This window comes from Streptopelia decaocto (assembly GCF_964273445.1).
Source record: "Streptopelia decaocto genome assembly, chromosome: 8".
NCBI classification, from domain to species: domain Eukaryota; kingdom Metazoa; phylum Chordata; class Aves; order Columbiformes; family Columbidae; genus Streptopelia; species Streptopelia decaocto.
Genome location: NC_138662.1, coordinates 15,371,436 through 15,515,614, shown reverse-complemented (window position 1 = coordinate 15,515,614; position 144,179 = coordinate 15,371,436). Strand labels below are relative to the sequence as shown.

Genomic DNA, 144,179 nt, shown 5'->3' with positions numbered 1-144,179 from the left:
CAAAAAAATAGTGAAAAGATAGGTTTGTAGATGCTGCAATATTGTATTTTAACAAAGTGCAACCTTGATTTTCATTTTGAAACAACTTTCTTGCTTAATGTTCACGTAATTTTTCACCTCAGCCTTCTCAATGCAAAGATATTTTCAAAAGGATTTCTTTTTAGTGAAAATGAATTAACTCACTTTGCCTGAGCTGACTTCTGTTTTCAGTTTGACAAGCCAAAAATGTTTTCATTTGGATGAAAACTTGGAAAACCTCATGTGATGGAGAAAAATTACCTGGCTCTTCAAAACAGGAATCACTTTGTCCATCGATCTCCTTCCCCGTAAGTCTGGGGTGAGTCATCTTGAGGTTCATCTCCCACAGTGACTGGTGGCAAAGGACCAGGTGGAGATTAGAAGAATTAAAATGGATATGAATCGATCAAGCAAAAGGAAGGAAAATCCCAAATGCTTCTACATTTGCAGCAGGTACTGGCTGCTTCTGTGTTGTGCCAACCTCCCTGAGACGCATTCCAAGATGTAATAAGGATTTTTTGTTAGTAAGGAGTCATTACAAAGTGTCTGCTGAGCAAATGGAAGAAGATAGCTCTGCCCTTCCCATTGCAGCTGGTTCAGGTAGATGCTCCCGGGAGACCCAGGAACGCGCTGGCACACAGAGAAGCTGCACGGTGCCATGTAGGGCCCTTCACATCGGTATTTTCTCCTCCACACACAAGCAGCAATGAATCACAAGTCATATTATTTCTTATCTAAGTTTCACCTCCAGGGAATTCAAATGAAATACGGGCGCGGAGGAAAGCTGGCTCACTGTGGGAGGACGTCAATACCTTAACTTCAATTTGGAAAGATGATCTCCCCCGGTTTTAAATCTTTTCTAAGATCAGCCCATGCCCTGAGGCAAGGTATACAGAAAATACACAGAACTAAGATTTCTTTCTTTGCAGTAGAGACATAAAAAAATCTCTTTGGGGTTAATAGATGACCTGTTGCTGCAAACTGGAGTGTGAAATCAACCAACACCAAGCTCAGGGGAGCTCTTCCTCTCACTTCTTTCCTGTCCAAATACCCCTCCGTGAGGCTCAGGTCTACTGCTGTTTAAAATGTGCCAATATGATGTCTATTCATATGAATCATAAACTACATATAGATTCCCATTCAGCTTGACATTCAATCCTCTCTCTAGGTCAAAACTTATGGTAGCATTTCAAATGCTTTACCATCATCCAAAAACTGACCAGCAAAAGAGTTTTGGCTGCTCAGGGAATTACTCAGTTCTAACTGCAGTGACGGCACAGTGGTAAAATACAGCAGTTGCTTTCCTCTGGGTGTTTTCTAACTTCTTCGCAAAAGAGCACGGAGGTCGGCAAGACCTGGCGTTCAGCTTAGAGGTGGTCAAGGAACGTTTATGTGAAATGGATCTGAGTACATCACATAAACAAGGAACTTGGTTTAGTCTAGGACTTAGCAAGGGACCTTAGAATGAACAAGTAACCAAAGGACAACAGGAAGTTTTTTTACCTGTTTAGGACTTAGCCACATTCTCAGATATTTTGGAGCCACTGAGATCTTGGAGATGCTCTCCTGGGGTTTCAGCTCACTCTCACCTGCTTCATTATGTCAATTTACCCAGCAGACCCTCTGATGGATTGAAATGCAGAGAGTGGTCTTGGTGCCAGTAAAGACTGAGTGGATGTTTTATCCTTACTCTATCTGCTCATACACGAGTTTTTCTTGGTTAAATGTTGAACAGCCATCACCTCCTTGTCCCTTAATGACCTCATTTTTCCAACAGAATGTGTTAGTAGACTTTAAAAACAAATCAGGTGGAAAACAGGCCTAAGAATCAACTAATTTTTGCTGCATAGTCTCCATTTTTAGCAGAATTGTCTCAAAATACTGCAGCAAGCACCTGCCTCTCAAAACCGCTGTGAAGATTACCTAAAGTTGGAGCAATGCCTTGAAGACAAATCGTATGTAGGAAGGCTAACTATTATTACTGTGTTACTAATAAGGTTATTTTAAACTCAAAGTAGGTCACTGAAGGAGTTTCATTAAAAAAACCTGCAAAACACAGTATTTAAAACAACATTAGCTGAGAACAAAGGACTAAAAGTCTCACATTAATGAAGTGGGCCTGGATTTGCTCCCCTGTGCAAGGCAGTTTGGGCAACTGTTCACATGCTTCCCATGGTCCCTGGACAGAGGAGCAAAGGCATCCCCATCCTGGGCAACCCCACAGTTTCACAAGCACCAGCTCCTGTCCTCGGAGCCACCCAGACCAAGAGCTTTGGAGCCAGGAGGAATGGAGTCCTGACAAATGGAGATAAAGGTCAAACCAGCTTGCTTTTGTCTAAAATGCAGTGTATTAAATGCAGTAGTAACACAGCAAAGTCACACAGGATATTGTCTTTTTCTCCATGTGTCTTTCTTGAGTGGGGTAGGACTTGGTCTCTCAATGTGAGCCCAGCATCATGGCCATCAGGCATGACAAAAACAGCCCATAACCTAAAACACTTTTAGTGACAAAATAAGCTAAAAATGTGCACACGGCAGGGGAAAAAACAACCAAACCAAAACCACCCTCCTACACTTTACTAGCTAAGTTCACACTGTAGTTGCAGCTATGCTTATCCACAAGTTCATACTGGATTTTTTATTTTACATATCAACAAGCCATGATTAGCTTTGCTGATGAAATGTCTCTCCCCACCCCACAGACTGTGGACCCCCTGGGTGTCACAGGGTCCCAAAGGGTTTCTACACCCACAAATCCCATTTTGTCCCAAGCAAGCAGCTCCTCCTGGGATGATTGCTGGAGCTATTAGCAAAGAGTGTGGATGAGGTACATTACTGAAGTAATGATAATGAATGGAGGCTTTCACTAATCCACATGGTACAATGAGCCATTGCTCTTCCATAAAATGAGCCAGATGCTGATGGTATATTTTTAAACTTGGAAAAGTATGTTATTCCAGTTCATCGTGAGTTTTCAAAAGGACACACTTGCAAGGGATAGAGCCTTTTTCCCTAATTCTCTGTGCCTGAAGCTACATAACACCTCAGAGGCAAGCTGGGCTTAGTTTTTAACTAAACGGACTAGACCAGGGCAGCTGCAGGGGAAAGCTGGTGCTGGATGAGCTGCTGGCATAGCACAATAATGTATGTACCTGCCTGTAAATAAATTAGGCTGAAATATTTTACTGCACCTGAGTCAACTGATTTCTTTCCCAGCAGATACTCCTTTTCTGCAGCCCAGCACTTCCCGGTCAGTGCAATGATCACCATATTTATAAGTTCAGTTGAGGCAGCTTTCTGAAACTGTTTGGTACCCACTCTTAATTTTACTCACCTCAGTTCATTGTCCCCAAATTTGCATCTTAAATGAGAACACCCAAAAATGCTCAGCAATTCTTTTGCTGAGTTCTTATTTACAGCTACTCAGCCAAATAAATTATTACTTAAACCATTTTTATTCTCATCCATGTACTGTCTGAAAACCAAGGTGTCTTGGCAGTTTGGGAGATCTTTCCTTTATGTTCAGCATTAAGGAATAAAGGTTGGACTAGATGATCTTTCAGGGTACCCTCCAACCTGGGTTGCTCCATGCAAAGAATGTCCAAAAATCTCATAAAACAAGATATGAGTAGGATAGAGTTCTAGTTTATCCATTCCTATTAGCCTGAAAGGCATGCACAACATAGATTTGTTTTTATAGAATATAAATCTAAACCTAATTGCCATTTTAAGATGCAGTTACTAAGAATGAAATCACTACTGATTGGTGTGGCAGCAGCCTGGGTTAGGTGCCATGAAGATGAAGTGAAAACTAAGGAATGCCAAAGCAGATTGGCCCTAAATTACATGAAGCTGCTAAAAATATAAAGCTTTAATTATTAGCTCATAACACCAAGTGAGAAAAGAAAATGCTGCCATATTGACAAGGTGCAACACCCGCACAGCTGCACTTCGTAACCACATTTGTTAATTATGATGGCACACGCTGATGAGGAGTAATCAGCTGGAGACTGCTGGTCCAGTGTGCAGAAGGGCACTTACAGGCAGGGAGCTGCAGGAACACAGATGGGGGGACCTGGCAGGGAGAGGGGGACCTCGTTTCCAGGGCTGGTGTGCAGGGAGAAGGGGGGTGCACAGCCCCCCATCGCAGTCACTGTTCAGGGGCTACTTCTCTCGCACCCGCCTGGCTTTGGGGTGACACGGGTGCGTACACAATGTACAGGTGGGACATTATAGGGAGGCTTTCTGCAAGTACTTGGTATGTTTATTGGGCAGGATGCTGCCTAATATACACCTGGAGTCTTCCACAGTTGAATTTCACACTCCTCCATAGGCTCAAATGGACATTTTCCCAATTAGTGTAACTTCTGTTGAAGCTGGCAGAACCAAGACAGGAGGAAATATTATCTTGAATGTCAGAGACTTAAAAAATAACCTTTGCAGAGCACAGTCAGACTCTGACCACAGCTGAGGCCTCTAAACGATACTTTAAAGGAGATAAATAATATAATAATAGATAATAACAAATGTCAAGTTTGTCATAACTTGCAAATGCAATTTACCTTCTCAGCCACAGGGAATATAAGCTTGGATGTTGTTCTTTGCCATTAATGTTCTGCCAGTTAGTGTACTAAGTTTCTACAATTATCAACCCTTCTCTCATTATGTTGGTGGTTGATTGAATGTTTGGAGACACATGCTTGCACCTCGGTCCACATCTTGGCCCTTGATTTATCAAATCTCAGCAGCCAAGGCTCTGCCTATTTAATAAAGATGGAACGACTCAAGGGAGCTCTGGAGATTGTTGCTGTTTGCAATAGAAAAAAATAAATTGCTACAGCTTTGATCTGAGTGGTTACCCTGTCCACACCACACTCATTAATTACATCTAATGATGAGATGCTGCAGACAGACTTCAAGAAACTTCTCAATAAAGTTCAGGTGACAAGTGCTTGTAGTGTTATTTATGCACAGGGCTGAACAAGTCTGGGAAATATTTGGCCCTGTCTGCAGCACTACTGAAATATCCACAAGGTCCTGGCTCAGAGGTGTTTTAAAACTAAAGATCACTTTTAAAAACTCTGATTTTTGAAGCATGTTATCTTCTTCAGCCATGTTAACATGTTCCACAATGGTGGCTTTTTCTTCCTCCTTAACCCTGGTGTCCCTGAAGACTTTTCATATTTCCAAGCCCAAGAAAATGGTGTGAAACTTGTTTAGATGTGGTGCGTTTGATTCTGCTTTGGGTAGCTCAGCAAATCCACCTGTGTGTACCAGCTCCTGCTGAGCCCAGGCCAGTGCTGGCAGCTGCAGTGGGGACAGCGGTGACAGGGATGGCAGGAAGATGGGCTTTATCCACAGAGCATCACCTGCACTTGTGTTCTTATCTTCAGCATTGCCAAGAAATACTTTTAGAACAGGGACCTCAATTATCATAAGAGCTCAAAAGATAATCAACTGTACAGATAAAACCAGTGAACAAATCCATCCAAAGGAAAAAGACAGAGAGGGGAGATGGCAACTGTCAATTAGGAAAATATCCTGTTATCTGCAGGCTTGCAGCAGTGCAGCCGCTGCTGTTTTCGAAGCAAAGACGGGAAACCACCAGAGCAACATTAAGGTGGTTCAGATGTTAATGGCAGGATTAATAGCTGTGAGAGTAGTAGAACTGAAAATACGAGATCAGATATTTTAACTATGCAGTCCTGTAATCCATAAACTAAAATGTGAAGACACTTCAGAAAGCTAAGAGACTTGATGATTAAGAAAAAGAAGTACCTAACAAAAAAGACCCAGCAAGGGGATCGCATCTTTGGAAGGCAGAGTTCTGCTTCACAATTTTTACAAACAATTTGAAGAATTCTACACTCAAGGAGCTTCTCTAGCAAAATAAGTACATCTACGGATAAAATGGTTTTCAAACTGTACATCTAAGCAGAATTAAGGCCAAACATTTCACAAAGCTAGGTGTGAGAATGAAGAGGTTTTCATTTGAATCCAGCGTGCTGCCAAAGCATCTCTTGTTCACAAGTGCTGTCTAGAAGATCAAAGAGAATGAAGTTTGCGTGTTAGAAAGCACAGCTAACCTTACATTTCTCCTGAAACTGAGATGATGTAAGGTTCTCCATCTGCTCAGATTTGCCCTGCTGCGAGACTCCGTATTGCCTTGAATAGACAGAAAGACACGTGGGCCATCAGACCAGTATCTCCTCTGGGAGCCAGGCTGCCTGCTGGGCTCAGGGCAGTGTCCCGCTGCCTGGCCCTTGTGCTGCGCTGCCCACCCTCACACACTCTCCTCCCTCACTTTTCTCTTTCAGATAAATAAATTAAGTATGAATCAAATCAGAGGGAGGCTGAATCACATGCAAAATGTGGTTCTGGAATACCGCCCCCCCCCGCACAACATTTTCCAGTAATTATCATACTTAAAGCCCCATCCAACCCCATCCTATGATTATTGCCTGTACAGCATCCTGCAGCCTGGATGCTTGCTGCTGGAAAGTGTCTGCTGCATCTCCCTGGTTGTATTGTGTCTCTGATACAATACCCAGTGCTGCCAGTTGGTCTGAGCAAGAGACTTCGATGGGAAGCCAGGCACAATGGTTGGGAGCCATCTGGGTGCATGGATATTAATAATGCCTCTGATGTCGCAGGGTGATCAAGTCAGAGACGATAAGCAGCCAGAATCACTGCTTTTGAGCATGTGTTGGCTGCTGGCAGGCAGATGCAGGCTGTGCAAACCTGAGAGCATCACCAGAGCAGCATCCTCCTGCCTGTACCCTTCAGGGACCCTAATTCTCTCTCCCAGGAAGGTACAAACTTAGAGCTGGGCAGCAAAAATCAGCCTCTGGTTGATTTTCTCCTGGTTGATTGTCTTCTCCTGGAGATTATGTGGCATCTGTTGTATTCTGGTTTTCTGAAATGCTGCTAATATTTCAGCTTGCCGATGAAGGTGAGCCACCTATTAGCATGATCCTTAGCCAGGGCTGAGGTTGCTCCCATATGAAATCGACTCATTTCCACCTGTATAATCTTTCTATAGGCACCGCAGACCATCTTGGCTCTTTCACAGGTTGTGGGAAAATGGAGCACAGAGTAAGTGTAAGGAGAGGCCCATGCATTTGAAACACCTGATATAACTGCAGAATTCTTAAAATGCCATGAATCGAATCATGATTTTTTAAAACTAATTCAACAGCACTGTCCATTCATAAAATAGCAGCTATCCCTCCATCATAAATTTTGGAAATATGAAGTGTGAAAAAATGCACTTTGAGGAAAAAAAGCAGAGATACGCAAGGAAAACAAAATGAAACACCAACATCTGTTATGGTGCCTTCTATAATACACTGCAGCTCAGTTCATCACAAAAATCCAATGATGGCTGCTTGCTAAGCTGATGAGCAGTCACTAACATGATTATGGTCTGTTTGCCCTGTGTGGCCTCTGGGATGATGCAGAAGGTGACAGTGTGGTACATTTTTGTGCACAGTGCTTCTTGAGAACACCCTCACGAGCACAGTTCCCCAGCCAACTGCACCATCATCACATCCCACTTTGGTTCCCAGATTCTAGAAAAAGCTCATGCAAGGAAACAGCTCCCCTGCCCAATTCTTCCTCCTGTTGGGTGGGGGCCAGAGGAAGCCTCAGCTCCCCAGGCAGGTCAGGGGAACTCCGCGTCTGGGCTGTGTCTGAGCCCACACCTGCAGTGGATTTTGTGTAAAGCATCCCCATGGAGCCTGCACATCTCCACTGACTTTAGACCCCAGGGAGGCCACAGGCACGGCTGAGACAAACTTCCTCCACCTGGGAAGGTAAGAAGGATTCAGCTTTATACAGGAAAATGTTACCTGCAATCAAACAAGAGACTCGTGACCTCAGCTGGTGGTCTGCTGCTGCCTGGTGGCTCAGGGATGCTGAGGCTCCACTCCCCACCACTGCGGCTATTTCACTCCAGCTCAACACCCAGCACTCGCCATGCAAAGGCAATTAAAGCTCACAGTCACCTGCATCCCTTTACAAGAAGCCTTTACTTGCCCAGAGCATCTCTTGCCCACTCTTGCTGTGCTCTCATTTCTGCCGGTGCTTTTGGCTTTCCAGATTTCAGCAGCATCTGACACCTCCCAGCAGCAGCAGCAGCAACACGAGTTGTGGCTGCCTCCTGCAGCTCCTGCCACCCAGACCTGTCTGCCGGCCATGGGAAGCACGTCACTGGCACCAATTCTGTGTCTAGCCAGCTGCCTGCAAACATGGGAGAGAGAGGTGTAATTCATTGTATCTTTTCATTATTTTTTCCCCTTGTCTCTGCTTCTTCCGTGAGAAACATCACCAGTTCACACACTGATTCCCTATTAACTTTGCAGAGCTGGGCTGTCTCCTCCCAAATATCCTGCAGAAGCGAGGAGGAGGATTGGGAGCTAATTGCAGAGCTGTGCTGGCAGCGTGTCTGTGTGTCTGTGTGTGCGCAGGGACAGGGGAGGGCACAGCCCGGATCCTGCCTAGTGCCAGACGGCTCCCGGCTTCATTCACATCCCTCCGCAACTGCTCTCTGGTTAAACTCACAATTTTTGTGAGCTAAATCTCTCCCCTGCATCTCTTAACACATCCTGGGCTCCAAGAGACTCCCTGCATTGCTAAATCATTGTTAGAAAAAGAGCTCTTCACCTATTGTCGTATTTAATCTGTCCTTCTCCGAAAGGCATTTCCTTGAGATGAACTGAAAATGTGTAAGAACAGGAACCTTCTAAGATGTTTGTTAAGTGCAAAATACTGAGATGACTTAATGACACAATCATCTCTTCTCCCTTTCTGCTCAGGTACTATCCAAGCCGCACCCATTGTATCAGCCTTTCAAAGATTCAGCCAAGCCGGTGCAATTTCACATGTGAAGTTGTCACATCCGTGTCACATCTAATACAATCATCCAGTTAAGGGGGAATGTTTCTTCTAGACTCTGATGACAAGCACCAAAGTCCCCTTAGGTCTGAAAATCGGTGCTGTGTGTTCCTGTGTTACATAAACTCCTGCCCCGATCTGCACCCTTGGTTGTCAGCTTGTGAGAGCGCTGGTTGCCTGAGCATCACACAGTCATATGGCTGCGGCTCATTGTAACGCCATGCACGTCTATCCATTTGTCTTCCTAATTCCCTGCAGGTTTTAGGGGTGGTATTTCAGTATTTCTGAGTTGTCTTCTCTTTGTACTGTAACATTTCATAAGAAAACTTGCTGGTGTTGAGATCTGTTGAGAGAGAGAGACAGTGATGAGTTAAACAGCTTCATGTACTCGTGAGAGTGACAACAGCATATGAAGAACCATGTATTCAGAGAGCCTTGGGATATGAAAAGCCAAAGCAGCATAGAAATCGCAGGTCAAAAGTGGAGTTCCTTCTTCCCTTGCCGCGTGGGCTTCTGTAACATTATATATTGTTCTGCAGAGCTTGAATAGGGGATATTGGCTAACAGTTATTTCCCTGTGAAACTGCCCACTGGTGCTTGTTGAACACCTCTATACATCAATACATACCTGAAAAATAAAATAAATTAAAGTTCTACAAATAAGTTGTGCTCTGAGAGCAGTAAATGCACTTCTTGGGTAAACAAAGTCCAAAGAATTTTGTTCTGGCTGAAAGTTTGTAAGCACTGTCTGAGCAGAGGACCCCTTCCAGATGAAGATATCTTCCTGATAAGGCCTTGGCAGCACTTCTTTTCCCTCTCTTCCCCAGCTGCTCTCTTGCACTTCTTCAAATAAATTATGCAAGGATTTCTCTGATGGTCGCTCACTAATACATCATGGCTTGGGTTAGTCTCCTTGCCAATATTGATGGCAGTAGCAGTTGCTCTCAAGCTGAACAAGGTTGTCAAGTGATACCTCTTGCGTAATGTTGATCTAATGAAGGATCATCACTTATTAGATGGAGGGAAGAGGGCTGAAGAAAGCCAGAAAAGTCTTCTAAGCAAAAAGGGTTTTAATTAGCTCTTCAAGCCTCTAAGCCAAAGGAGAGCCTTCAAATCAGATCTGCATGCTGTTACTCTGACTTATGCCATACCCTGTTTCAGCCCCGCAGCAGCAGAGGGCATGATAGAACCAAATCTGAATTCCCTCATCCTTCCTATTGCATTTTCTTTCTGATAAGCAACAACAAAAAATAGTTTGCAGATCTAAGACAGAGGGACCCTCTCTCCTCCCAGCTTCAGACACTTTCCAATTCCTACTAACAAATCAGTGTGTTTAAAAACAATGCAGTTTCCTTTTGGTTAAAGGATTTCCCCTTTGTTTCAATTTTTGCTCTCCTTCAGAGAGAGAAATCATGTCAACCCTTCCAAAGTCCCCTGTTCCTCTTTTCTCTGTAAATGCTACAGAACGGCCTTTTAAAAGGGATTTTAGGTTGTGTTTTGTGCAAAGCAGGCACAAGAAGCTGTTTGGCAGGAACGCTTTCCATGAAGACAGCAATCTACCAGAAGCTCAGAAGAAGTGGAGAACTGGCTTTCCCAGATTCCTGGCCAGGGTGAACCGCTGCAGTGCTTTGATGCGGAGCCATTTCTGCATCCCTGTCTTGGGCAGCATCCCCGGCTAGAGGCACAGGAGGATGCAATCACTCAACCGGGGCAGATTAAACACACCATCTCAAAACCAAGTTGCCTTCTCTGAACTGAGGCATGAACCTGCCCCGGATAAGAGAGTTTTCTAGGGAATTTTGGCAGGTTTCCATGAAAAAAGGGCTTTTTTTCTTTTTCTTCTCTCTGAGCACAGGTAGGATCTCACTGCACTATACTTTCAAACATGGATGGCAAAAAGGGACCTACTTCAAATAGCTGACAAGTGTCAAGAGGTGGTTTCTGACAGATGAGGGAGCAGAAGGAAACACAAATCAAAAAGGAGTGGGGAAGTAGGTCACGCTGTTGCTATTTTTGTAGACATACTATTGATTAACAGACTTCAGCAGTGCTTAGACCAGGTAGGTGCTCATGTTCCCTTGACTTTTCAGTGATGCTTCATTAAAATAGTCAGGGGAAAAAAAAAAAAAAAAAATATATATATATATATATATATATATATATATATTCCTGTGTGAAAGTCTCAAAGCCTTGAAAGCATTGCCAAGCTGAAGCAAGTTTTCTGGGCCCCAGCTCCTAGGTTGAGGGCAGGAAAGTTTATGCAAGCTGTCAGTGCGTTAACTTCTCGCTTTGTTAAACTCAGCACAACATTATTACAAATAGTTGGACAATGTGCAGAAACTTGAATGATGTTTGTACAGAAAGTTCTAAAAACATTCCACTGTTATTTTATGCTCAACTGCTGTTGAAATCAAGGGTGTAGTACTGTGGGTAACAGGGTACTTAACAAATATCTAACAGTTATATTATGGTAAATGTGCCTCAAAATACATGCTTCAATATTCAAATACTCAGCATGGGCACATCAAAAGAAGAGCCCCATGTCAAGGTGACAATAAACCCATGAGCGGCATCAGCTACTCAGGGCTGCTCTGCCATGGTTGGATTTACAGCTTGCCCACAGCTTCACAAAGGTAAGCGCAGGCTTTAGTGGCACTGGCCACAATTACTATCATCTTCTTGAGCATGGTGTTGAGTCTTTCAAAGCCAAGTTGCACGCCATGCCAGGCACTGAGGAATGTGCTCTCTTGTGCTGTAATTTTCTGGCCTTACAGGGCACCAACAAAATGATGCATCCTTCTCATTGGCAAGAAAGGTCTTCTCCAGCTGTGTGTTGGCTTGCTGTGAGGAGGAGAACAGAGACTACCTAAGAGGTGTACCCTACCAAGGCACCTGGAGAAACAGCCAAGCTTGATGCTCTTCTCTTCTGCTTTCCAATCTCACTCTTGAGTGCTTCTGCCTGAAATTTCTTGAGCTTTTTGAGCCATAGGATCTGATGGGCATTTTAGGAACATTTTGAAGGAGAAAAAGTGTTTGCAGGCAACTAAGGGAACCCACCAGCACTGGCAGAGATGGTGACAGGGGTACAGGAAGGCTCATAGAACTTCTGTCAAATCCATATAATTTTTGGATGCTTCCACATATTTTTAATTAAGATAGGGATGATAATACAACCTTTTTAATTAAACACTCTAGAAATCCTACAAATTCCTTTTAATGGAAGGTGCTATGAAGATGGCGGAGATTTACTCTCATTAAAGTCTCACCTCTGAGTCTGGGTGTGCTGTCCTCGAAGCAGTATAAGCCAGACAGAGACCTGGAACCCATTCTATAACCAGGCACCCAGTGGCCCTTTCCAGGCATAACATGGTCAAGAAGAGTTACCTTTCAAAATATTTTAATTACCAGGTCAGCCTCAGAAATGGTACCAAGCAAATCACAGTGTGTATAAAATATCTTGGAAAAACCTTTGTTTCTGAACCAATTTTGAAAGAGTAAATTGAGGAAAAAAAAAAAGAAAAAATATGAAGTCTTTCTTTCAAAGGGGAGCCCTCTGTTAGCTCTCTCAAGCCCAGAGAAAATCAAAATGACTGTGGATGAAACAAATATGGATGGCTGGGTGCTGTGTTGCACTGATAAGAGCCTCTCCAGTTGTTTTGGCAGCGCCATCCCTCCTGGCTCTCGGGCTCCCTGAATCCCTTTTGATCCCCAAGGCAATGAGAGCTGACTGCACAGTGAGGAGGAGTGTGAGGAGGAAGGAGCAGAGCCAGCAGCACCATCACAGGGGTTTTGGCTTTCAGAACCCCCAGGCACTGTTCTTGTAGCTGGATGCAAGCACACAGCGGTGCTCACCTCTCTGCGGAGGCTTTCCCCTCTCAGCCCCATGGTTTGAAGGGAAGGGAGGCACAGAGGGGTCAGCAGAACAATGCAATGGTCTCATCTGCAAACACAATGGGCATCTGCAGGCCCTACAGTGTCCCTGTCACCTGAGGACAGAGCTGAGCACTTGCTCTGCCCCTTCAGCTGCAGCAATCTCACTGTCCCAGAAACTTAATCAACCAAATATTATGCTTTTGTACTTAATCTACAACTGCTCATTGTTGACAGTCATCCTAATTTCCTGCTCTCCCCCACCCTCCAGTGTTTGACAACTGCCAGGAGCCTCCCTGTTGGACATGCAGCCCTTGGGTCAGCAAAGCCTTCGGGTCTCTGCATCACTCAGGGGCAACGCAAGGCGACATGCCATGCTGTGCCATGCTGTGCCATGCTGTGCCACACTGCCTGTCACCACTTACATCACCTGCTGAGGCAAGAAGCCGCGCTCTGAGCTGAGTAGGTCCCACTGGCACTATACCACTTGTGGCTGGGGCTGCTGGGTGAGGTGCTTCCCCCAAGCACCATACACAGCCTTGGTTTTGCTTAGTTAGAGCAGCCAAGCTCTCATTGAACTCTCTCAGTTACCCCCCAGCTCCAATACTATCACTCAGGACCTCTTTGTTTGAGATGAGGGCACACCAGTGCCCGGTGAGATCCACGTTAGCCTTAGAAGCAGCTCTCTGCTCCTACATCCTTGGATCCCGTTTCCCTGATCCATACTTCACATCTCTCAGTCTGTTAGCAATACATACATGAAGAGCAATCATTTCCAAACAATAAGCCCTTGACTTACAGCAGAAGTGCTCGTTAAGTGCATTACCTGGTGCTTTGGGTCTACTAAATTACATCCCGTATTTATTCCCCAGTGGTCACATGTTCTCTGTGGTCAAAAAGCCTCCAGCTTTCTTTCTCCATTAGCACGCATTGTTTTACAAAGGTTGTTAATACATTAAATAGGCTCGAGCCTGGGCGACTCCTTGAAGAACAATCCCTTTACCTTCTGTTTAGCCTGATGTTATGCTAAAAATATGCTGATTTCTCACCTTTATCCAACTTTTTGAAGTCATTGCCATTTTCACATGAATCCTTTCTTATCTAGCATAACCAATAATCTCCAGTAGGGACACCATCAGCAAGCACTTTGTGGGTGTTCAAGCCTGTGAAACCTGCCACACATCTCTTGGTTTACAAATCAGCTATCGTACTTGACTGACAGAGATGCCTCTTTTCCCCAGATCCTTAGAGGCTTCAGTGCAATTCACTGTGGAGTATTTCAAGGTAATAAACTTCGGTGGAAGCAATTAGAAGCACTTGGCTGCAAGTAGCTGTGATCATGCAAGGGAGAAAAAAACTCATGTTTAGCTCATCCCTAGCAAGTTGTGGTCCCTTGGCCCAGCCTTGTTCCTCCCACGTGCTGGTAACGAGATATATTCTCCATGTTCACCACAAGAAGATGGCTCTGGTGTTATAAAAAAACTCTATATTTCAGCTCAGAGTTGATACAATTTAGCAACATTCCTTTGCCTGCCAGCATACGGCATGTTTGCACAATATAAGGGAGTTTCTTTACAGACAGAAAAGTATTAAGATAGCAATGTTGGCCCAGTTGGGTGGTGTGCTCCAAAAGCTGTGCCAAGTAATGGGTGGGAAGTTTGAAGCCCTCACCCTCGTCAGGACCATGAATGCTGCACTGCATGGTAAATCAGGAGCTTGGAAATGCTAAAATAGCATGCAAAATCCATCCCTCTCCCAAAGCCTATATACCTCACCTGTGCACAGACACTAGTCTGATTTCTTTTTTCCTTTAAGTCCTCATATGGTTCAATAATATATCATACGATGTTCATATACTTGCCAGTTCAGCCAAGGAGATTCTAGGTTAGAGCACATGTGGCTTTTTACTGAGTATGCCTGAGCCTCAGACTTGGCTACAATCTCGGACAGAGGGGCTTCCAAGTGCTGTTGTATCTTTTCTGCAGCCTGTTCATCCCCTTCAGCAGAAAATAAAGAATCAAACAAACTCAAACTGTTTCTGAATTGAGAACATGTCCCTCCAACCCTCCTGATACTTGTGAGTTAGTGCTGGAATGGCAGGAAAACAGCCAAAGGGCTCAATTCAAGGTAGGACAGCTGTGGCTCTGCTGGGAATAACAAGGGCAGAAGTGGAGCCCCATTCACTAAGTATGTGGCTTTCCTGGGCCACACAGGTAGAGCTGTACAAGCCCTGGGGTTGGATGCTCTCCTTCTCATCCACCCGTGACACTCACAGCCTTCTTTACACTTCGTTATAGCAAGCATAAGACCATAAAAATGGATGGGTTGTGTTCAGCTTAGCCGATATCCTGTGACTCCACGGCTGTTTGATGCAGCGAGAGCACAGCAGCTCCTTCCAGCAGCAGCCCCAAGGCCCATATTTACAAGCTATGATTTCTGATGCCATGACCCTCACCATGTGCCCCAGTCCCCTGCCATCTTAGCAGCTCTCCGGGAGTCCCCCTCCTCTTTTTGCATATCTCTTCTCAACTGGAGGACTCAAAACTGGATGATTTATACCAGGTTCATTGAGGGGAGGGGGAAAATAACTAGTCTGTTGGCCAGGCTTTCATAGAAGCTTTTAGACACACAGTTAGCCCCTGGCTTCTCTAGGGAAATAATTTTGATGCATGTGCATTTTGTGAGGACATTTGTCCTGTCCAAAAGAGCCAGGTGCTCCTTACCAGCCCATTGTCATCAGCTGCAGAATTGGTACCACTGTCTTTTTCCCTTGAGGTTCAGAGAGCAATTCTATGTGCAACCATGAATTAGTGCAGGAAGAGGCAAAGCAAGCACAGTGAGATTTAGAAAAGAAGGACAGACTCGGAATGTGGTGATGGATTCAAAAGAGCAGGGGGTGTGAAACGTGGGGAAGCGACTCCCGCAAAAGGAGACGTTCGGCCCCATCAAGTGGCAGCTCAGCAAATTGCAGGAAAACGCAACCAAATTAGTTGTGCTTGAGGATTAAATCTTTACATATTTTATTTTCTTATTGCCCGGCCACAGTCAGAGTTACCACTGTTACGCTCTTTTCAAATAACAAGGGTGCTGACCATTTTTAGCAGCACTGATGTAAATGGTCAGCGTTGGTAAAGAGGAAGCTTAGGAACAGTCACTTTATTTACAACAATAAGTTCAGTTAGTTTAAGAAGTACTATCTTTTTCTTTTTTTTTCTGAGTGCCACTTCACTGAACGTGTTGTCAGGTTTGTAAGGTTCTCATATAATATGTGTGTTATTATTTAGTAGTAATGCTTAGAAACGTAGTTATGATTACTGTGTGTGTTTGTGCCTCACACGTAAGAGGGTACAAATACCCTCTGTGCGGCATAAAGGGGTGACAAATGGTAGAGTTTTGGTGAACAGCAACATGCTTGGTTTTAGCTCCAGACAAGTCTGCAAATCATCCCATTCCCTGATCCTTACTCCAGGCAGGGGCACAAGTGCAACCTTGCAAATAGTTTCCCACTACTGGAAGCTTAGTACAGAATGAGTTTGGGCTCATTAGATGTATTTCCCATCGCATGAACTACAGGCTTAGAAACCAGAAGTGCCTATTTCACCACTTGAACATTGTCACAGCAGGAAGTGGATATGAAATGATGCTGTTACTGGCATTGAAGTGTTGCCCAGGGTTATGAATCTGAGGGCTTGTAATGAATCAACAAATGGTGGAGATGCTTGATGTCCTGATTTCTGATGCTGCCTATAAAAGCAGGGAGGAGTAGAGAACAGGCTCTGCTGTTAGCAAGTCCCTGCATCCCAGCTCAGCTCCATTTCAAGTACACTCAAGAAATCTTCATAGGACAGACAGTCATGAGAAAGTCTACCAGACTCTTGCACAGAAGAAGTTTCCAGCAGCCCTTGCTGTGGCTCACGAGCCACGTTCCTTCCTCCACATGCTGATCTGCCAGTAATGAAATGGCTCCTTGGCATCGTAAGAAAGGGCCTGCCCAGCTGGGGAAGCTGCTCCATCTCCAGCTAGACATCCCCTGTTTAAACTCAACCAACCTGACACCATTTGTGATTACCATCAGCACACTCAAAATCTTCCATTAATTAGGTACTTTCCTTCTCAAGTACCTGTGAAGAGCTTTGAAAGCAATTCTGTATTGAATCTGTTAGTTATTTTCTCTCCTCCTCACCTTCTGTTATGTTCATTTAAGGAAATATCAATCTAAAACCTACTTCTTCTGTGCAAATAAATGCAGACACCTAAAGAAAAGATCAACTGATTTGTGTCAACCTCAGCGTGAAGTATCTCACAAGAAAAAAACCTGCACCTCTGCTACCAAAAATCAAAAATCTCACTTCTGTTGAATATCGATCATGACAATCTTGCTGCTTCTGGGTTTAGAGCACAACTTTTCTGATGGATCACACATATGGAAACCCACCATACAAAGTCACCCAGCTACAAGGACTCTTCTATTGCCTTCGGCAGCATGTGCTGGCAAACTCAGAGACTTAACGGAGGGCAGACAGAGCAGGTCTGAAAGTGATGCAGGCTCCAGCAACCTCCATGGAAATTCAATATAATTCCAATAATCTGCTGAAAGGTCACTGAATAGTGAGTAATTCAGCATGCAGCCGATAGCAAGATGATAGTATTACTGGCACACAGCCTATGCGCTCTCACAGATAACTTGCTAAGTGAGGCCATTTTCCCTGAAAGACAAAGCTTGGGCTAGAAACACAGCCCGCTCACTGGGAGCTGGGATTTTCAGTTTAATTTCGTGTTAGAGGATTTCTAACGCCCCCAAGGCACCCAGCTGGATCCTGGAAAGAGAAAATGAGTGGATGCATACGCCTAACCACCGCGCCAGTGAGTTACCCTGCTTCTGAAATAGCAGCCAAAAAACAATAGCATCGCTGGGGAAGTCACTTGTCTGGAGGGAGAAAGCAGGGCCCCCCTTTCTGGGGGCATTTGGGCAAAGATGGAAGGTGCTCAGCAGGTGCCATGACTGGGTGCCTCCCTTCTGCACTGCCGCAACACCTGCCTGCAGCTGGCAGCTCTGCAAAGTGCCCTGGGCTGCTCCTGCACCAGGTTGTCCAGCCTGGAGAAGGCTCCAGGGAGACCTTACTGCAGCTTTTCTGTACTTAAAAGGAGGATATAAGAAAGTTGGGGACAGACTTTTTAGAAGGGTGTGTTATGAGAGGATAAGGGGTGATGATTTTAAACTAAAAGAGGCGAGATTCAGGCTAGAGAGGTGGAGGATGCCCCATTGCTGGGAACAGTCAAGACCAGGCTGGACAGGGCCCTGAGCAACCTGATCTGGGTGAAGATGTCCCTGCTCATGGCAGGGGTTGGACAGTATGAGCTTTGAAGGTCCTTTCCAACCTGAACTATTCTATGATTCCACGATCGTGGCTCTAGCAGGTGCCCAACACTCATGGCATCCCCAGCCAGCCAGGGTGTCCCCAGGAGACCCAAGCTGTGCCTCCGTGTCTTTGTTGCTGGAGAGCCTGGTGCTGGCACTGGCACCACCTAAGCACCAGATATGGTCTCTTGCAGCACCTGGGGTGATGCGCCCTCCAGCGTGGGGGAAAACAGTTGCTCCCCATCTCCCCAGCAGCTGACTGGTGTGTGTGGAAGGCATTTGGGGTCAAATTCTCAGCCAGCATTGAGGACTTTCATTCCTGAGCTCCGTTTTTGAACAAGGAGGCGGTTCAGTCTGAGAAAACAGCTGAGTTTTGTGTTGAGGCAGGAGAAAATATGCAACTGCTGCATTACTCTAACAAACTCACTGTTCTTTACATTCCCAAGGATCTCAGACAAAACCTCTGATCTACTGTAATAAATAGAGCATGAAAATCAGGTTTGGGCTTCAATTTTATCCGTGACGTTAGCTCTGCCTTCCCTTTTTTCTCCTGCAGGGTGAAGTCCTAATGAAAAAGACAAAAGTCAATGCTAATAATCTGGGTATTATTTTTTCCCTTTCTTTCTTTCAAACCTGAGTAAGGTGGATTTCAGCTAGAATGGATTTACAGTTCAGAGCCCTCCTGCAAGCCCTTACCATGTTGCTGGCTAAGTCACCACAACACCGGCATGTCCTAATAGCAGGATCTTCCCAGTCTCCAGCACCAACAAGGGTCTGCCTAACTCCCAACTTCTCACCTCCTCCTGCAGAGAAATAGCTGATAAAAAAGTAAATCAATAAAAATTCTATAGAACCACTTCTTTTCCACCAAGAAACCCAATCTTCTCAAAAAGCATGGGAATTTTCTACTTCTGCTAGTTTTTACAAGGTTTCTGGGGCCTGGGAGAGCACTGATATAAGAAACCAAAGGTTTGCATCACCCACCCAGGACAAAGGATGCATCTCCTGCCCCTTTCCCATCCTGGGTCTGCCAGGATTTTCATAGTCTTTTATACCCAGGCTGGTACCCACCCTGGGCGCCAAGTGCAGGAGGCAGTTTGCCAAAGAACTCCTGGCTTTGGGATGTGCTGGGAGCATCCCTGAACATACTCAGCCACTCAGAAGCAAAGTTGGGATAAAGTCATAGTCAGGCTTGTCCAAAGCTGTGAAAAGCCTGATGGACTCATCTCGCTGCACGTTTTGCTGTACTTGCTCATCAAAAGCAAAGCACGGCACAGAGGCATCTTGCTCTTGAAAGGGACTGGCAGCGAGCGTGGGTGGAAACACAGTCGTGGCTCTGATTGGGTTATCAATCATCTCTTCCCGACGTGGCCGTTGGTGCCACTCAAGTCGCCGCTTGACTGAGCGTCCCGCAGTTGCCAGAAAACCACATGGCCCGAGCAGCTGCTGAGCAGTCAGCCCAGCAAATGCTGGGGACGGCAAGGGGAGAAGCAAAGCCTTCAGTCACTTTTCCTGGTTAAGAGAAGAACTAAATTTAAGTTTGATTATGGGCTTGGTTATTACTCCCAGTTTAATTGACGGGGGAGGTTTTCCTGGGTTGGGTGGCTGCTGAATTCAACCTCAGAGAGAATTTGCCCTGAGGTCTGCTGAGGCAAAGAGAGATGCTTTCCTGAAGGGCAGAATACTGTGGGACTGTCTGTGCAAACCCAGGCAAGGTCTCAGCTTTGCAAAGTGATATGTTGTAGAGATCAGAGTCATCTTCTAATTCAGGAGGTGATAATTAGTGGTGTTACTTAATATTGCATGGCAGTGAATAAATGGTGCCTGGATAGTAAAACACTCCCTGGCTTGGCAGAAGTCCCCCTTTGATGCTCATCTAGAGAAAGAAAGATTACTTTCCAGAAATGTAGAGGCAGCGGTTCCTTTGCATCACAAAAGTCTCCTATTGCTCCCATAACATTTTCCAGAGGATTATTGTGGAACAACTTACAGGATCAAGGCCTCTGTGTGACTGTACGGTCCGTTTGCCAGCTACAGTCCTATTAGCGTTGCTTTCGGCTCTGCTTTCTGTGGGAAACCTTGCCTGGTGCTAATGCTGCTGACCTCCTGAAAGGCTTTGAGGTCCAGTGATGGCAAACGGTGTATAAAAGCAAGACGTTATTGCAATTAGCCGGAGTCATTAAGTGCATCCTGGCAGGTAATGAGTGCATGACATATGTCTGTATAATAATTCAGCAGCTTAGGAGTGCTGAAAAGGAGACTGCATTTTCTAAACGCCTTAGGTTTTAAAGAAGGGAATGAGGCCACAGCTGCTTCTCACAGAGGAGCCACGTGAGGATGAGGTTGAAAGATGCCAAGGCTGTGGGAAAGGACAGACCTAGCCTGGCATCCCTCTTCATCCACCCTCATTAACACCCTTTAGATCCAGACCACCCAAGTGAAGGCTGTGCTACAATGAGTTTTGCCCTGGAGATAACCTTTAGGTGATGAGACCAGCCACCCTGCCACCCTGGGGAAGCTGGGAAGTCATCACAGGAAGGTGGCAGGTGACCCATGTCCTGAGCATGCCCATGCGACCATGCCCTGCCACCACAACAAGCCAGGTCTCAATGTGGGCTCCTCAAAGTTCCAGGACTGAACTGTGACATGAAGTGCCCTCAGGTCCTGCTGCCAGCACAAACGTCCCTGCCAGCATCTCCTGCGCAGCACGGCGCTTCTCATGTCAGCGACAGGAAACCCTCTTCTCTTCAGCTGTTCCATCCGGGTTGATCCAAACAGTAAACGTACAGCTTGAGCGTGAATCAACATCATGATTCATCCTTCCTGCAATGTATCCTTTCACTGTGATTAAACAGCTATTCTGTAAGACATGAACTTCACTTAAGACTACATGGTTTATTTGGGTTTGGGAATACAGATGCAGTCCTGTTCAAACTGCCATGCCCGGGAGCCAATGACAGAATATAAAAATAGCTTATGCTGTCAGCATGGCTTTTTCTTATTTGTATTCTGAGTATCATCACTTTGGCAGGCACAGGAAGCTCTTCTTGTTTGCATTTTATTTTGCCTGCAGAAAATTTACAGTTCAAATGACTTCTCTATGCTTCATCAGACTAATCAGATGACAAATTGCTTGAGCTACAGAGAAGAGACCTCAGACAACAGAAAATTGTAGTGGAAGAAAAAATTAAATGCCAGCTTTTGGTAGGAGCAAAGATTTTGCTTCGTACCAATCTCAGTTTTCATTTTCCCCTTCTATATTAGTGAAAAGCTTTGTGAAATCAGATTATTTAATCTGATTACGAGGATCTAGAGGCTTGACATCATCATTTTCTTCAATAACAAGGCTCAGAAATGCCTCGCATTATTAACCAAAAGAAACAGCTACATCCTCTACTTGTGTTGCACTTCCTGCTTCCACTGAAGCCTCAAAGCATCCAGAGAGAGGCTCATTTTGTCCTCATCTTATTTATTGTTTTTGATGTCTCAGTGCTACCCAGAAAGAGCAGTTTAACAAATACCTAAAGATTTGTCCCTTTTTCAGCAGGGAACATGGAGATGGGATGAGTTTTCTCTTGTAGTGCTGGCTGACCTTGCCTGGAGTGACAGAGCAAAAGCAATAAAGATACATTGCCCTAGTTTTCAATAAGAGCCTTAACACAGACTAAATGTCAGGTTTTGAGCTCTGAACTGCCCTTGAAAATAAGTTTGCTCTTAAATTTCTATGAAGTATTATTTTTCTGTGCACGGACTCTCTTCTGGGCTGGCATTCATTTTACAGGCAGAACTGTGGCACCATCTTCTGGATGACTCTTTAGACAGTAAAAAATAACCCACCTAAAAAGAAGAGCTTTCTTTATCATCCCTAACAACGAAAACAGCTTGAATATTCATTGACTGCGCACTCCTGATTACAGCAGGCCTTAAATCATTTAATTATGCCATCCATTTTGGAAACACTAAGAGCTTAGTCAAACTCTTGATTGCCAAATATTGTTGCGAGGGAATATAGATTTTGCTTCTGAAAGGATATTTCTACCCACAGAGTGGTAACAAGAAGGGCCCCATATACTAAACACAGGGGCATAACTCTCCCTGTTGTGAGGTTACAACCTCAGGTTTTTCTGTAACATAACAGGGGTGAGTTATTCTGCCTCATACTGATACTTAAAACAAGTTTGCATTTTGCAAGAGGAAAATGGAAGAAAGAGGAGTAAAAGAAGCCTTGAAAAGCAGCCTGGAAATGCCTGTAAGTGTAGTGCACAGCCCAAGATACCTGCTCCAGCCTAACACAGGACTACAGAATTAGAAATTTTACAGACTTCTTACAAGCACAGCTTTCCTGAACACCACTTTTACATGAGTAACTGCAGTTAAAGCCCTAAAGCATCCAGCTACCTAAGGACAACAAACAGCTTTTTGGCACTAGGAGGTTTTAGGAAGAAGATGCTGATGCACGGCAGCTCTGCTGCCCCTCAGCTGCCAGTTCTGTGCATCCTCCCAGTGCAAGTGATTTTCAAAAAGCATCTTTTATTCATGTGTGTTATTTTCAGGTGGGTTTTTTGGTAGTGTCCATTGAAAATTCTGTAACAGGTGAGATTACCGGTTGGATTCCAATTATTGACTGTGGGTCATCCATCAAGTTATGTTTTCCTTCATTTCTTACAACACTTGAAGTCTTTTTTGATTCTTTTTGATTAAAATAAAAAGCTTTTTGGATTGTGTTTTCACTGAAGATAAGGGACTGAGGGCTTCAGAGGCTTCTCACCTCTGCTGACTTTTCCTCTGTGATTTACACATGGAGAAAGATGCAGGTGGGCTGCAGCTTTCCCCACTCCTGCCTCTCCCAGGTACCACACCCCAGAGCCCCCACTGCACCCCCTTGGGAACTCATTGCACCAGGTATCATACAAATCTTGTGTGAAAGGCAAACCCAAATACCCAAACCATACTTGGGGCTGACACTTGATGAATTCTCTGTAGCCTCAGACAGCACGAGGTGGCAGGCAGAGCTCTCTGCCCCTTCTGCCTCAGGTGAGCATCGATGCTGCTTTTCCTTGCAATGCAAATGTTTCAGGGCGTACTCACTTGCATTATTAGTCCACATTCTTAAATCCAGAGGACAAAGGCATCAGCACATCTCAAGGATGCTTTTTTCCCTGTGCTTAAAACCATGATCTGCACACTGGGAAGCACAAGCAACATAGGTAGCTCCCATCCAAATGAAGCCAGAGAGCCTTAACTGTGTGTGCTGGATTGTGCCCTGCCTTTTGATAGCTCTTGCATGTGATCACTATGATCACATCGTTTATCTTGGATGAGTGATAACTGGGTTGTTTTTCATAGTTCTATATTATAACATACAAAATCATTCCAAAGGAGCACCATGACTGGTGTAGCCTGACATTTATGCTGTGTGACTGAGCTGCTCACTCATGTATGGAGACCTGCTATGGTTCTGAGAACCAGCAGCATGTTATCACATCAGGTGAGATTTCCTGGGGGTCATACTGCTATATTTATAAGCACAAGAGACAACTTAGGTTTCCTCCTTCAGTGGCAGCTTGAAGATACAACATCTTGTTTGAAATTATATAGGGGATCAGATGCCAAATCCTGCCCCCAGGAAATTCATGGGACTCCTATTGCCACCAGCAACAATCTATGGGCTTCCCCTCATGCAATACTCCATCCCTGCCAAAATCAGTGGCTATAACTGCCCAGCTCGCCCTGGTACAACAAGCTCAGTGGCTATAACTGCCCAGCTCGCCCTGCTCCTGCTGCAGAAATCAGCTCCTGGAGCCACTCTGAGGTCCCTACGGGTCACTGTGGGCCACTCACCCTGCACCACCAGTAATCCCATCGGCAGCATGTTCTTCACTCAGATGTCCAATAATTGAAAACGCTGGGAATTTTGACTTGCATGCTGGGTTACAGAAAAATATTACGGCTAGGCATCAAACTCCTGCTGTGAAATACAACATATCCCAAAGGAGATCAGAGGCTCCTGCTCCTTTCCCTTTGAGGTTATACACGGCCAAAGTGCAGCAGGAATTAGGGGAACGTGGGTGAAGGCTGCCTTTTAGCTGGTACAACAGCTATGAACTTTCAGGGAAAAAAACATGGCTTAAACCTCTGTTCTCCCTCCCTGAAATTAAACTCTATCTACCTAGTGGAGCACAGACCTCTGCTCTATTTCTCTCTCCTCAAAATTAAATTCAAGCTATGTAATGGAGCACAGATGTCTGCTCCATTTCTCTCTCCCCAAAATTAAAGTCTACACGCACAAAATAGTTTCAAAGAGAGATTTTCATGCCATGGCTACAAAATGTTTTAGGGAAAACATATGCATAGTGTGATTAGGGCCTTTATACAATGAAGAATAATGTATATTTTAGCCACTTACTATACCTGGTGTTATTTTGGTGTCTTTCTGTGTCTGAAACTGAAGCAAAAGGGAAGTCCATTTGACATACAAGTGCTTTGCTCGTCAGAGCCTCCAAAGAATACACGTCCAGATGCTACGCTGTTGATTAGAATGGGACCAAGAGTGTGCAAATGACATGCAAATATATTTGCAATCTCTACATCTTGATGATATCTAGTCACATTCGGATCACCTTCTTTCTTTTACTTTGCTCACAAAAATGTGCGTGACAGGGTCTGACTGCACAGATGTTTCAGAGGAAGCTTTTATCTGTGCAAATTCAAGGGCTCCTCCATGAGCGAGTATATTCTAATTTGTGCCAGAAGTTCTTACAGAAACGTATTTTCTCCCTCAGCAACTCCACAATTACCTATGGCAAATGCAACTGAAGAAAATCAAATATCAAACCTGCTAAATGCCCAGTATGTACTTGGTTTTCTTGGCAAGGCTTTCAAAGAAAGCTTTTTTATTCTCCATTCCTACAGCTCCTAGCACATGACCAAGATTGTGAATTCCTCTCCAATACAAGTAATAAATCCCACCTCTGTTTCACTCAGAGTTAAACACAGACAACTTTGAAGTTCATAAGCTTGTGAAGAATCAGGCAATGTTTTCCTTTATTTAGGAAGAAAAGATGAATTGTCTGAGTAGTGGCTTTGAGCAGTACGAGGCTCGTTTGCTCACATCCTCTGGGAGAGGCAGAGCCATGCTCCTGGAAGGAGCCTGCAACCTCAGGGTGGTTTGCTGCTGTTGGAGGGTCTGTTCAATAGGAGAAAATAGTTTTACATGTGGCTAGACTGTGGCCAGCACCAGAGCTAGGGGTGGCAGACGAAATGCAACGACCATGTTTTGCTCAGGGACCAAAAGGGGCTCTTTTGCACACTCTGCTGTCAACAGATCTCATGATATAATCACAAACTTCATGATGCTTTGGGATCTTCCTAGAGTTTTGGTGGCTTGAGGAATAATTTCAGGTTTTTGTTTGATGAAACAAAAGATTTCACTCCTCAAGACTGTAAAAAAAATGTTGATCCTTGCGTATCCTAAGTTTGTCTGTGAAGAATCCTAACCTTATTTTAGTAAAACATGTTTTAAAGTGCCAGGCCTGTGGTTATGAATGATGAAACTGAGCTTCTGAAAAACAAGGTAGAAAACCAAGACATGATAGCAAGACCTCCTGGATCCTCACGCTGAAGCTAAGGTGAATACTAGAGCACAATAAAAGCTGAGAAATGTGCAGACAGCAATACCCACACCGTGCAGGAGCCGGCAGTGGCTGCAGAAAGCGACATCTGGTCTGGGATAATCTCCCTTCCTGTACAGGGGCTTTAAGTGATGGCAACACCACTGATCTCAGAGGACTTGTTCCAGATTTAGCTCTGTGTGGCATCAGAACGAGACCGGCTGCAGCTGCTCCAGGCTGCAGCCCCAAAGCACTGAGCATCCCTGGGTGGGTGCTGCAGCATCCTCTGGGCCAGGGTCCCCTGGGAGAGCCGGAGGCTCCGGGCACAGGGGAGCAGCGTGGTGGGGTGGCTCTGGTGCCGTACGCTGCATTGCAATGGATGCAGCCAGGATAGGATTTGCTGTTGGTTAAATGAACCATCTCCCTCCCAGGGCAGAAATTTGGCTTGCTCCAACTTCTTGACGCACATCCCATCCCCACAGCAGCAAATCACGCTGGAACCAGCCCGTGGGAAGGGTGGTGAGTTCAGCGCCTGGAGCCGCTGCTGGATTCAAAACCAGCGGCTTGAAAATCCTTCTCTCCAGAGCTCACATCACTGATTCAAAGCTTTTGAGTGACAGCTTTCTCTCCTCCTGATCCTTTCATCAGTATCTGGACACTGGTCTTTTTATTTGCTTTTTGCCATCCTAAAGCCACTATGAATTTCAAAACCAGAGGTGGGAAAAATCACCCCCTCATGCCCTGCTGAGTATGTCCACACACCAGAGAAATAGAGATGATAACTAGGATGTGTTGCCAGGCATGTTCAAGGCAGTATGATGGCAATGAAGAGGAAGTTTGACTAAAAATATCCACCATGACAAATTGCACAATAAAACAAAGAAACAAATTAATATTTATAAAATATTTAGGCTTCCCTGGCTTTCACTTTGAACATCAGGTTTTCTTGCAAGCTCAGATTAACATGTAAATATGCATAAAATCGGCCCATTATTTGCAAAAATGATTCCTGTCACCACAGAACACCAGCAGGTTTTTCTTTTTGATGCATTTTAGGTAAGGGGTCTGAGCGTTACTCATGCTGAATTCTTTAAACTGTGCCAGCAAGTTACTTTCATTTTTAGGGCCTTTTTGCTTTAACAAAAAGGTGTAAAAGGCTTCTGTACAAATGAGGACTGGGAATGAACTGTTGATCTGTGAAATGGAATTATACTTCATCTGAATTATGATAGATAGATAAAATATCTCAAATATTGGAGAAGTGACACATCGAAACACAAAACTCATTATTGTTCACATGTTTTGCTAAAATGTTTACAGCTTATCAATAGTCCTCAGTTCATGCTTTTTCCCCATGATCTAAATGTTTTACTTTTATAGAAGAAATGTGATCATGGATTTCCCCACAAGGAACTGAGTTGTTCTGAAAGAATTAGATGAAAGACAACGAAACGATTCAAAATCCTGCTGCGTTCATACTTGCACTAAACAGCACCAAGCAGACTTTGCACTAGATGACCCGCTTGAGAGCCATGAAAATCTTCCTAAGAATCTATTTCCTCCTCTTGTTATATGCACATTATTTTCATTACTGGTGAGGGCTGTACCAAAAAAAAAATATATCCTTTGAAAACACAAAGAATGTTGTTCTATTTTTTGTTCATTCAATTGCTTAACTGTTTCCTTCATTTAGTGGCATGGTTGTTTGTGGTAATACAAATTTTGTTGTAAAACAGAGCAAGCTGTCATCTGTTTTCACATAAAAATAAACATGTTATGAAATATTTTTTAAAGCATTTTAATCACCTGATCTGAATATTTTTAAATTAATCCAATCATTTAAAGTGATATGGTTTGATATAGCACTGTAAAGTTATGGCCTTGCTTTTAAATCAATAAGTCCTAATAAGAAGGCATTTAACATCAACCTTTTCACATCAATTACCATGACTTTTTACTTCTGAAATGTAGCAGCTCCTGTGGGTCCTGGGCCTGCATGTTCAGACAGTGAATAATGAATGTGGGGGAGATCAGGTCTTCAGCTGGCGGAATCGTTTCTTTTGCTCCTTGGATCTGTTACCCGCCCATGATGAATTTTCTTTCATCTTTTCCTCCAGCACAACAGCATCAGATCAGAGACTTGTACACACACATAGACTTGCCCTTTTTGCTTAAAACCTCTATAATATTTTAGGATTAAAATTTCATTGCTTTAACAAAGTGTTCTTCAAGTTTTATGCTTATTTCTCCTTTTTCCTCATTTCACTCGTGATGGAGACAAAAAGAGCCCAGGCATGTTGGTCACTGCTGTCCCTAATCTGAGCCCCTCTTCTCCCTCCAGGCAGACACAGGACCAGAGCACTGGATGCAACATTCCTCTTTTCTCATCCATGTATTTGGACTTCAGATTTGCAGGTTGTCTGCACTGAACTCTGGAGGAGAGGAAGGAGATTGTCTCAGGGAGACTTGTAAGCTTTTTGCGCTATTTGCAGAGCATGCAAACCTAGACTATTAAATACTGCTGAAACACAAGCCTGGCCAAAACTGGTTTTGGGATATGGTCCTCTCCATCACACCAGGGAAAGCTGTTGTCAAAACACAACTGAGCTTTCAGGTTAAATACTACTGGCACTGTCAGATCCATCCTCAGAGAGGAACTACAGAACAACCCAAGTTTCAGTAAATGATCTTAACACCCTCCCAGGGCACCTCTGTCAGGAACCGCTTCAGTCAGACCGTTTCAGGTTTGAACCAAAACCCTGGCACCAAACTCTCACCCCACAACCACTGTTTCACGAGGCTTGCTCCCACATCGGTGATGGTTGCCAGAGCACCAGGAGAAAAAGAGCAGAGAAGAACCACGTGTGGAATTCTCCAGCTGGGAAGTACCAAAATTTGCCCCTTGAAGGTTTGATTTGCCCATTTTTTTTTTTTTTTCCTAGATTGACAGCTCCCACACCATGGTACCTACCCAGGGAGCTGCAGAGATGTACATACACAGCCAAGGGCTGCTTTGGAGCCTCCTGGCCAAGGGGCCAGCAGTAGGTGTGTGGGAACAGCTGTTCCTGACCAGAGAAACTGAGCATGAGATTTGAGCTGTGACTGTATTTTCATGGCCATATCTGTCCTCTAACACATGAACAGCCAGACCTTGTCCTTCCAGTCACTCTTGCTGAGCTCCCTGCTTAAAGCCAGAGCAGCTGAATTTGTTCCGTTGGTCACCCATGGGTCCCTATAGCTTGCACTCCTATGGGGAGACACTGCCAATGAAGTCACTGCTCCTTTTCAGTGTTAGGATGCTAAGGGATGTATATGAACATATGTGTATATACACACATATAGATCTTCTCTGAATATCTGTCTCTGGGTTCACTTGGAAGTTCTGATATATAAAGGCCTTTGAAATAAACTGTATGGACTTCACAAAGATCGGGCTGCTCTAGAATTTACTTCTGCCAAGGCAGATTTAGAGAAAAGCGGTGCAATGTCACTGCTCCACCTTTTGTTAACAAAAGCTTGTGAGGAACAGAACCTCCTTATTTTCCTCTCCAGACTCCCATTATTCTTCGGGCCCACCAAATGCTCTCAGACAACCTGAGCTTATCACTTTTCCCAGAGAAGTTATTTCAGAGACTCAAGTCCTTGTTTCCCATCTCCCAGACGATTCGGTGATAGCTGCCATAGCCCCCAGCTCCTTCTGTACCTGAAGAAATGTCCTCACAGAACTTCAAATGTCTCTGAAAACTGTAGCAGGAAACATACTGAAAAGCAAAAGTTTGATGAAGAGAGACAAGAGGTGGTAAAGTACAAGAAGGAGAACAGAAATAAAGAAGATACTGCAGAATTCCCTTCTGCTACTTCTTCCCCCCACACATACGCCTTTTTTTAAGGTCTCAAAACTCAAGACCTTCCTAATTACTAAGAAAAATACCTTTAAGCAAGAAAACAAAATGTATTTCTCTTAGAAAGCACAAAGCTATATAAAAAAAGACTAAACCAGTAGATACTCAACAGATTTAGCCAGCCATTGGAACAGCTCAGCATGCAACCTACTGTTGTCTCATACAAAGCCTTACCTACCCCTCTCATCTCAGGCACTATACATAGCCTTCCTCATCCCTCACTAATTGACTTAATGATGCCTCTGGGAGGAGCTAACTCAATATAATCCCTCCCTCTGCAAAGCTCTTTCTATCACCTGCTCAGCTGTAGTTATTTGAGACTTTTGTGCTGGGCTGTGTCTGCTTTACTTTTAATTGCACTTTTGGCTATTTTTGTGGGCTTTATTTAGAAATTCCTTTTTGTTATTTTTTCATCCTACTTATGTTTTCATGCTGTGTCTTGTGTAACACCCTTTCTTTGTGGTTTTTGCACTAGTGGGCTGTGCTTGCTCTCTGTCCTGCAGGGTCCACTGATGTTTCTTTTTCCAGCAAAGAGTCTAAGTTCTTTAAAACAAAAAATCTTATTTCCTTTATGATTTCAGGGACTGCTGGTGTTTGGACAACTGTAAAAGGGTATTTCTAACCACATGAGAAAGCTAATTTTCCCTGATAAAAACTAGATTTTTTTTTTTAAAGTAAGAATTATATACTGGCTGTTTCTCTGTGCTCTACAGTGTTTAATAACTTCAGGAGTATTAACTGCTGCACAGCCAGGCTCACCTGCAAGTACCTGAGTCCTCAGTTGAGTTGAAGATGCTGCAGGGCCTGGAAGTCCTTGGTGAGGAGAGGAGAATTCAGTGCTGCCCACCTGGGGCTGGGGAGAGCTGGTGCTGCCCTAGGGGAGCTGCGCCTCTCTCTGCCACTGTCTTGCAAGGAAAAACAAGCTCAACAGGCTGTATGGAACAGGTAGTAAAAGTTGCCTTTTTTTTCTTTCATTTTTATCTTTCCATCGAACCCCCCTAAAAAAAGGGATTTGTTTACTAGTTTCAATTTGATGAAATACAAATTTAAAAAAAAACAAACAAAAATTAAACCCACAAATTTAATAACACAATCCTGGGATGAGGGGGTGGATTTCAGTGTTCTTAACAGTGCTCTAAATAGTATGTCAGCAACCAGCATGACTGTTGCAACAGCTTTAGCCAAATTGCAGATCTGAAGAAAATTCAGATTGTTTAGTATGAGAAAGGGACACTATGTCAGTTGTTACAAAAAGGAATGTCTCCAGTTGTTTTTTGGTTGTTATCTATTGTTGGAAATACCTTTCTTTATGATAGGTAATCAATTGGCTGTTTTGAGGTGCTACTGATAATCTGACTTCAGCATATGCTGGCAAACTATTCATACTGTTAGCAAAATTACTAGTTAAATCCAGCAAAGTTCCTTATTAAAACCTGAAGGTTTAGAGTACTGTTTCTTGCTCAACCCCAAAGCCTGAGAAAGTAGTTGGGAAAACAGTAGTCAATGTGAGGAAGGCAAAGACAATGTGTGAATTGCCTGCAAGGAGAGCATGAGTGGGGCTGCTGTTCAGGGATGTTATAGGCAGTCTCTTTTGAAATCCGTAGTTTCTTGCTTTCCCAAACTTTACACTTGTCTAGTCCATTTTCTGTTTTTGATCCCCAACAGTGGGATGCACAGAGCTGCTCATTTCCTAAAAGTTTCTGGGAATCCTGTTGCAGATCACAGGAACTGGTGCCAGACTTAACTCTTCTATCCACCCATCAAGTACTGATTAGATGCCTTTTACAAGAACATCCAAGTGGGTCACTGTCTTTAATGTCTAGCATGGCCAGGCTCTCACCAGTGAAACCTGCTGAGTATTTTGTTCCTATTTGGAGCATCCCCCTTGCTGCTGTGACCTTGCCCAGGCTGCACAGCAGATGATGCTTTTCCTCTCAGCCTGGGCTCATCTGCAGCCCTGTGCTTGGGGCATCCTCTGGAAAGGATGATGTGAGCTTGAACTTCCCCTGGCTGGAGAAGAGACTGAATTTTCCTCCCATTTTTGCATGAGAGCTCAGACCAGCAGGGTAAGAAGCAAGCAGCAGTTTTATGGAGAAGATCTTGCTGCTCTTCGAAGTGCTGGGGCACCAGCTTCTGGCTTCAGGCTGTTGATGCACATGGTATTAATGAGTATGCCCTGGAGAGCCATGGTGTTTGGCATCTTTCATTTCCTTTGGATTTTTATTAGCTATCTTAGACATCCAGCTGTGAAAAATGCCTTCCAACTTGCAGGGTTGTGCTGGTGTAAATTTGGGGCAAATTTGTTTTTTCCACTTTGTGTTTTGGGATATAGGCACTTACTGCGCTGCCAAATTGCAGAGTTTTCATCCAGATGAAAGGAGGCAAATAGATGCTCCCCTAGCAAGGGGAGGAGAGGGGAAATACCTTTTGGGATGTAGAGATGTGCATGCAGTATGCCTACTTCATTCCTTTCTAAGGATATAATTGTCTGTGTCCTTCATATTGGTACTCAGAGGCAAAGTTTGGGTTTGTGGTGTTTCTCATTCAATTCTGGAGCTGACAAGGTGAATCCTCTCCACCACTGATTAGACCTGACCCTCTAATCCCTTACCTTGAAAACAGCTTTTCCCATGCAAAACAGCAGCAAGGTGGTTTAGGGTTTTGCTGTTGCTCTGGTGCCTTAAACAGGCATCAGGCTGAGGCACAGCACAAAAGTGCTGGTGTCCCTCATGGGGCTGGGACAGCTCTGGGAACCATCTGTATGCAGGACGTGGTGCAAGCACCTTCCTCTGTGGTTACCCCAAAGCAGCTTTGGTTTCTACAGCTGCACCTTGGAGTTGATGCACTGACATTTTCCCTCTTCCTTTAAGCAAAAAAAAAAATCTAGCATTTAAACATTTGCTTTGGTAAAGGATGAAATGGAAAAGTAGGTCAGATTTGAAGGATCCCAGCCCTGACAGCGTCCCTTCTAGAGCTCCAGACCCAGGTTTTTGGAGAGAGACAGAATATGACTGCTGCGGTACTTCTCACTCATCTGTGCTCTTTGTGCCCCAAAATGCCCAGGATAAATTTTTATCTCCATGCTTTTAAGGGAAGGATTTGGTTGCCAGCAATATATTTATGAAATGAAACTACCTCTGTTCAGCTCCTTTGAAACTTAGCTGTTTTTTGCCAGGAAACAAGGTTATTTTTTTGCTTTTAAATAGTCTAAGCTAAATTAGCTGGAACCTAATTACAGAATGCTTTTGATTTAAAGCCAGACAATGCGCTCTGGAAGCTAGGATCAAAAATGACAAGACTTGATGTCAGTGAAGGATTAAGAAGGAAAAGAAAAATGACTGATTAATTTTTAAAATCAAATCAGGATTGCTCTTTGTACATGGAACAAAGGTTGCAGTGAAGTCAGGCAATTCTTTTGGACTCAGGCAAACTTGACTTTCAATAATGACTTTTAATTTCATTTCATGTGCACATAACTGAATCCAAAAAGAAACACCAAAGATGATTTGTGCAGCTGTTCTTAGAGATCAGGAGATAAATAATCATTAAGTCTTGTACAAGATCTAGAAATGTCATTAAGATAGTTTGACTTGTAGACATAATGCTTTTTGGTCAACACCAGCTGGCTGCTTGCCTTAATTACTGAACCTCTGGAAAGTGCTCCATAATTATTTTCATATCACACTCAGAAAATCGCACTGTTTAAAGAAATTGTGCATGTTGCTAGAAAAACAAATGCTGATTCAACAAAGCTCCTTTCAAAAACACTTTCATACCTTAAGCTTAATAATGAGCAACGGCCTCATTGCTTTAATTATTTGAATCCAGAAAACTTTTTAATATCTATCTGGCAACATTTTGAGGCATGTCTTTCTTTTCCTAAGCTGGTTTCCTCTAAAACAAGCACACACAGCTTTTTGAATGCAGCTTTATTTCAGCTTCTGAGGGTGGAATATTCTACAAGACTCTTGCGTTTTAGTTTACTGACCTTAACATGTGTCAGAGGGGGTTGACATTCTCATTTGGCCCTGTTCTATGGGAAAAGGAAATTAAGGAACTGAGATTTCAGTGGAAATGAGTTTTCTTAAGGATTACTTATAGCTACGGGTGCAAACCTAGAATTTGAGAACAGAACAAGGCGGGAGGCACGTGGATGCTGGAAAATGTGGTAGAGCAGCTGGCTGGAACCTAAGAGGCAGAGACTGGTCTCCTCCACGGATCCCCATATGTGGTTTCTGCTCATGTGGAAGGCAATTCTTGGTTATCCCAAGGCCTCATGTTTTGTTGCTTATCTGTTATTAAATTTTGGAGTGAAGACACAGAACAAATGAAGCCAAGCCATGAAAGGACTGGCAATTGGCATTACAATGGGAGGCTGAATTCCTCAACACCGGGAAAAAGCTAAAAGCTCCCTGGTGTGGAACACAGCCCCCGGGGAAAATATTGTAACCTAATCAAAATGACTGGTAGCTTTTAAAACAACAGAAAGATCCAAGAGACAGGACCTGGCTCTCCCTTTCTGGGGATAACGTATCATGAACAAATTTGATGGAGATCCCGAGAGGATGAAATGACCCTCGACAGTGTGGATCTGGAGAAGAGTGACGGGTAGAGTGTGAGACTGAGGCCTGGCTGGAGCTGGGAAATCTGGTGTGCTAAGTGCCATATGGTCCTCCTAGCACGTGTGCGAGACCTCATTTCCACACCCAACTGCTCACAAAAAAATAGCACTGATGCTATCACCAGTTGCCTTAAACTCACTTCAAACTGGGTGACCCCACCGTCTGGTCCCTGCTGCTCCAGCCTGGATGACCCATGGGCTATAGGCTTTGTGTTCTCCCACATGCAAGGATAAATGCATTTTCAACTGTTTACTTTTTATAGGTGTGTGTGCACATGTATATTTGTATATAAGTATATCTGGCTTACACTTAATGTCTGGTCCAGCAGTACAAGAGATCATTCCCTACCATTTCTCCATTAGCATATTTAAGTAAGATTTAAACCAAAGATGTTCCAAGCAAAGACAAATCCTCACTGTTATTTTTCAGCCCCTCAAGGCTGGCATGGCTTTGCCCATTGCAGCCTTGGGCAGGGGTAACATCACTACCATCCCCAAAGTTGCAATGACCATTGCCACAGGGACTATTTGATCCTCAGGAGTGGTGCTTGCACAGCCGTGCTTGTATTGGTCTGCTGCTTGAATTCATCTGATGCTTTCCAGTGTGGTTTGGTCTGCAGTCCATGGGTGTGGAGCAAAAGGCTGAATTTAGTTGACTTGGTGCTTGGAGGACACAGAAGGAAATTATTTGCCAGAATATAGGTTCAGGCAGGTCAGAAGAAGTCTAACATGGATCTTTCAGTAAAGTCCTGGGAAGAAAAACTTTCCAAGGTAAGAAAGAGTGATGCTTTGCATACTTATATTTAGCATCTAACAGATGTAGTTCTTACACTTGCCATTAATCAAGGAAACTTTCTACTCTCTGTACCCGAACGAAGAACTGGGGTATGTGCTTCCTAGAAACTGGAAAGAAATCACTGTTTGTAGCTGCACAAGATGCTAATCCTGAAATTAGGATTTTAGCTTTTAAACTTGCCACATCAGGATTTGGGCCAATCGAATTTGTTTTTCCAAAGTGAAGAGGGAAGAGCACTACAGCAAGAGTGTTCTGGGGGGAAATCTGGCCCCCAGCAGTGATGCAGGACTGTTTTTGATGCTTTCTCCTATGGCCCTGGTGAATCCTTTCCAAGGAAAGGAATGGTTGGTCGGTTCCTGATGACAGGAAACACACTCATGGTGTGAGGTCCTGTCCCTGTGAAACGCTTCTGGTCTTCACAGGCTATTTTTCATTCATTGTGGAGATTTTTAACTGCACCTCTAATGGCATTTGTTGATTAATGCATGTAAAGCACAGTCTCACAGGTGTGAGAACAGTGAGCATAATTTAGTATCTTGGTTTATAGGTGGTTGCTGTATCTCCAGTAATTGCAGACATATCTCTGCTAGTTCGAACACACAGTTCAGAGTGGTTTATTATGTAGTATCAAAAAAGCGTGGATCTTTAATGTCATTTGCAGAGCAAGGTTTTTATTAGGAAGCTCAAGAACTCAGAGATGCTTTTACTTCTGAGGTAACTGGGAGTGTGTAAAGAGAGCAGCTGTGAAAGCCAGAGAGAGATGCTCTGCCATACTGAAGTACAAATGCTAACAGACATCTGGAAGACTTAATAACAGCTAGAAGAGACACCAAGCACTGACTATAAAATCAGGTTGCTGCCACAATTTTGCAAGGATTTCTGACCAAGGGGGGAGCTGAGGTTATGATGGCCAAATGCTGAAGCCCCAAGCCAAAACACAGCTGTGATGGTAGAAAGGGAATTAAAAATGCGGCACAAGGGAGCTCGTGTAGCTGCTGCAAGCCCAAGCGTGTTGAGCTAGAGAGCAGTAGAGGAAACCATCCCAGTCTTCAAGAGGCCCTGACCTGCCAGTCACAAAGGTCTTAAGAATATTTACTTTTGTTTTTATGCCTTCGATAACTTTAGAAAACTGAAGTTCAAGTGTTACTAAAAATCTCAGGATTACAGTAGGAGGTGATTAATAAAGAGTGAGTGAATCAGGTTTCCAGTTCTCCATGGCAGTCAACAGAGACTGGGCATATGTTTCTTCCAGAATATCCTACCAATAAAATTAAGGCACAAAAGATTCTTCACATCTCCCTAGTATACTGCTCAGCTGTGCCTTTACTAAATGTTTTGGTATTTTTTTTTCAATCTCTCAGGAGGTTTTTGAACTGCTTCAATACATCCACAGCTGTAAGTCTCTCCATGAAGGTTACCTATTACATTAAACAGTGCGTGGGAGTCATGGTAAACCACAAAAAATGAAATTTCCCACAGCCATGAGCTCGAGAGGTTACTTGTGCTGGACTAACTCTGGCTGATATCTGAGATACCAGCATTGGAAATCTCGGCAGGATGGAGCATGGTGACCCTGCTCTTCTTGGGGACTGAACTAATTTCTTCCTCGGGTGTGAGAGCTGAAGGCAGGTGTCTCACAGGGACCTGACCCTGTGTCTCTGCACTACTGGGGGAAGCTGCGGCTGCAAGTCTGAGGGCAAAATTTGCTTTACTGTCTGCTTGTGCCTTTTGGAGCCTTGGGGATGCTCTTTCCCCATGCCTCTGGGAAGAAATTCCGCTTCCCATGGAACTAGGCCACCAGCAGGCAGTTACTAGAATTGCTGACAAGTGTTTGTATTTCCTAGGGATTGTTATTTAAATAAAAAAAAACTTACATGGTAACATTTTGTAAGGAAAAGTTTTCCATTTTTCTTTCCTGTTTTTGTTTGTTTGTTTTTCTCCTAGGGCAGAAAGAAAGGAACGCACAAAATACAACAAGGGTTTGTTTTATTTTTTCTTGAAAAAATGAAATGTGATCATAATTCTGAGCTCAAAGCTGGTTTTGATAGGGTAAAATATATATATATATATATATATATATATATATATAATTAAACCAAAACAAAACAAAGGAACCAGCCCCATTACTACCACAGATTTCAGCTGGGTTTGTTGTGGATCTGTGACTTTGACAAAAAATCCTTTGACTCAAGTTCCAACAAAACCTTCAGAAATTCATTCCTTGCCCCCGCATCTTGTTTACTCCAAGAATACTTCTTTTTTTTTTCTAAATAACACTTTAGTTTGAACAAAACGAATTGACTTATTAAACTTTTGCAGATGGCTGATTCCTTATAGGGCATAAAAACTTCAGGTATTTTTAGGCAGATATTGCAGCCTCTGACCTGCTTAGGGTCCAAACCCAATTTGAGCGCTGGTGTCATTTGAGTAGCACAACTGGTTGTCAGGGTGGCTAAGCTGAAGATGCAAATGTTTGCAGAATTTGGGCCTAATGTAATTGCTGGATATGTGGCATTAATTAGAGTGGTGGGTTTGTACCCTCTGCTTTCCTGAGCCTTTTTAGGGCAGGTCCTGGCTCCACCACAAACCCCTCAAGGTGATGTTTCAATGCCACAGGAACTGGAAACACTGTCAGTAGTCAAAGGCAACACAAGTGTGGATGGACACAGGGACCTGCTGCTCCTGCCAGGCTAAGGCTATGTTGGGAAATGAGGCCAGAACGAGGGCAGTGCAAGATAGAGAACGCTGTTCTGCTGTCAAGGAAATGCTAGAAAAGCAGGACTTGATCGCTTGGAGAGCAGGAGAGCCGAGCTGCAGCCCTAGGCCCGCGGGGGACTGGGGTCGGCGGGCAAGTTCACCCGGGGAAGGCGAGAGGGGACAGAAGGACACGGTGCAACGCGGTACTATCCCTTGTCCCTGCTGCTTCCATCGAAATATTAACAATTTCTTTGCAGGCGGTGGGGAAGCAGTTTGTTCTCATTTTATTTTTCCTTCCTCCGGTATCTTCCTTTACCTTCCTGCCAGGAATTATTTATTTTTTTAAATTAATAATTTGAAGAAGTGGCGGACGGACAGCGGGAGGCAGCGCGCAGGCAGCGGGCGGCAGCCGGAGCGGTGCCCGGGCGCGGGGCGGCTCCGCGGGGCGGTGCGGGGGGCGCGGGGCCCCGCCCGGCTGCTCCGCCCGGCGTGCGCGGGGGCAGCGCCGCGCATCCCCGGCTGGCGGGCGGCTCCGCTCCGCTCGCCTCCGCTCGGCTCCGCGGGGCTGCGACGCCATGGAGGCGGTGGACCAGGTACGCGGAGCCCCGCGGGCGGGATGCGGGGAGGTCGGGAGCGGGAGAGCGCGGAGCGGGCGCGGTGCTGACCCCCTCCCTGTCTCTGCCCGCAGCTCGCCTCCGCGGGCACTTTCCGCGTGGTGAAGGAGCCGCTGGCCTTCCTCAGGGTGCTCGAGTGGGTGAGTCCCGGGTGGGGAGGACGGGGTGTCGGGCAGCGCTCCGGCCGCGGGTGGGCTGGTCAGGGTGGCGGGGGCTGTCACCAAAGTGCGCGCCCGGCGCTGCGCCCCGCGGAACAGGTGGGAGCTGGGCTGGGACGGCGGCAGGGGCTGCGGACAGGGGACACGGGGCTGGGGGCGAGGGGGTGAGCCTGGGGACGCTAATCCCACAGCGATGTGGCAGGAGGAGTGGGCTGCGGGCTGTGTTTGTGGATGCCCCCCGTCATCCTTGTGCTGGATGTAAAAGATTTAAAAAAAAAAAGGGGGGGGGGGGGACGCGTGGAGAAAATCCTCATTATGCATTTAGCAAACTTGTCTCTGGGCCGAACGGGGAAGGAAGCAGATAATTGGTTTGCGGAGCAATGTCACTGTTTGTTGCTCTGATGCTCATTCGTAGTGAAGTCTGCAGGTCAAATGACATTCATCGCCAGTAGGTCTGCGGGAGGAGAGAGCCTCTCTGAACGAAAGTTCAGAACATGTCATGGAGGATTAATCACATTCCCCTAACGCTGACTGGCTGGGGAATTATGTAAGATGCATATTTTGGGGGGCGCATCCGCGTGCGGGTGCTTTTATCCACATGTTCGCACCCGCCACGCGCAGCCTGGCCGCGGGGTGTTTGCAGGGGGGTGTTTTGGGGTGCTGGGGGCAGCTACTTGCCCGAGACCCAGCCCCTGCTCACCTCATCAGCAGCTCCTCTTCCCCCATGGGTGCCTCAAAGCATCAGGTCCCATGCAGCTGGATGATGGGGATGCGATGGTGCCGTGGGCTTGAGACGAGGTGGCCCTACAACAAGGTGACCTGCATGTGGAGGATGGACAAGGTCCCTTGCCTTCCTCACCCAGAGCTCACAAACCCACCCAGCGCTGCTGCTCCTGCCTGGAGGTGAAGTCAGGGCATCCAGGGGTTAACTCCCAGACGCTGGGCTGAGGGTGTTTTAACCACTCTGCAGAGCTCCCTGTGAAGCAGAATGGGGGGAAAAAGCTGTTTCTATGGCAAACAGCTGCTGGGAGCATGGTCTTTTGACTGACTACCCGGTGAAGTGATGTGTGGGGTGGTTGGGAAGGGCTCAGGGCCAGGGGGTGCAGGCTCTGCCTGTCAAGGAAACTGTTCCCCCGGTGCATTGGTGTCCTCAGGACAGTGAGTGGGAACTCTTCTCTTGGCAGTTTCCTTGGTCTGTAACTTCTTCCAACAGCTGAATATAAAAGCTGCCTTTGTCGTGGTTGAAAACCTGTTTGTATGTATATAAATGCACATGCGGATGTATGTAAACAGAGCTCTTCTGACAGAGCTCAGGTGTATCAATCCCTGGCAAAAAGGCAATGCTGGAAAAGGGTGCAGAGTGTGTTAACATTTGAGACGGTGTGAGAATTTACTTTTTCCCCTTTTGACATTTATGTGTGAGCAAAATTATGCACAAGTTAGTGCACAGTATCTCAGAATGTGAAGGACCTTTTTATTATTATTATTATTTTAATATACTTGAAAGGCTTTCTGTATTACCCAAATTCCAGCTCTATTCACTTTATCTTGTTGCTCCCATCTTCCTTCTCCTCTCACCATGCCTGCCAACTGCTACCCACCTCTCTCTACCATCTCCGGTCTCAACTAAGTGTTCATCTTTCCCTCAAAATCAATTTTTCAGCCTAATTATAACTTTAAACTTGAAAAAAAAAAAAAGACCAAATGCTCCAGCCAATTCTGGGGCCTCTTCCACATTCCCCGGCTGCTTTGCAGTCCTCGGTGCACTTGATCAGAACAGTCAAATTACACTGCTAATTGCTGGATTTACAGCTGTTTCATTTTGGGTGTTAAATGATGTGAGTGGAGTTTTTTATGCAAAAAGTGCTGGTGACAGTGGAATTTACTAAACCCGCTCTTGTTAACTCTGATGAATTATTTTTGAGCTTTACAGTAATCACCTGTCAGAGGGTGTGACTGGCATCGTGCGAGTGATGTGGCAGCTGAATAACAACACCCAGTTTTACAGAGTTTTAGGATTTCAGAAAGCAAGGTGAGAAAAGCAAGCAGGTAGGGCACAGAGGTGGGGAAAGCCCTTTCTGCAATCTAAGAAGGAAAAAGCTGGCGTTAATCCTCTGCTGTTTGTGTACTGTAGCCCCATATGCTACTCATGGCACCTCTTAACACCTCCCACTTAAGTCCTAGATTGCATCTGCAAAGAAATAAAGTTCATAGCCCAGCTGGTGACACAGTGGTTCTGGGCGTTGGGTGCCTCTTGTGCTTGCAGGGCAGCTTTGTGGTGTTGCAACACAGATGGCAGAGGTGGGGGCGTTCCTCAGAAGGGTGGAGATGGTGTACACCAAAAATGCCCTCGGTTGGTCCAGGTAGTCCAGCCTTGAGTTTGCATTCCTGTCTTTTGGGCAATTTGGGTCGGCCCATGGTGGTTCAGAGGTCAGTGTGTCTTGGTTAATAAACCTCTCGTACAATGGTGCTGCTGAAATTGGTGTACACACAAGTGGAAATATTTTCAAGTCTGGAGACAACTAAGGTGGGCGTGGGTTTCTAAGGTGTGAAACTGTAATTGTTGCAGAAACAACCTATAGGTGTGCAAATTCTGGTTTACCAGTAGTCTGGCTCAGACATAGACCTCTGTCTCGAGGAGCAGGGACTTCATCTGACCTTCAATCTTCTACTTTGACTATCACCTTACACCCAGAGAGAAGATGCTGACATAAGACTGATTCTTCTGAATATTCACAGTGCCGCGTTATGTTTTCATTTGTATTTCCCATGTACTTTGGAATCTTATTTTCAGACAAGAAATTGCATTTAGAAGCTATTAAGAGGCGACATTGGCTCAGAACCAGAAAAGGTTAAGAGAAAGAAGAAAAAAAAAGTGACTTGTAGCAATTGAGCAAAAGTTGCATTTTTTGAACTCTACCTTGTTAATATGTTGTGTACTTGGAGTATGTATGTTGGTCACAAATCTGTGCTTGGAAATCTGTGCCCATCTGTACAAGATAGGCCCTGGGTGTTTCCAGCTTTGAGTCAACTCTGATTCATGGCATGTGCTAGGGGCAGGAAAAAGTTACACAGAAGCTGTGTTTGTTCTTGCTCCTCTTTATTCCCTTGGCGTTACTCCACAGATCTTTGCATGAGAAGTGGGTATGTTTCTGAAGCTTATTTCTCATGATAATCTACCATGACACTACAACTAGTTGCAATGTCACAAACGCTATTACAACTTCACTTGAGAAACTACTCTCCTGCATACACACCTGACAATAATGAATAAAGAAAGACAAAAGAGAAGAAATATGTTCATTTGTCTCCCTGGATTAATTTCAGTCCTGTGGATCTCTGGATGTGTTTAGACTGCTTTTATTGGGGTCTGCAAGAAGTGAGTAAAATAAGGAGGTTTGTCATTTGTGGTGTATGGGCTTCACGGTTGTTGCCTCTCTGGAGTCCTACAAAAAGCAAATGAAGTGAAAAGCAGAGTTCTGCACATCACAATGTGAAGTGTGTATGAACTACCTCATGTATAATGGGGTGGTTACCTGCAAAATATTTTGTATAAAAATAGAAATTTTGTATCACTAGGCTGAGGCTTTTAATTACTTCTTCTTGCTTGCTGTGATTTTTGCCACAATTTTTCCTCTGCAAACACAAACCAACCTGACATTTGTCCAGTTTCCGTGTAAATTAACAGAAGCTGCAGTGCTGCACGCAACACCTTTTTGTGTAACCCTCAATAAATAGCGGAGATGCAGAAGCTGTAAGCTGGGAGATACTGTGATTGCCTTGTTATCTGCAGGTTGTTGTTTTAAAATACCATGCAACAAGGTCCCTGCTCTGCCAGCTTACAGCCCTGTCTAGGCTGGTATGGGCAAAGCTGGAGGGGTGTTTTGGGTACAAAAACCATTTAAGTGGCTCTGTCTGAGCTGGTGCTGCTTGTATCAGGGCAGTTGTTGAGTCCTTTATGTTGTAGGATGAATCTTGCGGACACTGGGGCTTTTCTTGGTAGGACAACTTGGAACTGGACATTAGGGTCTTTAATGAACCCAAATGTGTCTGAGGAGTTGTATTAATTCTTATGTTTGTGCAGAAAAAAATACATTCCAGGCCTTGCAGGACAGCAGATCATCACTGCTCATGAGCATCTTCATGGGATGTGCCAAAGATTTCCAAAGCAGTGCAGGGCATTTGGACAACAAATCCCCATTCATCTCTAGTGCAAGTTGGACACAGGCAGTTTCAAAAATCTGTGTGCGCATGGACCAAACTGACCTCGCTTTGCATCCTTGCCTTCATGATATGATCATTTGGCGAGCCAGGAAAAAGGCCAGGCTGTTGCCAGCCTGGCAAGAGTCAAGCTTGCTCTGATTGTGTCGCTTCTGCAAGGGTTAGCAACCCTTGCCTTGCAAACAGATGTGTATGTGGAAGGCAAAGGGAATCTGAATCTTGAAAGACTGATAATAAGTCTTGTCTTTTGTCCTAACTCTGATTGCTCATCTGGCCATGAAGCGCTTTTGTTGGATTATATTTGCATGCATATGAATGGACATAAGTAGCTGCATGCTTTCAAGTGTGTCCTAGAAAAGCCTAGATTTCTTGAGATACTGAAAATAAATGAAAAAAAAAAAAAAGGTAATGCTTGCATGAGGCATGTGTGATTAGCAGTTTACTCTGTATAGTGTATTATGAGCCTGAGATATTTTAGAGTTGCTTGAGGCTCTTCATCACGTTTGCTTGTACTTGTTTCATTTTTGCTTAACCAGAAGGCAGCTGTGTACTCTGGCATGGGCAGAGGCTTTAGGTGATGGAGCAGGGTAACCTTGCTGAAGCTTAATGCTCCTCATAGATGCAGGGCTGGAATAGCTGAGTGTTTTATCTTCTCTAATCCTCATATTGAAAGAAAAGCCTTAATAAAAATAATATTTCTTTCTGCCTGCTGGTGTTGCTTATGCAATGCCAGGATCAGATGCTGCGTTTAGTGTTGGGTCCATCCATCTTGATGTGTAAGATACACAAACACATGTGAAAAATGTATTGTCAGGTTTTTTTGGTGTCTGCCTTGGGATGTAGGTACCTAGCTGTTCTTGAAAACCTGATCTCAGTTCCTGCCTCAAAGGTCTTGTATATGTAGTGTCAGGTCAATAAAACATTCCGCCTAGTCAAAAAGTGTAAATCAATTTCAATGGTATTTTAATATTAGAAAGGTAATTACCATGTAACTAACCCTCCTCTGTAAGCTGTCATTAATTGGATGATTCTGTATAGGCAGCTTAGTAGAATGCATGCAAAATACACTGCAGTTCCATACAGACAAAAATTGCCACAGTGAAACAACGGGATGTCAATGTCAAAGAGACCTGAGCCCTGCGAACAGGCTGTTTCGGTCCTTGTCATTGGACATACGACTTGTGAACTTATTGGTGACCTGCAGGCAGAGAACTCTGTTGGACAAGTTATTTTTGTTGGGAAGAAACGGGATGTGGATTTTGCTGTTAGATATCAGGCTCTGTTGTGTGTGATGGGGAAGATCTGAAAAGTTTTTGTAGTCTCGCTGAAGAGAGATGTGAAAGCCATATGTCATTGTCACTGGGACTGGGACAAGGGCAGCAGAAGCAGTAACGCTGCCTATGTGGTATTTTACCTTCTGGTCTTAAAGTCTCAGCTTCTGGGAGTCTTGTGATTCTGAAACCTTTGGCTTTGATAGACCATATGCTTTTAGATCAGGTTAGCAGAAGAAAGAAAGAATTCCTGAGGACTGAAAACCCAGAACACAAGGGAAAGAGCAGAAAATCCGTCTTGTGATCGCATGGTTTTACACAGACTGCAAAGAGCTGGCTGTTCTGCACTCTGTTCACATGCGTGTTTATCTGTGCGCATATCTTATTGAAAACTAAGAACTGTGCTAATCTTGTTCCATCAAAAAGTTGCTGTTAAAATGGTATAAATGCTGGTACAGACAAGGAGGGAAGGAGAAAAGGTCAGCAATGCCTGACCACGTTGCAAATAAATGACATCTTTCATCTGAAAAGTGCTTACCATTTTCCATTTAGGTTCACGTTGTGATCGTGAGAGAGTTGATTTTAAAAGGTCACCTAACAAGTTATTTAAATTCTGATGATTCTCAAGTGGCCCAGAGTGGGACTGGTGTGAGTTATGTAGAATCAGCACTTGAGATACAGTGCTCCAGGAGGCAGGAGTTTTTGGAGTTATGTAGTGCTCCTATGGAAATCCCTGGCTGAAACTATTAAAATCTCCTTGTGGTAAGCCACCTTTTTGATGACAGAATCTGCTGGCGTTATCTGAATGTGGCTGTTCGAAGCATTAGGAATAGAAGATGAGGAGAGAAGCTCATTAATGCTAAATTTGATTATATATGCAAACCAGGTTTCTATGAAAGGAAGAACAAAAATGATCTGACTTTCAAACTAGCAAGAAGATGCATGGAGATAGAGGGTTGTGCCATTAGACATACACGGTTAAACTCTTCTTGCCAATTTTTGAGGGAGATATTTCAATCATTACTCCTGTAAATCAGCATTTGCATAATTGCAGCCCCGGGTAAAGGCCCAGCATGTTGACATCTCTGGATTCAAATGTTGCAGTTTGGGGAAGACAGGCTTGGAGGTACTTATGGTAAAACCCTTTTATCATTTGGATCCTGTGGTCCCTGAGTTAACCTGGATTCAGGGCACTACGGGTGATCCCAAGGGGCAGGAGACCTTCTGGTCCATGGCTGAAGTCTCTGCTCTGCTCTGGGAGAGAAGACTTTCTCCTCCTGACGTGGGAGAAGGGGAGAGGCAAAAGCAGATAATGCTGGGCTCTGCACAGGGCTGGTGATGGAAGACAAAGAGCTCCAGCCACTCCTCTGCAGGTGCAGCTTTCTCTTCTGGCACCAAATAAAAGCATTAAGTAGTATTATAGTCCTGGAGTGGTCCTGGGGTGCAGTATGGAAACCAGCACTTGGACATCTGTCTGGCTGTCCAGCCCAGCAACTGGCCAGAGGGGTCTTAATGGCTTTTACTCTCAGAGGGGATCTGCAAAGTGCTGTAAAGAACACTATGGAAAGGAACATACAGTGTGGAGGTGCTGCTTTTAAGGTGTTTGTTCGAAGTGGTGTATGTACTGCAAAGTGTGACATAGTTGCTAAGGTGACAGCTTGCTTGCTTTTTTGGCAAAAGCAAAAGAATACTGAATATAGGCAAACTGTAAGCTTTTGCTTTGTTTAATTTGCACAGTTTTATCTTTTGGCCATTGTAGAGACTACTTGGGTTTTTCTTTGGAAGCAGTGTTTTCCCATTCAGAATGCTTCACTCAGTGAGAAGAGCTAATATTGCTCCCCTTCCTTAAGGAAATGCTTAAATCACATAAAATGATGGGAGTTTCAATTTTTATAATTGTAGATACAAATTATGGCATTAAAGGGGTTTGGCAATAGCATTCAGTCAAGTAAATATTCTCTGAGAACCTTTTATATAAACAAAAAATATTAGGTGTTGCCTCAGCAGCCTGTGCATGCAGGCACATCCACGGGTGCACAACCCAGAAGATTTTTGCATGTGCTAGTCGTAGTCATTTGCAAACCACTCGAACCTCGTCTGAAATGCATGGTGAGATGGGAATTCCTGTGGGTCACACTCAGAGGTTGGATGTAGTGAGAGGGAGCAGAGTCCAGACAGGGAGTCTCGCACCGGGCAGCTCCGTCACTGCCACAGCTGAGTATTTTCATAATGCTGCTGGGGGAGAAGGATCAGCAGAGGATTAGACTGACGTGGCCTCTGAAGAGAGGGGGTTTTCCAGATGAGCAGCCATCTGTGGCATGAGGCAGTGTTATGGTCCTCAGTGTGGAGAGGAAAGCAGAAAGGTCTCATGAGCCTAGTGCCAACTTGGGTCCTTAAAGCAGTGGGGTATGTGCACAACCCAGGAAAATTGGCCAAGAAAAGCTGAAGTAATGTGCTCATCGCCCTTTATTGTTTTACCTTTCATTTCTTTGGGATGTTCTAATGGATAGATGTGTTTCTCTGAACAAGCTGTTCTGTCTGTGCCTTTTCCAAAATGCCTTAGCATCTGGGGAGAAGGCTGTGTTAGAGGCAGGGCCTGCTGGAGCTGCTGAACTGAATCTGTGGGGAGTAAAAAGTGCTGGAGCTTGGGATGAAGCTGAGGGATGCTCTGTGGGCTCCCGTTCCCACAGAAGCGCTGGTGCAAATGCCCCAGCCCTGATTTGTTTGTACCATCACAAGGCAGAAATTAGCGTGTGTATTTTCAGAGTGGTCAGAGATTACGACACCCTGCACAGAGCGCTTTTGTTGGGGGACTGGGGGTGTCTCTTTGCTAAGAAGACCCCAACAAGCATCCCAGGTACTGAGGTGTCCCAGACAGCAGCAGGGAGAGTCTCCTGCTTCTCCTTGTTAAGGAAGCGGGTGAAAAACTGTCAAACAGGAAGATTCCAATGAAGTGTTATACATTTTCAGATGGGACGTGTACAGCCCCAGACCCACTGCCAGAAATAAATCTGATTTGACTGTCTTGTGAAACTCCTGACCTGTCAACTTGATCTTTATTCCATGAGAAATACCAGAGCCTCCTGCAAACAACCTGACTTGAATATTCACTAGAAGTGCTGAAGGACCTGAAGTATTGGGGATGAAATTCTGCCCAGAAGATCTCTGAAAGAAATGCTACCTAACATTAGCAAATTCATGGGTACATCAGGAGTTAATTTATAGTAACAGTACTTCAGTAGCTATTTGGCTTTCAAAAGGAAGTTTGTTATGTCTGTCCTCAGTCTTTACTTCTCCTGATGTTAATGCTTTGCCCTCCTGTGTTATTTCTCAGGTGATGCAAATCCAATGTATCTTTGGCTGTGGTACCCCAAATAATGCTATATAAGTAGCAATATCTGCCTTGCCAGGTTCTTGAAAAACAAGGATACAACTGGCTTCTTGGTTCATCCTCCCTGATACAGGCTGTATTATGGCCTATGGCTGCCTTCAGTGTCCAAGTCAAAATACCCCCAGATGCCAGGAAATATCTTACAGTTATTTAACAAGCAAACTTGAGCTTTGGTTGAAGTGTTTTCAGAATATTCTTCTCCCCGGCTGTGTGCTGGAGGTATGCTTGAAGCAAAACTAAACAAGTCCCCCATCTGTGTGCAAGTTTAAAAACACATAGTTCTTCCCCCTGCTACTCCTCCGGCAGAGGCTGTGTTGCACACAGAAAAGCACTGCTCCTTATCAGTTTTTTACCCAATTTAGAACAACCTTCGGATGGCAAGAGTGGTGCCTGTGAGCGGTTGAATGCAGCAAGGTCACAGCTCCCCGTTGGGGCTGTAAGGAGGAATGATGCCCATGGGTGTATAACATGCCCAGCCCAAAGGGGTTAGGCTTGATACTAGAAATTGGCTTATTACTGCAGAATATGTATATTGCAATAATTATCCTGTGGAGTTGAGCAGTTTCTCCAAGTGCTTTTTTAGAGACTGTGCTTCAAAACCAAAGCAAGTGTGGGATTCCCCCCAGTGCCAAATCCAGCAGCTGATAGATCCGGCAGAGCTCTCCTGATTGCCATCTCCAAGGGCAGTCAGCGTGCTGGAGTGGAATTAGGTCCCAGTTTGAAAGAACATGCTTGCCAAAAAATTAAACAATGGATGCCTTCCTGTTTAATTTTAACATTTTAATTAAATTCTTTGCTGCTGCATGCCTTTGATCTCAGTGAGCTGATATACATGGTGTTTGCTGTTGTGTTTTAGCAGCGTTTTGTTCTAATCTTGCACATAGATGCGAGGATGTGTTCGAGTATGGATAAAAATGCAGAAGCTGCATGCTGCCAAGTACTGAGTGCATTGCAAACTGACTTTTCCAACTGGTGACCTAAGGCATGCGGACAGAGGGATTATTCATGAGTATGGCTCAATAGAGATTCTTTCTGAACTTATTCTCTCCCCATTTTTAATCTACTTCTGTGAATGGTGCTGCAAGAAGAGTTTTCTTGATGGAATTACTCATTGAGGGGGTTAAGGCCAGGAGTTAGGATTTTACTGCAAAACAGAATCAGTTTCAAGTGGGATGATTAATAAAGTTTGATTCCTCAGTCGGAGAGCAGAAGCAACGGTGTCTGGCTTTGACTGGGCACATCTATTGATTAGTGCCATCCCAGTGCCGGTTTGAGAGCATTTGTTAGGCTTCAGCTTTCTACACAGCTGTGCAAAATATGGGTACTGAGCAGCATGTAGCCAAGCAATACCGTTGCAGCTGATTTCTGAATGTGTAGAAAAGTCTTCAAATAAAGACATGGTTACTCATTTTCCATGTGCTGTTGGTGGCTGGGCTTTGATTGTGGTGGGAGGAGGTGAGCAGGGAGCGTGTGATGCTTTTATGGCATGGAAAGGTATTAAGAGTAAGCTCCCTCATGTTTTATAGCCTGGGGCAGGTGACTGAGGAGCGTGTGGAGTATTTGTCCTTTGCAATTTGGGCTGTACCTAAATGCCAGGGTAGCAGCCATCATCACTACATCAAAGAGTCATTGGTAAAGCTGGTTTGAAATAAAGAATTTCATTTCCTTGGGGGGAAAAAAATCATGTTTTATCTAAATTTCCATTGGAAACTTTGGTATTCTGGTGAGATTGTGAATGAAGAAATATTTTTCCCAGAAACTACAATAGTTCAGCTCAAAATATTTCTGTAGAGAAACAGTGGTCATGTCATATTCTCCTTCTCTCCACACCCCACTGCAATGCCACAGGCTCTCTCCTCATGAAGATGCATCGGTGATGGATCACATTAACGGTGTAGTTGGGCTGTGAAGCCTGATTTACAGAGCAGGGGTAGCATGACGGACCAACCCAAACTCCTTGGAGGCAATGCAATGGTGTTCCCAGTGTGGATATCACAAGTCCTTAGCACTGGGACTTGCAAAGAAGAGTCAACATGTTTTTGAGAAATGATGACTTTTTTGGAAAAAGATGAGTGAGTCTAAAATGCAGGAAGTGGTTTTGATGGAAGATTTTCACCTGACTTTTAAGACAGTGTGTGCATATTGGTGTTTTGGTTTATGGTTATATTGTGTTCCTAGCCCTTTTCTTGGTCAAACGTGGAGTTTTTCAGAGCTGCGCAGAGGTAGTACAGTCTGTTTAGAAGAGAATCAGCAAGCCGGGTTCATCAGCCTCCTGGGTTTGCTGCCCCCTTTGTTTGCCGCGTTGGCTCCGTGGGCTGTGCCCTTGCAGCCTGTCACCCGTGGCAGGCGGCTCTGCGGGGACAGTGCCCGTTCCAGCACAAAATCTGTGCCTGCCCAGATTGCGAGGCCCTGGCAGGCAGCAGGAGCTGGCGTCGCGGTGGGCTGACATATGCAGGGGACGCTGGGTTCGCCGCGCAGCAGAACGGCTCCTGCCACTGCCCAGGTTACGGCATTCACGGGAAGGGACAATGCTGTGAAAAGGAGCTCCTTGTCTGCGGTCCTCTGTGCCCCGGTGGCACTCCCTGCTGTGGGGACTAAGTGCTGTCACTCTTTTCTATTTTTGTTTGTTTTGTTTTGTGTGTGGTTTTTAAAAAAAAATAATTTTTTTTTTCCTTTTTTTTGTCCTTTCCATTGTTGTTTTCACAGTAGAATCACAGCAACAGGAGTCTGAGACAGGGCCCATGTCTCATGGCAGAATTGATCCAGCACAGCTTGCATTGCTGAGGAGTTAAATAGAAAAGCTCTTTCTGCCGTATAACTCACCATGGTGTAGTTCACTCATTTTTTAAAAATAGTTTTCCATCTTTTGGCTTAGGTGCTCATTAGCGCTGGCCACCCATGGGTGCAGCGTTTGTAGTTAATGCAGCTGAAGAGGCTCTGACAGAGCTAATAAATATTTTTTGCACATCTTAGTCCCCCAAAAGTAGTGACTCAGCAATGATCAACCATCTCTCGTGGGAGAAACAGTTCCCATCTATTCCCAACTTGCAATAAAACCCGTGTGTCACTGGCCTGCTGGGAGGCAGGGCTCGAGTACCCCACATCTGTATTACTTCTGCACAGAGAGATTGCTAAGCATGTCCTGGTGGAAGGACAAGAGTACTCTTGCTTGGTTTTAAAGAGATTTTTTTTTCCTAGGGATTTTTACACTTCACCCCGTGATGCGCTTTGGGATGCATTCAGCTTTTGCTTCTGAATAGGGCTCCAGATGATGGAAATAAATTATCATAAATTAGAATAGATTGCACTCTTCAGCATCTCTACATCTGTCATTATGTTTCTTTAACAGTTCAGTTTAACATTTATACACACTCTGACAGCAGCTACTGGTGTGTATGCTATAAATATTGGCTTGAAGAAGACATTAATGGAGTTTAGGTAAACGTTTGATGCTGCTGAGATTCTGTTCCATATGGTGATACGCAGTGAAATCGGATTCAATGTGCCACGTATAGCGCTCATGTATTCCCTATAGACTGGCCTCCTGGCATTTCATCAGCTTATTGCGTTACCAAGAAAGTGCAGGTGCCTTCGAAGAGTAAAGTGAGCTTCTTGCAGTCTGTTCTGGTTTTTACCACCTGTATCGTATGCAATGTATAGAGCCAATGTGTAGCATGTGCAGATGGGAAGGGCTTAGGGAGAAGAGACACCTTGCAGAAGCAGTGGTCAGGAATTGGCCAACAAGGTGTGGGAGTGCTCTGCTTTGAACATGTCGGAAGAAAACCCATGGGATTTTCTGGCCAAGATGCCATTTTGTTAGACTGTAACTGAGTAACAGGGTGAAAACTTTGCATGTTTGTTGGTCACAGTTGCTTAAACCTGAAATTTGTGACACTCAGCCCCAGGTGAAACTGTCACCAAAACCAAACATGGGAAGCATGGCTTCAGGGTTTGAGGGGTCTGGCTTATGTCCCAATGACTTGCAGGAGGACTGGAGCAAGTTCAGAGAAGGGCAAGGAAGCTGGTAAGGGGTCTGGAAAACAAGTCTGATGAGAAGCTGTTGAGGGAACTGGGGGGGATTCAGCCTGGAGAACAGGAGACTGAGGGGAGACCTTATCGCTGTCTACAACTACCTGAAAGGAGGTTGTAGCATGGAGGGTGTTGGTCTCTTCTCCCAAGTAACAAGAGATAAGACGGGAGGAAATGGCCTCAAGTTGCACCAGGGGAGGTTTAGATTGGATATCAGGAAAAATTTCTTCCTGGAAAGCATTGTCAGGCATTGGAACAGGCTGCCCAGGGCAGTGGTGGAGTCACCATCCCTGGAGGGGTTTAAAAGACATGTAGCTGAGGTTCTTAGGAACATGATGTAGTGCCAGTGCTAGGTTAAATGTTGGACTTGATGATCTTAAAGGTCTTTTCCAATCAAAATGATTCTAAATAGCTGCAATCATCACAGCAAGAGGCAGGAAGAAATACATTCTGGTCCCTCTGGTGTTTCTTCCATCATTCAACAGAATTTGGATGTTTCCCACAAGTTTTGTTTTGTTGGGTTTTGTTGTTTGCTTTGCAAATTGCAACACCTTGATTAGTGTAACCTCATGATGTGGGTACCTCCTCTGCAGTATTTCCCTGATTTACCCCGTTTTCAAGCTAGCATGAGGGTAGGTGCATTCTGTGGCTCGACACAGCGGAGGTACAGTTGGGGTAGAGCAGCCGGGCAGCCCAGCAGCCCAGCCTCTGCACCTGATGTGGGGCCCTGGGAAACATCTGGCTTCTACCGGCCCTGGGGCACATCTGCCACAGACAGGAGCGCGGCTGCTTCGTTTGCCCCTGTGTAATGCAATGTAAGTAATGAAGTAACCGTAATGTACAAACAGGCTCAAAGCAGGGCAATCTGAAGAGAAAGTGCTCTTCACACTGTAAATTGCTGAAGGTCTTCATGATGCCAGTGAATTAAAAATCTGGGAAGAAAAAGCCCTCTAGTGCTGTAAGGTCAAGATGCATCTTTTAAAAGCTGCTGGTGGGGAGGGGAAGAGATAACTTATCTGAATGGAAATGTATTTAAACTCTTATCTTGTACAGTTCCTGGTTACTGCAAGAAAAACTGTATTCCCTGTCACTTGGAGAACTGGAGAAATTTTTTGCATAGACTGAATGGATTTCTGTGATAATGTTACCTGTCTGATCTGAATCATTACCCAAATTTTCAGACCTTTGCAGGTTCTTTTAAAAGAATTTGCTGCAGATATTTTTTTGCAATGTACTTGTATTTGCACTAGCAGTACAGAGGAGCCTGGTGTGCTCCTGCATCCAGTGAGGGACAGCACTTCCACAGCCTCCAAAACCCCTTTCTTAACTGTTCTCAAGTTTCCAGGTTTTATTCGTGTTCTGGCTGCTTGTGTGGTTCTTCTACCTCAACTTTTCTCTTCTTTCTAACTCCTGCAGAATAAAAAGTTTTGCAAAACCATGAGCAAAATCCTTCTGCCCAGAGTAAAATCTTGCCCATGATTTTCCTATGAACAGCTGGTTGTGTTTGAGCTTGAGGTTGGCATTTATGTCTCTTGAATGATGCTATAAAGGAACTAAACTGTGTTTAAGGAAGGCAGCATTTACGCTTACCTGATGTCAAAGACATTTTAGCTCAGCCAACAAGATGTTATGGTGAGCCTTGCTCCAGCAAGGAAGCCTTCAGCTTTCTCCAAGCTGAAAGAGAAGCTGGACTTGGGAGCAATTTCAAAGCATTGAAACTCTTTTATCATTATTTGTTGTATTTCTTTTCCACATCTTCTGGCTCTTAGAGGCCTCTACACTCCAGGTGCAGCCCCCACCACGTAGCTGTGACAGACACGTGTTTCTCCCTGATGCCTTCATATGAGCATGCTGAATTTGAGAAGGGATGTGCAGTGGAATGGAATTCATGTAAACAATCTGCATAGAATCACTTGTCATGAGAGTATCTCCTTGAATTGTTTGCTTAATTTATTGCATTTTTTTTATTTAGCTCTGATTTAGACTGTAAAGATATTCTTGAATGGAGGGGAGAGAAAGAAGCCCTTACTCTCGGTGGGTTTTTCTGTTTGTTTTCAAATATACTTGAAGTTCTCATGGGAAATGGGTTTATGTACTTCTTTTTCATTAAACCTGCCAGATTTTAGTTTCACATATGACTGATGTTCTTAAATCCCAAAGCTATTTCCTTTAGACTTTCTGTCCCCATAGAAAACCTGGAGATGACCTGTTCCCAGTTCCTACTGTCACCCGTACCTGGCTGACAGGCCCTTTGGGGTAGAACAGGAGAAAAGTCACACTTTTTTGCACTCCAATCAGTGCTAGATCTCAGAGTTTAAAAATAACACAAGTGAAAAACATGGATGTGAGTCATAGAGAAAACACTCTTCATTTCTAAGGGAATATAAATATCAGAAAAACACATTCTTCAGATGTTTCCTCCTCCTAAGAGGTAGCCACATCTAAGGTTTCTGTTTGAAGTGTTCAATTGTAAACATCGTTCCCCTGCTGTCAGAATGACCACTAGATACAGGAGACGTGTGTTAAATGTTAATAGCTAATACTGTGCCAGAGCTACATCAGTCACGGAGGGTCTGAGTGAGCTTTGCACAAAGGGAAAAGCTGGAGAAGGCTGTGACTTCACTGCTTGGGTCAAGATACTCTAGCGATCATAGTCTGCAGTAAATGCCTCACTTCTGGAAAATTGGGTGCTCACTTTGGATCTAAATGCTCATCCACATGTAATACATCTGGTGTCATATTCCAGGACAGCATATCTGCATGCTTTTGGGGGAGTGAGCTCTTTCTTTTCAGTCACCTCCTTTGCCCCTCAGCAGCCGGGATGCTATGATTTTGTATCAGCTGGGCTTAGTGGTACTTTTGAAGGAAGTATGTGTTAAAATGCATATGCATTTCCCTGTGTTTTTATAAGATTAATATTTTAAAGGCTATTTAATACAAAATTGCTGAAAATTATTTAAATCTGAGACATGCTGGAGAGATCAGAGAATTCTTATCAACTGTTGAATTAGTAATGTTGAATTAGACATGAGAAAATCCTTTTAAATTTAAGTGGCTTTTCTCAGAACCTTTAACATCTTTAATGTCTTCATTCATCCTTCTAATAATTGTTCCAGTTTTGGCTCTCCCTGAGTTTCCATGTAGATATGCACAGCATATACAGTTCAGGCTCTGATCCATTCAGTGAAACTGTACATCCCCGAGGACCATCAGGGAGCTCGCAAACTGTTTGTCTCAGGGGTGCCTTTTCCTCCTGTGGGTGCAGTGCAAAGACTGAGCCCTTCATGGATAGTTTCATACTTGTATTTGAAAAACCTGGTTGTGCTGCCATCTGAGAGAATGGAGATCATGAGTGCTCTTCAGTGTACACACTTCAGCATTATCTTTCAAGAATCTTAAACTTTAAAATTTGAACTAGAAAAAAATTTGCATAATATTTTGGAAGAATGTTACCATGAGACTCTGCAAGGGGAATTACAAATACTGCTTTTTTTCTTCATAACTCTTGGAGGGGGTCAGCCTCTCTCCAGCCCCCCTTGATAACAAGCTGCTGTGAGAGCTTAGCAGAGCAATGTGTGTCTTGGTCACACCAGATGGATGTCATTTGTGTTGCTGTTCATAGTCATGATAGGCAGCAAATGGAGTGAAGCCTGAGGCAGCACTTTGCTGCCTGAAGTTGGTGCCTGATGAATTATGGAGATAAATAAGGCGAGATTCTGCCTTTGCTTTTCCCTTTGAGTGTGCACGTAAGTGTTAGGTGGCCCATGTTTGAAGAGATGATGTGAAACGAGCTTTCAAATATTTCCTTGAAGTTGTCTTAATTATTTCACTATAATGGCAAGGAACAAAGCAGCAGAATCAATATGCCTAATTATTACATCTAAATGCAAGAGAAATTAGCCAGTGAACTCTCCCTTCTCTGGGGAGGATTAATCTTCCTATGCTCTATTTCAGATGTCTTCCAGAAAAATGAAAGGCTTATCACCTAGGAAACACGCGGTCCTAATCGCCCGGGTCTGCCACTTGGATTTACAGACTGTGAGGGGACTCTTACTTGGTCTTCTGAAGCACAAAATTAGATTGTTTTGCTTGTGTTTAACCATTGTAGTTGGAGTTTTGTAGCTGGGTGATTTGAATGACAAACACTAGCAGGGCATACACCATGTGTCATCCAAATATGCCTTGACCGGCTCTGTATGGACCTACTCAACACCAGGCAGTGCCATGTGGAGGGGACGAGTTGGATCCTAAGGCGATGCTATCATGTCAATGGGGCAGAGCTAATTAGCTCAGCTTCTCAACAATGAAGTGCTGTATTGATGAATTTATAACACAGAGCTCTCTCATTTGCCTTTGCACTGTACAATACATGCTTTTTTTGATAGTTATTTGAGACTTCGAGAAGATAGCATTTTGCTGTGACCTAGTGGCAAATAGCCACAAAATGATTACAGGTGATGCTGGTGGCATTTGATTCTTCACCTTCGAATTAGTCATGGATTGGAATGACAAAAATATTTCTTGCATACTAGGCTTAGTATGGCAACAAATTCTGGTTCTAGCTCCTTGCTGTTGACTTGCTCCAAACCAGTATCTCGTGATACTTTCTACTAGGTTGATGATAATAATTTCAAGCTGTGCCACAGATGTAAGATGATTTTAGATGAAGTGTTAAATGAATAAATTCATCTTTATATAAAATGTGGCTAATCCCCATCCCCCATAAGGTCTGACTTTCTTTAGATTTTGTCATTTGTTGTCATGTGTCATCCTGGTGGAGATCCAAGTCTGGAAGTACTAAGATGTGCTTCCCCAGAATATTATCACAGACAGATCATGCCCAGGAAGTGAAGGGTTGGCTTTAGTCCTTGCCAGCAAACCCACCTCAGTGTAAAGAAGACTCAGCAGCTAAATATGAAGTCTAAATTAAAAAAACAAAAAAGACCATTTCTTTGCATAACAGTGGGGAAATCAGCCTTTCAGTTCACAAACTGAGATGACAGCTTGCTGTAGGGAAAACTTCAGTCCATCATTATTTTGCATTTTTGGGTTGCGTTACTCATGGCAGTTTATTAATTAGTTTTTATTTTGCTGTCTTTCTTAAAAAGATTTCCACTCATTAAGTATCACCCCTCTACCTTTCTTACTACCCAAATTATTCGTTGCATCGTGGTCATTTCCCAGTTTTCCTGGCTGTTGAGTTGATTAACTGGGTGATGCTGGCTGGAGGGCATGGGATGGGCCACTGATGCACCACCTGATTGTGTGGTCATGGAAACCCCTGGAGGTAAGACCTCTGTTATCAAGATAAATTGGGATTTTCTGCCAAGTAATGGTTGCCGAAGCTTGCACTAATGCTAGATTCTGCTGGATGATGCACTATGGAAGCCAATTAGCCTTTGCTGATAAGCTAGGCTTTGATTAAGCTTTTCCAGGCTTTCTCATCACAAGAAACATGTATTACTCATTGAACATGCAAATGCATTTGCAGTGTGTAATTACAACATTTTCTGAAGGAGCAACCTATTTTAAACAGGGTTTTTGTTTCACTCTTGTTCCTTCATTGCACTTACCAACTCAGTCACAGATCCTAATTCAGCAAACATAATTGACTGGTTTTAGGAGTTAAAATGTCCTGTTGTTGAATGTTTTATGCTTCAGATACTGAATATAATGAAGACCGCTGCAGTGAGTACACAAACTATCTGCCGCCAGTCTGAAAGCCTTGCCCTTTGCAGTGAGCCTTGGGAAGCAACGGGCTGGCAATGCCGTGATCCGCAGCTTGAGCCAATTCAAAAGTGATCTTGTCCTGATAATGCTGAGAACAAACTCTTTTTTCTGTAGCCATAGGCAGGGATAACTTATCCTGCTGAATGTGCAGCTCGTTGCACTTGATGGGAATTTATTTATTGAACCAATTAGCTCCTGACCTGTTTACAGGATGATTGTGGATGAAGCAATGTAATTAAAATTGATTATGGCTGTGTATAATGTCTTTAATCTTTGACACTCAGGATTTGGATATTATAGTGTGCCTTCTCTAGCTGATAATGGATTGTGAAGAGCATCAAGGAGTTAACGTATTTTCACGCTCCTTATGAATACATTTCTGTGTTACACGCTCACCTATGGTGGTGTTAACTGAGCTACAGTATCACGTTTCTTACCCAGTCATATGTATTATCGTAGCTTTAGTAATTTCATCTTAGAGATTGCATGAGCTTGTATATCTGCATCTATATCCATATGATGGTGCTCTAGAAAAAAGCCTAGGAAATGGAAATTTTGTTCCCAGGTCTAATTCATAGTTGCAGTCCTCGAGTGTAACAAAGTCATTCCTATAGCTAGATGCGTATCTTTCCTATTTGTGGTGCCTTTGGTTTATTGCATGCCTAATAACATGGAAATCAGTTTTCCTATGCAGAGTTCCTATGCTGTGGTACACTGATGTGATCAAAGTTTGGCATAATTAACATTTTTCTGGTGAAAATGTCTTGCAAAAGTCTCAAATCAGAGCAGAAGGAAGAAACATGGAGGTGGGCAGTGTAGTGCCCTATCTGTACTTTCCTCATGGTACATCCCATTTCCTGTGGCACAGCTACAGAGTCACAGGTGAGTAATGGCCGGACCAGAGCTGCTCTGTCTGCTGGTCCCACGTGCACCAGCTCTTGCTCTTTCTCCCCGAAGCTCCCAGAGCAGCACCAACACGTGGGGTGGAGGCAATGTTCTGGCAGCCATGGTCTCTGCCACAGGGGGACCAAATCTACCAGTGATGTTAGAGAGCCTCAAGAGATGCTCTCTGAAGTCCATCAGCATTAGTGCCTTGGCAATTTAGCAGATACTTTTTTTTTTTTTTTTTTTTTTAATATTGTTGGAGGGAGAGAACCAAGGGTTCAACCCCTGCAGAAAACCGTGGCAGTCATTATAAATCCCAATCCTGGAGAGTGATCTTGTGTGTGATACAGGGTTTGTCCCTTTTGCAGGTTATTAACCATGACTTCAGCTTCTCTTATCTTAGCAGGGGGGCTGACAGGTCCCAGAAATGCTTGATATGGAGATGTACGTAGAGAGTGGGCATCCTTCACTTGCAGGGCTTTGTTTTTCCAGGCCACACTCTCTTCTTAAGGCGTTTCCGTCTGTTATTCATGTGAACACTCCAAGGGTTTCAGCTAATGATCACAGAGCAGACTTTTCGTCTTGCTTTAAAGTCATGTGTCTATCTTCTTCCCAATTAGCAGTTTTCAAGTGTCTCACTGGACATTTGGCTGAAAATAATCTGAATATTTCTACCGTTTTGTTGTCATCACCAGATTTCATGCATGCACACAGGCTCCGGTGAGGCCACAGTCTAAATGCCTGCATTGTTGTAGCCTTTATTTAAATGAAATTCCATGTATGGCAGTAATTTTGCAAGGGAAGGTCCCAGGACTGATGTTTGAGCGTGAATATCTGAATTAGAATTTAAATTCTGCAGCATTTGAGCTTAAACATATTTTTTAATAAAATTTTAAGAATTGCAATTCTTTACAATTCTATCAATAGTAACTGCAAACTTGAGCATATGCTGCAGAACACATGGAGGCAAAGCATTCAGTTAGAGAGAGAGCACAAGTGCCTTTTTCTTCTGAGGAAAATTACAAAAAAGGAGACAACTTCCAGCAAACTGTGGCTTCCGATCCACAAGCTGATAAAATCTGCATATTAGTCACAAGTTATTTTTCCAGATTTCTAGTTCATTCTGTTTTCTTAATTAAAGATGCTGAAATTCTCTTTCAGTTCTTTCACTGTCTGTTTCATAACTAGTATACTTGGGGGAAAAAAATGCCCCAAATCATGACCACTACCATTATTATAGCTCACATCTGGCAGGTTGTAATTTGTTATTGTCTCAACCAACAAAGATGCCAAGCTGTTTTTTATTTAGGAATAAATATAAAGAATGCATTCATTTATTTGGACCATGTTGTGTAAAGATGAGGGTTTTTCCCAATGAGGTGTTATTTTGTGAGGAAAAGGCACAAGGCTGGATGTGCCTTTGGTGCATAGGTTTTGTGCTTAGCATCTCAGCACATCTCGTATTTGTACGTTTTCTGCCCATATGGAAGCACGTAGCCATTCTGAGTCTTTGCAGTTTTGGATATGTGTCTGTCCAGGTCTCACTCCACACTGAATTAGTTGCTGTGAGGATTAATGGTACTTCACTGATTTCACTTGCCTGTCAAGGGGTTTAAGCGCCATAAGCTTTCCCTAATTATAGGAGCCTTCCCTGTCTTGGAGAAGGGGTAACATCACTTGCCTCGTCTTGTAACAGTGCAGTCAAAGGCTCAGGGAAATGGTTCCTTATCAGAAAAGATGGTCCCTTTTGGTTTAACAGTATCAGAATCAGCTTTTCTGCCAGAAATAGCAACCACGGGCTATAGCATGGGCATTGTTGCTTGGGATAATACGCAAGAGTATTTTGGCTGGAAAGCTTAGCTTTTTACATCTTTGTAGCGTTACAGTGACTGAGGAAATCTCTTGCTTTTTGGTCACAAAAGGTGTTTTGTGCACTTTTTTATTTGGCATGTGGTAGTTTATGTAAAAGTTGTTCATGTGGTGCTGCTGAGCCTGAGTTTCTGCCACATCATCACTTCTGGAAAAGCATCATTGTTCTCAGTGTCCAGCGGGTAGAGCAGCTGGCACAATCAGAGCAAGTACCATATAATCTGTTGGCTCTCATGGTTTCCTGATACTCCTCTGGCTTGGTGCTGCTTGTTGTTAGTGTCAGTAAATTTTTTATTAGCTTTTACAGTGTTTTCTGTCCTAAATTTAAATTTTATTCACTTCCATAAAATGGAGGGATGCACAGGGGGAAGGGCATTATCAGAGAATATATACAGAATTTGTAGGCTAGGAATACTGACGTACAAGCAGAAGACAGACTTCAGTAGAGGCCACTTTGGTATATGCAGCACATAATTCCAGTTCAGTTTGTGGGTAGCAAACTGTTCCATTGTATTACGCATTTCCCCCCAAAAGGATCATCCATAATTCTACTTTTCACTGTCCATTTTTCTTCCTCATGCTCCTCTTTTTTGCCCCACTCTCACTGCCAGCAGCCTGATCATTGCCTGGAGATGTATGTGCATTGGTCCATCATGCGTAGGGAGGATTTTTGTGGTGAAACAAAACTTCCCAAAAGGGCTAACATAGGGTTCATGTTCTTCAATCTGTAACTGAGAAACTGGAAGATTTTTCCAATCTATGCCAACTGATAGAGCAGCAAAAACTTTTTTATGCCCTATGAAATTCCAAAATGCCATTAAAACAGAATGTTTGTAGTGTTTTTTATGTGTGTGTATGCATAGAGAAATGAACCTTATTGATTTGATGGCACTTGTTATCCTAGAGCTATTTTTTCACAGGGTCCTTCTGCCACATTTCTAGACTCTTTTTGTTTTCTCTTAAAATTTGCTCTCATGTGCTTTGTAGGAATTTTCCCTCCACAAGATGAAGCAGTATCCTGTCACCTATTTTTTTTTTTTTTCTTTTAATTGTGGCAAGCTCTTAGAAGTTAAATGTTGAATTCTTGGTGGGTTATGAGGAATACATGATTATGTTAACCTTTTTGCCAATGTTCTGTACTGAAAATGTCCTCTGTTTAATTTCTGTTAAGGCAAACTGATAGACTTGCCCCATGCAAGCTCATACCTTCCCAATGCCATATCATTAATAAAAATATTTTCTAAGAAGTATAGCATTGTGTGTGGTTTTTTTATTATTTTCAGCGTGACCTTCTTGATGGTCTTGATGGTTGTTCAGTTGAGCAGGTAACAATATTCTGTGGTGTTATAACACCATATATAACAATGGTATTTGGGTATAAATTGTGATTGTTGTTGTTTCACAGTGTGTGAAGGTAATGGGCAATTTCCTTATTCCAACGTACCACTCTTCTGAAAAGGCTGATGTAAGTAGTGCCATCTCTTGGCTGAAGGAGAATTTCAGGAAAAAACAATTGTAAAGAAACGTTTCACAAAAAGCAGCCTATGCTGGAGGAGTTCACCTATACAAGAAGGCTCAACTTTTATAACAGTTCGGTGTCTGCACCTGCAAAATCCAGGTGGAAATCACGCTGGGTTGGGTACCAGTTCTCTCCAAGTCATTTCTACTATGTGGCATCACCATACACTGCATGACCATCTTCTTGACTTTGCAGCAATTCTGTCATTTGCAATGGATAAAAGCTTATTTTTTTCATGTTATTGTAGTAAGACATTTACAGTTACTCTTCTGGGTGGTTGGAAGAGAGAGAATTGCTCGTGTGAGCCCAGTGTGGAGCTGGGTTGGTGTCAGTTATTTGAGCAGGATAGGTGCTGCTGTCCGGAGCAGTCACAGCTGAAATATTGCTGTGCTGATGCTACAATATTAAGATCTCTGGAAAAGATGGTTGGTTGCCATAGAAGTTGGACTTCTGAAAAAAATAAATCCAAAGTTCTTTGGACAATGGGAGAAGTTTAAGACATGGTTCACAGGGGAAGTAGATCATCTGGATCTAAGCAAAGCAGGTGAGACAGCCTCATTTGGTGGTGATTTTGGACAACAAGCCTTTGACGTGGGGCATGTGCCCTTGTCCCGCATCTCCTGGAGGCAGGGAGGCTTCTGCTTGGGTGCTGGGATACTGAAAAGCCTACAGGAACCCCTCCCTGCAAGCTAGAGAAATTACTGTGGTCATTTAAAAAATTAATTCCTGTATTAATGATTTAAATTTGTCTCACTTCATACATACTTGAAACTTCACTACCTGAAATGTGCAATGGAGTGCCGTTCTGCAGGGCTTCGTAGGTAAAAAACAAACCAACCAACATATTTCCATGGACACACTGATTTTTACTTTCTAAAGACAGAGACTGTGGTTGCAGTGTGTCCCCCAGGAACTTGTTTAAGGCAAATATACCCTCTAAAGATTTAACTATCAGAAGTGTTTTCGTCTTGTTTCACTATTACTTCCCCCCTGCCCCACCGCAAAGTGAAAGCTTGTAAAACATGGGCAAAATGTAAAGCTGAAAGGAAGAGAAGCCAGGAATACTAAAGAGAGAGAGAGAGAGAGCACTTGCTTGAAAGTGTTGGCCAAGCAGCTGTTCATGCCTCCTATTTAGCATGAATGGAAGACATAGCCCTGATTAAAAATGGTAGGTAGCAGCTGCACAGCCTGGGCTAAGGATTACCAGATGGTTAACTGTGATTGACTTGTCTCCATGGAGCTCATTGGGGAGGGAGGAACGGAATATCTGAAATGTGATGAACATGCTAGGTACACAATTTTTTTTTTTTTTATAATGAATGTGCCAGATTTGTTTACATGCTTCTTGAATAAAATATGGCTGCTAGTTTGACTTAAGACAGACATCTTTAGTACATGCTATGTTGCAAAACCTTGCTCTTTTGATTGTAGGTGTGATGATTCCCCCTCATCTCCCCTCTCCTCCCCCCGGTGCTGTGATACAGCATAAAATAATTGGTTGACAGAATGTTGATTCTGCAGCACAGGAAAGATTTGCACAGATGGGAGTCAAAATATGTCTTCTTGCCTTATGCTAATGCCACTACAAAGGTTAGGGAGAAGTTCAGAACTGAATGTGGAATCCATGTGCTGCTTTAGCAGTTGCGAAGTGTTTTAAGTTGATACCTGAAGGGAGAAGATCTGGATCCAAATGCTCTGGTTCTCTGCTCCCTCTGTTTACAGCAAAAGGGTATCAGCACTTGCTACATATTCATAGTACAATGGTGCTTATGTGGTTGCTTTTCTTTGACATGTGCCCATTATGGCCAAAGAGGGATTTTTTTTCTAGCCTGGAAAGGGCTAGAAATCACAGATAGTTCTAAACATACTGTGTCAAGAGGATGACACATCACCATGATTCCAAACAGCATCTTCTAACGGGGCTTGGCCAAGCTTCTTGCGAGTGCCAAACAATTGGCACTTGTTTAGGCAATGTGTTCTGTAGGGGCCATAGCCACGTGCAAGGTGGTGTATTCATTGTACAACCTGCTCGTTGGCATGGTGGCATCCATCATGCCGATGGCCAGAACGCCTTACCCACCTCTTCTCCTGGGTGATTCCTGCAAAGCGACTGCTTTGTGACTCAGTTTCTCTTCCCCTCCCTCTGATCTTGACCCTTTTGCGATGGGCAGCAGCTCTCGTGATGGGTTTTTGGAGGATTCCTGCAGCTGCGGTGTCCTGGAGGCCATAGGGTTCATGGGCAAACAGTCCCACATGCTTCCCACATTCCACATGTCTGCCCTGACTTCTGTGGCAGATGGAAATTACAGATAACTAAGAATAGAAGCCAGTAATTTGGGAAGTAATACCTTGACGTGTATTTAGGAAAAAAAAAATAGTAATAACAGTGAATAATTCAGAAATGCCAAGATAAATACTGTGTTTGAGCGAACGTGTTGCCTCCAGCTGAGGGGAGTGGAAGACATTGATCCTATGTTTCTTTATCCTCTGTGTTGAACATTTTTACTTTGTGTTTGCATTAGTTTTTTAAAGCAAATTGCAAATATGTCGAAAAGATGGAGTTGTCAGTTACGCCAGCTCATTACCTTAGATTTCAGTATGAATGAAACTGTGATGCAGATTTGTCTTCATAAACGCTTTGGTACACAGAAGACATTACTTCTGAGCCTGTGACTCTGAGTACTTAATAATTAGTCTCACCTGGATGTCTTCACTGTATATAAACACAAATAAAATGCTACTTCAGGCTTCTGGTATTGATAAGAAAGTCGTTTATTTTGACTTTGTTGGATTTATTTTTTTTTTTTTTAGTGTTTTGGTGATGTCAGAGGCTCCCTCCTTCTCCTTTCCAAACCAAGACCCCATCTGATTTGTTGAAAGTGGCAGAGTCTTAAAACTGGTGATTTAAAGGCTCTTTACCCTCAAACAATATATGTCTGGGTTGGAAGTGACCTCCAAAGCTCATCCAGTCCAACTCCTGCCATGAGCAGGGGCATCTTCACCCAGATCAGGTTGCTCAGAGCCCCGTCCAGCCTGGCCTGGGATGTCTCCAGGGATGGGACATCCACCACCTCTCTGGGCAACCTGGGCCAGTGTTTCACCAAACTTATTGTAGAAAATTTCTTCCTCAATGATGCTAGGCAAAGCCATGTGTGAAACAGCCTTCACATTTCACTGAAAAAAGGCAAGACTGCCAAAATTTTGTCTGGTTTGAGTCAGGAAGAAATGTTGAAGTCTTGAAAGTTTGCTTGCCTTAAAAAAGATACCAACACCCCAAAACTCAGATCTGATCAAGTGAAGTATTTTGATTTTGATCCATTATACTTTCTTTTTTTATGCATGTTAAAAATTTCTAACATAGTAATTTTCAACCAAAACTGTTCATTGTGAAAACTTCAGAACAAGAATTTTGACAATGTAAAAATTTCTGTACAGAACATGTCATCCTTCCTGTCTGTAATGATTTGTGACAAATCAAAGTTTTAAGGGGGAAACACACATGCACAATAATAGTTCTTTGGGAAGTTCCTTTCCAGCTGCATCACTTAATACATTATCCCAATTTTAATGAAAAAGGAAATGGCTAGTATGGACCTGTAGCATATTTTGAAAGTCAATGGCAGTTCCTCTTGAGCCTCAGTCAGCCAGTCCCTTGATGGGAAGAGAAGATGGATCTTCTGTCTCAACGGTGCTTGGGGGAGCTCTCGGGAAATCATCTCCCACTACTGCCCCCATTAGCTGAAGCTTTCAGAAGGACCTGGCTGGTGGCACTGCTGTCACAGTCCCAGTGAGACACATGGCTTTATCTGCTGAAGAGCAAAGAAATGTTGAGGCATTTGAAAATGGAAAGACAAAACCAAGGAGCCAGCAGCTCTGGAACCTTGGCTCTGCACATGTGGCCGGTTGCAAATGGAAAGGTAAGGAGCAGTGAAGACCAGGCTGTCACCTTTTGGGAAGAAACAGGATTCACAAGGTGATCTTGGGAGAAATGCTGGGGTTTGGGGAGTACGGGCTCACATGATGCCTTCTCATGGGTCCATCTCTTCCCCTCCAAGAGCAGCAGGTTCCTCTGTATCAGCTATGGGGACAGAGCTGTCAGGAGGGAATATACCCTACCAAAGGTGCCTTCCCAAATCAAGAGGAGCCTCCTGTCTCTCAGGGAAAACTACCCATGTGCAGCACTGTGTTCAGTACTAGTTTTGTAGCTAACATTAATGAGAAAACAAACCTAGCCATCAGAAAGTGGTGAAAATGAGGGGAGGCAGAGCTGCACTGGTGAGCTGTCTGCCAGCATAGCTGCAGTTCAGGCTTTCCAAATGGTCAGCAAAGACATGTTAATGACACGTCACTGAAGCTACCCTTGAAGGTAAGTGCCTGTGGCCCTGTTTTTTATGTGTCGTTTACTGCTGCGTGTTGTAAATACCAATATAAGCGAAGTGTTTATACGATATTTCTTTGGCACAGTATTGTGTTCTGCTGGTACAAGGATGCTCGCTGATGTCTTTGCCACAAAATATTTTCATCTTGGTGAGCTACACATCAATAAGTGCTTGATAGCAAACAAAAAATATCTGACTGCTGTTTATAACTCCATCCTAAACAAAACAGATGCAAATGGTTTTGCTTTTTAGTGCTGTGTGCTTGAGCTTCAGGCTTTGGAAAAAACAGTGCCGTCCAAACCTATTTACATTCTGTTTTGCCATTTTACTCTTAGCACAAAACCCATCGTCTCCATGTCATTCCATCACATATAGCTCATTGCTTGACATTTTCCCAGCATATTTCTAAGCAGACTTTTTGTCCCCAGTAGCATAAACATTGCGGATCAGGATTTATGCTTTGTAACTCAAGGCCTGGTACTCTGTACTGAGAATAACATCTTGCCATGAATAAAGGCTCAGCGTCCACATGTCAGGTGACTACAGCATCCTGCCTTCTGCTCTGCAGGATTTGTCTCAGAAAGGCCGTGATGAATTAGCTCTTTGGCACTTCTACATGTGTAGTCTGCTTTATGGGTGCTTGGGTGAGTCACTAGTACTCATACAATGTAAATCAAATCTCTTTCTAGCTCTGTGAATGCTGCCTTGAATAAAGACAATAACTTCAGAAATTGTCTTGTTAGAGAGTGCATTATTTATCAGCTTAAATTAACTGTTAAAATTATTGTTTGCAGTGATATAGAAAAATGTGGGCAATTGATCTAGTTTAAGACAAATATACATTGATTTTGTCTAAATTTATTATACAGAGTTGGCTTAAAAGAGATTGCGTCTATAATGTGTGATTTTGCCTTAGCCAGATTAACTAAAGAAGTCAAATCTTGCCATTACACTGCTACAATATAGAATACATCTATATATAGATTATTGAGAGTATGTGTATGTATGATGAATATATATATTCACACACATGCACAAATATATAGAAATTAAGTAGAGAACACATGTGTGGGTGGCTGTAGGAATTTGGATTTGAAGCATCACCTTTGAGTTTGAAATCTGTACCAAACCTTAACGGGACAAGTTGTCACCCTGCTGCATTTTGTATTTTTGATGTGTCAGGAGTAGACTACGTTAAATGAGGCTGGATTAGATCTCGTCAGTGCTGTACAGGTCATTAGTAATATGGGCTGGCCCTTGGCCCGCCTCCTTGGCCTTGGCTCTAATTCACAGGTTTTTTCAGTTGCATGCTTTCACGTAGTCATCCTTAAGTTGAATCTATGGATGGAAAATAAAAACCCTTTCTGAGCTGGCTCACAAAGACGGCTATAGTGCAAGCCCAGCATTTTGGATCATTCATGGTGAACACATGCAGACATCTCAGCATTGCTTTCATAATGGGGGTGATCCCTAAAGCCCTGTATTTAAAGCTTGGATAGCATGGGTTAGATAGCAGCAAGTTTTACGTGCATCTGTGCCTTGCACGCCTGCATTTTTGTGTACAAAAGCAGCATTCCCTCTGTTTCTTGTGTCTGCAATGTAAGGTGGTGCTGGGCTCTAATACTGGTCCTGGGGGTGTGTGAAGCCACAGGGGGCTTAGCACCCTTTGCACACATGGAGAGGTGCCACAGGACCTTGCCATCCAGATCCATCGTCTCTTCCTGTGGTACCCTCTGTGTTCGCACAGCACAAAAATCTCATCACAGGGGATTAGAGGGTTTAGTTCTGCATTGTGTGGTTGAACCAGTTAAGCTGCACTTGGTTTATCCACGTGCCCAGATATCTTGATGAATTCATCCTGCCCTACAGCACGTGCATGTTCTGCTAAGAATTAGGTTTATGTTTTTAAATTTCTGGGGAAAAAAAGTCTAAATAAACAAAAAGAGTTGAGCAATTGATCAGGATTTAATGGGGACCAACTCTATTAGCCTAATACAACACTAATCTGATTCCAAACTGTTAACATATTAAAGCTGCTTAATTATATGTTCGTTTGACACAATGTAGTAATCCTGTATGATTTAGGGTATATTGTCACAGCTCTTGACTTGCAATGCCTCACCATTGATAAAAACACAATTAAAACCCTTCAGTATGGGTTAGGCATTCACTTCACCCTTCGCTGTATGGAAACGTGATTTGTTGTAAGTGCTGCCAAACATCCTCCCTGCTTTTATAGGCTGCAGAAACAGCCACCACCTCTGTTTCATGCATGAAAAGCAAGAGGCAGGAAAGGCTGAGGTCTGCTTGTGCAGTGAATGGGTGTCTGAGCTGGGAATTTAATGCAAGTTTCCTGAATCTCCATCACTGATTTAATGATGCAACAACCTTCCTCCCCTGTTGATGCCACTAGCAAAGCTGGGTTTCATCATACAGCAAGAAAAACAAAAATTCAGTAGAGGAGGAGGTCTGAAATTGCTTCTAGGTTAACCAGTAGGTTAAGGGATAAGAAGATATACACTTTTATGTATTTGGGCAATTGTCTGGTGTTGTGCAGTATTTTCTGCCCGCTCTGGATACAGTAATGCTCCGAAAGTGAAAAGCCTCCTCACATCTGCTCATTGTGAAGAGTGGGATAACAAGATGCAAAATCAAAGCAGAACGCAAGCCCTCTTTGCTTGTTTGAGCCAGGCGCTGTCAGAGGAGAAGGTGCCTTCACTGTGAAAATTACTCAGCCATTTCTAAGCATTCTGTTGATACAGAGAACTTGATCCTGGGCTTGTGAGGAAGATGCCGCCCTGATCCACTGTGGGAGCAGTGCCAAACCTGGGACATTTCTGCCTCCTTCACTGAGCATCTCCATAGTGTATTATATTTTTCACAGCAGAATGTGCAGTGTGAAACATGCCATGGGCTCAAAGGCATGATGTGCATTTCTTTGTGCAATTCAGCTAATAAGCCTGTTCTAAAACCACAGGTAGCACCTCTGCTTTTCAGACTGTCAAAATCTCTTCTGTCCCAGATTACAAGGGGTTTTTTGGACACCTTTTACAATACCCTTGAGATTTTTAAAAACAATTGCAAATCTTGAAATGTTCCTTGCAGCTTTGGTATGAAGATCTTAGCTTAAGTTTGGTGTAGAGTCATACATGTAACATGAAGATATGGGACTCTTTGGAAAGATGATTTTTCCCATATGAGCTTTTATCTGTCCATTGCTCCCACTTTTGTTATTTTGATTTGACATAGGAAGTCTCTGTCTTGGCACCATTTGCTCCAGATGCCTTTTTTTTTACTTTTTTCCAAGGTACTGTTTAATGCTTATGTCTTACACCTTGCTTTACACATCTGGGGACTAACTCCTCTTCAGCTGGAGTTGTGGGATTGATCCAAACCAGTTCCCTTCTGGAAATCTGGACCAAAACTGCTCTGTGGGCTGGTTTTTGATAGTGAAGCAAAGGCTGTAATACTGGGTTTCCCCATGGGCTAGGACAGGCTTCAGTCCCACATCCCTCATGTCCCACATGGGAACAAGAGTTAAACGTAATGGTTGGGTTAGGTTCTCTTTTTCTGTAAGGTGGCAGGCTGTAGGAATGACTGCAAACGTGATTATCCAGAGGCAACTGTACTGAAAGCTTTTTTACAAGATAAAGAGCATCTGATTTTGGAGGGGGAAGTGGCCGTTTTCTCCGGGTATGTTGGTGGTACGTGTGAATATCATCGCCTTGAGTAATAAATGGCCTGATAAAAGGAGCATTTTCTGCTCTGATCTGCCTTGATCAAGAAGTTGGTGACACCTGGTGGCGGCTCCGCTGACTGCGAAACCGCCGGAAAACATGCGCCTTGCTGCCTGACCCAGATTCAACAACTGCCCTTTAAATGTGCTTCTGCAGAATTTGCTGCTGTTTTCTGACAAGGGCAAAATGCTCCAAATTAGAGTTATTGTTTCCCAGGGTTTTTCAACGGTAAAACCTGGTAGGTAATTGTGTGCAGTGACGGGAGCATCCCGACTCTGATTTGGCTCCTGCCTGCGCAGGCAGGATAATGTCCCGAGAGCATCCCCGCGTTTTTCTAGCTGCTCGAATTCAGCTGATCCCTTCCTCTCAAATCACCTGGAGTATGTTTCCTGTAAAAGATGAGGAATTTGGGGAAGAATAGACTGTAGCAAAGGTTAAGCTCAGCTGACTTCTTATTTAGTATATTTTTGGAGTAATAAATGCTGCTCCTGCTTATCAGGATGTCTAAGTTTTGCATTGCTTTTATCTGACTCACCTTCTAGAGACATAGGAAATCAGTTTAAAAGAAGATAATATTAATAGCGTGTTTGTGTTTACTCATACCTGCTACACTTGCCAGCATCTAACTTTCAAGAAAACTCACCTGTTTAGGGGAAGTTTGGAGTCACTGATTTCTGGTTTTGGTGAGAGCAGCTGCAGCCTGCTGGGCCAGTGCCTGTATGGACCGGTGGTTTTGGATGAGCAACAGCCGCTGTTCAGGGTGGTCGTTGCTGCTGCAGAGCCACAGGTTGAGCCTCAGCAAAGTTGCATTTGGATCCCCACTGTGCCTCAGAGAGAAATGGTTCCAGTCCCAAAACCTTGTGAAGTGAAAACCAATTAAAATATTTATGAAGACTTCTCTAAAGTGACTTTTCATCCTTTGCAATCATATCTTCTGGTCGATAGAAGTGTAGCATCGTTATATCAGAGGATTGACATGAAAGGATCATTCAGAAGGTATTGCTGCTTGTGTCCTCCAGTGATGGCTTTATTTCGAGAGTTTAACTATCAAACATATTTCTGGGATGGCCTAAAAGCCCCAGTGTTTTAAGATCAGAGAAACTGAGACTTCACCAATTTCCGGACAATTCAGCTGTACTAAGTGTCTTTTCAGACATTATTTAATGTTTTGGAAGTCTTTTATGCTCTCAGTTTAATTAGTTTCCTCCACTTGAATTTGGATTTTGCATGTTGACTAAGTGATTCTTGCCCAAACTGCCTGAGGTGTCAAGTTGATCTCGACAGAAATGCTGAAGTAAACATTATTATTTGGTAGCTGCGACTGTTCAGAGATGCATCACTGGTGCCCAGTTGTTACTGACTGTGACAGCTCATTATCTCCCTGCTTTCCCAGGCACGATAACATCAAAATCATGCTATGTTCTTAGTAAATCTTTTCATTTATCCTGGTGGGCTGAAAAGAGATTTGTGTCCATTTTTGCGTGTATTGCTGTTGTCTGTACAGTAGTGTAATCACGTTTATTAGGTTTCCAACAGCTTACTTGTGTAGTTTTATTGGTGCAGAGGCCAATGGGGAGGCATGTAGTGGTTCAAGCTTGTTTTATGAAGTCCAGTATATTTTTATAAACATATGTGCACATACTATAATATACACTATTTTTACAGGCAGCTCAGCCTGTGCATGGATGAAGATGACAGGTGTTTCCAGTCAAGGTCAAGTCTGTATAACTCCCAGAAACAGTCAATAAAGAGCTTACCTGGTCTGAAACACTGAAAAGTGTCTTTTTGAGCTCATCTGGCTTCTGCAAGGGACAAAGACCATAACATTGTCCATTCTGGCTGATGTTTTTAATAATACGCCAGTCAAGTGTATCTGTTCTGATCCATTGGGTGTCTGTTGGAATGGCTGTAAACTTTTGTGACTGTTCTGAATCTGTATTATGTTTTGTTTGTTTGTTTTTAGTGCTCCATCTCAATAAATGTGCAAATAGTAAGCACTGAAACTCACTTCAATACTGTATTATTATTCAGATTGAATATGAAGGTATAAAAGCCCATGTGTAATTGTTAGTTTATCCCTCTTTTAATTTGCAAGATGACCTTTTATGCGCATTTGTCAGGAAAGTGGAGCAGAGGGAAAACTGCTGTTTCCTTCTCTGCCTGGGGATTTGTGTTTCATTGTGCTTTATTGCAGCTGGGTCATCTCAGCAATCAGGCTTCTTTTGAGTGGGAGTTGCCTGGTTTTGCACAGGTGGCTAAATTTATGTCAAGTCCCATAAAATGTTGCTAGAAGCAAACCAATAAGAGTTGTTTCTTTTATGTATTAGGGGGAGCAGTGTCATAATTGCAGAGACTTTCAGGTCAGAAGTGCTATGATTGGGGTTATGCCACGTGCATGGAGGACTCCAAATAGGGAATGTATTTTTGATAAAACATCTCTCATCTGGAAGAACTGGTGCATCATCACCAGGTTGATGAAAGTTACTAATTCTAATTACTTTTAAAAAACTTTTTAAGGAAAGCTGTTGCTTTTTTTATCCATGACTTAGCACAACCTTGTGACACTGACCTTTTGACCAAGCAAGTGGCCATTTTCACTTGTACATGGAGTCTGTAATCTGCATTACACATATCAGTAGATCATGACATATTTAAAAACCAAACCAAACAAACCCCACAGATATCTGGCCTTATCTCTGCCACAAACTGTTTTACACTCTCATCACAAATAGGGAAGGAGACAACTTGAAGCCCACAGTTCTGCCTACAGGTGTGGTTTAGAAAACCATATTTGAGAGCCAGCGTCAGTGGCTGATGCCAGGAAAAGCCACTGCAGGGGAGCAGGGGAAAGATGTTCTGCTCTCACAGCATCCAAAAGTCTCTGCCCTGAGCAGATCCCAGGTGCAACACATTGAAGTTTGCTGGCAGCCTGGTCTTTCAAGGCTTCAGTGGATTCTTGCAAGATGCTGGACTGAGGAGCCCCACCGCCAGGATCTGCCTGGGTGTTGAGCCCTTACGGTGATGTCTCTTGAAGCAGTAATGTGATTTTGTTTAGCCAGATAGGGGACGTTGTTCTCAAAGTTCAGAGATAACAAATGCACAGCTTACTGTGCTACAGATGCGTGTGATGGTGACTCAGAGCCTTGGAAAGCTTCCAAAGAGGGAGACTTTGCTGCTGACGCTCAAGTGCTACATGAGCTCACATTGAAAACCAGCCCTGTCATCCTCGTGTACATCAGTGTGGTGTAAATGGCAAGTAAGCTCCAAAGGGTGATTTGCAGAGGGTGGTCATTAAAAGACTTATCTGCTTCTCCTTCATTGTGTTTTCTTTTCCTTCACTTGCAATAAATTTCACCAGTGAGGGAACCAATGAATAATTTTTGAGGATACCGACAGTTACTCCAGACCAGAATATTTTTTCTCTAAATCTTTCTGATTTTGTCAGAAATGCTTGTCTTTTTCTTCAGTGGGATAGATTCATTGCATTATGCATGTATCTGTTGTCATAAAAACGCTGACAAAAGAATTTGCCAAAATAGCATTTGTTTGCATAAATTTAGCATATAAGAACCTACTTGTGATGCAGTTGAATATGGGGAAAAGCTGTTTGGTATGAAAAGCAGAGGTCCCTGTTTGTTGTGCCATTGGTTTTGACTTTGGTATCAGAGACAGCCAAAGGTATTCCTGTGCATGGATTAGTGTGTGTACAGTGTGGTAAGAGTGATATTTTAATGGTACTTGAAATATTGTGGAAGGAGCCTGTGTTGCTGCAGTGAGACAGTGAGATGCTGAGGGTGAAGGTTCACCTGTGGCTCCTTTCTCCTTGGGGTGAGCTCCTTTTCCACAGGCTGTGATCAAGTTCCTGTGCAATTTCCCATGTTCTTCTGTAACATCCAACACGTGGTAAATGCCTTGGTCCCCACTCCCCTGCTTCTTCACCTGCTGCCACAGTTTATCTCCCCATCCCCAATGCACATGCTGTCTATAGCATAAGAACATGGAAAAAACAAACAAACTAACAAAAAGCAAACCAAAATAAAAATCAGGAAAGGAATATGGGGCAGCTTGAAGGTTCAACATTATATTGAATATGCACAGCTCTCAGCCATGTTTAAATCCTCCTGCTCCTGTCACAACTGAACCTATGCCATGGGGAATGATTCCATATGAGCAGAATCTATGTTTATCTGAGAAACTACACCCACTGATACTAAAGGCAAGTACAAGGATGCTCTTTGCATGGGGCTTAATGCAAAAACTCAGAGATGAGGAAGGAGGCAGCCTGACCTATTCTAGCAGCGAGGACTGATAACAAATAAGTAGTGCCTTTGCATAAAAGGCTGGATCACATCCAGTTATTCCTCGACAGATGTGTGTATGTTATATCCAGAGCAATCACACTGGCCCAGAGGGGACTGTCTTCATGGATGGAGAATACAAAAAGAATGAGCATGTCTTCCTCCAGCCCAGATCTAATGCTGTTTTCTCAGAAAACTGCTAACAGACTGAGCTCGGCTGCTGGAATCGGCAGCTGCTGCTGCTTGTGAAGCAGAGACAGGTTAGAGAAAATCAAACTCTTCAAAATGGACTCTACCCCAGCACGATTCTCCACTTCAAGGGTGCTGATGTCCTGGGTCTGGCCCTTCTCCTGGGCAGAGCAGGCAGCCAGTGCCTCGTCCTAAGAGCTGCTCATCTCTGAAATACCCCAGAGGAACCAGTATACGGCCAGCATAGACGGAGGCTGGAGAATGCCTCTAGATTGGGATTGACATAAGAAATGTTTACTGAGAGATCTTTCATTAACTTCAGTGTCTGTCCTTCATGGGAACTGTGGAGACTGTAGCTTTCCCCGACAGTACTGGCATTGTAACTCATTTAGGAGTCTTGCCTTGCTTTTAATAGACTTTCTTACTGTGCTTCTTGGTGCTCTGAGCTATTAAATTACCCAGTTGCCAGCAGCGCCAGAGGGGCCACGCAAAAAAGGAGGGCTGCCTCGTCAAGAGGTGAACATCAGCATTTCTGGGTATAGCACATGATTCTACGCCGAGCTCTCTGTGTCTCCCAAAAGCATCTCACTCCATGCCCATCCAGAGAGTCAGAAAAGTTAGAAACAAGTCTAAGAAGCTACTTTAAAAGCTCTGTCTGAAGTCCATCACAAGCAGGCATCACTCCAGCTGTTCTTCACTCATGGCTGCTTTTCCCAGCAGGTAAAAGGGGGGTGCAGGCAGGGCTGTCCCCAGCCCCTGGGGACACTTCTCCTGGCGGTGTTGGTGCAGGATGCGTGTGGTCTGGAGGGTGGCATGGCCGCACCAGCAGCACCACCTGCATCCCAGCCACCACAGGTTTGCCTTCAAAACTCTCTGCCATCATTTCCTGTCTCCACAGGCTCTTTATGGTAAGCGCCTCTGCATTGCCAGCTTGTCCCAGCTCAGCTGTCGAAGAGACACCCCAGGAGATGCTCCCCAAAGTCAGGCTGATGCTGCAGAAGTCCTGTGGGTAATCTCAGGCTCACACCTTGGGAAACTTGCCCCTGGATATTACATATCAATTCAGGTTAAGGAAATAATAATTGAAAATATTTTTTTTCTGGCCACCTACATTTTGGCATCATACTATATAGTTTCATTTTGATAGTCTCCATAGTTATTACAAGCATTTTAGTGTGTTTTTTTCAGTGAGTGCAGAAATGGTGCTCACTTGCAGTAGAATTTAAAGCAAAGCATCTCTTTTCTGTTATGTTTGTTTGAGCAATTGTGACAAGCTCCTTGACTTTACAGGCATGCCCCCTGCTTTCCTGCAGTATGTCAAATGAGTTTTCTTCTCATTGCTGGTCATCAGAAAATCCCTGTTCCTCTCCCAAGTGCTGCACTCCTTACCCTGCCTTTGGATCTCACGGGGAGACTCGTGCTGCTGCGGTCTGGCACCCATGGGCCGATGTGGGCTGGGCAGTTTTAAACCAAGCAGCCACCCTCCCAGGCTCTGCGACACACTTCAGCCTTCGGATTGCTGTGTCACTCAGATAAATATGTCAAATAATGTGTTTGATGGCAAATTCTTGTTTATGAAAGTAGAACTCCAAACTGATAAATGGGCGAAAGCAGTATGGTGATTGTAAAGGATTTTTTTGTTCAGCATCTCAACTAACCTTCAGTTCTTCCCTTTAGGTCAAGCTGGAATCTCCCTCCATGAGTTTAAGGTGAAGTTTCTTGCTTATATTTTCTAGAGGTTGCAGCTGTACCTTCTTCTTCCATATGGAGAAGGGAATGACCTTGGTGGGGAACAAAAGCTATGAGTTCTGCACCATCCCGAGCAAGAACACAACACTTGTTCCTATTTCAGAGTAATTCCTGCAGCTGGATGTTGAACCTACCTGGTGCATATGTGGAGTGGCTTTCCTTTTTCCCTACTTCCTACGGGTTTGGAGGGTTTTTTCTTAATTAACTTGTTGCTTGAACTTAATAACTAGTCCGATTCTGGTTTCTGACTGCTATATTCTTCCACAGTCTTCTGAGGACACGATGGAGATCATATAATGATAGAAACTAGGTGAATAATTTTCCTAACAGGTTTGTAACTACTGTTGCTCTGTGAGCATTACATAAGAGCAGGTGTGTGACACAAACTGTGAATTTGAGAATAGGGTGCTTGATATGAGTAGTTCTTTCCACAGCAGTGTGACATCAAATGGTGTGGAATATCCCTTTGGTCAGTTGGGGTCAGCTGTCCCAGCTCTGTCCCTCTCAACTCCCTGTGCACCCCCAGCCAGCTCGCTGGTGGGGTGTGACAAGCAGAAAATGCATTGCCTGTATATAAGCACTGCTCAGCAGTAACTAAAACAACCCTGTATTATCTACACTAGCTACAACGAAGAAAATTAACTCTGTCCCAGCCAAAACCAGCATACTGTGGCAATCCTCCTCTTGTAATCCTGATACGTTGGTTGAAGCACTAAAAGTACTCTTTCCGAATGATGTTGGAGGCAGCGTTCAGCTCATAAATATTCGTGTTTCATCAACACATCAACGACAATCCAGAAGGCTGTTACACCCAGTTGGTTCTGTCTTCAGCGACAGTAAAATTTTAATTGCTTTTACTTCTAGTGCTTGTTAACCCAAATGTAATGTCTGCTTTCATGTCAAGTTCAAGGGGAAATGAAATCCCTTCCAAAATTTTGGAAAGAAATTGCTTAAATAGAGACCTAGTTTTGTGATTAATTTTTTTTCAAGACAAACGTTTTCTGCTTTTTGCCTCCAACTGCCTTTATCCATATCCTTAGTTCAGCCAACTTGTTTACAAGGATTGAGCTTTCAAATCAAAGCACCATAAGGACTCAGCTGTGACTTTGCCTGGATTATAGCAACGACAATATTGCTAAATACCTGCATTATGTTATTATTTGGTGTAAGCTCTGTAGAAGAGGCAGCCTTTACTTTTTTTTTTTTCCTTTTGTATATCACATCCAAAACACAGTGGCCTGTGCTCCAGGTGGCACATCCACCTTGACCTTCCCTTAGGGAGCTCTGGTCCAACACTATATTTGCAGGCACGGAACTGGCACAAGGGTTAATGGAACAGTGTTTTACCCTCATAGCAGCAGGAACTGCTTGAGATGGAACCTGGGGAGAATGAGGCAGGTCTGCAGGTGAGGACACTGATGAGAAAACCAGGCTCTGGAGGAGACCCTCGCTTACCACTGAGTCAGCATCAAAATCTTGAAGGTTCGGTACAGCCACTGCACCTTGAAGTGCAGTAACTGAACTCTGCCCTTCAAGAGAAACTTGGAAAATTATTGCAGAAGAAGCCAGATTTCTTCCATCAGGTGGACGTGTGGCCCCAGGTTGGGCTACGCGTGGCATCACCTGTGGGAAGTGCATTTCACTGCCCAGCGTTACTGTGGGGACGTGCTGGCAGCGGAAAGACTCAGCTGAGGGCTTGGAAAACATGCTCAGCTTTTAGAGAGTTTTTTATTTTGATGATGGTTTAAAAAAGAAATAACTGTAATTAATTTTGCAGTGCATGGTTATTTCAGAGGGCTGGCTGAAATCCTGTGCCATATCAATAATGGCCTGTTTCCCTTGTCTCCTCCCAGCACTTAATGGATGTAAAAGTAAGGGCACAGTCTGACTTCTGCTTGATTTTGATGCAGCTGGTCTTAGTCACAAACAGTATTGATTCCCCCAAAGGTGAGTGGATGCACTCGTTTTGACACCTGTTAGTATCACTGCCTACGAAGCCTTGTTTAATCCTGTGTATGTTTGAAGTCATGTACTGCAGAATATTATTGAATTTTGTCATTGACAATCCTTTTACAGAGGAGCCAGCAAACTCTAGTTAGAAACAATCAAAATAAAATTTAATTAGGTAGTATACTACTGCATGATGGGCTGAAATAAACATAGAGGTAGAGATTTTTTTTCTTATTTCATATTCTTTACTTCTTGAGGTACAGTGAAGTACTGGCAGTTTGAGTTAATCCAAAACTTGAGCCTTGGTGTCATAAACTGTGAGTGACCTGGCTGATGCAAACATTTCTAACCCTGCCCCAAGCTGCCCAGTGCAAACAGTGAGATGTCACCTCCAAACTGGGTGTTAAAATCACAGTTCAGGTAAGAACCAGCAGTCCATTTACAAGTGTAATTATTAGTCTTAACTGAAACTGGCAGGCTGGAAATTTAAAGATCTTTCCTGCATTAAAAGATCTTCAGGCAATTATAGAACTTTGCAGAGCTCTATAAAACCAATGGTCTCTAGTGAAATTAGTCTCTTTGATCTCAGTCTCCATTTTGGGTCTTTATGAAACTAAACAGAACTATGCAAATATTTGAGAAGAGAATAAAATAGTTACATTACAAATAAAGCAACTTCTTTCATGGGACATGTTTTTATTAAAGCTGGTATTGTGTGATTTTGAAATTAATGATAGAAGAGGAGAAAATGGCTTTGTTAATTATGTGGATTTGCAGCTACAAGGTGATTCTCAGTTTTTAAATGTTGCATCCAATATTCTTTAATTTTTTTTATATTTTTTCCCTCTAACTGTTGAGAAAATTCTTCAAAAATACTTGGCAGCCGTATGAGACAGAAGAAGAAGTGAGCTGCAGGTCTGAGGTGAAGGGACGACAGAGGAAGCCACCCAGGGGCATGGGGACAGCAGTCTGACACCTGCTGACCCCTTGGGCAGCATGCGGGGAGCTGCCCTTTGCAGATATTTTTCCTAATATCCAATCTAAACCTCCCCTATTGCAACTTGAAGCCGTTTCCTCTCATCCTTACTGCATAAGCACAGATTATATAGGTCACATTTAATACAATAATATATTTAGCCAAATGCACACACATAGAGATTCGTGCATTAAATTGTTTGAAGGCTCTTGTTTACCACTATTGATTCATGACAGCTCTGCTCTGATTTTAAATCCATCCAGGCCTTGGTGTTCTCTGGCTTTGATGGTTCATACTGCTCAAATAGCAATTTGTGTGTGCGTGTTTCATTTATAATCTCATGACAGGCCACAGGTTTGTAGTAATAAATAGGGTGCTTTACACTTGAAACAATTAAATTGTCAAGCCTTTTCCGAGCACGCACTGAAAAATTGTCTAAACTAATTATATGCTTATGATTTTCATGAGAATTTACATATGCAAATCAGATATTTTGTTGCAGAACCACCACATGAGTTCCTACAAATGCATACGAGCAGGTTTGGCGGGTATATTTGAGCTCAAGTCAAGAAATGCTTTATGCTGAAACCTGGAGAGTAGGTTGAACCAGGCTCGGTCTTGGTAATTAACATCAGAGGCATATTATCTTTGTAATGCTGCTTAAACCTTGTCTGGCTTAATTTAATTTTATGCAGGGGTGCTAGATTTTGTGTTCTCCTTGGTAGGGAGATAGTTCTTTTTCTTAATGTTTCTGAATTTATTACTCATATGCATATACACTTTATGACCTTTGATTTTCATAAGCTTTTTTTCCCCTGAGTGATCTGTCACTCAGCTTCTATGAAAAAAATGAAGGTTTTTTTCAGACTGGTTGTGAAACTTTGCAGCAGAGCTGAAGATAACATGTAAGTTAAATGAGCCCAGCAAAGTGCTCCAACATGATAACTACAGTCACAGAGGGATGACTATGCAGCTGGTGAAAGAAATGTGTCTGATACTGATTTACTACTGCTGCTTTCCAGGAGTAATTTGTTAGTAATTACTTGGGGAACAGGGGCAGTATTCATCTTAGTGCTACGCTCAACTCTTCTTGAAGAGGATAACTGCATGACAAGTTGTTTGGTACACACTAAGGGGCAAAGAAAGTTTCTCTGCAAATCTAAATGTTGTTCAAGTGTTGCATAAACCCAAAGTTGGCTGTGCTGTGAGTAGCCGTTCGGTGAAGCCGAGCTGAGTGTCGAGGGAGGGAGCAATCGGTGATTGATGAGCTGGGGAGGAGCCTGCCCACACCTGCAGTGGGTTGGGGATTTGTGAGCATGAAACTGAATCGCTGAATCCTGAGTGCCTCAGGTGAGCTCAGGTCAACCAGACCGAAAGTTTAAGAGACCATCATTAATCATGTTTGCAGAGTCTCATTTAGTTTTTTGCTTTTAAAGGAAGAGAGAGGGAGCATCAATTTCAATCAAGTGGCTGGTGGAGATGCAAGCTGGACTGGTTTCATGCCTGTGTAAGTTAGACCTGCCTGGTCCTTGCTCTTGGTTTCCTCTGTGGCACACAAGCAAACAGTTCTTGTGCGGAGATATGTGGAACAGGACTCCAAATGTGCACAAGGCAAACTGAAGTGACTAATGAGTAAGGGGACTGGGAGATTTTAGGATAGTTAGATTGTGTTGTGTAGTCCAACTGAGCTCTTAATGTAGCCAGTGGAAAGAGATAAGCCACTCCCTGTGGTAATTTGAGGGACGACTTTGATGCAGAGAAAGTGTCTGTAGCCATCTGATTTTGTGTAAACGTTATTTGTGGTGGTTCAGGAACAACTTCACAAGTAGATCCTGTGGTTGGACTCTGCAGGGAGGGGAGCTTTGAGGAGAGGGTCTTGCTGTGATACAATGCTTCATAGACTGGAAGGAACAAATATGCTGTTGCAAAGCAGCCACGTAGGTATGGGGCTACAACAAACCAGGAGGGCTGGCTAATGGGGAGGTGAGGTGATCCTTCCTGCTTTATTGTTTGCTGCTTAGACCTTGGGAAAGAGTCTGCCTTCAGGTTTTGTCCTCAAAAGAAGAGACGATTGAGGAAAACAGATTCTAGAAACATACAGCAAAAATGAGATGAGAATAGAGGCTGTAGGGAGAAAAGTTATGGGGCTAAGGCTGTTTATTGTCAAGAAAAGAGAACTATGAGGAGATGAGGTCATTGTTTTGAGTTCTCCTGGGCTGCTGTAGAAAGGAAGGGAATGGATATTTCTTTGTCTGTGGTGGCTGGGATGAGAAGAAGTGATATTAAGTGATACATAATTTTGAGGATGGAGAAACACTGGGCTAGATTTGCCCTAGGAGGTGGTGGAGTTGCAGTCACTGGAGGTCAGAAGTTAGACAAACATCTGCCAGAAAAGGTGGAGCTGAGCCTGCCTCAGGCAGGGTGATGGGCTGCCTGGCCTCTGCTCCGAGGCTCCTTCCAGCCCGTTTTGCTCTGATGACACTGGAAGAAAATTCTGCACAAAAATCAGTTGATGTGTTGCCTTTTCTCTGCAAGGAAGGAGATGCAGGTGTGCCCAGGAGGAAGAGCTGTGAAATAAAGTAGCTGCAGTAAGGGCCAAAATGAGACTGAGGCTTGAAACCAATATAATTATTATTTTTTTCCTTCTCTTCAAATATTAATAGTAGACATATTTTTTTCATGCTATCAAGATAGCCAGTGTTATTCTATACTGTTGCCTAATCCATTAATGCAGTGTGCTCTGAGTTATATTTTGCAGGCCTTTTCCTTCCCCTCTCAGGAGAAATTTTCTTATTAAGTGCCATTGTAGGCAGCGGAGCTGGGTGCTTGGGTATAATGTGGTGTGGTACTTCATGAACGAGTTCCTCAGGTTCTGGAACAAACAGTGACTTACTGATGCAAGGCTACTTTGCTTCCCTACTCAATAGCAGACAGCCCTGCAGGATGACTGATTTTGGTAATAATAAAGAAAAACACACTGTATGCACTGGGGAAATAAGAAGAGGGTTTGTGAGTTGTTTGGAGTGGGATTTGTAGGGCATCCTTGTCCAACAGAGCTGTTGGTACCAGGAGTGCTGCAGCAAAGTGCAATAAAGAAGTTAGCAAGTGTATGCTGTCCCAAAACCTTTGCATGTAAGAGCAGAAGTGTGTCAGGTGTGGGAATTACGGTCTGTCCCAGCCCTCCCGAGTGAGGTGCAGCGAGCTGAGGCCTGGCAGCTGTAGCAGTGCCTGGTAGAGTTGCTCTCTGGATTGTAGACCCTGCTGTAAACGGATGGATGTGCCCTCAAACAGTCCTGCTTGCCCAGCCACAGGGGTTCCTGTGGACTGTGGTCATCTGCTTGAAACCAAAGCTGAACAAAGCCTGGAAGCTTTTGTCTGTTTGGAAGCTTTTTGTTTTTTCATCATCTGTTTTGATGGTTAGCAGCAAGCCTGGGTGATGAAGTATCAGTGTGGCCCATAATTTCAGGTCTCTGTGATCAAAGCTCCCTGATGAGTAAAGCCTTTTTATCTACATCAGTGATGGGAAGAAAACAGGCTTTGTTCTCTCCCTGCTGTGGAGATTATTCATTTTGCCCTGTGTGCTCCAGACTGTCAGAAACTGGGGCTGGCCCTGGCTGGTGGTGCTGCTGTGTTGGCCAGAGGCTGTCCCACACCAGGAGGTCATATCAGTAAAGATGGTCAAAGCAAGGAAGTGCAGGCTCTCAGTTGGCTCATTGATACCTGTGCTTGTCACTTCTAAGTGGAAATATGGGTGGCTATTGCATATTAACAGGTTTTTGATACCAGACAGGATTGTGGAGAATTCAGAAGCTGCTTGAGAGTCATCATTTTTTTCTTTCTCTCAGATAGGCGGAGGGTAAACAGCTCTGCCCTCTAGTGCTGTATGCCAAATCTGTAAAAACTGAACACATCCGTGATCCTGGGAATGTGCCTCACCCAGAGCATCCCTTGGAGCACACGGACATGTGTCAGTCTGGGGCTGCTGTGAGCATCCTTCTGAGGGCGGTTGGGAATAGCTGAAACCCAGCAGCTTCCAGGCAGGAGAGTATGGGCACACATTGGCATACCCTCTGCATGGCATCCACAAGTTTGTTTCTGTATTTTCACTCAAGCAACCCCATTGAGTCTGATATTTGCTTTCCCATAACGTTTATTATGCCTTTGAGAGACATGTAGAAGAGCTAAATAATGAACAACCATTTCAGCAGCTTTGCTCTTTCAGCACCATAAATAATGAATTCATCAGGGTGAGAAAACACATGCCCAGATACACATGCAGAACCTCACGGAGAAAAGGAAATAAGCACAGAAGCTTTGAGATCTGAATGCAGAGCCCTAGGCCAGTAAAATGAGAACTGCTTTTTGGAGTGAGAAAGTGTCAGAGACATTAATTGCCTCATGAGGAAACAAAAAGCAATTAGGAATGTTGGTGAGTGCTAGCTGTGGCTTGAAGTGGTAGGCTGCTACCTGATTGTCTTTTGGAGAATGATGTTAGGTCGAAGGGGATGTTTGTTTTATTGTCTGTAAGTCCTGTCTTTAAGCATCAGCTGAAATAATCTGATTGTGACTCAGCTTGCATTGTGGCTGGCTCCTTGCAGCCTGACAAAGTATAAGAATAAATTTTGAACCTGCTGGCTAGCTTCAACTCAACTGGACCGGGGTCATGTGGTTTCAAAGAGTCTGCATTTCTGTAAGCTTTGTAAAAGTCAATAAATAAATGAAACCCCAGAAATCCCTCAGTGTCCCTTCTGGGAGTACTGGCAGAGGTAGTGTATGTGCAACTTCTTATAGACATCAAAGAACCAACAGTGAAGGGCAGGGGAAAGGCAGTTCTGTGGGCGTTCCTTAGCCCCAGTGCTCACAAACAAGTCACTGCGTCCAGAAGAGTGAGGGTTACATGGGGGCATTGCGTCCTGGGACATGCTGTGTCCAGGGCTAATGTGAGAGGAAGGGAAAAGCTTGTTTCTTCTGCTTTGCTGGCAATGAAAATAGGCAAGCACAATGGGTCAAGGGCTGGTGTGTGCTTGCAGAGCCCTGCAGACCCACAGCTGATCGGCTGGAATGCAGAGCTGCCAGTGCCAGCCAGGGGCTGGGGAAGCCCTTGGGATTTATGCTTCATGCTCTTGCTTTGTTCTGACTTATTTTCCCTGATTTCTTAGCACCACCAGCTCCCGCCTTCACAAAAGACCTGTCTGCCCTTTCCACCAACAAACTGCAGGTAGCTTGGCAGCAACAGCTGCTGTCAGAGGCCACATCTCATCTTTGGTGTGAGAGCATGTGTGAAGGAGCTGAACCTGCTGAATGTGAGGGGTGGAGGCTGGTTGCCAAGTCCTTGTGGTGGTGATGGAGGAGCTGCGAGGCAGCTGCACTGTGCTGGGGACCTTCACACCTCCTCCTCTGCCAGGCTGGTCATGGACCTCTGGAGCTTGCAAGGGCTCTGTCCCTGCTGATCCCCTTGGGTGCCTTTCCTGGGGGGATGGATGTGCAGTGAGAGATGGAGCCCTGGGGTGGGGTGCTGGGCAGGGCAGCCTGTGGGGTGAGCTAGGGCTGCCCAAAAACAGGTGTCAGCAAACCTGGGCTGCATGGGGAAGGTAAATGAGGTGCAAGTGGTTCACTTGGATGACCTTAGCAATGTTTTGCTGGTTGGAGAAGAGAATTGCTGTGATAACTCTGTTGTTTTCTGGAAAAATGGTGAAGAAAAATGTACTCGCTTGCAATCAGTCCTTCAAAACACAAGTGCTCCTGGACAGCAAGCAGAGAACGTAGACAGCTTGTTGACTTATAAAATACTGAAACTTCAGTTCTCTGGTCTGTCTTAGCTTGATTTGCACTGGTAAGAGCTAGGGCATTTTCATAAGTTTCAATCACCTGTTTATAGCCTTGTCTAAAATGTTTAGCAAGTCAGCTCCCAAGATGAGATTATCTTTCATGGAGCTGGAAATTTGTTTAGGGAAGGCTGGACAATTCAATTTGGAGGCACTTTACCACTCAGCAGGTGGTAGTTCATGCAGAGCTTAAAAATACTGAATTTCTGAGCTTAACCGGGGCTTGCAATTCTTATGCTGGTATCAACACCATAACTGCTTGACTGTTGCATAAATAATGCACCGATCTGTGTGCACTGATTTTGTTGTTTCTTTTTCTTTTTTTTTTTTTCTTCCCTGAAACTTAGGCCATCTATGACAACTCTTGATCTGGTGTGTTTTTCTCCTTGATCTCTGAAGCAAAGGAAGCCTACAAGATCAGGCTGTCTGATCTCCTTCCTTCTCCCCATAGGTTTTGAGCTTCGTTAGCCCATCTTAACCACATTTGTCTGGGGGGAAATACTGCATCACTGTGGGTTTTGTGGCCCTGTGTGGCTGGGCTGAGCAGAGATGTGTTAGTGCCTGCAAGGGTTCACACTGAAGATGACAAATGAAAGTGGGGGAGAAGGGGAAAAAAAAGAGGCATTCATAATTCCCTAATTCAGGAGAAGTTCAGACAGAGCTTCCCCCGGTAACTGTCAGTTCCCTTCTCATCCCCCTTTATTTATCTAGTGAATGTAATGATGAAAGCTCAAATGTGAATGCAAATACAGGGTAATTTTGCAGAGCATTATTCCTACAAGTGCTACAATCATTACAGGGTGAAATAATATAATTAGAGAGATAATAGTGAAGAGAGAGGAAAATGGAGAGGCTTGAGCAAAAGAGAAAATAAGTTTGCAGTTGAGTTTTGGAAAGAAACAGAGCTAATGAGTCAGAGCTCATCTAGATGGCAGCAGCAGGCATTGCTTTTCCTACTAAGAGAGGTGATGTGTGTCTGAAAAATAAAAGAGAATTAAAAAATTGCCTGACTAGTGGATAGGGGTGTAGAAAGAGCTACAAAAAAGGACTAGGAGTAGGCTGAAACAGATGAGGTATTGTGGATTTATATGTTCTTCAGTTTATTCAGAATGAGTGCCTGAATACTGGGCAGTTCATAAAAACAGGCTGTTTTGTCTGTCTAACCCTGTCTGGCTTCATTTTTAAAATAATGCTTGGATTGAGCAGTTTGGGGCATGTTGCTGCTACAGGGTGGCCAGGGAGGGATGGAGGTGATGACGCAGAGCTTGCCTCAGCCCAGAGACCAGCACCAGGACATGCCAGAGCTTGGGACCACCAGCATTGCCACCCTGATCCATTGCTTCCTGCCTGAGGAGGCGCAATTTTGGCAGCTGGTGGTCTTAGCCTGGTGTTGTGCCCTATCTGCAGTCAGCACGTATGTAGGCAGAGCCCTTCTGCTCAGCTGTGGGACCCCTGGGAGTTGAGGTGGACCCCAGACATGTCAAAAGGCAAAGAGCATCCTCAGGAACAAGGGGCATGTGTGGTTCATGGACTTGTTTGTCTTCTGCCCTCTCCTATGAGCTCAAACCCAGAGCACTGAGAGCCTTTTGCTCCAGCGATGATGCCAAGCAGGGGATGTTTTACATACTGCCAGCTCTACAGAGGGATCTGGACCAGCTGAAAGGAGGTTGTAGCATGGAGAGTGCTGGTCTCTTCTTGCAAGTAACAAACAACAGGATGAGAGGAAATGGCCTGAAGTTGCACCAGGGGAGGTTTAGATTGTATATTAGGAAAAAATTGTTCCCAGAAAGGGTTGTCAGGCATTGGAACAGGCTGCCCAGGGAAGTGGTGGAGTCACCATCCCTGGAGGGGTTTAAAAGACACACAGATGAGGTTCTTAGGGATGTGGTTTAGTGACAGTGTTGGGTTAATGTAATGGCTGAACTTGATGATCTTGAGGGTCTCTTCCAACCAAAATGATTCTGTGATTCTGTCTTCTATCTGGTATTTGATATAGACAGCTCCTTTTTTTTTTTTTTTTTTTTTTTTTTTTCTCTCTGGTGTGTGTGTGTGAATTGTGGTCAAATAAGCTAATAGAGCCAGCAGCTGTGTAATTAATGGAAGCAGGTCCTCACATTTGCATGGGGCATTTGTTAGCGAGGCTGTTGCAGGCTGAGCACGCACGGTGCCTGCGGAGGTGCTGGCTTGTACCGCTCTGCCAGACAGGCATCAGTGAAGATGGACACAGGTGGGCTGCTTAGTGTGATGGAAAATAATTAGGAGAGCATTAGTTTTAGGTTGAAATAAATGGGTTGTCCGGCGGTAGCTGCTGCAGAGAGGAAGTTGAATGTTAATTAGATGCCACCAATAATTACAGTGATTATGTATTTTTTGAGTGGCTTTTGGGAATAGCTCAATTTGCATCCAGAGGGTAACGTGAATGACATTTCTGGTTACTTTAAGGAAGAGAGAAGGACAGTTATGGTAAAATATGGCTACAGTAGGATACAAAGAACTGTAAGTGGTTTGATGTGACTGCTCAGGGAAAGTGAGTGTTGGTTGAAGAAAGATAAAATGCTTTGTATCTGGTGCAAGAAATACACCCTGCTTTTCCACATAGAAAAAACAGATGATGGCAGAAATGGGGCCTACCCCTGTCCTTCTATCTCCTGGTGCATTTTCATCACTGTGAGACAAGCAGTTCTCTTGAAAATAACTGTGAATTTGTTATGCTGGCTTTCAGGTCTGTTTGATGCTTCTCCCCCCAAACCCATCCCCCCATATTACACAGATAAGCAAAGGTGATGCAAAGAAAATCTATAAAATGGTGATTTTTGTAAGAGACTGTTGCATGATGTTATTTGCAGACAGTTAATTTTAATATTTAGACAAGAAACCTAATTTTACAGGCTTGTCCATACGCAGGGTTAATCTGAAACAGTTGCTCCTTGTGTATTTATGTAGGCATTGCGATAAAACAAGTGCCCACATGCAAATCTATTCAGGAGTAGCTGCTCTAAATTCCATTTTTCTTTCAGTTTTTTTCTTACAGTTGTAGATCAAACCTCTTGCTTATACCCACTAGTTAAGAAGTGAACTCATTAACATGCCACCCACTGTGTCTGATAACCTAACTAACACCTTCGATCTCAGACAGTCTCAGCTCACATTCATTCTTAGCATTACTTGTCAAGGTTATTTGCAGAATAAATTTGCATAAATTTCCAACAAGCATGTACTGGACACCCAGAATTTTGTGGATTACTTTACCGGAAATCATTGGTGTGCAAGAGAGTTGTCTTCCATTGAAAACCTACTAAGTGCTCCTGGGGGTTCCTCGCTTCAAGAAATAACAAACACCTGACTCTTATATACACAAAAATGTGCAAAAGCTCAAGGATGATGAGCTGATTTGCACAGAAACCCTCTGTTGCTTGGATGAGGAGAGTGTCCTGCGATCCACAAAGTCCACCTAAAGCACTTGTGTGACTGCCTAATGCGAAACTTAAAAAATGCACCATTCCCCTTCGTTCACAGGGGAAATACAGTACCTCAGCACCTGCCCTTCCCGAAGCTGATGCTTGGAGGACACCTGCTGATGATGATTCAGGTAAGATATTATCTGTTTTTTGCATCAGCTGTGTTACTTGCTGTCAGGGGCATGACTGATATTTTTTTTTTTGTTTTCCTGAGCATTTGGACAATACAAGGTACCCTTATGACAATCAGTGGTCAGCATGTCTCAGACAGAACTGAATTGATACCCAGCACAGTGGTGTAGCCATCCTCTTGGTCTTGCATTGCCCTGCCTGGGCATCAACTGGAGAAGTGTAATCCTTCACAAAATGGCCAACCCCTTGCCTTCAGCTTCTTTCTCCATATGGGGGCTTTTCAATGGTCCCTGGTCCTCTTAAATAGGACCACTTTGAGTGTGAGTAGAAGTCCATCCATTACAGAGCCCAGTCACAAGTGTCCTGCGTCATGAGATGGGCATGTGCAGACAACTCTTCTCTGCACCCAGGCACGTGGGCATGTCTGTTGTATGGTGCACATGTGTCAGAAGCACTGGTGTTTTGCTCCCATGGTGGATGTAGTGGTGTGGTGGGGGGAGGATTGCAGATCTGAGGGAGCTGGAGCAGTGGGGAGTCGATTCCCCAAGTTTGGGAACAAGCCTTAGGCTAACAGCTGGATGAAAACTTTTGGTAGCCTGGATGTGTGCAGGGTCATAAGATTTGCCAAAGGAAAGGCTCCTCTCTGAACTGCAAATACAACAGCCCGTGTGTTCCTTAATTACTTCCATCTAGGAAAGCTGATGGCCTCTTTGACCTATGTTAAATGAGAAGTAGGTGACAAGATAAATGCTTTGCTTTTGCATCTAAAATCCCACTGCTAATTAGATGTTATGGAAGCAGGAATGCACTTTTTTTTTTTTTTTTTGCACTGGCCAAAGAGTCAGCTGAAATACACTTTCACCCTTTTACCTATAGTACTTTAATTTGGGGAGTAGTGAGACCCTGCCCACATTTTCTCGTATGCTCAGACCACTGTGCAAATTTGAAAGTTGGGGTGGCCTTGACTTACCCAGTGCTTATGCAGTTTGTACTCTCTTCCAGATTCCTCCTGAAGGAACTACTGCTGCTTGATGGGATGTTGTCAAAACACATTTTGACACATCAGGAGGTACAGGATAGCCTGGGACTTGCTCCTCTTCTTTGAGGATGAAGAGTTGACAAGTTTAAATGGACACACCATGAGCGGTAGAGTCTGAGGGAAGATGAAGGAAAATCAGGAGACCCAGCAGTTTTTGAGGCTTTAAAGAGTTGGACCCCAAGGACGTTCATCGAGATATTAAGGCCTGTGTTTGTAAGTGATTGCTATGCCATGTTCTTGAGGACTTGGCTGAGCATAGAGGGGATATATGCTACCACCTCTGGAGGCAGGATGGCTCATGCCACCCTATCTGTTCTGCTGCTCTGAGCTTCTCTGCCTGCTGAACCATCACCAATACTTGTTTCTGTAGCAGTTTTGCTGCCCTGTGCCTGGCAGCTTAAATTTTCCTATTTGTCCTTTATTCTTCTCCTCCCATCCTGTACTTTGCCACAGGGCCTCTTGGTCACGCTAATGGGGTTGCATCATCCCTGATATGTTGGTGCTTCCCCCCTTCATCCTGGCACAGATGTGGAGGCTGTGGGCTCTGCACTTTGGTGCTGCTTGGCAGCATGGGCAATGGTATGAAAGACACTCAATCCTCTTGTATCAGATAGTAAAGCGATGTGATGGAGGGAGGAAGGAATAATGCAGCTCAGGGAGCTGTGTTCCCATGGAGGGTTGCACTGCGCACGCTCATGGCTCTCTCAGTGCACACAGAGGGGTTTTAACCCTCGGATCCCTCTTGAGTGCTGGTGAGGGTATCTCAGGCTTGCCGGGAAGAAGTGGTTTCCACGTGGTTGCAGAGCTTTGTGCTGGGACTGGTCCCTCCTTGCTGTGAGATGGCGGAGAGGGTGAGCAATTTTTTTTTCCCCACAGATTTTTAAACTGCTTCTCTGCTTTTCTCACTCTTGGGTTGGTGGATGCTGCTGCAGTCCCTTTGGAGGATGGCTCAAGTCATGAGTGAATGTTGCAGTACCTCAGCTCTGTGCAGTACCACCTGTGTATGGCTGTAGTAGGTTGGGCAGTGGCTCTTCCAGGAGGAAAAACACCTTAGCCAGAGCAGTCTCCTGTGATTCCCCACAGACCCAGTGGTGCAGTGACTGTACTGGTGCGGTTTGTGCTATCTGGCATCAAGTCACAGCAAAGTGAGAGGCTCCTCCAGCGGTGGCTGAGCAGGGTAGAGGCAAGTGCGATGGCTCCAGAGCTGGTTCAGGTGCATACAGAGCCCTGGTGTTGGCTCCATCCCACCATGGGCACCCTGGGCTCTCCCTCTGCGACACCACTTTGGGAAACATGTTGTTTCCCATCTGTTCCTCGCCAACTCTCAGCAGTTTCTGCATGTGCCCACCAGAGAGCAACCCCAGCACAGGGTTGTTGTCTCCAGAGAGACAGGCAGGAACGGCAGGTCTGGGTGTGAGGCCAAATCCATCTTCCCTCACCCCTTCCAGCCCTATCACCTCATCCCAAACCTGAGCTGAATGGTGGTTTTTGCCCACCCCCATGCATGCTGTGTCCTGAGCAAGAGGAGCATCCCGGCAGGCAGGGAGGATGTGCTGCCTTGAGAAGCTCTGGCAAGAGACCCTGCCTGGGTCTTCTGCAGCAAGTCCACTGCCATCTCCAGGGTAGGACCACAGTGGGACTGAGGAAGGAGCATTTGTTCAATGCACAAGGAGCAAGTAGGGGTTCATACAGAGCTCACAAAATTGGGTAGGTAAAAATCTGGTGCTTTATGTGGTCTTCTGAGCAAGTGCACAGACAGATTGTGCTCATCTCATAGAATTGTGGAAAGGATGTTAAGATCGAGTCCAACAGATATCTCAGTGAATACCTTTGGTACTTGAACATGTAGTTGGGTGTCTCGGTGTGGTTTTGTGAGATGCTATGTTAGCACTTGGTGTTTGGGTAAGGAAGAAACTTGTGCTTTTCATGGATCCACAGACTTTGCAAGTGTCAGCTGAAGTTCTACACTGGCCTGAAGTCCCAGGGTAGACAATCAAATCTGGGCTTGGAGGGGGAGCTCAGCGGTGCAACAGCAAATATCTTACTCAAGCTGCTTGTGTCAGGAGGGAGAGACGGTCAGGATTTATCTTGTCTGGGACAGACACACAGTGCACAGGGGATGAGTTGCCTGCTGAAGGACCTGTCCCTCTCCTCTGGGTTTTGCTTGAGCCAGAGGAGCAGCGTTCACCTATCAGTGGTGGGTGCAACAGCTCGTGGCACTGTGGAGCTACAGCCCTGATACTTGCAAAAATGGGATTCGAAAGAAAGCTGCGGGAAGAAACAGCTCCTTGCTATTTTTATCCTTGCACCAGCCCCCGGGGATTTCAATTGACAGGATTAGTTATGAAGCCAATATTATGAGTTTAACTATGAGTGAAATAACACAACTTCTGTGGGAAGCTGAGTAAAAGAGGCAATTATACAGTAGTTTAATAACAGCGCTCTGCTGACTGGGTAGCTGAAAACTTACAGTTCACAGTAATTAGATTTTTTCATTCTTCCTGTTAAATAGCTATAAAATTACAATAGAAATTCATCTGATTCCCTTTTATTCCATGCTGTTTTCATCATCCAGTCTGTGCCCATTTGACCTTCAGATTATTATTTTGTATGTTTTTGGTGCCTGATACTTAAGACATGCAGAAACAGGACTTAATGTCAAAAATACAGACAGCACCAAGAATAAAAGCGGTGGCAGTAGCACTCAGCATCAGAAATCCAGGGGATACTTGTCTGGACAGTGAGGGCTTTCCAAATTGACTCACCCTGAATAACAGCTGACTTCTAACCACAAGAGTTATTCCAAATCATTTAAAATTACAGGAAAAAAATAGATGTTAGAAATTAAGTACTCTTTTGCCTGCCTGTTCCTGTAATGTGCTGTGTGTAGATAAATGGGAGGGAGGTGCTGTGGTGCATCAGTCTGCAGACTGGTCACTCGCTGCCCTGCCTGCTGTTATGGAAAGGAGTTGGTAGTGTGATCTGTTTTTGGGCTTTGCTCCCACCTCAGGCTCTGTGGTGGGATAGGGATTATTTATCAGCTGTCAAAGAGCTGGACTTATGCTAGTTCAGGCAAGAACCTGTGTGGTCCCCCAGGTCTGTGTGGCTTATTCTCAGTTTTCTCTGCTCCCCTGCAGTGCTGTGATGTGCGATGGGGCTGGACAGACAACTCGTCTCCCTGTCATTTACATCCCAAGTGATGCTTCCTTCTCAGCTGCCCTCTTTTAAAGCACTGTCCTTTTCTTTTTCATGTCTAGACAGCATTAAGTTTTCTCTTATGGCATAAAAACTTGAATTACTTTAGCAACTGTGTATTTCTGAACTTACAGGGTAGAACTTGATGAGCCAGCAAATGTGTGGCATTTCGGCTGCTTATGATCATGGCTTGAAAGCGCTACGCAGTGTGAAGGAAAGAGCTCTCGGGTTTACTGTTGTCATTGAAAGCTCAGGATGGGATATTTGCTTGGAGGCTAAAAGTATTCTTCCTCTTGCTCTCCTTTTATAATGTAAAAGATCCAGGTATGATAAATGAAATCCTGGTCTGGATGTCACAAGGTAACACAGGGGACTGAGTGCAAGGTCGTGTTTTGCAGCTCTGGTGCCTAGTGGGATCTGTGAGACACGCAATAAATATGGTCTGCAGCAGGACACCTGACCTTGCAGCAGAGCATATCTCTTATTTTATTTCTTTTCCTCTACTGTGGCAGGAACACCGCAGTTCAACTTCACATGTGTGTTTTAGTTTTAAAACACTCTGGAGATGCCCAGAGCCATTAGCAGGGCAAAGGCCACCTCCAGGTGTGCTGCTGCCCTGCTTGCTTCCGCTTGTTGGCAGAAATATGTTGTGCTTTTGGCAGATGCAAATGCTCCAGATGGTACTGGGAGAAGTGCAAATGGAAGATTTGCTTCCAGCCCTCCCTCAGTCTAATAAATCTTGTTCATCTAACTGGCAGATCCTTTCTATAAGGGCCCTTAAAAAAATTCATCCCTACTCCTTTGTCCTGCCCCTAGCTCTGAGTTTGTGGCCTTCAGCTCATCCCTGTGTCATTGCTGGTCATTGCAGTCTGCCATCCCAAACGTGTGCCTTCCAGCATGTCATTCTGGTGCTCAGATCATAGTCTGTAAAAACTGGATATGATCCATTAAGCAGGGTGTCCAGCTGTCTCAGTGGTGGAGCCAATTGCCAGTTTTGGGCCAGGTGGACAAGGTAGTGAGTGGCTCTCAGCACCTGGCTGTGCACTGCTGTGGTACAGACCTTCAACACCTGCTGAGACAAATGTTCTCTCGTACCCTGGGTTCCCACCAGCCCCAGTATCACTGCAGCAGGGGCAGCATGTGGCTCAATACACCTGGTGCTGATGTTGGGATTGTCTGCTGACCATGGGCCACTACCTGGACCTAAATTTGGCTTGGGAGGACGAGGGAGAGGTGAGCTGTCATCTCCTCCATTAACTCCATCTGGAATGGTATGTGTGGTCCCAATTGTGTGCTGATGCTCATACAGTGCCCGAGTCACCACCCTGCATTAGCTTATTCCAGCACCTTTCCTTGTTACAAAATTGAATCCATTTTGCAAATTGCTGCTGCACTAGTAATTGAATTCAAGGGTGGAATTTTTTGTTGTCTTTTTAATTTTTTTTTTTTTTTACGCTGGAGTAAATCAGGAATAAGTCAACAGAATCAAGCCCTTAGTGCTTTCAGCAACATGCTCATTTAAATTGGATGCAAGAGGGTGTCTGTGTTTACATTTGGCCTGCCAAGAATCTCTGTTTCAGAAACTGGCTTACATAATATGTCAAAATTGGTTTACTCATTAGCATTGCAAACTGCGTGAAACAAGCCACAGATTGATAAACTTGCAGCAATATTTGCATCCAGAGACGAACAGCACAGGGGGAGGGGAGGTTCATTAGGAAACGTTGCCTTTCCACAAGAAAAACAAATGGTTTCCGGTTATATATCTCAGACTTCGTTAATTTCCTGTCTTCCCAGATTTAAATAAAGATTGAGAGGGAAATGTGGAAATCTCTGTTGGCAAACAGGCAGCCTGTCTTAATATTTCCTGAGCTGGCAGGTCATTTGCAGCAGCAGCTCCAGGTTGGATGATCTCCCATCTCCCTGGCCAGGGCTGCAGCCACTGCTGCCTTGACAGGTATTTTTTCTCCAGCACAGGTGGGATGGAGGCTCTGATATTGTTAAATATGGAGTGGGCACAGTTGTAGAGACATGGTCCAAAGTGTCTGTGGTGATGCTGCCTGTTCCTGCATTAGCCTGGGCAGGGTGAGCATTGGTGTGATGCAGCCTCAGGCAGAGCTGGGGATAATGATGCAAAAAAACTCCATCTCAGATCCTGCATGGCAGGAGGAATAAAACTTCAGCTCCACCATGCATTGTGTGATTTTGTAGGTATCTGTAAATCTAGACACACATACAAGCATAAACAGGGCTCCTGGGGTGATATGAGCAAATATGCTAAGAGTAAAGCAACGCAGCAATGAGACGGTCTGGATGTAACCAGCGCTTTAGGGCTCCCACTATGTGGGATTTAGGTACCCAGATGTGGGAAGAGGTGGCACTGTCTCTTGCTGTCCTTGTGCAGAGGCCTCCTGTGGCTACTGCTGTACCCAGGGAGGAGAAGTCTCTCCCCAGGCTGCAGCATCGCTGTTACTGGTGTCACTGCATCCCTTTTAGATACATTGGCCATGAACAGGCAGTGGATTAAATCTCTCCAGGCCCTTGAGCGATGTGGCAAAGCTAGTGGAAATCTGTTGGACGTGTATAGCTTTTCAGTAGTATCTAAAGGGTTTTGGTGCTTAAATCCCATGAAGCTTTTTAGTCTGCTTTGAAACTACTAACTTAAAAATTCAAAAGTAGAAAGCTGTGATACAGCATGGATAGAGATGTGGCATGTCAGCACTGGTATTGGTGGCAACTGTTTGTATGCTTGCTGAGGCTGAGTGCCCTGTCCCATATTTCAGATGAATTTTTGCAAAGGTATCTAATAAAGCTGTGGAAAGCACCGGCCTGCGGTGCTGCAGGGTCTGCTGCACCCCAAAAAGTGTTTTATCTGGTCAACAAACACTGATGTGCCTGCTTGCAGCAATATTAGACCTGATTCACAGAATTCATAGTGCGTCACTGATTTTTGGGAAGAAAGAAAGGCTTTGATCTCCTTGTGCTATGAAGTCCATGTTGTAGCATGGTTTGAAGGAGCTGTGCAACAACACAAGTCATCACTTGCTGCAACACATCATGCTCTGGCTAAAACTGCATCCTGCATCCCTCGCAGATGCCTAAGTAGGCATATTTTGGAGGGCTGAGATGCAGCACCTCTGCAAAACTATTTTTGTGAATGTCTTTTTAAGTTTTCAGAAGTCTTCAGTGAGTTTAAGTAACAGCAGTTGTGTAGCTGTGGAAAGGGAAAATAAAATGATCTCACCGGAAAATGAAAATGAGAGGTGTTTGCGTTTCACTTACTGTCACACCTTACAGCAAGAGGCTGATCACCATGAGATACAGCGAGTTTTGGTGCCAGCTGGAGAGCTGAATGCAATGAAAAAGGCCACAAGCACTGAAATGTCTCATCTGGGGAGCTCAGGCAGGCTGAGCATCCTCTGCCAATGTGTGGGAGCAACCCCAGTCCCTGCAGGCTGTAGAAGAGCTCTCCTCAAGGTGTGGGAGAGCCCGCATCACCCCTCATGCTGATGCAATGGGTGGTAGGTTTTGTGTGATTCTCGGTCACCTTTGCCCATCACTGGCTTTTAGTTTGCGTCCCTCTTTGGGTCTGTGTTCTTCCTACAAAACCTCCTCTGCATCTTGTCTGCTCTGTCTTTCTAGAGGTGGTAAGGAAGGAGTGAGATGTGTGAGCCCAGTCCTTGTGGGGGGAAGGTGTGTTGGCCAATGCCAGCCAGGCAAATGCTGATACCACTGCAGCCCATGTGGTGTGAGTGATGCTGCAGGGTGCAGTTCCTGCATGGATAAGGCATCACAAGGCTGCTCATGGGGTAAGGGGAGGCAAATGCTGCCTCGTGCTGCAGACCAGAGGTGCTGAGTTGTTTAATCTTTATGGCTTGGACTCGGGCAGTGTGCACAGTAGCTGGCAAATGTTTTCATGTAGGTTAAAATGCACTGAGCAGCAGAGCAGTACTTCAGCCTGGAGAACTTGCTCAGCACCACCATGTCTCCTCATTACAGCATCAGCTGGCATCAGGCTGTATCTGTTGGAAACACGGGGCCACATCATCAGCGGTGACATCTGTCAGTGTGGTGATGTGGCTTCTGCTTGTGGGAAAGGGGCCTGGAAGTTCAGAGCTCATACAGGGCTGTTGAAGTCTCCTCTGTGCCTGGATTGTGCTAGAAGTGCAAGCCCTGAACAGATAAATTGAATTATTGGATGAATTCAGTCTCCTTGGTTTTGTCTTCAGGATTTTCCCCGTGAACTCCGTCTCTTCTTGTACAATGTAAAGCCCAAGCCGCTGGGGAAAAGCAATTGTGCTCTAATTTTGCTGCATAGAGAACTGTTGTCACCCAGCAGGTGTTTTTGTTATACCAGCATGTAACTTCTGTCTCCAAATAAAAAAGAAAGTTCACCTTGTGTCTCATCTGTTATGTCACATGTATTTGAAAATATGTGATGCAGTGTGTTGAAAAGAGGGCAAAACAGTGATAAATGCAGGGATGATAAACACATAGCACAGAGCGTGATGCACAGTCTTGGTTACACCAGGCAGCGCTGGGGTGATGCAGGGGCTCGCAGGGGACACACAGAGCTTTGCAGAGAGGGATCCATGGGTCCATTTTGTGCTCTTGACGTGCTGAAGTCCTGAATACAGAACAGAGACATGGGACCAGCCTGAAAGCCCTCTCGTGAGGAGGTTTGCAGTGACGGAGCGTGGGGTTTGTGTCTTTGTACATCTGATGGGGGGAGGGGAGGAGCAAATGTGGCATCTTTCCAAAGATGTGGCATGTGTTTGCCACTTATGTGTCCCCTTCGCAAGCAGGTGCCTGTGTGTTGGAGGCAATGAGCTTCCCTCCTGCTACCTTCTCCTCCTCCTGCCAACACACACAAGGGGCACAGCAAAGGTTTTGTTCTTGTGCACCAATAGCACAGAAATTTTCCCTTTTGGCGCAAGGGAACAGTGGGTTTCCAGTAGGTTTTATCTGATACATAAAACAGGGAAAAAGCTCAAGTTCCAGGCAAATGCTTTGGAGGTCTGATCCTGTGCAAGCACAGGAGGAGCTTGGTGCATTTTGATGTATGGGAGACCTGAGAGGTCTTCTGCCCTTTCTGGATGGGCTCCTTGCTGTAGCTGCAGGGCAGCTTACTGAGATGCAATGAAAGGCATCTCAAAATAAAAGTCCAAAAATCCCCTAAACCTACCAATGAAGATGCACTGCTCCAATGACAGTCTGTAAGTGTCAAAGCTTTGGAGGATACTTAAGCTTGCTACAACTTCAGCCCAAAATTGTGAGCTGTTCCTACAGAGCAGGCACAAGGACCAAAGCGATGCTGTGTTAGCGGTGGGGAGGAAGGGGCTGCATCACCCAGCCTGCTGTGGTGGTACCTGCACCACAACACAGCAACCAGCCTTGCACCCAGGGGAAAGTATTTGCTTGCTCTATTAGGCTGTGTGTAGTCATTGTCTAATAATATGAGCATTTTGCCATCCCTCTGCAAATAAGGCTGAGGCTGCTGCCTGATTGGTATATCATCTCACTTTCTCTCAGCATTGATTTTCTTGCTCTCCTTATTTGCTTCATAAAAAGCGAGGCAAGGAGCTGGTGCTCGCTTGCTCCCTCTCCTCCCTCCCTCTCTCTCCTCTCTCTCTCTCTCCTGGAAGAAGCTTTTGGGAGCCTTTATTTTTAGTATGAGACAAACCTTGCTTTATTTCAGGAGACGCAAGTTGGATTATAAATCCTTTTGTAAATGTGTATGGTGATATTTGCTCCGGTAAGTTATATGCATCTCTATTTATTTGTGTAACTGTACTGTTTGGGGGAGAAGTGGGGTTTTACAGGAATTGTGAAGCCCAGAGTCTTGTTTTTAGGTTTGTTTTCTTTGTAATCTCATGCTGAGCCCAACTGTTCCATGGATTTTATATACACTGAAATATTCTCAGTTTGTATTTTGCTTTGTAGAGGGGGGTGTCTGCTTTGAAAACTTGTTTTGCACTTCATTTTACAGCAGAAATGTGGAGAGTGAGGATTAAAGGGAAAAAGAACTCTGATTTATCATGTTCCTTCTGGCATTTTAAATCAAAAATGTCTCAAAAACAATGCAGAATATGTGATATTAAAAAATCAGTAAAAGCTATTTAAGATTGATCAAGCTGTACTATAAATATCTGACTGCATATTACCTTAGAAAGATCAACCTAGAGTGTAGCAGGTTGGCAGCAACATGCTCCTCATCAAAATGTATTAATGAAATAACGAAAATCTTTAAAGTAATGAAGAAAGTAGCTTGCTTTTCAGAGTGTAACATCATTTATAGAGGTCAATAGACTGTTGCTCTGACTTTCTGCTCCCTGCCTCTGCTTTGTGCAGCTCAGCAGCCTCATTGCCCAGCGCTCTCAGCTAACTTGGAGACGTCTTTGTTACCTGTAAATAACAGCGAGGTGCAGTTATTCTCTCCCCCAGCACAGCTCCTGATGTGCCTTCCAGGCAGTACAAGACAGTGGTGGTAATAGTACAGCTGAGGAAAACAAGATGTACAGCTGTAATATTTTCAGACTACATAGTAAATTGCAGCATTATATTGATTAATTTATTGGCACTTTGATTCTTTCATATCTGAATCATATCCATGGAAGCTGACTGCTCTGGTGTTTCAGAAGTCTTTTTAAAACTCCAGCTGTAGCACAAGCTGGAGCTGCTATGAGAACATGCTTGAGTATATACCTGCTCAGAAAATCAACATGTTAGACCCAGAATAATCTGCCTACTCTCATGATACCAGAGTATGCTAATAGATATATGAAGTGTACTTTAATAAGATGTTAGAAGACTGTAACTGGGTTTATTAAACCCACAGGAGAAGGTAAGGATGTTTGTTGCATCTGGTAATCCAAGCTAAACTCTTCCAGAGAGCAATTTCAGGTTGGCAATAACTGCTTAGTCATTTGGACCAGTTTAATTGTTCCTGTTTTTCTAAAATGAAATACTTGCACTTCCCCGAAGGGCAGCTGATGGGAATATTTTGAGGTGTGCCCCTCTGCAGCAGGCTCTGGAGCTCTGCTGGGCTCTGTGCAGGGGCAGGAGCTGCTGCTGGGACGCAGCATGCCATGGGCAGCCAGGTGTGGACAGGCAAGTCCACACGCTAGGTTCTGCTTCCTTCCTCCCTTAAAATGTAGTTAAATGTAGTTAATCTGCACCCAGCTTTTTGGCTTTTGTATGATTGCTATTTCATAAGGACCAGATATATTTATAACAGCTGCGTAACTTGAATATATGTGCTTGGCACAGTGTTGGAGAATGTGGTGCATAAGAATAATTGTCTTTTTCACAATTGTTTAATTCCTCAGGTGTAGAGGGCATGGGTATCTGAGCAGTGCACACCTCACACACTTTCTAAGATTAGTCCTGCTTGCCTGAGGACAGCGTTAAGCATTTCGTACTTTGCTGAGACTTGGTAAGACTCAGTGCAGTGTCCTTTAGGTGAGCAGAAGGACAATGGTCACAGAGCACATTTGGGTGGCCCTGGAGGAGAAGGGGCTGGGCAGCATGAACTGAGGAGCACAGTTCCTGAGTCCTACCCTGCAAAACTGAAGGCCTGGGGTTTCTGTACCATGTAACTCATAGTAGCAGAGGTGCCAGACTGCCCTGAAAGCTGGCCATTAAGATGCCAGTTGAGCTCATCTGAATAGCTTTGAAGTGGGAACAGTGGCCAGGAATGGCTGGTTTGAGTGCAGGTGGGGGGGCTGTCACCCCTGCCCCCAAAGGCAGGTCACCTGCAGCCAAGGGAGCGTAAGGCACGAAGCGAATAATGTGGTTAAGTCCATTGCTGCAAGACTTTCCCTTGGCAGAGGAGCTTGTGGCTGAGCAGAAGTGATCCCTTCAGCTGTGCATGTCATCTCTACAGAATAGAACTGAGGCAAACTTGGGAGGACAGGAGAGCTTGCCTTGCTCCTCATGATGTACACACAAAGTCTTCAGTGTTCATGGTTTTCTATCTGTTGCCTTTTGCCTGTCCTCGTGCCCCTTCATCTCCAGCTACTTGGTGGTAGCAGGTCTGGAGGAGTGGACCTTCTCCCCAGTCCCGTCCCCCCACCACCACTCATCTCTTGGACCCTGGAGCAGCCTCTGCCACCTTCCCAGGACTGTGACATCCTCTTGTGCAAGAAGACCTCAGGCCAATGTGCAAACCAGGGCTTGGTGAGGCCGTGGGGCCAGGTCCACAGCATGGTGCTTTGCAAGCTGCCAGGGCTGAAAATATGAGATTTGTGCCAGTGGGATAGAGGAGTCACTGCCCCTTTCTAGCAGGTGCATCAGAGTTTGAAAGGAGTTTGAAGTGTTATTTTAGGGATGCCTGGATCCTGGGGAGCTTCTTTTCCTTTGAGACCTGTTGCCTCAGCTGCTCCACTAGCATCTCAAACAGTTCCTAGAGAAATTCCTTAAATTCTTAAAAAATTCATTTATTAAATATCTGGCTCCTTCTGAATGCCATATACTCTTTTTTTAGCCAAATCCTTGGAAGACTTAATGAGTACTTTCCTCACCTCTGTTAATCCCGTTCAGATCAATAGGCACTCTGCAAGGGGAAAGGTATTTGTGTTGATATTGGATAGCAGCTGCCTGTCACTGCTGGTGATAGCAGGTGGTGGTTTGTTCTTCATGTCACTCTTAATTAGGAGTTCCTGTACAATTATATGACCATTTTTTTTCCAGGAATGTTTCCCTGTACATAGGGTGGCAGATGGCAACTTGACCTAGAGGTTGGTCTTTCCTGATTTTGCCTTTGGGCTCTCTTTCCCCCGGCAAGCTGAAAACAAGTTGTTGCAAATAGTAGCATGGTACACCCTTGTCAATACAATACTGGGGGCTCAGCCCAGCTGATCTGAGCAGACCTGGGGTCCTCAGATTCCTGTGTGGGTGCTGCCTTGGGATGAGGGCATGTGGGAGGGTGTGAGGAGAGCCATGGATTGGGGACAAGCGAGAGCCATGTTCCCTGTTCAGCGCATCCCTGCTCCTTCATCCAGAGCTGGTGTGGGTAGCCTGTGTAAGATGAAGAGATGAAGCTGCTGTCTGCCAGCACAGCACACGTGTGTCCGTATGCGGGATACAGGGTTGCTAGAAAGCCCAGGCAGGCCCAAAGGAGAGATTTATTTCCACGCCAGATCATGCAGTGACATAGCACCAGCCCTGAAGAAGTTGGAAGGGGCCCATCAGTGTGTTTAGGCTGCAGGTGAGGGTGGGACTGGGGACACACACTCCTGCCTGGGCTCACAGAGTCTGCGGGAGCAGAACTGTGGAATGCTTGCACAGTTTTTATTTGATTCAGTGTCCAGTGCAGATAGAGGGGCTGACTCTGCCCGGCCTTAGTTTGCAGATGTGATTGTTGCCCTCCACCTGAGGGGATGCTCAGAGCCCTTGAACCTGCAATAAAACTCCTTGGTAAGCAAGCTCTGGGAACAGAGATGTGACAATACTGTGAAACTCTTCAGCCTTCCTCTCCTGTCGCATACAACCTCTTATTTTAGAGAATAAAAAAAAAAGTGGAAAGAAAGGAAAATGAGGAAGATGTGCTGAGCCCTTCTGTAGAGACAGATGATCAGCATGGGGGACCATATCTGCAGTGCTGCCCCTTTCCTCTCCTCTCCAAACTGCTGGGTGCTGGGGCTGTCTGTCTGTCTGTCCGTCTGCGCTGTGTGCAGGCTGTCTGGGTGGAAGGGCTCTGCGCCACCTGAATGGCTGCGCAGCATCTCATCTGTCACCAAACTTCCCCGGTGCCGTGGCAAAGCAAATATGCTGCAGCAGGCTGTAAAGCTGTAAACATATGGGCACTAACAACAGATTAAGTGAGTGATTTAGTTTAAGGAGCTTGGTAGATTACCATAAAATGTGTCTTAATTAGAAAAGCAATCAAACTTGCACAGAGTCAATGAGGATGAAATGTCCCTGTTGGCAGCAGTGAGCGCTCGGAACCCCACGCCAGGAGATGGGGATGGCCATAGATGTATCTCATGACCATTTTGAGGGGTTGGCAGTGGTTTGCCCAATCCAGCTCTGGCTGGAGGGTGCCCTCATGCTGAATTATTTGTTTTTTCACCCATGAGACCATCCCACAAGCTGCTCAGAGTAAGACTGATGGTGAACTCGGACTCCTTTAACAATGTTAACCAACCAGAAACTGCTGAAGGTGAAAGAACAGAGCATTTGCACATTTTCCTTAAAACTATGTGCAATTACCCAAAGATCTATTTGAGTGTTTGCCGTGTATAGCACAGCTAGTCCCAGATAAAGGATTGAAGCTTCTAAGTGCTACCATAACACAAATAATTAATAAGTCTATCTCCCTCGCTGTGTCCTTATCTTTTAGTGAGCATGGCCATAATTAGCTCTCACCTGATTCTGAATTTATAGCATGTTCAATTGTTTTTTTTTCATTCTGCTTGTGTTTTCTTTGCTTCCTTATTTTATTGGCCCTGGTTTTATTCCACAGGCCTGAATCTACAGTTAAATAAAAACTAGATAACCATCTCCAGCTGTGCAGGTATAAAGATTGCAACAGCCAAAACCATATTGATGCATTATTGGCTTTGTACAAGTGCCTGCTTTTTTCCAGGGTCTGGTAGGATTTGAAATACATTGGGAAGTAGCACAGAAGACATACAGCAGCTACTAGCAGTTGTGAGAAAGAAAAAGATGCCTGGTTATTTCAGAATTAAGTATTTTTGAACCACGAAGGAAATGGGGAACTTTCAGACAAGGTTTTTGCCAAGTTTTTTTTTGTTATCTTCTTTTGTGTTTAGAAGCAGGTATAGCTGCAGATTTCGGGGAATGTGAATGAAAGGGCGTAAAAAGAAAAAGAGATAAGCAAAAGGTGTGGAGGTGCACAGTAAGGAGGAGGATGTAGAGGAAACAGGACAACTTAAGCTGTCCAGATGAATTGTGTCAAGAGCTAGTGAGATAAAAAATATTTTTCTATTTTAATTTAAGGACGCTGTTATTAACATTTCCTAAAAATGTTCATGTTCAGGTGTTGCTGTTTAAGTGTGGGGAAGAAGAGCAATGCAATCTCAGGGGACAGAGTATAAGAGAAGTGGTGGAAGAGGAAAGGGAGGTTTGAATTTTAAAAATGTTTCTTGCTCAAAATGTTCCCTGTGAATTCCAGAGCTCAGCAAAGCAAACGTTCATTTAGAGCCAAGAGCAAGAAGGGAACATATGCAGTGGTCAGGTTGATGAAGGACATCCCTAATGGGCTTCTTTGGCCAGGGCTGGGTGGTCCCTGCGGGGCTTTGCAGACATACTGTCTAGAAAACCAGCCTTTCTTTTCCAAAAGCAAAGTCTTGGCTCTCAGTGATCCTGCTCATACAGACACTGTAGGCTGAAAAAAAGAAAAAGGCCGGACATAATCTGAAAGAGTGCTGCTGGGTGTGCAAGGAGGGACTGGAGGCCCCCATAGTGATTTGAAAGCACTCTCACATCCTCATGGGAATAAACTGTTGCACCAGATTATTAATCCCAAAGGTTTTCTGCATTCCTTCCCAAGATAAATAATTTTCACCCATTTCCTTAAATCTGTTGGAGAAAGACTGAGCGGAACGCAGGCATGCATGCCTGTGGGTGGGCGGGTGGAGGGGCAGCAGATGACACGAAGGAGCTACACAGCAGAGAGGAAGCTACTAATGGCCTCTGATGAGCACGGACGTGATAATAATGAGGTTAATGCCCTTTCAGTCACCCAGAAAAATCTTAGCAAACATATAATCCCTGCCAGTCAATGGATAATCATTAGGTCATAAATAATACAGTGGAAAGGACAGGAGCCTTTCCTGTAACAACCATTTTCAGTCAGTGGTGACTTGGGGAGTGTTTTGTTGCAGCCCCCATGCGGTGCCAGGCAGCGGGACTGAGCTGTTGGAGCATTTACTGATTAAAGGAGTGTTCCCATCTCTTGTTTCCGCTGAGTACGTCTGTCATCAGGGCAGGAAAATAATAGAATTGCAGAATCATTTTGGTTGGAAGAGACCCTCAAGATCATCAAATCCAACCATAACCTAACTCTAGCACTAAACCGTGTCCCTAAGAACCTCATCTACATGTCTTTTAAACACCTCCAGGGATGGTGACTCAACCACTTCCCTGGGCAGCCTTTTCCAATGCTTCACAACCCTTTCTGTGAAGAAATTTTTCCTAAAACCCAAACTTAACCTCCCCTGGCACAATTTGAAGTCATTTCCTCTTGTCCTAAAAAAGTTCCACTGAAGCCCATGACTACCAGGTAGTGCTGGGAAAGAGCCAAAGCTAATGGAAAGGAGAAAGACACAAATTAGATAAGGAAGCAATTACAGCAGCCATTAGATGGTGCTGCCTGGTGGTGATGCTGGGAGAGCTGGAGATGGGGCTGGGCTCCCCAGCTGGGAGAGGTGCCTGGTCCCAGCCCCAGCCTGGGGCAGGCGGTGCGTTCATCATGTACAATACTGCTCTTGCAAGCTGGATTTGCTGTCCCGTGCCTGCCAGGGCTGCAGTTGAGGAGCTACGGTGTGGTCTTGGTTGTTATTGAGCTCCTGAGGCTGTATCAACTATCAGGGGTTTAGCGGCATTAAGTTTGGAGGCACTTTCCCTTAGAGTCCTTCCCGTGTGCAGGTGTCACTCAGCCATCATGTAAATCCCCTGTTTATTAGAGGGAGTAAATCCTACTTAGTAATAACTTGGATCATGATCTGTATGTGTCTATGTTAGATCATGGGTCTTTTTAAACCCAGATGCCTTTAAACCCACCAAGAGAGCAAGGAAATGAGCAACCGTCCAACCTTTTTTATTTTATAATTAAATGTTTATACTTGTTACACAATAAATCCCATACAATCAGCTGGTAAAGCCTGCACAAAGCCTGCGTGTTCAAGAGGGAGCAAGCACAGAATTACATTTATGCATGAACCGGAGTCTTTGCTGGGTTGCTGAACCTTACCTGTTAATAAAATGGGAATTAACATCACGTGTTAGAAAACCTCTCCTTTACCTGACTATGGCTTTCCTTGCATTTCGTCCTTTGGTGATCAGAGGTGATTGATACCAAAGCAGCTCATGAGATGATGTGGGCATGGGGGGACACAGCTGGCATGGGCGAAAGGAAGGAGACCCAGCCCAGGGGTGGCCACTCTCGTGGGCTGGCACTTGCAGTGCTCTGGGCACTGTCACAATGTGGATCCTGGTGGGGACCATCATGGTTGTTTTTTTTTGCTAGCAGTCTGGGACTGGAAAAGTTTTCAGGCCCAAAAAGGAATGCATGTCTCTGCTGAAATGACATATGTCACAACATGAGTTGTTCAGGTACAAATCTGAACAAATCTGTCCAACTTGTGCTCCCACCTCCTTAAAAGTAAAAGGTACAAGCACGGAGTTGTGGGGACTGCAGAGGAAGAGCTGTAGCTTCCAGACTGCTCTGCAGCTGGAGGGGCAAAGAGCTGAAAGGCTGTAAATGCAGCAAAAGTACCACTCTGTAATAGATCCCAAATGAAGGAATGAACACCCAGCCATTGCCCCAGGTACTCCTAAATCAGTCTGCAGCAAGTATTGGTGTATTTTGTTTCATGGAAGACTCATTTCCAACCTCTCAATGCCCACATGCAGAAAGCAATTATACAATAAATTTAAAGCAAACAAGCAAATAAAGCACCAAACAAACAAAACAAACAACCAAACCAAAAAGAACCCCAAACAAACAAACAAACCACAGCACCAAACCTCAGGTCTTTGTAAATGTCTTCAATTATCTCAAACGCTTGACAAATGGTTAGAGAGGCTGGAAGAGCTCAGCATCTCCACCCTGCTTGTGTAAGTAGCTTTGTCCTCTGACAACGTTTCATTTCACTGCATCCAAGGAGAGATGCTCTTAATATGTCTTTATTTTCTGCCTGTTAACTCTTCCATGCATGCTGCCAACCTTAGCATTAGCTTTCAATTTTATGGCTGACCCGTTAAATACCGGATGAAACACATCTCATCAGCTTGCATTACATTTTGAACTTAATAAATAGGAAAGGCATTACACAGATTCTGTCTGGCCATCTGGAGGAACAATGTTCTTTACCTTAACGAATGGCTATCTAATCCTCTCATATACAGTTGGGTTTTATTCTATTAAAATATAATGAGAAAAGACTCCCATACCATTATGTGGTGGAGCTAAATGGGATTTTTAGAATAATCAATGAAAGATGAGTAAAAAAGATAAAGGTTTTCTTCAAAGAAAAAGAGAGAAAATTGTCTCTTTGGGATTAAAGTATTGTAGAACTGAATTATTATAACATGATCTTTACTCACTAAAAATATCCCAATTTCATTTCCATAAATCTTTCCATTATGGATCAAATTAAGTTGGTTTTTTTTTTCATTTTAAAAATCTGAGGCATTAGATTAAATGCTGTGCTTTAAATAGAGGATTCTACAGCATTCCTGCCCACCATGGGGTCAGGTCTTTCTGCACAGCCACTGGCATTCAGGGCTGCTCTCTGCTGGATCCCCTAAAATGCCAAACAGTTTTTTTGCTGCAAATGCCCTAGCAAAGACCCCAGCTGAGCAGGGAGGTCTTGCAGTGGGTTGTTCTCCTCCAGGTGGGTGGCACTGGCTGGGGACACGGTGCTGCATGGGTCCTGCTGACCTCGGGGGCTGGAGGACATGGTATTTTCCAGAAGTAGCCATCCTTACCACACAACGTCCACAGGAAAGGGCCTTGTTCGCTTAGCTCTGCATAAAGCTGTACAAAGTTGTTGATGCAAAGGTTTTCCTCCAACACATCTGTAGCTGCATTTCCATTCCCTGTTAAGACGACACTGGAAACATTGAATCGGGCAGCCAAGTGAAAGCTATGAGGTGCTTTGTATGAGATTTCGGTAGTTTCTATGTCCCCATCTCCAGCATGGTGACACCAAGAGCCCTTTTCCAGCTGCCATCTCATCCTGGAGGCGCCTGTGTTCTGCAAGTGCCTTCTGACATGGAACAGACTGGAGTGGTTGGTCCTTCAGTGGTGTGCTAAAACTCAGGCACTACTGGGGTTGCTGTTTGGGCAGACATACAACATTCCCCAGATGGGCCATATGTGGTTCTTCAAGCCCCAAGATGTTCCCTCATCCCTGGGCTTTCCCTCCATGCAGACCAGCTCTGGGTAGGTGTGGGGTCTTTTTTGCAATGCTGCTGGTTTTTTGTCAGGGGGCACACTAAATCCCAGCAATTAGTGAACAATTACTTCAGGGTTTTTTTCTCAGCAGGAGCAGAATATATTTCTGCTTTCTCCCTGTACAGCTCTTGGAGGAAAATGACTCCTGCTAGTCATCACCTACCCCCCTAGCACTGCGTCGGCTGCGGTGCTATCCACCTCCAATTCATCAACCAGTCAAGCTGATATAATTAGGAATCCCAAAGTCAATAATCTGATAATCTACAGTGCACAAAGGCTTCTATGTAGGAGAAGTGATTCCAGGAAGTCTGCAGCTCAGATCCACACAGGAAAAATGCCAGATTTTAAAAAAGAAACAGGCAGAGACCTGGAGGAGAGACTGCTTCCACATCCTTCACTGGTGATATATTTTGGGCCATCAGCTCTACAGTAAATGTTTTCCCATAAAGTCATTTAGTGCCTTCAAATCTTCCCTTTACAGTCTTAATAATAATGTTCAATTACTGGTTCTGCTCTATAAATAAATAATCCCAGTTTAACGAGACACTCTGCTGGGTGAGTGATGCTGGCTGCAGGGACGATGTCTCCAGAGCCCTTGGAGCACCATTGGCCACTATGAGCAGCAGAAAGTGTAAACCAATATAACATTTGGCAAACGTTTTGCAGTCTCTTTATTATGGCAATTCAGAGAAAGGGAAGTCTTACATCTAGAAATGATGCCAGAAAAATATGTCTTTGTAAAACACTTTGAATGTGTAAAATGACTAATAAAAGACTAGGCGTTTCGAATATTTCAGGTTGCTCTTTAAAAGTGTCGGGAGTTCCCCCGGCTTTCCAGTGTTAGGGCAGTAGTGGGGGGCAGGGGAGACCTCTCTGGGAAAGTGTCCAGCAGGTTCATCCCCATTTTCCTCCCTCAACCCCAAGTGTTGAAGACCAACCCACGTAGTGAGTTGTGTGTCGCTTGCAGCCTGCTTTTGGCCACCACAGCTCCAGGCGAGACCAGCACAGGTTCTTTTTGAGATTTTGACATCCTGGAGAAGTCCCTGAGGAGCCCTCAGGCAGAGTGGGGATCTCCCCTTTGCACCAGCCTGGATTTGGGGTGCATTCCCAGGCCAGCTCCATCTCATTTGCCAGCGAGCTGCCAAAGGCTGCTGCATAGGGCAGACGTGCTCCTGGGAAAAACAAGTGGCTTATATAAAAGTTTCATCAATTTTAAATGACAGTGTTATCTTCCTAACAGGATGTTTTAGCTGTAACATGCTCTACATAAGCCTTTTAACTCGTCTTGTCAGGAACCATTCTGCCTTCTTCTGGTGCGCACAGTAAGCCTGTCGCTCAGCAGGCATTGAGGGGAATTGTCGGAAAGCCAAACATGGAGAAGTGATGGGAAATCATCCTGGTTTTCCTTTCCAGAGTGGGATGAGCGATGTCCGGGGTCACATGCTGAGGTGCTGCCAACTGTCTAATGTACAGCTGGGAGTTCAGCTGCCCCAGGGCATCACACACCCTGAGCCCCTGGCCATTGAGGACAGCTGGGCTGGGAAACAAGGGGACCAGCCTTGAGTCTGGGTAAATAACAGCTCCAGGATACTGAATTAGAGGATCCATTGCCACTGTGGTGAAGTCTAACATCAGAAGAAGGAGGGTTTCCTGCTGATCCTGTAAATCAGCTGATGAACCTTTGCCTGCCCTGAGCTGGTGTGAGCAGCACGTGCTCTGCTGGAGATTATATTGCTATTTTTTCTGAGAGTGCTAAGGAGCCAACTGATCTATAAAACATGCTAACCTGATTTGACAGTGAAGGCTGTTTATTATTGCACAGTACCATAATAAATATAATTTCTGTTTGGTAAGTTAGACTGTGGGATTTACCTGACTTCCTTACAAAAATATACCAATAACACAGGCCAAGGCTGCAAGGTCATAAAGGGAATATCACCATAACGGGAGCAGGGGATGGGATGTTAATCATCATACAGAAAGGCATTGCAAGCCTCAGAGATGTGCTGCTTAGTCAGAGATGTGTCTGAAAGCATGTGGAAGTAGGATGATCTTCCAGCCAGGCTGGACTGGACACAGGAAACGTGCATTGCTCTGGTCTGTGCCGGGGAGCTCAAATAATGTCCCTTCTTCCCCCTCCCTTTGGTCTACGACCTCATTGGGTGGGTTGGTAACTGCTTCCATAGCGCACATCAAGCAAGTGCGATGCTTTCCTGGGGCATTATCCCACATCGACCATGGACCACTGATCCAGGCTGTGGACAGGCATCCTCCATGTCCCTGAAGGGTCCAGGTAGGAGCCTCCTCATTGTATCCCTGTTGCAGGAGAGACAGGATGAGCAGGGGATGGCTGGGCTTTTCCCTACTCCCATGCTGGCACAGCCGCAGCAGCAATGATTTGTTGCCTCAAGGGCACCATGTTTCTCCCAGCTGCCATTCTTCTGGGGAAGGAAAGCGCAACACTGGCCATTGGGGATGAACCTTGAGATGCAGCAGCCATGTGATAACCAGAGGTGACTGGGTGCTGGGGACATTTATCTAAGCTGAAGGGGAAAAGCGGTATGCATGCACACTGCAGATGGGGCTAGCACTGTGTGTGGATTTATAGGCAAAATGTAAATAGGAACACAGGGAAACGCTTTCCTTTTCTCCATAAACTTTTCAATTTCAGGGAGGCCAGATTCAATAAAATTATCTCGCAGATGGAGATTTTATTGAATCTGGCCCATAAAGCTCCCATTATGGGGTTTACAACTGCCATTTACACAAATCCTGCTATAATAAAATACAGTGGTGTTTACAGCATTCCTGCAACCACCACAGAATTACAGCGTGCACAAAACCTGATGAGTAAATCTTAGCTTAATGCATCAGGTGCTCCACTGAAAACATAAAACTTGGGGGGGGGGGGTGGAAAAAAGGAAAAATGCAGAGGTCGAAGGAGAAGGTTGCTTCAGTGAGAGGAAAATTATGTCTACTGCTTGGCCAAGATACCCTGGGAAAATACCATTGATTTACAACCCCCACCCTGCTCTCCTGCAATGCTTCTAAAAGGTGCTGTATGGCCTCAGCACACAGCTGTGGGGACCAGCTGAGTGTCACTGGCAGCTGGGCGGTCCCAGCCTTTAGCAGCACCTGATCCAGCCACAGCAGAGAGCCGAGCTCAGGTTGGCTGGGACCTTGTTAAGTTTGGTATAAAAGTCTCCAGCTGAGTCATTTTCTTGTTCCCACCTGCCTTCTGGGTGCTGGTAGAAGAATGTGTGCTGGTAGAAGAATGTGTGCTGAGACAGGGTGAGAACTGCTGGGCAGCCCTGGGGGGTTGTGGCTGGAGAGGAAAGAGGCTGAAGGGTTTGCTGAATGAGTGAAAGCACCTGAAAAGCCCCTGGTTAAGAGCTGAATATGAAGCTGAAGGGTGAGTAAGGGCTAGATCTGAACTGTCTGAGGGACTGAGACTTCAGGTGCCCCAGTCTGCTGTCAAAGATATTCTTAATAGGGAGAGGGAAGATTTGGAACTCCAGAGGAGATCCTACCTGAGAAGGAATAGCCTGAGCTGTGGTTTGGAGTGTGGCTCTGGGGTGGCACACATTTATACTGGTTTCTAATACTTGATTAAAGGAAGGAGATGCATTTCAATTGCATCTTTTTCCTCTACTTGTCCCCATGCTGAGAGTTGTAGCTGAGAGGTGATGGCTTTTCCTTTATGGCAGGCCTGTCTCACACCACAGCCCTTTAGTTCTCTCTTCACTGCATTAATTTTTGTGCCTCCCTATGTATCTCCAAAACACTTGCATTTGCAACTCTGTTAATTAGGCCAGAAAGCAGGTCAGCACTGATCTCTCCTGGTTTTCTTAATATATTGTTTTCTGACATGGCATCACAAATTAAACTGAGATGATTAATACTGATTTTTGATGCAGAAGCTTACTGCATTTACAGTTCAAGTTTTAATAGAAATGTGTATTTTGCAGCACATATTTAACAAGTCAATTCACAGTGAAGTTCAGCTTTCTTTTTTTCCCCCTCCCTGAGCTCAGTATGAAGAACTGACTCAGTAAAAGTTTTTTTTTTTTTCAAACTTTCCTTGTCATTGAGCACCTAAATACCTTTGCAAATCTCTCATCAGTGATATGTCCTGGTCATGCTGGAAGTGAGTAGCAGGGTAGAAATTCACACTGTTCTCCTGTTATTGTCTGTGCTTGATCATGTTCAGCACATCACCCTGCAGCTGGGGAGGGTCAGGAGTCACCTTGTAACCTGGCAGCATCTGGCGAGAAGATGGACCTGTAAAGGTGAAGTCCAAGGAGGCTGCTGAAACTCCTGCCTTTGCTCATGCTGTGAACTGGGAGAACTCAGGATAACATGTTTTGCAGAGCCTCGTGCAACAAGGATAGGTCTTTCTCTACTTCTTGTATTTTGATATTACATTTACTAAATCACTTTTCAGTGTCCAAGAACGTGTTTTATTTTCCAGATGCACATACTGTTTGTTTCCTCGGGGTTGCTGACTTTTAGCTTATTTAATTGTGACTGAAATTAGGGGTTTACTTGTCATTTTCCATATCTGCCCCACTGTAGATCTCAGAGTAATTCTATTAAAGTTGATGGAGCTGCTTCAGATCTATAGTGATCCAATCAGCAAAACGTAGCCTGTCCTTTAATTTAAATTACAACTGCATAAATAAGCTGTTTCTCCTTCTGCTCAGGGTCTTCTGAGGAAGCCTACATCAATTATGTTTTAATACACCCATTCCTGTTTCCTATTCCTCTGTTTGAACCCCTAATGGAAATATAAATGCTGGTGTGTCTCTGCCCTCCACACTCCTCCTTCACCTCCTTCTCCTGGAAGATTAAGATGTGATATGGATTTGCATCAGAATCAGCCAAGCTCTTTGTTCCTTGTCTACTTTGCCTGAGTTTATCTTAATTAGTCTTGAATTTTTTTCTGCTTTGCTGAGTTTCAGTTTACTGCATCTCTATGTCCATCTTGGGTTATGGTAGTAATTTAGAAAAGATAATCAAAATATCATTGTGGGGTTCTTCTCCAAGCCATACGTCAACTGGAAGAGGGGCAGCACAATTTTGTGTTTTGCCATGTAATGGGATGGTGGCCACATGAACTGTCTTGGTCTACTATTGCTTCTTTTGTTGCTCCTTATAAATACTTCTGCCAGTGTTTTATTTGGGTTAAGACTGACTCATTACACTCAGTCAATATCCATCCTTCTCTTGTCGAAGCTTGCCTGTCAGTGGGATGATTTAAATAGCTGCCTGGGTTGTGAATCCCAAATGGGGTTCAAGACAGAAGGGGAGGGCTGAGATGGCTGACACAGACAAATGGTGACGTTTCTGTCTACATGTGGCAACAGAGCTTCAAGTTTTGTAGTTCTTTGCATCGGCTTTTGGGAAAAGGCACAGGAAAAACATAAGGAGTGATGGATAACCTGACCCAAGGGGGCTGGTGCTGAGCGAAAGCTGCTGCATGGATCTGCTTGTGGTGGTCGCTGAAACGAAATAAAATAAAAAATGTTGTTTGTTTTTGACAGCTTTTTGCAATCTTTGCATTTGCAACATGCGGTGGGTACTCTGGAGGACTGCGCCTCAGTGTGGACTGTGCAAACAAGTCAGAGAGTGACCTCAGCATTGACATAGCCTTTGCCTACCCCTTCAGGTAACCCGGGCTGCTTCGTGGCGGGGTGTTTGCAGATGCGAAGCCCATTTTCAGTGGGGTTTCCCATCATTTGTAGCAGCTTTTGATTAAGTACCAATCTGGGGTTCTTGAATTCTCCTCATAATGTTGTTTAGGCTCTGGTTGTGCAGGAGGAATGAATTTGGCTGGACATGGTGTGGATGTGGGCATGGGAACCTCTGGGGAATGGGAACTCCGCAAAGGAGAATAGAGGGGTTATGGGCACGTAGAGCTCTGTAAAGGCCAGGACAGCTCAGGGAGTGGAAAACAGCAGGCAAGGAGAAAGAACAGAAACACATTAGCCCAAGAAAAAAATAGGCATAAAGCAGCCATTAACTAAGCTGGCAATGAGAGAAGATTCCCAGCCACTGGACTAGCAAGGACCTGGAATAGCCACTCCATGGAGAAGGGGCAGCAAAAGACAAAACAAGCTTAAACCAATAATTTTGAGACGCTTTTGCAAATTCTACTAATTGCCTGTCTGCATATCTCAGTGCCTGAATACTTTAAAACTTGGAACGCTGTGACTTGAGAGAACATATTTTTTTTTTTAATTTAAATAAATCTGAATGCTGTAGTGAGGTTAAAAAATTATACATATATAGATATAAAAATATTCATGCCTTTTAGAATCCTGCTTCAAAAGAACATCCACAGTTTTCTGTTTTTAAAGATGTCAAGCCCACTCTAGAAACCTTTCATTTCTATATAAGTGGTTTCTTTAAGGAACTGATGATTAAGAAAAGAATACATAATCTGATCTGAAGGCCAGTACACTATGACTCTAAAATTATTTTGCTTCGTTTGGAAATTGTGTGCTGTTTTGCTTATGATTGAAATGTGCAGACCAGAGGTAATAGCATCTACTTCTTTAAAATGCTCTAAAATATATAATCTACCAAACAGTGGAAACTGAATTTGATACTTTGAACTGTTGTTCTTCCTTGACACACATGTATTACTCCAAAGGGGCACATTTCCTGATATTACAAATGTTTATTTTTTGCCTTGATCTCATCTGCATTTTCTTTCATTTCTGCTTAGTATGCATGTGATAGATCCTGAAAATTGAGTTACATGAATTTGTAATGTGATTTACTTCCAAATGGGTCATTTCTCCAGCATTCATTACAGAATACATCGTACAGTGAAGTGCTTTTAATTTGCATGATTATAAAATAGTACTTTATGTAAAAAGTTAATAAAATGGAGAGACATAGCCAGCAAGTATCTCCTGGTGTTTTGCCAGGCATGTCAATGATTGTTTTTAGAAGGATATGGCTGGATCTGCAATTTCCCACAGTCTTGCTTATTAGAAAACTGGAAATATTGCTGAGTAGTTTTAGTATTCCAGCATGTTGGAAAGGTGGTGCAAAACCAGGGTTACTTGCAGAAGGGATGCAGCTGAGGCTGTAGCTGGCTCTTCAACTGTGTGTGTTTGGAACAGAGGGGGGCATATGAGGAGGAGGCTGCACCCAAAGCTGGTGTGTATGGCCTGTACAGTGGGATGGCTGGCTACGGGGTGGAAATATACCTGTAATTCGCAGGTGAGAAAGGAGATGACAGCTGGTGCTTTGGGAGATGCATGAAGTTATTCAGTGTTTGTGCAGTTTGGAACTTTGCATGCAAACCTGAGGCATGTGCAAAAACAAATGTCCAAAGATGTACAGACTACATGGGGTAGCAGATCTGTGCCTGGAAAATCTGGCCTGGTGCTACCTGTGGAGCTTGGTGTCGTTTTACCATTTCATATAAATATTCTCATGACTTCCTCATACATTTGTTCTTTCTACTTTTCTCCACTGCTCCTTTGACAGACTGAAGAGGGGATGCTCTAAAAACAGAAGTGAGCTTAGTTGGGAAAGGTAATACCTTGTATTAGAGTAGTTGATACCCTTGGAAAAAGCAGACACATTTTAAGTTCAGGCTCTCAAGATGGTGATCCTGAAACTCATCTACCTGCATGGGCACGTAGGCTTTGTGTAGGTAGGATGAATTTCCCACCAGTTGTCTTGCATCCAAGACTGAATAAGTCTGTATTCACATGGTATTTTCTTTTCAAATGCCTTCAGTGTTCTGATTATTGGCTGACAGCTGGGGGAGGTGTAGGAGGAAGGAGAGATGCTGCCGAGCATCTGACATGGCAGCACTGTTATGGTTGTCAGCACTAACACTGAAGCAATTGAATACCTGAGCGCTGTTTTTTGAGCTGTGCTTTCCAGCATGACTTGAAATAAAGAAAGCCATGCAGCTGTGCTAGCAGCTGCTTTCATTCCTGTTGCTGTGAGTTTGAGGTTTTGTTTTCTTCTCTTAGAAGTTGAACTGCTAGACCTTGGCTAGTTGGTGTGTAGGTGTCAAGAGCTTTAAGGAAATAAAATTGTAAGGCTAACAGGACAGCTTGGCAAAGCAAGAGGACTTGGATGTTTTGGAATTAAGATCGAAGGAGCCTGAAAATGTTTCCAGTAAAGCAAGACCAGAATGGGGAAGGAGCTTTCCAGACTGAAAGGGGTGGCACGTCACTTGTGACCATGTGCTTCTGGGGCTCATCACCTTAAAGAAAGGAAGGATGCAGGAGGGCAAAACCAGTGCTGATGGGGTCTGGGGATGTGTGACTAAAACATACTGATTGCCAAGCTGACTTCAAACCAGTGAGCCATATAGCCCCAGGCCAGTCCTGACTGTACCAAAGAAAGCAGTATTGCACTCCACAGCTGGCAGCTCCAGATGCTGCTGCAAATCAAGACGCATCTCCCTACCCTCTTACTGAGATTTTTCTTAGTCCCAATCTACAAGTTGCAAAAGTGTCCAGCAAAAATGTAAATGAATTCAAGATAACTCCCTGTCTGCTGGAACTAATAATTTTTGAAGGATATAGTTAAGAATTAAGAAAGGATATTAAAGTTATGGGAAGATAAAAATTGTGCTTGGTTCCTGCATTATCTTACTGCTGTTGTAATTCAGCAGCAACTTGTGAAGCACCAAAAACCCCCCAAATAAAACCTTTGCACAAGGTGGTTTCTTCTAATTTCTGCCAGAATTCTGAACCTGGATTCATCTGCCCTTTGAAAAGGAAGAAGTGAGGAAATACTGATAAGTACATTAATCACTAGAGAGGACCATCAGAGCTGTCTCTACCATCTCTCCTGGAATAGGAGGGAAGGTGGATGCTTTTCCCCTCTACAACTACACTGATTCATTTAAGTTTTCTGCAACCCAGATTCATGACCCTGTAGTTATGCTGTAATGTGCAAACAACCAGTAGTCCAAACCCTAGTACCCCTCAGCAATTTCTCCTGGAGCTCTGCCACACTTTTCCACGCATCCTCCCAGACTCTTCCATGTTCAAGCTGATCTTCATAAGACCATTTCAAATAATTACCTGAAGTTTTCTCTCATTTCTTCTGCCTGCTTCTAGTTTTATCACAAAGGATTTCTTTACCTCTTCATGATTTAACACACGAATCAGCCTTTTTTCTGGATACCTCTATATATATTTCAGAAGTTTTTACAAGTTCATATATGGAAAAAAACCTTTCTGGTCCCACACTAGCAGTTTTTCTCAGCATTAGCGTCTGTGCATGGTACAGTATCTATTGCAAGTTTGGCGCACATTAGGATGTTTATCAATTTGATGCTCACCCCAGTAATGGTTCTTTGAATGAGGGATAAAATCAGCATCTTGGAATTATCTGTTACTCCTGCAATCCGTCACTCTTTCAGTTCAGATTTGTCACTCATCCAAGTGCCCTGAAGCAATATTTTTTTCTATGGTTATAAAGGCCCTATTTGTTTATTATTTCTTTCAGAACCCAGCAACACTTATCATGTACTTTGCTATTCAGTGGTTTCACTTTGATAGTAAGTGGTTGAATAATATACCTGCCATGCATGTATTTGTTGCTGGTGTTCATCATTTTAAGGTGCTTTTTAACCAATTCTCCTAAAAGTAAACTTTTTTCAGTTACCAGCTTAGTTGTCAGGTTTGATTTACCAAGTCTGTACTGAAGATTTTTGCTATATAATTGTTCATGTCACGAACTTCATGTTTTTGTTGTAACTTGCAGACTTGCACTGAAATGTCTGGGCTTCAGCTACTTATTTAAATGAAGCTTTGCATAACAGAAACATTCTCACGCCAGAGGAGATCCTGAACTAAAATCTTTTTGCCTTTCCTTTTGGAGGTGCTTTAGCCCAGCCTATATACACAGGGTACCTCCAAGGTAAATATTGCATGGGAATTCATTTGGATTGTACCTTGCCTTTTCTTGTGGCATTCATCCTGCAAGCTACTGTGAAAATGTTGGCCCAGAGGAACACATGATTAAAGTTTAAACACAGCCTCACCTAAACCAATGGCTGTTGTAAGTATGTGCACAGGTGTTAGGAGAATTGAGCTGTAGGTACTAGTGGGACAGAATGGGATTTCCTGGTGGTGCAAGCGCTAGAGCCTGATGAAAGAATGTCTGTGCATGTCTTTGTATCACAGCAGTGAGCAAAACAAATGTTTTCCATTTCATTTTAAATCATCTATTAATATCTTTCCAGTGTGCTGGTAAAAATGTCTCTTGAAGTAATCCTTGCTTCTGAAGGTAAAGGAAATTGTATTTTATGGGAGGTTTGCGTTCACTCTCTAAGCATCTCATTTGAATAAACACATTCCCATTGAGCATCCTTTAAAGTGTATGCCTCATCTGCATGCAATGGGTTGGCTAGACTTTCATTTGAAATATGACAGCCAGATCTAAATTGCCTACTTAAAAGCTACAGATGATAATTAAGAAGAAAGTAGCTGACACTTTGTGCTTTGCAACTATCTTTCTTTGGAAAAAGCCTCTGTTAATATTGGCACGTTTCTGTGTCAGGGTATACTATCCTTCTTTTTTATTATCCATTTGTAGTAAATCTGGCTTCAGAATTCAGTGGAAAATATGTTGGCCAAAAAATTATACATGTCTATTATGGCTGTGAGACCAGGAGCTGCTGATAAATAGAGAAGTCTTTAAACGAAGTAGTTGCCTGCAATGCTGACTTTCAGACAACTTTGGCAGGCTGTCCTCCCAGCTGTCCTGCTCTGCTGTACCAGTTGAGGCTGGGAGATAGGAAGGAACAAAGTAATCTAGTCAGTTAAACTCTGTAAGATTCATGTTTTATTTTGCATGTGTTCATAACACAATATATGCCCCTTCTGCAAAGCCAAATTGTGGCCTCATGACACATCTGTGTAGACAGACACAGAAGCAAGCCAGCAGAAGTTGCACTAACCGCAGGTGTGCTCTGTGCCAAAATGTGGATGCTCCAGTTCCCAGGCAGATTTGGCAGAGCTCCTGGGAAGGTGAGAGCTGCTGGTTAAACTCTGCATGACCCGTTCCAGCTTCATGAAGGGAGAAATCTCAGTCCTGGAACTCCTTAGATCAAAGCTTGGTGCCTTTTGAAAGAACTGTGCTTTTGCACAAACAGGAGTTGCAGGGATGGTCGGATGAAGTTCAGTAGGGAAGAGTACAAGCTGCATGGTCGCAGTGGTCCCTTCTGGCTCTGCAATCGATCGGTCCAGGAAAGGGGCATCAATTTAGTTCCTTTTCTTGCCAAACTGTGACCTCCTTATACTGCAGATCTGGGATTAGTGTCTGGTCTGACAAGGAAAGATGTTGAATAATATACCAATGAAGGTGGAGATTTTTGTCAATTCCCTAATTATATAAACTGGCTCTTTAGCATGGGCACTAAGGGCTCAGTCATGGCTTTAATTATCTTCTCCACAACAGTTTCAAACCCTGATCTCAGTACTTTTTATACCTAATTTTGGCCTCAAGTTGAACGATTTGCCTCAAAAGGACTTCCAGGTTTTAACTACTGTTAGTGGAAATGATGTGAGTGGGGAGCCTAATGCTGCATCCTGCTGAGCAAACCGCAGGAGATAAATCCTTTAGGATACAGGCATCTCTAATTGTGATGCCTTCGCAGAAGTCTGTTCATATTTAATGTGATCTAATGATGCAATGCAGACTGAAGCATCAAGATGTTTTTTAACTAGGAAATCTATTTTTTTTCTTAATTGTGATTTGTACATTCTGGTAGTTTATAGGGCTGTCCATAAAATTGCAGCTCCATTTTTTTCAAAATCTTTTTTTTTTTTCCTAATGGAAACACAGTACAAATATTTTATTCCATAGTGATGTGAACCCAAGACCTTCCTGAGGTATTTAAAGTATGGCCCCAGAACATGGCTTCCTTGGTGGTGAAGGTATCAGAGACCTTGGTCAAGTCTCTGTACTGAAGTAAATCCATAAACACCCTGAATGTGGAGCTCACAGGACCAAGCTGAGTGCTCTGATCGATGAGCTGTTGGCTTAGCCGGAGCTGTTTGCTCTTACATTGTCTGCTGGGATGGGGAAAAGGCGATCCAGGTCTGCAGAGTAAATTAATTTCTTTTCAGCTTTGAATTAACATATTTTTTAATAAGAAAACGTATTTCACATTTCTGTAATCAATTGTAGTTATTATTAGAGAGTGAATGTCATAATACAGAGCACTGATATAATTTTTATTTACTGGTGCATGGCTGCAGACTACTGACGTAATTAAAATCTGCAAATCAGCATTCTTCAGTGTCCTTGAGTCTCCAAGGACCACGCTGGCCCTGGGAATACCAACTTGGTGTTTTTCTTCTCTGCTCTTGCATGTCCTGTGGGATGGGTTATTTTTTTTAGATCAAGAGCATAGGAGAATGGGAGAAAATATCTGTTTTTGTACTTGGACAGCTGTGGTTGCAGGAGTGCCTGTCTGAGCACAACGTACAATTTAATTCCCTTTCTCAGGAAGTTTGAAATCATTGCTGGTCAGATTAAAACAGATGAAAATAAGGACAACTTTGTGGCCTTGCTAGTTTTGAGTGGCTCTTCCTCACCCTAGTTACAGCCTTCAAAACCCACTTTGTAGAAACCATCAAGATTGGAAACTTGGCCAAAGAATGGTTATTACTGTCAGTTTTCACTTTTGTTTGAACTGTGGATAAATGAAAGTATCCTCTTCCCAGCAGCAAGAGACTGGGAGATGCTTCCAGTCACTTGACACTTTGTTCCTGCATAAGATCTACAGAAAACCACCAGAAATCTGATACAGCCACACCTTCACCTTCTCTTTTGAGGCTGATCATGGATGTGTGGTCCTGAGAACATCTGATGCGTGGTGTCACATGAAGGAAGAGGTCATCCCAGGGCCCCCACAATTTGCTAGCTGATCTGAATGGCTTAGCTTTTGCCAAGTTTTGTGCGCAGCCAAGAAGCCACAGCCCAAGGCTGGCTACATAAGTGGTAAAGACTCTGCTCGTTCGTGCTGCTGGTGTGTTGGACTGAATGCAATGTTATGTTGCTTGAGTAGGTTGGAGAATGAGGTCTGTCTGCCAGTATTTGTAAAACTGCAGACATGTCCCCTGTCCATTGCTCAACCAGGGAGAGGCTGGTTGCACCAGTCAGTCAGCTTGTCACGGGGCAGCACCTCTACAGATGAGATGACTTTTCCAGATGTTGAAGTCTTCTCAGTTGCTGCTATCCTCAGTGTTCTCCAGCTTCTACTTTCTAGATTTTAATCCCTTAAAGCTTGAAGCAAACGTGCCCTTGAGTGCTGAACTGGGGCCATAGAGGAGACTTGTCTTGCTTTGCAGCTCTTGAGACTGGTCAGCTGTTGTCTTCTGTTAGGAACGTCTTGCAACAAACATTTTGTGAACATAGAGCTCATGGACACGCAGCAGGCTGGGAGGTAAACGTGGGAGAAAAAAGGTAGCAATTTTCTGGAGATGCTGTCTGCTGGAGAGAAGAGAGAACACTGCTGCTTAAATCTTTGTTAAATTGTAGAAGCTTTTCTTTTGGTAGTCAAAGCAAATGGATTCCTGATTAATTTGGATGATATTGATCCAGAATGGCTTTTTTTGTTTCATAAAGGCTGTATTTTATGTTTAACATGGTTTTGGTGCCAGAAAAATTCTTCATTAATGCTTTGGCCAGAATTAGTTTTTAAAGTGGAAGTCACTTTCAGATTTGTTAATATATGTAGCTTTTTCCCAAGTTGAGCTTTTAATATATATTCATGAATAGTCTCTGCAGTATTGTGCAATGATGGTATTTTATCTATGCCTGCCACAAAGGCTTTTTCCAGAAGTCAGGCTTTTTACAGCTTCCCTTGCAAATTTCTTTTTTGCACATTTTCATGCTGCCAGTACAGAAGCAACTAAAGCAGAAACCCTGCTTTGTTTGGCATTTGATCCCATACCCCAGACAGTGTGTGATGACCCAAGTAGGGGACGATCAAACACACATCCTTCCCCTTTCCTCTGCTCCCAAATCTTTCTCTGTGCAGCAGCCCTGAGGTTTCCCCATGAGCACAGGGAACTGGATCAGTGGGATGTCTTTGGTCTCTTCCCACACTTGGCTTCTATGTGAATTTATTTGTCAAAGAGTTGAATGCAATACTTTTTATTCAATAGACTCTGGTTAGAGTGGGCATCCAACCCCATCCAGCACAGCCCCATGCAGCGAGGTACCTGTCACTGTCCCCTCTCAGTTCCCACAAGTGACACTTCTTGGCTTATTCAGTGTGAAGGTGCAGGCAGGTTGTTGGCAGGTCCACCAGCAGATGTACAGGTCTGCCTTGGCTCCTGCCCTGTGTGCTGCTCAGCCTGCGATCGAGCCCATGGCCTCCCTGAGAAAAGGATTTGACAGGTAATTTAAATGAAAATATTTTGATTGGGAGTTTTATTGGAGTCATGCCATAAAACTCTACAGAGGACTTAATTTGATTGCTTTAAGTGCCTTAGGACAATATACTTGAATCAACTATAGTTGAAATACAAAGTTAATGTTGAGATATGATACAAGAGAATGAACATTGCTGCATCTTCTGTAATTGCTCTTGCATTTATCTCAGCTGGCCCTAGAGGTGAAATTGCTGCTTTCAGGGTTTATAGACCTAGATTAAACTGTGTGTGAACCCTGATTCTCACAGGGCAAAGGCTTGATGCCTTCAGAGGGTTCTGTGTGAACATTAGGTGATGACCAAGAAATGATCATATTAAATTCAATTACTAGTTTTTAGGCCTTTACTTTATGCTTTTTATTGCTTATGATATATTTCTAGATGTTTAGATCTTTGTAGATTTTTCTCCAAATAGATGCTTTTGTTCTGCTTTGACAGAGGCTTGTTAGTTTGGATGTTGATTCCCCTGTCTGTCTGGAGGAGAAAGCAATGGGAGGGACACCAGAGCCATGAGTTCTGTCAGGATGCCATGGTAGGACCAGGGAGTGTTGGACAGTTGTGTGTGGCATTTCCGGATGTCCTAATTTACATTGCTCCACAGACAAAATGACTTTTTTTTTTTAAGATAATCAAGGGTTACCTCCCTTGAGAGATAGTAGATAAGCTTCCCAGTGAGTAGGAAGCTGTTCACCCCAATAAAATAGCTCAGTGATGAGGAAATCAGAGAGCAATGCCACCAGTCTGTACCACAAAGAATGTAAGTGTCCTATCTGAGAAGGTATTTGGGTTTGTAAAGACGAGTGGAGCATCTCTTTGAGTGTTGTGCTCTGCTTGCACAGCAAGAAAGTGTGTTTTTCTGAGAAGAGCTGTGAAGATATCTCAGGAGATAAATCTGGGTCTGGATGTAGGCTTGGAAGTGGGGTTGGGATCACCCACTCAGCTTTCTGAGCGTGTTCTATAATGAGCAGTTTTATTTCCTCCTTGGTGCTACGGTGGAGCAGTTTTATTTCCTCCTTGGTGCTACGGTGGAGTACTATGGTTTGCATTACTGTTATGTGTGCAGTCTGGGGAGGTTCATTACTACGGCTGGCACACGTCTGGGACGTTTCTTCCTCTGGGAGTGTGATGAAGCTCTTTTGCAGGCTGTTTTCCAAGAGATTTGCGAATGCAGTCACTGGGAGCAGGTTCTGCAAGAGGGATCCCCAGCTGCGGATGTGGCACTGGTGCTGTCTCCCCAACACTGCTGAGGTTGTCCCTATTCCAATGTCTTTAGATTCCATCCTCAAAAGGGTTTTGTATCTTCCCTTCCTGGAGACCTGAGCACTTCAGAGGGTCTCTGACTCACTGTGTTAACAGGAGAAGTGGGGAGGGATGGAGCAGAGGACACATGTGTTGTGATGCTCTGGGTGGGCATCACAATGTGCCTGCTCTGAGCTGCTGGCTCTGGGGGAATTACCACTTCTCCCATCACGGCACATGCAATGTGGCGTGTTGAGACAGCAACTGTGGCTGACAGCTTGTCCTGTTTAAAACAATACTGTGATAAAATGGTACTGGCCAAATGTTTGCACAACGGTGATGTGCAAGTGAGGGCTGGGAACCTGGCAAGTTAAGAAATTGAAAATATGGGAGTGGGGGGAAATATTTTCCATTATTTTAACTGGACATAAACCAGAAGATAATACAGGTTGCTACAGCTTTCCTGGTCACCTTCCCAGCAGTGTCTTTTTGGATTTTTTTGGTGATGCTGCTCTGAACATGCATCTGGGTGGGTATAAGCCACTGAAGGCAGCTGTGACAAAGGGGAGATCTTCAGGGTGTTCAGATGTCCAGGAGAGGAGTCAGGAATAAATACTTGCAAGAGAAAGCATGTATTTATGTGAAACTACTGGTAGAGTTGAATAATTCTAGAGAGAAATGGGCCTTGGGATGTTTTTTTGGAGAAATCGAGAGGACAGAAGTTCAAAGTGAAATACTTTCAAATACTCTTTTATCAACAAACTGTATTCTCTCTTCCTCTACAAAGGAAAGAAACAAAAGACAAAGCTTAGATTGCTGCGTCAGCTGGAGAATTTTACTCTTGTTTCCTTTTTCCAGAGAAAAATGAACTAATTTTGTAGGGACCTGTATGCAGTAGAAATTAATGTGCTGCTGCTCTGGAAGGGGAGGAGACCAAAGAGAGGAGGGTACTGAAGGTACCTTTGGATACTGGGGAGTCTGGAGGGGGTGTTGCTATAAAAAATTGCTGGGACAGTTAGGAAACATCAATAAGCATCTCAGTTTTGGATGGCTGTGGTATACAGAGGCAGTGTTGTCATGTGTCAAGGCAGATGGGTGGTGGGAAAGGTGAGGACAGGACCACTTGAGTAAATGGTAATTTCTTCATCTTGGAGAAGGAGCTGTTAGAGAGCAGGTTTGTGCTGAGAAAGTGTCTTGTTGCTGTTAGAAAAGGGGTGGAAAATTCTGGTTTTGGCAGAACATCACAGGTGGAAAAGGGCTGGGGAGCAGTCCCCTCCACGGTACCTGCTGTCCCACTGCTGGGCTGAGCACATCACATCTCCCCAGCTGTCCAGGGGTCTATTAATATTTCAGCTATTTGACTTTGAAGGGCTGGAGAGAACTTCAGCACTAATGACTTCAAGCAGTTCAAATGGGGTATTAACAGGCTGGCTGCCTCAAAAAGAGACTGACTTCAGGATGGCTGGGTGTAAAGATTCAGATCCTATGGGAATTACTGGATAATGGTTATAATTGGCAGAAAAATATGGACTGAGGGCAACTGCTTAGCGACGGTTCCCTGTAGAAGAGCTCATGGTGTGTATGACACCTCACAGTGTGGCTTCATTGCTGCAGGGTTCCCCCCTCAGGAGTCTGTCCTTACAGAGCACACCTGCCTGTTCCCTGTGGTGTGAGCAGCCCCTCAGATAGCCAGGATTTAGCACTGAACATGTGGGGATGCCCAGCACCAGCAAAAATGTTCTTTGCAGTAAGGACCACTGTATGCATTGCTTCCTTCTGGAAAACAGTCTGTGAAGAGTATTGAAAGTGTCAATGGACCTCAATTTCGTTGAAAAGACCTTACCTTCTCAAGCAGATTTCTACTTTCACTTTGTTTAAAGTATTTTTCTTCATGCAGGTAATATCTCTAGAGAAGTCTTATGGGAATCATGAACTCTGCTGTGAGAGGAAAGGCTCCCATTTATTAGTGTTCTTCCACTAAGCCTATGCAAAATCCATATTTGGCCTCTTGAAAAGAGGCGTTTGCCCAGGGACTGGCTGCCTGGAGGCACTGGTGTGAAAGCACATCAGCAGAGTCCTCTAAAACAAGGGAGCTGCAGTGTTTCCAGAACTAACGAAAAGAATTACCTTTATTTTGTATCTCTGAGAAAAGAAGGCAAAAAGCTCCTGTTGTGTTTTTATCCCTAGACAGAGCAGTTTGACTCACTAAGGGGCCTTGTGCATTTCAGCATTTCCCTACTGTATTTTGAAAATTCATTTTCCCCTCATTTTGGAGATTATCAGCCAAGCTAAACATTTCACAACAAATTCCTCCACAAGCTCTACCTGCAGTAACTGATTTCCAGTGGTGTATTTCTCTCATTGCTTTGCAGACAGTAAATACAATTGACAGTTTGACTACCAGAAACTAGTGAGGGGGAAATAAAGCCCAATGAAAGGATAATGGATCTCTATATTTTTTGCAAGCATGTGTGTGGGTGTTGCAGATTTCGTTCAAGCATGTTGTAGACGAGTTGGGGGGTGGATTACAAGATGCTATTTTCAGAAAATAGGACAACCTGCCAAAACAGTTGTGTGGGGTTTTTTTCCTGTTTTTCCCCATTTCCTAGTATTGAAATGGGGAAACTCTAACCCCCATTGAGCATTTTTGGAGGCAGAACTTTATCTGTTATTTATTAATCCAGGTACTGATTGAAGCTCAGGAGAGGAAATCTGTGCTGGTTAATCAGTCATACTTGATGAAGTAATGGCACATACTTGTCGTTAATTGTATGTTCTGTTAGTTTCAAGTCTAAGCCCCATGTGCATTGCTAAAGGGGGAGTTTTTGTGAGTCAGGCAAGATGAAATCATTTGGTGCACACTCTCCTGCTTGGGCTCTTCTGTGTCTGCAGGTAGAGTGGGACATGGGACAAGATGTGTCTTTGAGGTGGTTGGCTCTGACCATTTTTATGCTCAAGGATCATCAGGTGGACTAGGCTGCTTGAAAGAAAAAAAGAGGGGTTATAATGAAAAGCAAATTGTGGCTTGAATATATTGAATATATTCAGGGAAGAAAGGGAAATTCACATTTACATGGAGAGAGCACAGCTTCTGCTCCCCCACGCACATGTAACAGCTGTAGCTTTGTTCAGCGTGTCTGGCTTCACGTATTGTTTTCAGAGCACGGGTAATTAGTGTCTGAAAACCTAACTGCTCTTTGCTATTGTGGAACAATGTATAAATCCTTTTTTTCACTGTAAAACATTCCTGCCCTCTTTTGATCTTGTCAAGCAAGACAATACAGCTGTCTTGTCATCATATTTCCCACGGCAACGGAAATTTTGCCAAATGGTAGAAGAAACCTCAGAAGCCCTTTAATTACTGTGACTTCGTTGGTGAAATTGACGGCCTTTGGTGGACTTGCTTCCATTTTAAGCAAATTTGAGGGAATTCAGACCTGGATGTCTTGGCAATGGTGGCTGCTGTTAGCAAACAGAGCCGGCAGGCAAAGGGGATGGTGTCGGTGGGGATGAGCAGCAAGGCTGACCTTAGAGCCGCTCTGCTGAGTGTGGGGTGCAGGGTGTAATGTTCCTGAGTCATCAGCTTTATTTCTGAATTAATAACAGTAATTAGCACAATACAAGGCAAAAAACACTGCCAGCTCTTTTTCGGAGGAACTTAGAGGGAAAGGTTTTTCATTACTTTTTTCCCTAATTAGATAAAGCTATTACTGAAGTGTTGCTTATTTTCATTGTCCATCAGTCAGCAAAAATCAGCTATTCTAATGCAGCCCAGGAGTATTGCTCAGGTGTTAAAGAAGAGCAAAGGGTCACCCTCAGGGCTCCTGATTTTGTTTAGGGAGACAAAGGTGAAATGCAGCAGTGGTGCTGGAGATCAGAAAAGCAGCAGAAAGAAGATACTGGCCGAGGATGGCTTGAAGGAAAAGGTGGGGTGTAAAGAATAAGAGATAAGAGAAGATGAAAAAAGAATACGTCATAAGGAAGTAAAGGGCAGAACAGGTAGAATTACATCAAAGGTGGGAGGCAGAGGTAGAGGCAATTAATTTTTTGTGAGTCATCACCAAGCCATCCTTCCCCCAGAAAGGCTGACTCAGCAACATTGATGGAAAAATCAGAGCTTTCCCTCTGAAATGCCATTCCAAATCAAAGAGGTTTTGATTAGTAAAACTGGATTTTCTGTAGCTGATCTTCCCATGCTTTAAAGAAACTTTTCAAATGCATCTTGTGAACTCAGTACCCGCCCTCACCACCCCAGGGCTTGGCTCACCCACTTCTCTTCCCTGCCACGTCTCGTCTTCCCAGGTCTGAGTAACAGTCTATTTTGGGGCCCTTTGCACAACAGAGATCTCAGTTGTTTGGGCAAAGGTGGGGTGGCCACAAGAGGCACCAATTACTGCACATCCTCTGAGAGGCTGGGGAAATCTAAAACAAAAGTGAGTGAATAAAATTAATTTGATGGAAGAGGGTTTGTATGATCTGGCATCCCTGACAGATGCTTGGCCACAGAAGCACTGCTGGGAACATACAAGTGAGATGATAATATAATATATGAACACTTTCTCTGGCTTATCATGATTCAGAACTGAAGTACAGTCAGGAAAACGGGATAGAGAAGGAAAGTGGTCTCAGTTACTTAATGTTTCAGAAAGGCTGGTGGGCTGTTGATGATCAGAGTGCATGGGGCTGTGGTGACTGGGGCCAGTTGGAGCTGTATGGGGTGGGCAGCAACTCCGGGTCTAAATCTTGATAGGAACATTCCTTAAGTTGTTTTGTCTTTGGTATGCGCAGGAGTTTGAACTGCTACTTGCAACACCATGCATTGCCTGGTGTGCTATTTCAGGACTCCAGGGGAGAAAAACAACAGCCACCCTGAAGATGTGTTTAACATGATAAAATGTATGCAGAATTGCCTTGTTATTTTTCCCCCCAAAGCAATTGGATTGTATCTAATGTAGCTCAGCCTAGTTCCCTAGCACTTGTGCAAGTAATATGAGGGCCAGAGCAACTCTCTAAAGCCTGTTTGCAGTGTGAGTTGGTAACATAAAACCGTGGAGCTCCCACCATGGCAGTGAAGTCTGGCTTTCCCGTGAGGGGCCGGAGCCTTCTTGCTGTGCTCAACCAGAAAAGCAGATACCGCATCCCACAGTGAGGCCCTTAAAATGCAGCTGTGGTACCTGAGTGTGGCCGTTCAAACAAAGTGAATGTGGTTAATTATTTAAGAAACAGAAAAATGCTACTTTAGCATTTGGTGGTTTGAGAGGGGGGTATGTGGGGGTAGGAAAAACAACAAAATGAACGAAAATCCAACCTTGAATGCCTTTGAGTTGTGAAGCCTGGGATGACTGGGGAGACCCTGGGTCTACCAAAGGATGGGAGGGAGCACAGGATGGTCCCCAGCTCTGGCTCTGCACACTGTGGCAGGTGTCCCCCCTGCCCCAGGCTGCAGCCCCATGGGCTGTGTGGAAGGTGACACCTTGGGTTCACCAGCCTCAAGCCCTGAAGTAAATACAGGACCTGAGGACGGCTATGGAGGCTGCATTTCCCTTGAGAAGGAGGGATCATACAAGAAATTTCTTCCTGATCCAAAACCTCACCGAGGTTGCTACTGTTTTCAAGTGGTTTTGAACAGGGTTCTCAGTTTCGTTCTGTGTCAGTACAGCACCCAAGCAGCTGTGCATGAGGAAAGCAGAGAAAGTTTTATTTTCTGATCATGCAAATCATGCATTTCAAACCTTTCCATAATGCTAGTGATGGATAAAACAAAGCCACTTTCTCTCCAGGCTACAGAATTGGCATGATAGGTTCTAAGAAATCTTCCCCTTTTTTCCTCCACTTTAGGAAAGAACAGTAAGCCCTGACAAAAAGTGTGTATGCACTGATGCTGGGAAACTTTGAAACCAAGTCAGGAACCTGATCATAAGCATTAAAGTCTCTGTCATGTTTTCTGTTTTCATCAGACATTGCTGTGTTTGCGTAGGAGAGGCGAGTCAGATGCTGCTCATCTCCGTAATCTAGGCAGACGCGTTTCTTGTTTTCATCCCACCACTACTATAGTGACGGAAGCTTGGGGAAGAAAATGCCTGAGGCAAATAACCGGCGTTATGCATCAACCACTGATGAAAAGGTTCTGCCTACGTGTTTGGGTACATTTAGTTTGGACCAGGAAAAGCAAAAAGTGATGCAATCTTCCAGCATCCATTAATCCATTTTCTGTGATTTCGACTGTGGGTTCTTTGTTTTCCTCTGGGGACCTAACTTTTTGTTTTGTCATATATTCATGGCTGCTGCTGCTGTTGGCTCGCTGTTGCACACATTAATTGCCCTTGAGCAGAGGAATGTCTCCCAGAAGGCCTCATCCTTTCTCTGCACCAGATCATAACCTCGTTAATTGCTGCCGTTAACTTGCTGCTGGCTTCATCCCCTCTGCTCTCCCTGTTCAGAGCAGAATAGTGTGATCCCTCATCAGGCCCCATGTCCCCACTGAAGCTAATATAGGCCATGCAACAGGACCTGTCAAAATACCTCCTCCAAGGACTCGCTTTATCTTTCTAAATCAGAAATTAAAACTATTACAGGAAAAAAGAAGGATCTGGCAGGAGTGGCCAAGCAGAACCACAAATCTATTGGTTTGGTTGCTAATTGCAAATGGTGTGTGTGTACAAGGCTGCTGATTGCTTATACCAGGGCATGTGGGCTGTTTCTTTGACCCAGTAAATGTTTCACTTCTGCTGCATCTTGGTTGTAAAAGCTTTTAATGTAGAGACACTATATGGCTCCCAGCCCTGTGGGCTAACAGCCACAAGTAGCTGTCAGGAAGTTGTGAGCTTCCAAACACAGGTATCCCATGACCTCAATATAGAGGATAAAACCTGTTTTCTGCTGCCTTGACTGTAAGAACTCAAGAATCAAATAGTTTCTCATCCTTTTTCAGTTGTTGCCATGGCAAAACCCGAGAGAGGACGTGGAGCCACAGGAGGAGGTTGTACCAAACCATTGCAACATCAACTTTTCTCTGAGGTTGATTAAAAGATGTGTATAGGTCGTCATTCTCACCTAGATGGTCACGTGGATGTAACCTCGTGTGTGAGCACCTCTGAAGAGCACAGCCCACGAGACTACTTATAGGGCCAGTTATTCAAGAAGGGGACCAATGTACATCAGGAATGAGATAGGGAGACAGAGCAAATGTATTTATATTATTATTTGGGTAACAGTTTCCTTTTTCTGTACTTCACCTGCCACTCTTTGGGATGTTTTCTAGGTTGCATCAAGTGAATTTCGATGCTCCCACTTGTGAAGGCAAGCGTCGAGAAAAGCTCTCCTTGATAGGGGACTTCTCTTCTTCGGCAGAGTTCTTCGTCACCATTGCAGTCTTCGCCTTCCTATACTCGCTGGCTGCCACAGTGGTTTATATCTTCTTCCAGAACAAGTACCGTGAAAACAACAGAGGGCCTCTAATTGTAAGTGTGTATTTGCAGCATTTTCAGGTGTAGGTCTTAACCTCCTGCTTTTTTGGTGGTTGAGGCTGTGGTGTGGTCTGGGAGATGCAAGTGACCTAATGCCCAAAGTATCTCTGCATTCACCTGTGGGTTTTTTTGTGGGTTTTGTTTGGTTTTGGTTTTTATCTAATAGTGAATTAAACTTTTAATATCAAGAGTAACAGACTATGTGCAGGTGGTGTTTAGTCCTAATCTTGTATGTCCTTGTGGGATTCCCTGCTTCTCTCCCACTGCCTGCGGTGATTATGTTAATACAAATCATGACATGTAGCTGAGTGGTTGCAGGATTGGGGTCCAAGCCATACATCTGTGGCAGAGCTTCATTGGTGGGGAAAAAAGGGAAGAGATCTTGGGCATTAACCTAGGAGACAAAAGAAACCATTCCCCTGACCAAAGCCTAGCCAGGTAGATTGCTTGTTGCTAATTGCTGCTGCATTCAGCTAAATGATTTTGCTTTGGAGAATTATGTAGCTGGTTTTTTTCAGTATTACCAAGAGCTCCTAGCACATTTGTGTGCTGGTTTATGAGGCTCCTCACTGGAAAGTTATCATTCTATGTACCCGTCAAGCTGTGACTGTCTGCACCTATATTGTTCTTTGTACTGATTCCTGAAGGCCTGTAAAAAAAGTGCTGCCGTGCACTTTCTCATAAATCAAGACTATGAAGCCAGTGACAGCTATTTTGTTCTAGATGTCTGTTACCTGTCAGTGGATCACACCCTGTGATACACCTCTTGGTGTTGCTGGGCTGGTGAGGTCTGTGTGCTGATCCACCACTGCACTGAAGTTGGGTCAGGTCTCTGTAGGGTTGTCTCGCACTCTCCCTTCCATGGCGAGCACTCTCCTCCATGACTGCATGGATAAGATTATGCTATAGTAGAGGGAATATTTCTCTGAATTCTTGACGTGAAGAGCAATTAAAAGGGAAGGTGGTGGGAGTTTTAGTGAGGACTGACATAAGAGTTAGTTCTGGCTTTAAGAAAAAGCTAAACTTTATGATTGACAGAAACCAGATATTTGGCTGAGACTTGCACCTTAAATGAATGAAAGTGACTGATAAAAAACATCAGAAAAATATAATAGAATGGAAAATAAAATCACCAGGACAGAAAGACTGTAGCTGTTGAAGGAAATAACTAGTGTGACAGTAAGCAAAAGATTAAACTCTAGAAAGGTAATCTAAACATCACGGGGTTTTGAGAAGGTTTTCCTGCTGCAAGAAGATGTGAGGTCTTATTATTTAAGTTTGCATAATTCAAAACTGATGAATCGATACAGAAGGGAAAATTCTCATTCCATGTCAAAGGAAATTAAACCTTTTCATTTCAGGGTTGTTGGGACCTTTCCTCTCTTCCAAAAAAATTGTGAGGAAAGGAGAGAAAAATCTTCATAGAGGAGAGGTAGAACAGGCAAGTTAAAGAGGTCCCTACAGAAACAGTAAATAAATGAAGTGCATTGCTTCTGCTTCATTCAGTTGATATCAAGTAATATCTCATATAAAACTGTCTCATCAAAGGATTAATTGCAGAGATCTGTCACTTTAATGTTCTTGTGGAAAATAATTCTTCTGGCCACGTTATTTTGTGCAGCAATAGAAAAAGGGAAGAGGAAAAAATAATTCTAATGTGTCAGATTGTGATGTGGCTGCTTGCCATTGTCCAGGACTTTCCTGATGCAGCTGCTGCAGTCGTGTTCGTCACAGGATGCACAGTGCAATCTGCTGCAGCATTAGCATGGCATTGATTTAATTTGTTCTGTGTAATGGATTGTAATTGAATCTACAGGTTAAATTTAAGTGTTGTCCATTACCAAAGCTGTTGTTTGCAATTTCCCAGTCTTTAAACCAAGCCTAAATGACCTTATTTGTTCAGAATATGAAGATGCTTCTGAGTGTGTCCTACAGCAAAAGCAGCTTCTGTGGTGAGTGGTATTGGGAAGTGACTGAGGGTTATGCTCAGCTTATACCTGCTCCAGCATGTCCTCTATGCTTCCAGCTCCATTGTATTGGGGTGTTTTTAGAAAAACAGACCCTTTTCCATGAGGACCACATCCTTGCAATTCTCCCCAGAGGCTGCCCAGTGCAATGATAGCAGTACTGCTGTGCAGTGGAGATGTAGAGAAAATGAAGAGCCCCAGGCAGAGAACAAGCAGGCAGCTGTAGCCAGGAGGAATTAAAGGAAAACTCAGAGTGAAAACCAGCTTCCCATGGCTGCAGGGCTCACCTGAGGGATGCAACAAGCAGGCGACTCATCCTCCAGCTCCAGGCAGATGCTACGCTGAACTGACATAACCAGCGAGATCACACATACATCAGATCAGATGTGTGGGTATGTCTCATCCCTGAGATTGTTCCTCCCAAAGAAAAGTGCTACAGAAATCTGAGGTGCTTTGTGCACACCAAATCCAGCCAGCAGTCCCCAGCACATGTTGGTGCTGGAGGAAGGGCAGCCCTTGCTCCTTCCTCATCATCAGGCGAGATCCATGTGTCAAGCACTGTTTCCAGACTACCAGTTTTTTGCCTTTTAGTGAAGAGTTAGAAGATGATGGTTTCATCTGTTCTTTCTTCTGCTGCAGTGCCTGTTTCATATTTAAAGCCATTCCCATTTAAGCCTTGTGCTTCCTCCTGGCTTGATATTTGCTCAGTCTGGGATGACATCTGCCTTTAAGCAGCACCCTCTGAGAGCTGGCTGCCTTTCCTCCTGATAGATTTTCAGGATTTGAAAAATTAGTATGACAGGAGAAGAGGAGAGAGAAAAAAAAGGGTTTGACTTGAAATTTTTATTTTATTTTATTTTAATTTTTTTTTCAAGAAACCTTTGTGCAGACATTCAGAGCACCATCAATGCATCACCAGCCTGCAGTGGCCTGACTGGATGCAGAATATGCAATTATAAAGAATTTAGTGACCACTAAGTCACAAGAAACTCACAGAGAAAATTTAAGTCACAAACATTTCAAGTTTACCTTTTTTATACAAATACAAGGAAACACAACTGCATGTGCTGAGCATCCCTTTAACTGTGGAAAAATGCTTTAATGCTCAGTGTGAAGTGAGACATCACAGCAAGGAAATATTTCCAGTAGGAGAAGCCCTTAACTCCTTCCATGACTGTTTGGATGGCACCAGCGTGTTTTATTCACTGCAGTGAGCCGTGTTTGTTGCTAGTGTTACCTCTCAGGTTTTGGGTATAGAAATCTTCCTTTTGGTCACACAGGTTGTGTTACTTACCTGTGATGGAGGTGAGAGTCACCCTTTCCACAGGGCTTTTGGCAGTGAGCCCTTGCCATGTGCATCCTCCACTTACCTCCATGGAGAGATGATTTGGGGGGGTTCACACTGGATAGATAAACCTAAGAGATGACCTTGGATTCCCAGTTCCTAAAGGAACAAGGAGCAGTTTATCAAGGATTAAATATCTAATTGATATGTGCAATGTGTTTCTGAGCTCTCAAACTGGCAGCTGTGATTTTAATTTCATTGCAAATTCCCACCAGATGCATGTGTATGGTGAGGAGCTGGGGGCTCCCCTTGGTGGCTACAAGCACAAGCCAGTTTCTCAAATGACTGAATAGTGCTCAAGCGCCAGAAACATTATAAAGAAATTAATTGGAGATGCTGACATAGGTTTTAATGAATGCAACATACAACATCTCTCCAGTTTTCAGTAGATCTGCATCTCTCAGACCAGCCTAAGCTGGTTTCCACTTGTGTACCACCACGTACCCTGGGGAGGTTTTGCTGGTTTGTGATGAGAGCAGAGGTGACCTGCACCCTGGGACTGCCACCCAAGCACCCCTGACTCAATTCCCTGCTTCAGATCTGTACGTTTGCAGCTGCTTGTGAGCAGAGTAACCAACCCAACAGTTGTGCCAAAGTTTTAGGGGATCAGGACTACATGCTTCCATGTATCTCTGAAGTAGGAAAATAAAGGAAAGAATAGTCACAGACAATATGTATCAGCACCCGTCACTCGGACTTCTTACTGTTTCCGTAGTACTCCATATGTACTCCATTTAAAACTCACACTAACAACTCTGTCTCTATGGGCCTTCAGGTTTGTCTTTGGGAAGTTATAGATTGGCCATGAAAAAACACATGCATTAATGCATAAATGTAAAACACTTTATTAGTATTCCAATCAATTAGTATAAAAGTAAAAAATTACTCAGCCAAGAAGAGTGACTGATGTAGCCCTGGAAAGAGATATTTCAGTTTTGTAGTGATTACTTTATAATCTCATTCTTACAGTGCATAAAGATGCTTACATGTAAGAAGGTGAGCTCTTTCCTTTGCAGCTGGAGTCCTGTCAATAATCTACATTGAGCAGAAAGACATTTGTTTCTTTACATATGTTGCAGACCAAGTGAGTTAAGTACACTCCTAGTCTACTCTTTGAAGATGTCTTTGATTAAACATGTTTTATTTCCTTCGCTTTGTCCAGCTTTCTGGAAAATAGATAGGAAAAGAATAAAGAGCCATCTGTAAGACTACAACTGAATCCTTTGCAGTTAAAAAAAAAAAAAAAAGAATAACCAGAATAACTCTTTGCATTTCAAAGAGCTGCTTCAGCCTGCTGTTGTCATCTCCTTTTTGAAACACAAGCCCGTGATCTTGCTGTATGTGCTGGTGCCTCCCAAAGGGCTCTACACGTTCCCACCGGAAGAAAGCTTGCAAGGCCATACACCATTGCAAGAACAGTGCGATTCTTCCAAAGCTTCATTCAGCACAAAATCTAGGGTGAGACCTTGTTCAAAAAAAAAAAAAAAAAAAAGCTAAAATGCCACTGTAGAAAGGTGCTTGCTGCTTGTAGCAACCTGCTGTTGACCACTTGCCCAGGCGGTGACTGTGGCTATGGCTCTTGCTGGGGTGGTTTTTGAATTTTTAGGTCACTTGTGACTCTGAAAGCAAATCCTCTGAGTGGTTTGCTCCTCCTGGGGTAAAGAAATCTCCCTCTACTCCTGTGTGGCCGTCCATGAAACCTGTTGACAGTGCTGCCAGGCTGGACAGGCTCTGGCTGGGAGGGTTTATAGGCTTTGGCATTTGAGGAGTTGCTCCTTTGTAAGCTGTAAAAGCATGAGAGGGTTTTGTCAAATGAAAAGGTTTAATAGCATGAGTGTTGGCAGATGGAAGCACTTGTGGAGAGGTGCTGGAAGCCCTGCATGGAAGCCAGTTATGGGGCCAGCAGCTGTGGTTTAGCCTGGGAGGAGGGAGTGGAACAGGGATGCCAGGCACCCTTCAGTCAGGCCAGAGCTGAGGTTTTGCGTGTTTTCAAATATAACAACTCAGGGCCATCGTGCCAAACTTGGACCATGTTGGCCAGGAGGGAGAGCAGGGCATGGAGAGCACACAGGGGCATGTGTGTTAGAGCACTCTGGGGATTGCTGAAGCCACAGACCAGCTCAGAGCAGATGAAACGTGTCCCCTTCCTGAGTGAACAAGGGACTTCTGCAGATGCTTTTGGCTGGATGAGATTGTGCTGGACACTGAGGGGTCCAAAACTGCACTGGGGAGACTTGAGCAATGTGACTGCTCCCTCCCAAGGATGGGCATTTTGTGAAAGTTAGTAGCTTGATGCCATGGAGAAATGTTTCAGTTACCATGAAAAGACATTCACAGTTCTGTTCTAAAACATATATAAAATAGTTCCAAGTAGGCATTTTTGGCAAACTCAGGCATAGCAAGTTTCAGCTTGAAAAAGGCAGCTAGATTTTTTTTTTTTTTTTCTTTTACACATACTTTAGGCTCTTAAAAAGTCCCTCCCTTGGATATTCAGCATATTTTAAATCTTGTTTTCTGCTTTCTCCTATGTGCTCCTATTTCACCTCCTTCCCAAAGGCACCTGTAGGCAAACCAAAGTATCTCAGCTGACACCTATGAAACTCTGCAATTAGGACTATAGCATAGCCATACAACAGTACACACTGAGAGATCTGTAGATTTCAAGAGAGTGACTACAAAAATTACTTTGTTCCAAGGGAAAAAAAGTCACCCATGCTATAGGGATATTAAACATTCAAATGCAAGATTTGTTTTATTATGCAGACACACTGGCTTTAATTACCAAGGAGAAATTCCCCAGATAGACATTAAGCCACAGAACAGCTTAGCTTGAAATTCACTTTTATTTTCAGTATGTCATTATCTTGTAACTCTGTTCCACACAGAGCTGTGAAAATGTTCAGCCAGAAATCGAAACCCACTTGAAAACAAGAGAGGCTCAAGTTCCAGCCAAAGCTGAAGGTTAGCAAAGATTCACATTAAATAGGAAGACACAAATTTGCTCTAGTCATGTATTTTGCTTGTTGCACAGTGCAGAGGAGCAGAACAAATCCTGCAAGAGCCCAAGTCTGGCTATGTAGCCTTGGTGAGAGCACCTGCTGACAAAATCCTGGTGTTTCATTAGCCTTTCTGTCCTGTATTCTTGACAAGGTGTTGGCTGGCTGGCAGACGGGCTGCATAGTTTCTTCTCCAAGTCCCCCTGTGCGATCCTTCCCTTTTGGCTCGATGTGTTTCTTGCACCCAGGCAGTATTTTGAATTTCCTGTGTAAAAGGGCTGATCTCAGCCTCCAGAGGTGGGGGCCCTTTTCCCAGGGCTCTGATGTACTCTCAAATAAGGGCAGGATCGGGCAGCGTTAGACTTGTGTGGACACCCTGGTGCAGGGGAGAAGAGGAAGTCAGCAGAAGGCTGGGCTGAGATGGAGAAGACCAGACCTGAGAAATAATATGAAATAGTCCCTTTAGGACCAGTCCTTCAACTGCACAGTGCTCTTGGGTGTTCCTAGCAGTGCTTTATAGCCCAAGACACAAGCTACTAGCAGTTGGAGTGAGGGACTCATGCAGATTGCTGTAATTTGTGTCACGAGTTGTGCAAATGGCTCACTGACATGAGGGCAAGTTCTGAAAGCTTGACAGCAGGTCTGTACCCCTGCTGCTGTCACCTGCTTGAAGAATTTTGCTCACTGTTAAAAATTTCCTTATTTTTAGCAAGTTTAAGCTCCTACATTGTGTTAGTTTGGGTCAGTTTGTCTCTGTTTGCTTCAAATTTCTACCTGTGTTTTGTGTTTATTTTATTGGTATTGCCAACGCACTGATCACAGACCTTGGTTTAGCTAGCGAACCGTGTGGTGGCATTGACAGAGAATTCCTTCTCATTTTAAAAATGAGATGCTGTTTCTCTGTCTATTGTGTCAATCAGAACCAATATGGGGGCTTGGCATCCAGGTAGATAACATGTCAAGCTTCATAGCAAATAAAGAGCATCTCCCATCATAATCCACAGCTCAGTGAATATCTGGTGTTTCTACCAGCTGGAATTTTTCAGGAATGTTTGCAATAGAACTGTTGCCTCTAGGAGACCATTTCTCATTCAGTTACTGCTAGGACATATAAGATACAATAATTTTGTTTGCTGGAAATCTCCCTGAGAAGAAAAATTACTCTGGGCTATCTGCCTCTGTCTGCCTGGAGTCTCTTTGGGTGTTAAGATAGTTGTCAGCTACTGGGCTTCATGCTCTTCAAGAGAGCCCATTTGGCCATTGTGAAGGGAGGTCAGAGGAACTCAAAGCTCGGCAGCAGATACAGGCCTGCAGAAAACAAATTGTGGTGCTGTTAAAAAAGGATATATCCTTTGGGAAAGCATCCAAGCACAGTTAATTTAATCCCATCTGCATGAGCGGAGAAATCCTTTGTTCATGGCTTGTTTGTGCGGCTGGTTTATTGACTGGTGCCTCTTCCATCGTGATGGAGGTTCGTGCTCCCTGTCCCTGTGGTGCCACAGAGCTGCTTCCTCAAATGTCAGGTGTGTTGTAGAAGAGGAGAATGATGCTTCCCAGGGATCACTTATTTCTTTAGATAGCAACCCAAAACTTTGTGTTCTTAATAAGCAGTTTCTCTTCCTCCTATGTACACCTTTACTTTGTAAGGGGGAATGGGAAGCAGCCCCCAGGGGAGGTGGGATATCAAGACGCAGCGATGCAGTTAGTGGTATGTTAGACTTTGGCACCTCTACCATCTGTTGTGGGCTGACAGATGGGATGAAATATGACAGCAGAAAGGCTCTTCTGTTTTAGCAAGACACAAGAAAGCTTGAAAAATCACACCTCCTCCCTCCTTTCCCCCCAAACCCACACAACAACGGTGTCACTTGGCCACTTGTTCTGGCTAAGACAAGGAGAAGTTTATGCCTGTGTGTGCTCCTGAGAGTCTTTCAAGGGAAAAGTGAGCAGAGTGGTTCAGAGCAGAGCTGCTCGGAGGCACTGGATCCTGGAGGGACTGTCACACCTTCTCTCCTCTTTTCACGTGGATGGAAATTAGGAGTAAACGCTTTACCAGCACAGAGAGGAGCCGAGGAGTGGCTGTGCTTGGCGAGTCTTGCTGATTATTTGTTTGCTCGTGATAATTAGTGGCGGCATGGCTAATGCAGCAAGGACATTTGGCCTTACCTGTAGCTGGTGAGAAAACTCCTCGTCTGCTGGCTGAGTATTAGCCAGTTTCAGGTTCTCCCCAAGATGCTTCCACGGATGGAAACTGTTCATATTGGAAACTACCCCAGCTGTCTGTACGAGCACCTGAGGTGAGAGCCAGCCCTCAGGAGGGCCAGCTCCTTTCCAGGCATCTATATTTTCTTAAAATTGATCCAAGTTCATCAGCCAGGTGCTGTGAACAGCCAGATTTCCAAGGCAGCTCAGCATCCTGGGTACCAGCCACACGCTTGTGTGATTCTGTGTCCTCGGGGCTGGAGATGCAAATGGCTCTGCCCCGTTAAGAACATCAAGCGCTTCTGAAAATTAGCTCTGTAGGTGATGACAGTAATCACAGCCTTCCATGAAACAACCACCTCTTGTTTTTTCTCTCCCCTGACACAAGCTTTCAATTTTCGAGTGATTCTTACTTCCCCCCCCTGCAATGGACACACCAGTATAATGCTTCTAACTAATTTGTCTTTTAGGATTTCATTGTGACAGTGGTCTTCTCATTCTTGTGGCTAGTGAGCTCATCTGCTTGGGCTAAAGGACTGTCAGATGTAAAGATTGCAACCGACCCAGACGAAGTGCTATTACTGATGTCTGCCTGCAAACAGCAGTCCAACAAATGCTTGCCCGTTCGCAGCCCTGTTATGTCAAGCCTCAACACTTCAGTTGTAAGTGACTTTGATTACTTTTCGCCATTACCTTACAAACGTATTTTCATCTCTTTTTACCCGTGTATTGACCTAAATTGGGTGGTGTAAACCAGTTAGCTGAAATGATTTAATTGGAAATACAGTTTTGCTGCAGGGCAAGGCAGAGCGTGACTCAGGACAGCTCTTTGCCGTGGAGCAGCAGTGGGATGAGCATGCAGGGGTGGGATGGGGAGAAAGCAAAGTGTCTGTCCAAGGGCATTGCTTCACCCATCTGCTTTCAACTTGCCCCAGCTGCAATGCTTTTGAAAAGGGGTCTGTGATCTCCTTTAAGAAGAAAAGGTTTTGTGCCTTGCAGATTCCTTTAGAAATTCTCAAAAAGAGCAACATAAAATTAATGTTCAGAATGTTTAAAAAAAAACAAACAAAAAACCAAACCCACAACAACTCTCTCCAGGCCAGCTGACCAATTATTATAATAACTCTGTTTTTACTTATTTATTTTAATTTTGTCTTTACACAGTTTATTTAAACTAGATTATGTTTTCAAACAAAACATTATGTTGGCCTAAAAACCTTCTTCTTGGAAACAAAATTAAACAGACACCTTGTGAGCTACAGCTAAAGGGAGGTGAATCTGGGAATTTGCTCCAAAGCTGAAATAATTTTCCAGCCAGTTTGGGGAGAAGGATGGACTGGGAGCAGCTTTAACTTCTCCCAAGACCATGCAGGGTCCATGATATCAGTCTGATCTATGAGACCATGGCTGCTGGGTGACGAGCTCTTCTTCTCCCGACCTAGGTCTTTGGCTTCTTGAACTTTATCCTCTGGGCAGGCAACATTTGGTTTGTGTTTAAGGAGACAGGCTGGCATTCCTCGGGCCAGCGCCACGCTCCAGACACCATGGAGAAGCAGTCCAGCAGCTACAACCAAGGGGGCTACAACCAAGACAGCTACGGGCCAGCCGGTGGCTACAACCAGCCAGCCTCCTACGGCCAGGTGGGTGAATATGGCCAGTCCCAGAGCTACGGCCAGAGCGGGCCGACCTCCTTCGCTAATCAAATTTAGGGTTCACGCAGCACGAGCTCTTGCATCCCTCACACGTAGAGAGTTTAACAGGTCTCAAGTTTCAGCAGCGCCAGATTTGGAAGGGTTTTACATAAATTAATACTACAACACGGTGTTTAAAGTTGATTGAAGATCTAAGCCTACCTCCTGAGGCAGATGGGAGGTGGCCAGTGGGCTGGAGTTGGCTTTTTTGTTCCCTGACTAGCCAGATACAGGGGATGCGCTCATCACAGGTGACCTGGAGTCAATGTTGTAGTATGTACTGTAGAGATAACTTTATGGTAGTTTTGTATGTGTTAAGATGGTAGAAGCATTTTGTAGCCTCAAGTCTGTAGTATTTAATATGCATAATATAATTGAATTTCCTTCTGCATTTTGGTGAAAAACAAAAGTGTTTTACTATTATTTCTACAGATTATTCTGTATATCCATGCATGTAATATTGCACCTAAATTTTCAAAACTGCCTGTCTGTGACTCGTCGGAGCATTTGTTTTGGTTATACTTTTCTGTTTCAGAAGTTTTTACTATTATTTCAGTTAACTGAGTCATCCGTAATTTAGTGCATGGATAAGCAGTTTCATACCACCAAACGTCTGGATTGTGTAAATGAAATGTCTCAACTTCTGCCACTATATTTTGTTAAATGTATGTTTAAAAGAAGTATGCATCTTTTATATATTTTGCAAAGTTGAATATATGGCTTACCCAAGTTCTGAATGCTTTGTAACTAAAATGTTTTTCCTTAAAATGGCATTCAGTAGTATATATGATACCTGACCAATGTTTATTCCATTTAACTCAGCTAAGTATTCATTCTATAAATCACTATTTCTATGGATGTTTTGTGAATCTTTTAATGTGAGCTGTGGAGAATAAGGACCAAGTAACTGTGTTATATGTTTACAAAGGTATTTATTTAACTAAGATAACAGAGGTGCAGATATCAGTATACAAAACCATGCGAAAATGCCCTGTTGCTTAATACAGCAACACAGAAAAATCGCATGTATTGTTGTGACCTTACAAAGCGTTAAATATTCCTTTATACCCCCTTTATAGTAAGAAAACCTTTCTATATGTGCTGTTTCAAGATTGTTAAGATATCCCTCTGTTCTGTCGCTGCTCTGAGCACTAGCTTGGTGCTACTGGAGAATGTAACTGGATTGACCAAATAACCAGGCTCAAAGAAGCTCATCCCCAAATAGCCAGAGCCAGACTTGTAGCCCATTTGGATTTCTCCCTGGGAAATTCAGCTGTTCCTCACAACACCATATGGGATGCATTGACACAAACGAAAGTCTGAAGCACAATATACTAATCAAAACTGATCATCTGCATTTCTAAATCAAAGTGTATCAGTATATAATCTTATTGTATGAGCTGTAATGTTGAAAGCATCTTAGCTTAAAACAGCTTAGTCTCTTCTATGATTGTTGTAACCAATTTATGGCTACTCAGTGGATGAATCTATATTGTGATATCTATTTGACCCTAATAAAGTTATTGCATACTATGCATGTTTTCAGAGTATGTTAATATCAAAATGTCACTGAAAAATATCTAAGATAACTATTAAAGATAAGTAACTGTTCCTGTGCTTGACCTTATTGGTCATATTCTTGTTGTTTTCCAACACTTTTATGAGGATTGTTTTAATGTACAGTGAAGTACAACATTTCTACAGACACTTGTCATTGAAGGTTAGTATCACAAGTTTAAAAAAAAATTAAAACTGTGCAATTTAATACCTGCCTGTCTCTTTACCTCTCTTTCCACCTGTCAGTAGGACTAGCCCAGTACTGTGCTAACTATCCCAGTTCTGTGGACTGCTGGAAAGCCATGTTTGAGATGTCAGGAGGACAAACCAGAATATCTAAATATCCTGGTATTCCAAATGGAAGCAAAATGCAGTTTTCTGGGACAATGAAAAATGTTATTTTGTCTCTCAGTTCTTTTGTTCCTTATTTTTTTAAGCTTGGAAAAAGTTAGATATAGGCAAGCCAGGGGAAAGGGAAATCTGTGTGTGTGAGAAAGGATGGGATGTGTGCTCTTCATGCTCCCTCCCACATAATCCTACTCTTTATTATTTTTTTTTAATCCACTTTGTACTAGTTAATCAGGAAAATCCCAAATTGGTTTATCTAAGTCTTTGCACTAGAAATAAAGCTTTTTGTATCCACTAGCTTTCTCTTCATGAATGTTTCCACTCGGATCAGCAGGATCCCATTTCCAAACGTTTCTCTCTGATGCTGAGGGTTAGAAACTTGAGTTTCGCTTAGATTTATCCCTGTGTTTCAAACAAGCTGAAATTCTTGTGTAACCATGTAAGCACTGGAGCTGCAGCTTTCAAACCCTCAGGAGCTGACACTCCTGGAGAAAGGGGACTTGGGACAGAATTATGATGATGATTTATTCTGGGTATTATTTCTGTAACACCAAAGCTAAGATTTTCTCATCAAAGGCAGAGCTGGTTGGAAGAGCTGACAAAAGCAGTAAAAAAGGCACATGTTTTCATGAAATACTTGCCCTTTACCCAGCTGGCCAGATCTTCACGGGTATCTTAGCTCCTTACTGCCATACAGAACAGTTGTGCTGGTCCTTCAGGGACTATAATCTTCACTGTGAATTAGGAGGGATGGAAAATGTCTTCATCTGTAGCTTCTCAGATTAATATAGTATGGCAGCAGCAAAAGTGAAAACAAAAATGATGCGTGCATTTTTCTGGGTTATATAAGAAAATGTATCTGAATGTTTCCTCCGTGTTCCTCTGGATTCAAGTCTTCTCAACAATTGCCAAAGGATGTGATAAATTGGAAGTTTATTTGAATGGGGAATAGTGACTGTATAGCAAAGTGTTGAGCAGCAAGATAGAAAAGACTGTATTTAATGTTTCTAGGGTTTAGAAGAAATAGCTAAGTAAACTCAAGCATCCTCTGTGAAGCTGCTACTGTCAGACTGATTGCTTTCCTACTCCATCATTAGTGAGTATCTCTGCCAGTTAGTTAAATAACTAGGTCAGCCTGGGGAAAAAAAAATAAAATGTTCCTTGATCTTCTGTGCTGTCCCTCCTGTTTTCTCATGTGTTTCTCTTTATAGCCCACTTCTCAGCTACCAGAGATGGGAGAGCATTTGCATTATCAAGTATAGAGCTGTGGAGGAGAAGCAGGTACCTCTGCAAGTGTGCTGGGGGAGGTGGGAGCACAGGACGTTCTCTCCAGGTGTCTCAGAGGCCAAAGAAGAGGCAGCTTCACAGGCTGGTTGAGGGTTTCCCCATTGCTCTTGACTGGGAAGG

At 44.0% G+C, this 144,179-nt stretch overlaps 1 protein-coding gene across 1 annotated transcript; it reads left to right on the top strand.

Annotated features, from left to right (window-relative positions):
* The first annotated feature begins 38,240 nt into the window (after positions 1-38,240).
* SYNPR (synaptoporin) lies at positions 38,241-142,522 on the top strand. The gene is made up of 6 exons (XM_082059673.1): positions 38,241-38,361; positions 38,457-38,522; positions 113,071-113,195; positions 130,462-130,660; positions 139,647-139,838; positions 140,619-142,522. Exons 1-6 carry the CDS (start codon positions 38,344-38,346, stop codon positions 140,883-140,885), a joined length of 867 nt encoding a protein of 288 aa, XP_081915799.1. The 5' UTR covers positions 38,241-38,343; the 3' UTR covers positions 140,886-142,522.
* The last annotated feature ends 1,657 nt before the right edge of the window (positions 142,523-144,179 follow it).

Bases quoted from the DNA above. Each gene is read 5' to 3' on its own strand.
- SYNPR (XM_082059673.1), top strand. The intron at 38,523-113,070 runs GTGAGTCCCGGG...TGTTTTTGACAG, and splicing joins TCCTCAGGGTGCTCGAGTGG to CTTTTTGCAATCTTTGCATT. The intron at 130,661-139,646 runs GTAAGTGTGTAT...TTTGTCTTTTAG, and splicing joins ACAACAGAGGGCCTCTAATT to GATTTCATTGTGACAGTGGT.